Genomic DNA, 144,179 nt, shown 5'->3' with positions numbered 1-144,179 from the left:
ACTCTGTAATTGTGTTCTTGTTCTTCTACACTGTTTGGCTGCATACATGTTAGAGTTGCTTTGCCAGTCTTGCCAAATAACCCTTCTTACTGTATCTGCTATGAGACAATGAACTTGAACGTTGCCTGAATCATAGCATGGACTCTTTCCATTCTAGAGGTACAATCGCCACAATATTCACCACATAACACCTCCAGCAGAAGGATCTGGAGCAGCATCTACCACTATTTTCATCTCACAAAAGCCTTTCATGTTGTCATTTGAGAGGAAGAGAGTTCCATCCTTGAAAATTTGTCTCCATTTGCTGATCCCATCCTACCTCCACCTGGCATTTGTTCCTTTGCGTTTATCATTGCTGAAGTAGAAACTAAAGTATTTTGGACATGAAAATAATGGAATAGAAAATCATGGCATGTGGTTGGTGTCAGGTAAAATAGTTAAGTTTGTGTTTGTACAGTTTTGAACTGGAGAACGCTGTTTTGACGCATTTTACAGGAAAACTCAGATGATAAATGAACTTGAACTTACTTCTTCGAATTGTCAGGAATTAGATGATAACCACTGGTAGCTGATTAACAGTTTTAACAGGCTATATGTTCTTCTGCCCAGATATTCCCATATGATAAACATTACTTTTGTAGATTACAGCAGTTACCCTAAATATCATATGTATTAACATGAACATTCCTCTCTTATCAAACTCTGGATTGAATATCACCTTTAATGAATATAGTTATTTATTACAAAATATACTATCAAGAGAAGGAATCATACAGAATTAAATTGCTACACCAAGGTGAAAGTTATATTTTGCCTTCTCTCCAAGCACAGTTTCTAAACATATTTTATTCTACATTTCAGTCCAGCTCCTATTGTCCAGACTTTAATGCACTTTAATCTGACTGTTGGCTATGAGTTTTAGTCACTGACCATTGAACATTGCTGGCTCTGGCCTGCCAATTACAGTTCCAATCAGAGTAATCTTCTGACCTCAGAACAAACCTATGATCCTTTACAGCCAATCTGTGGTTTTACACATTTATTTTAAAAAGTATTGGAAATAGCAGCAGCACAAAGACACTGATGAAAGTCTGGGTTTGGGTAAACATGTGACTCATTGGTACTGTGACATTATCATCTGTTAATCAATTCAGATAAATGATGAGATCAGAAGAAACCATGCTGGTAACTGATATGACCTGTCTCTGTTGGTAAAGTATATGATGTTGTTACATAGCCTGGAAACTCTTGCACAATCATTGGGGTGATTTGCCCTTCTAGAAGATATAGTAAATCGTGCTTCAGTTGTTTAGTTGTTTTAAATGTTCAGACATTTAGAACATCTAAAAATTAAGTAATATAGTAATTAACAATTATATAAATTCAGTCTGGCACTTATCATCCTTGTTCCACTTTTATTTTATTAATGTAAATAGATTTCATAGTTTACTTACATCAATTCACAACTCCCAGCACTTTCTATCAGTGCTTGTCAGCACAGTGAGGGAGACCCTCTGAATAAATTTAGGATCTGAGTGTCTGGTCATATCTTTCCAATGATCACAGGAGAGAAATAAATCTATTACAAAACAGAACATTTCCATGATCAGAAAAGGTATTTTTACTTAGATAAAACTTTCTGTGAGCATCTGTGTTTTTTTTTCTTCTTCTTCTTCTTCACCCTAAAATGCCTCAGTGGCCCTTTCCTCATTTCTGGCTTGGAGTTGTCTGTAAATGAACAGCTGATTTAGCTTTCTTTCTTCCCTTCGTCTTTGTCTCTCCAGACCTTGGATAAGAGGGCTAGGAAGCCCTTTCAAATCCAGGAGAGGTGCAAAATTTCTCTGACTTCCCGACATTTTGGAATAAGGTGATAGTTGTGCAATTTCTCTCGTGTGTTAGTTGCAACCTTATTCAACTTTTCAAAGTAAGAGCAATCAGAGAGATAAATGGAAGTCCATTGTGGTTGAAGTTGCAGACTTTCTGAGGTTTACAACCATAGAACACTGCAGCACAGAAAGAGGCCTCTTCAGCCCTTCTAGTCTGGCCAAACAATTTGTTTTGTCTAGTCCCACTGACCTGCAATCGATCCATAGCTCTCCATACCACTTCCATCCATGCACCTGTCCAAGTTCTTCTTAAATGTTAAAAATGAACCCACATTCACCACCTCAGCTGGCAAATCAATCCACACTTCCACCACTTTCTGTGTGAAGTTCCCCCTCATGTTCCCCCTAAACGTTTCCACTTTAACTCTTAATCCATGTCCTCTGGTTTGTATCTCACCTGCCGTATCTACCAACAGCCTATCTACCCCCCTCATAATTTGAACTAACTTATCAATTCTCCCCTCATTCTTCTATGCTCCAGAAAATAAAGTCCTAACCTGTTTAAAGATTCCCTGTAACTCAGTTCCTGAAGTCCGGACAACATCCTAATAAATCACCTCAGCATTTTTTCAAACTTACTGATATCTTTCCCATAGTTAGGTGACTAAAACTGCACAAAATACTCCAAATTTGGCTTCGCCAATGTCTTATACAACTTTACTGTAACATCCCAACATCTATACTCAATATTTTGCTTTATGAGGTCAATGTTCCAAAAGATCTCTTTACAACCCTATTCATCTGTGAAATCATTTTCATGGAATTATGTATCTGTATTCCCAAATCCCTTTGTCTACCACATTCCTCAGTGCCCTATCATTTACTGTATATGTCCTTTCTTGGTTTGTCCTTCCAAAATGTAATACCTCACACTTGTCTTCATTAAATGCCATCTACCATTTTTCAGCCCATTTTTCTAGCTGGTCAAAATACCTCTGTAAGCTTTGAAAACCTTTTTCACTGTCCACAAGACCTCCAATCTTAGTGTCATCTGCAAACTTGCTGATCCAATTTACCACATTATCATCTTGATCATTGATATAGATGAGAAACAACAATTGTCCCAGCACCGATCCCTGAGACACACCACTAGTCACAGGCCTCCAGTCTGAGAACCAATCATCCACCACTAGTCTTTGACTTTTCAGGTCCAGCCATTGTTGAATTCAGTTCAATATTTCACCATGAATAATTTGCATCTGAAATTTCCTGACTAACCCCCCATGTGAGACCTTGTCAAAGGCCTTACTAAAGTCCATGTGGACAAAATCTTCAACTTTTCCTTCATCAATTTTCCTTGCAACCTCCTCTAAAACATTATAAAATTGGTTAAATTCGACCTACCATGCACAAAGAAATGTTGACTATCCCTAATCAGCCTATGGCTATCCAAATAATTGTATATCCATTCTGACATCAGACTCATTGATCTATAATTTCCAGGGTTACTTTTGGATACTCCAATCCTCTGAAATTACACCCATGCCAAAAGACATTTTAAATATTTCTGCCAGATCCCCTGAAATTTCTACACTAGTCTCCCTCAAGGTCTGAGGGAATATCTTGTCAGACTCTGAGGATTTATCCACCCTTATTTGCTTTAAGACAGCAAGCACTTCCTCCTTTTTGATCTGTATAGGTCCATGAGCTCACTGCTTGTTTTCCTTACTTCCTACAACTCTGTGCCTGTTTCTTGAATGAATACTGATTTTAAAAAATGTAAGATCTCCTCCATCTCTTTTGTCTCCATACAAATCCGACCACTCTGATCTTCATGGGGACCAATTTTGTGCCTTACTATCCTTTTCTCCTTAATATATCTGTAGAAACCCTTAGCATTGTGAAATATGGTTGAAGATGATTAAACTCGCACTAAACTCGTACCATTCTGTGAAAAGGGATGGAATGTAAAGAATGTAGATGAGAGCTTGAAAACTGACAATACCAGCTAGTAGGCCTCTTCTTATCAGGAGCCCCAAGGATGCAAGGATCTGGTTCAGGCTGGTACAGCGACCTAAGGTAATCTAAAGCCGGTACTGTGCTTGCTTAATAGAGACATGAATATTAACTTCCCTAAGGAGGGAATGAACTAATTAACATAACATAAGATGTATGAAGAGGGAGGAACTGAGTGGTACCTGTATTGATGGAAGGGAAAAGGAGAATGTTGTAATGTATTGGGATTCTGATTGGAAGAAGGTAAATGAAGGTGGGGTGATGTTGAGCGCGGGACTGTACAAAAGAGTGATGATTCTGAACATCCGGTGTGTCTCCAGACCAGGGACACCTGACTCTACAGACTCGAAATAAAGCTGAACCTGTTCTCCAAGACTTTGTCTCCAGAGCAGTGATTGTGAACACTTTATATTTCACAGCATCTTCATTCACATTGTCTGCCAAAGTAACCTCATGTCTTCTTTTAGCTTTCTTTATTTCTTTCTTACATTTTTTAAAATACTCTGCAAGTACCTGATTTGCTCCTTGTTACTTATACCTGCTATAGACCTCTCTCTTCTTCTGAACCAGATCTCCAATATCCCCCAAAACCAAGTTTCCCTATGCCTTGCCTTTAATCCTGATGGGATCATATAAACTCTGTACTCTCAAAAGTTTAATTTAATTCTGGGTTAGATTTTTCCTTTACTACTTCATATTATATCTATCACCAATACTGTCTTGACCAATGCACCCATGGGACTCTTTGCAGTGCTGCGTCCATGGCTGAAGTTACCTATTCAGCTAATGACACAGAGCTATATTTAACTCACCTACTTTCATTGAGTGAGGTTCCAAATGATTTGCTTTTCTTTACTAAATCTATGATCTTGTTTGAATCTGCCTGCTCCATTCCAACTAGCTTCAAACGGGTAATCTCACGAACGTGGGTGCAATTCTGACATAAAAAAAGTAAGAATGATAAGAAATAGAAATGTGTCATTTTGTGCCTGTCCGGCCATTTAATAAGATTATGGTGATCTTTAATGTCAGCACAACTTTCCTTTCTTGATTCAATTACTATTTAAAAATCTATTGAGCTCAGTTATGAATATACTCAATGACTGAGCCTTGATTGTCCTCTTGGACAGAGGATTCCAAAGATTCACATATCTCGGAGAATAATTTTTTCTCTCCTTAGTCCTGAATTAGCTGAATTCTTAACTGGAGACTGATTGCAGGTTTTAGACAACCCCACTTGGAGGAAATTATACTTTTGTATCTACCTTTGTCGTGTGCTATGAGGTTTTTTATGTTTCTCTGGATCAGCTTTCATTCTCTAATCAAAAATAACACAGGCTCGGCTTACTTAACCTCTTCTCAAAGGACAATCTTTCAAGCCATCATCCTGGTGAATCTTTGCTGCACTCTCCCTTTCCTAGATGGATAGCTCAGATGGACAGACGGCTCATTTTCTGAGTGGCAGGCGGTGACCAGTGGGGTGCCACAGGGATCTGTACTTGGACCCCAGCTGTTCACAATTTACATTAATGATCTAAATGAGGGGATTGGATGTAATATCTCCAAATTTGCAGATGACACTAAGCTAGGAGGGGCTGTGTGCACTGAAGAAGGGGTCAGGAAGCTCCAGTGTGATTTGGATAAATTGAGGGACTGGGCAGATACATGGCAAATGCAGTACAATGTGGATAAGTATGAGGTTATCCACTTTGGTAATACAAACCAGAGGGCAGATTACTATTTGAATGGCAATAGATTGGGAGATGGGGAAGTGCAGAGAGACCTAAGGGTTCTTGTGCACCAGTCACTGAAGGCGAGCATGCAGGTACAGCAGGCGGTTAAAAAGGTAAATGGTATGTTGGCCTTCATATAAAAAGGGTTTGAATATAGGAATAGGTATACCTTACTGCAGCTGTACAGAGCCTTGGTGAGACCACACCTGGAGTATTGTGTGCAGGTTTGGTCACCTTATCTGAAGAAGGATGTTCTTGCAAAGGCAATTCACCAGGCTGATACCTGGAATGGCAGGAATGACTTATGAGGAAAGATTGCACAATTTGGGATTGCACTCGCTGGAGTTTAGAAGATGGAAAGGGGATCTCATAGAGACATATAAAATTCTGGCAGGACTGGACAGAATGGATGCGGAAGGGATGTTTCCAATGGTGGGGGGAGTCCAGAACCCGGGGCCATGGTTCGAGGATAATAAGCAAACCATTTAGAACTGAGATGAGGAGGAATTTCTTTACTCAGAGGGTGGTGAATCTGTGGAATTCATTGCCACAGAGAGCAGTAGAGGCAGGTTCATTGAATATATTTAAGAGGAAATTAGATATACTTCTTCAGTATAAGGGAATGAGGGGTTACGGAGAGAAGGCGGGGACGAGGTACTGAACTTTAAGATCAGACATGATCTCATTGAATGGCGGAGCAGGCTCTAAGGGCCGAATGACCTACTCCTGCTCCTATCTTCTATGTTTCTATGTTTATTCCCAAACCACCAGGTGGGGTCTCAAACTGCGTGATGGTCGTAAGTTTCACTTGAGACCAATATTTTCAAGGTGGTTCTAATTTTGGTATCCAATGCCTCAATAAATTGTTGAGTGAAATTGTTGAAGTTACTTTTTTCATTCCTCACATCATGTGATAAATTTTGATATGGGGCTGTGCTTCCAAAACCAAGTTGTTCATTTGAGGCCAGAGAATGGATCGAAGAAGTGTTTATCATGCTAGAGTTAAAGCTGGTTGGATTCAGATTTTGATGAAATTATGGTGCCGTGGCAAAGCCTGAACCCACACTTCCTGTCAATCAGCATATCCTTCATCCTAACCCTTACTCTTTATCTCAAAATCTTTAGGCCACACCTTGCAGTGAATATTGGTCCTTTACCTGGCCAATGCCAATGCCAAGCTCAAGTTGATTTATCATCTGTTTGTACAGCGAACCCAGGATTATAACCTGATGTTCATTTCCACCAGCATTATTGAGGAGAATGCACACCATTACATAATAAAACCTAGGATACAGCTACAAAAATTCTCTATTTCATCCTGGGAACTTGTCAAATTTATCTTTAAACAAATAATTGAGAACTTCATGTGTGGAAACTGGAGCAAGTAAAAACATCTTGAGAAAGGATCGTGACCTGAAACTTTGACTGTTCAATTCTCTCGAAGGATGATGCTTCTCCTGCTGTGTGCCTACAGCTACTCTTTGGAGACAAATCTTATTCTGGTTCATGAAGGATTGATCTATTTACAGGAGAACTCATTGACATGGAAGCACAGAAGCTGTAGTCATTGGCCACTCAAAAACTTATGAATGCCTTGAACTGATGTATTAATTGTCCACAAATCTGATTCAGCCTTGTTGTAGCAAAATAAGGACAGTGGGGTATAATTTAGATACTAGTATTTGGGAGGAATGATGGGATTGGAAGAGGGGAGGGATAAGCAGTTGGTTTTAAATAATCATAAGGATACTATCATAGGCAGGATCTCAAACAATGATGAGTCAGAAAACAGAAGTGAGATAGAGGGACTGATGGCTTGATACAAGGCCAACAACCTCTCCCTCAATGTCATCAAGACTAAGGAGTTGGTCATAGACTTCCAAAACAAGGATGGAGTTAACTCCCCTGGTCTGTATCAATGGTGCTGAGGTGGAGACAGCTGATAACTTTATGTTCCCAGTAGTAAACATCTCCTATGATCTATGCTAGTCAACCCACATTGACACAATAGACAAGAATATGCAAAAGCGCCCATACTTCTTCAGAATCCCGAGGAAATTTGACATGTCACTGCATCCCTCAACAACTTCTTCAGATGCACCATTGAAAATATCCAGTTAGGTTGCATCATTGTATAGTATACAATCTACTCTTTCTAACCCCACAGAAAATTCCAGAGGGTTGTGAATATGCCTACGGCCATTGCACATACACCTCCTTCCAACAGTCACTATTGAAAGCATGCTTGCTGGATGCATCACAAGAAGGTGAAAATGGTGAATGCAGCTCAGAATATAACACAAACTTCCCTCCCCTCCATGGACTCCATCTACATCTCCCAATGCCAAGGAAAAACATCCAACATAGTGGTAGAGCCATCGCACCTTGAAATGAGCTTTTCTTCCTCTTCCCATCAGAATGTGAAAGCACACACTAACAATCCACAGGACCAAAAGAGTAGCAGAAAGCATCACTACCCTTACCTCCCGCCATCCCATCGACATGATCTATTGGGATCGGAGTCTGAAAAGGGTGCACAAAATTATTGCAGACCCACACAGCATTCATCAGGAAAGAGATATAGGAGTATCAAAGCTAGCACCACCAAGCAGAGAAACACTTTCTTCCCACAGGTGGTGAGAATGCTGAATGGCCAAAGGAACTGGTCACACTAATCATCTGAAGCTCTCATATTTCTGAAACAATATTTATTTATTTATTTGCATATATGAATATTTATTCTACAAGTGTATTGTTTATGTATGTGGGTTATGTCTGGCTATGTGTCTGCCTGTTTTACACTGATGACCAGAGAACACTGTTGCATTGGGTTGTACTTTTGAACATTGCAATCTTATACTCTGTAATTATGCCCTTTATACAGATGTATGAATGTCAGCAATAACCTTTTAGTCTGCTTTCAGTCTTCTCATTGTACAAGATACCTTGTGACAGATCAAGTGAAATGATTCCATTTACACTTCTCACTACCTTGGAAAAAGTAGCCAATATATTAAAAGACATCCTACCCTGGCCATATTCTCTTCACCCTCCTCCCATCAAGGTAATGATTCATGCACTACCAGATTCAAGACAGTGTCTTTCCTGCCATTATCAAACTCTAGAATGATCCTCACAGGGGTAAAGTAATGTTGTCTTTGCGCTGAATTAACTGATCTCTCTCTGTAACTTCACTCTGTAATGTGTTCTTATTTTTGTCCTATGTGTGGGTTAAAAGGCTGGAATGCTTACAGGATGAACTTTCTTACTGTTCCTCAGTACACGCGACAATAAACTTTAACTTGAGTGCTTGGGTGGGGACAGCAATTGTTGCTTGATGATTATGGGTAAGTGCAGGTGGTAGAGGAATGACAGGTAAAGAAGAGAGACAAAACACCTGGAGTTATTGATTGGAGATCACAGGAGCCTATTCATGAATTTGTGAAGAGGGCTATGAATAATAGATGAATTCAGTGCTTATTCAGATCAGAAAGTTGGTGATCAGGGATTGTGGGGGATAATTCCGAGCCAACTGGGTAATATTAATGCTGTGCTAATATCAGCATATTGCTGCATGAGCGCCCAAAGAGAGGTGCTCTCAGGCACGTTGGTCCACAGTTCCTGGAATGCTCCAAAAGGACAGTTGCACAGAACTGATATCATTCTGTGCCCCACTGACATGTCACAGTGGTAGGGATGACTTACATCAGGAAACATATGGTTGAATTTCCTGACTGTCATTATGTGATGCATCTCAATTGTGATCTCCTTCTGGTTGAAGTGATATATCAGTCACATTTTGATGTAAAAGCCAATGCTTTGCAATCTAATTTTGGGGCATCAGTGTTTGATCCCTGCAGTGGATACGAATAGAAAGACAATGCTGGGGGCACTACAAATTACACAAAACAAGGAAATGTTAAGATGAATTTATTTAATGGGCAATTTGATTTGTTAGTGACTTGATACAGATATCTCAAGAGGAATTAAGATATTTGACAGCAGCTAGCATCCATAATAGGTATTTCATGGATGGAGTACCACTGTGAAAAAAATGCCAATTGTGCACAATAAACACATGGGAAAATTGCAATCAACAGCCATAAATGCATTTGAGTCTTTAGCAATATTTATTAATTGAGCAGAAAAAAATGTTTCCAAAATCAGAATTGCAGTAAAAAAAATAAACCATCATAATCATCAGTAATGTAAGACATTCTCAAGAAAGCATAAGCTCCTTTTGTTTATTTTAATCACTTTAAAGTATCTCTGGGTTATAGATCACTACAGCAATTCTGCTGGCAATCGATCAAGTAATGTTATCATAAAGAATACAAATAGAAGGATCCTTGCTACAAGGCTAACATAATATTGAAGTAGTATAGATTTCATTTTGCAAACATAGCCTGCAAATAAGAGATACTGCTGCTTTTAAATTTAATATTTCCTTCTCTGAACAAAATCCTCATTCATCGTGTGACAGGCAATTGGAGTCGAATAAGGCAATGAAATGTAAATTTTATTAAGCGACCCTCGCACTGCCGTGGATCAATCCAGATACTAACCGAATCTGGCAAATCAAATCCTCAGTCCAAATTAGGCCCCGGGCTAAATGGAAACAGATTTTTCTTCTTTTCTTTTATTATATCTGCTACACCATAACTCAGAGTAAAAGGCCTTGATGAGAAGGAGGCAGGTAGGCCCGATAGAAAGAATCATACCGGGAAACCTCGCTTTGCTCTAGACTGCCTGAAGGCAGAATAGTGATCCTCAGCTTGTCCTATCTGTCAAGCTATTTGATCTATAAATGAATTGCTGTTGATAACAACTCTATCAGTGAAAGAGATGTTCCACTGGGCCATGGCAAATGAGGCTAACTGCATTCGTCTTCTAATCATTTTCAAAAAAGGAAGCCTTGTTAAGATTTTCCACACATTGATTTATATTTTTTTATTTTGTCTTGGATGTGAAAGCACACGTTTAGGTTCAGTATCAATGACTGAGCCTCTGCAACTAGAGCAAATTTCATTTGGTGTATTAATGCATTTTGAACTGTGTATAAATAAGCCAATTATTATATAATTCATGACCAATCAAAAGTGTCTGGGATACTGAAGTCCTCATGGATATCAGATTGTACTGTGCTAATTACTTTTGATTAGTTGTTTTTCTTAGAGGTACCAATGCGTTTTATTATAATATCTAGCTATATTTTATATACAGCTCTCTATCTCTGTCGGGTTTGTTCATTTTATATTCGATTCCCAAAGTTATGAATTTGGGGATAATATTTTTCCATCAAACTTTTCTGGTAACGCTTGATACCAGCTGGTTACTACTTTAAGCAATGGTAAATTATAAGGCTTATACTTCCACTGAGCATATGTTCCTCCATGTCCTAGGTGGCACTGCTGTTCCATGAAGCTGTTTCCAATGTCCATTTGTTATATATTGCGCCAGGCAGATTTTGTGTGACATGTTCTCTACTTAAAACTCTTCTATTTTTTCTATCCAAGATCAAATCATGAATAACCACAAGTATGGAGCTACATCTCTTCAGTTATTAATCTTTGAATTACCAATCTTTGAATTACTAGGGTGGAATGTTTAGTGTAGCGGTTAGTGCAATGCTAATACAATGCCAGTGACCTGGCTTCAAATCACCACTGTCTGTAAGAAGTTTGCACATTCTTCCCCATGTTTGTGTGGGTTTCTTTCAGGTGCTCCAGTTTCCTCGCACCCCTCAAAAACGTACGAGATTTGCAGGGAATTTTACATTAATTGGTGTATTTGGGCGGCATGGGCTTGTGGGCTTGGGGGCCATTGGCTTGTGGGATGAAAGGACCTGTTACCTTGCTGCTTGTCTGAATTTAAAATATTTTGTGTCTTTGTTTCTTTCAAGCACAACTTTTCCTATTCTGCATTTGATTTTAATAAATCCACCCACTTCTCAATCTATCATCTGTTTATTACAGAACTCATTAATTAAATTTTGGTGGTTCAGGATTCTTGTTGTTTATTCATGTACTCTCATGAGCTGTGAGTGTTTTTGGCTTGAACATTCACAACTGTGTTTGAGTAAGTAGTGATGCCTTCTCAAATCACTGCATTTTTTTGGGGTGAAGTAGTTTCTTCATTAATTGTAGCTATTCTACCTATTTGGTACAAATGCAAACATTTTCTGCAACTTCAACAGGCAAATCAGAATCAAGCAGTGCATGGTGTCTGGAGTCATCCATAGAAGAAACCATACCTGATAAGGAAGATTTTTTAAAATTTGATGGTATTGGTAATGTAAATGATGCAAAAACTTCCAATCATCTTAACTGATACTAACTGATCATTACTAATCATAGAGTTACCTGAATTTAACTCGTGGTTGGCACCTATTACAATTTCTCTCACTTTTCCTACATGGACATATATGTCCTCAGCCACATCCATTGCCATTGTGAGGTCAAACATGAAGAATGCATTATTTTCCAATTGGCCAAATATCAAATGAACACAGAATTTGAGCTAATCCCCACCCCCATTTGGTTCCATTGTTTGTCCTTTACCTGCTCCCATTTCCCACACCCCACCTCAATAGCCTTCTCCACACTTCATTTCTCCCACTTCCACTTGTTCAGCATCCTACTTCCTCCTCGCTCCTTCACAATTCTCCTTCCTTCTTTTTAAGTTTGCTGCATCCCCTTTCCACCTTGGTCTCAGCAAAGTGTCCCAGATTGCAAGGTTGATCATTCATAATTCCCCATGGATGCTGCCTGGCATGTTGAGTTACCACAGCTTCCCTTTGAATTAAATTTAAAACTTCACTGGATTATCATGTGAGGTTTGTTCAATCCATATGCTTTGTTTAACCTTAATCTAGTAATGGTAACTTTATGTTCCCAGTTATTTGAAAGATGCAGGCATCATACGAAAACTCCATGAAAATATCCAGTATTTGGTTGCAAGTGTTTGAAAGGTTGATTGTAAATGCTAATGTCAATAAGATATAGCCCCATAGTTTAAGGGGTCAGATGGTGAAAGTCAATTAACTTACAGAAAGTTTGAGCTTCTGCCAAGATTCAACGTAGGATTTGCGAGGCTACGCGCAGGTAAAAAGACCACCATAAGCTGATTGTTTCCAGCAAAAGCATTCCATAACCTTGTGTGCTAAGGCACTAACAGTCCCAGGAGGTGAAAAGGATAGTCAGACAACATTAGCCCATCTGGAAGAGGAAGAAAGACAGAACGTAGTAAGGGAAGAGCAGAAGAGAATGCCACAGTGATCTTGGAAGCAGTGGAAGTTTCTCAACCTCGTAACATTTTCGGGGAGGCTGTATGCCATGATGAGTCTACGTTGGACACAGAGGAGAATCATCAATCACATTCTCTCACATTTCCTTGTAATTCCCGTCTATTAATACTCATGGATTCTCCTGCCAGGGCTAATTTATAGTGACTGATTAATCTACTAATCTGCATGCCTTTGGGATGTGGGATGAAACCGAGGTGCCCAGTGTAAGTCCTTACAGTCACAATGAGAGTGTATAAATTCTCAGTGGGTGACAAAGATGAGGATCAAAACCTAGCCTGTGGTGCTGTGAGGCAGATGCACCATTCACTGTGCCACTGTGTTAATATTTTACATTGATAATGAAAGGCCATTGACTTGAGATATTAATATTTTTCCTTTCCCTGCAGGTGCTGCCTGACCTTTTCCACCATTTTATGTCTTATGTTAAATTCCCAACATCTGCATTTCCCCTCTCCTTCCCTTTTCACTTGCTGTATACATATGCTTCTGTAACACTCAATGAACTCTCTGATCTAATTAAATAATTTATTGTGCTAAGGAGTAAGACGCTTAGAGGGGATATAAGGAAGATTTTCTTTGACTTGAGGCATGATTGGAATTTCTCATGCTCTGCTTGAGAGGGTGGGGAGGAAAAGATGCTCACAATGTTTAGTAAGCAGTTAAATAATCACCTGATTCACCAAGGCATAGAAGGCTTAGAGTGAGTGCTGGTAAAAGGGATAAATAAATGGGTACCTGCAGATGCTTGGTGGCCAGCATGAATAGGGTGGGCTAAAAGACAAGGTCCCACATGGCACGTTAGTCTGGAAGGTAAAATCACATGGGATCCAAGGTGAAATGATCCCACTGACTAGTGGAAGTAGGCAGTGGGTAAATTTAAATTAAATTTTAAATTTTTAAAATTTAGACAACCAGTACAGTAATAGGCCTTTTCAACCCATGAGTCCATGCCACCAAATTTACACCCAATTAACCTACATTTTTGAACGGTGGGAGGAAACCGGAGGCCCTTGAAAAAACTCGCGCAGACATGAGGAGAAAGTAAAAAAACTTCTTACAGACAGTGTGGGATTCAATCTCGATCCTGATTGCTGGCACTGTTAAGACATTGCGCTAATCACTAAGCTAACCGTGCCACAGGAGTCCACTGCTGATTCTCATCTCTATTAACAATTTGGATGGCAATGTAGGTAATTAGATTAGTAAATTTTCAGATGACACCAAATTTGAGTTATGTGGACAGTGAGGAAGGATATCAAAGGGGTTAGATCATCTGGGTAGGTGAACCAAGAAGTGGCAAATGGAATTTATCTCTAACAAATGTGAGATGTTAGATTATGGTAAGTCAAGCTAGGGCAGGAATGACGCAGTTAAATGTCCGACCCTGGAAAGTGTTTTAGATCAGAGAGACCAAGAGATGCAGATGCTTAGTTCCTTGAAGTAGCAACTCAGGTGAAGAAGGCTTTTGATGTACTTACCTACATTGAGTGGAGTACAGAGTATAAAAGTTGGGACTTCAGAATTAAGGTGTAGAAAAGTTTTATGAGATCACACTTAGAGTATTGTGTGCATTTCTGGTCAACCAGCTATAAGAAGGACATCAATAAATTGAAAGGGCTGCAGGGTAGATTCAGCAGGATCTTGCCAGGACTGGAGGGGTTGAGTTATAGGAGGAAGTAAGAAGTTAGGTGTTTATTCCTTAGACCAAAGGATGTTAAAGTGTGATGCTTTAGTGGTTTATATAATTATGAGCAGCATCACACAGTCATTTTCCCAGTTAGTTGATTTTAGAACTTGTGGCCTTTGCTTTAAGGTGAGCAGAGTAAGATTTAAAAGGAGTGGTCCAAATCTGGAATGAGTTGGACAGATTTTTGGATAAGGAGGACTTAGAAAGTTATTCTGGGTGAAGTGGAGATTGTAGATGGAAATGGAAACAATGAAGGACACCCAACAAATGTGGCAGGGTTTAAATAATATAACCTACTACCAAACCAAATCCAGTGCAGTAGAAGACGACAAATCTTCACTCCCAAAGGAACTCAATGTCTTCAATGTTCGATTTGACCACAGTATCAACAAAGTACCACCTCTTCACACTCTCATGCCCCCAATGATCCTATCCTGTCCATATCCAAGAATGATGTCACTTCGGGAAAGTGAGTCTGAAGAAAGCATTCAGTCCAGATAGAGTACCTGGCCGAGTATTAAAAAAATCTGTGCTGACCAGCTTATCAATGTATTCACGGATATCTTCAGCATCTCACTCCAGAGGGTCTGGTACCCATCTGTTTCAAACAGGCATCAATCATATCAGTGCCCACAATCAGCATACTATCTGCCTGAATGACTATAGACCAGTAGCACTTACTTCAACAGTGATGAAGTGTTTTGAGAGGCTGGTGTTGAAGCATATCAGCTCCTGTCTGAGCAGCAATATGGATCCATTTCAATTTGCCTATCATAGCAACAGGTCTACAGTGAATGCATTCTCATTGGCTCTACATGAAGCTCTGGAACACCTGGAGAGCAAAGATGCATTCATCAGGATGCTCTTTATCAACTACATCTTGGCATTTAATACCATCATCTCCTCAAAACTGATCAGCAATCTCCAAGATCTGAGTCATAATTGAATCATGGATTTCCTCACCTCCAGACAACAATCAGTGAGGATTGGTAAGAACATCTCCTCCACATTCTTCAACAGTACCGGTGCACCAAAGGGCAGCCTTCTTAGTCCCCTGGTCTACTCACTTTGCACCTATGACTGCATGTCTCAGTATGACAATAACACCATTTACAAATTTGCTGACAACACCACAGTAGTGGGTCGTATACAGAAAGGGGATAAGTCAGTATATAGGATGGTGATTAAAAACTTGGCTGAATGATGCACCAACAACAACCTTACACTTAATATCACCAAAATTAAAAAAAGCTGCTTGCTGACTTCAGGAATGGAAAACCAGAAGTATATGATCCAGTGATCAATACAGAATCAGAGGTAGAGAGGGTGAGCAAATTTAAGTTCTTGGGAGTCACTATCTTGGAGGATCTTTACTGGACCCAACACACTAAGGAAATTGTGAAGAAAACTCGTCAGTATCACTAATTCCTCAGGAATTTGGGGAGGTTTGGTATGACAGCAGAAATATCGGCAAATTTCTACCGAGGTGTGGTGGAAAGTGTGCTGACCAGCTGCATCACAGTCTGGTATGGGAACACCAATACCCCTTAGCATAAAGCCTTCCAAAAGATAGTGGACGCAGCCCAGGACATCACAGGCAAAACCCTCCCCATAATTGAGAACATCTACAGGGAACACTGCTGTTGGAGAGCAGCAGCAATCATCAAGGATCCATACCACCCATCATATGCTCTGTTATTGCTGCTGCCATCATAAAAGAGGTATGGATGCCACAAGACTTGTACCATCAGGTTCAGGATCATCTGCTACCCCTCCACCATCAGACTTCACAGCAATAAACTCAATCAGGAACTCATTTAAGGGCTCCAACTTTGCACTTTATTGCTTTTTTTAAATTCTCTCCGTATTGAACAGGTTATTTACATTTGCTATCTGTTTCCTATGTCTGTTTCTATGTTGCATTTGTTGATCTAACCAAAGTGTTTGATACTGCTGGTAGAGATAGCCTGTGGAAGCTCTTACCAAAATTTGGTTGCCCCCCCCTCCCCCCCATGCCTAACCAACATCATCCATCAGTTCCACAAAGGTATGGAAGGCTGCATCAATATGTGTGGTGAGTTGACAGACCCATTTCCCATCAGCAATGTCGTAAAACAAGGTTGTCTTTTAGTTCCTACTCTGTTTGGACTATTCTTTGCAACTGTTCTTCAGGATGTCACATCAGACCTGAAGTTAGGGGTCTTCCTACAAACAAGGGCTGATGTTGGCTTCTTCATCCTTGCAAGACTGAAAGCAAAAACAAATGTCAAGGACATAGTGGTGCATGGGCTACAATTTGCTGATGACTGTGCACTGGTTGCCCACTCTCTTGAAGACTTACAGGAGATCACCAGTCACTTTACCAGTGTTGCTACGAACTACAGATTGACCATCAGCTTGAAAAAGATTGATGTTTTATACCAACTGACCCCTAGCTCAATCTATGAAGAACCAACTGACCTCAATGATGATACTCCTCTCAATGCCACCAACAAGGTTTGCTACCTGGGCAGCTCAATAACATACTCAGTTTCTCTGGATGCAGAGATTGAGTCAAGAATCAGAAAGTCCTGTTTTGCCTTTGGTAGCTGAAATATCAGGTTTGGTCGCAGAACATCAGGTTGTCCTCCAAGTGCAAGGTGTGCAGGGCCATTGTCACATCAACTTTTCTATATGGATGTGAGACGTGGGGCCCATATCAGAGTCACTTATGTCAGCTTGACCCACTGCAGTAGCATCACCTACATTCTCTGATGAAGATCACCTGGTGAGACAAGGTCTCCAATATCGAGGTCCTTTCTTGAACTGGAATACCAGCAGTTTCAACCTTCCTGATGTCAGCTCAACTGCACTGGGCAGGACATGTCAGAACACCTGAAGGAAGACTGCCCAAGGACATCTTGTATGATCAACTGTCCAGTGGTACCTGAAAGTGAGGTGGCCAGCAACTGCGGTACAGGGATGCCTTCTGCACAGAAAGCTGACATTGCCCCATCAACATGGGAGGGTCTGGCTCACGATCACTTGCAATGGAGGGACGCCATTAGAAAAGGTGTGGACGCTGCTGAGAACAAGCTCAAAGAGGCAACAGAGGAAGGGGACAGGAAGTGTCGCAATGGAGCTTCTGCACCTCCAGGCCTCACCTGCCAAGTATGTGGCAAGCAGAGCCTGTCAAGGATCGGCCTGTACAGCCACTCCAGGACACACATATCAAACCCCTCAAACTGATTGAAAGGAACCATCATCATCCAATGGGAAAGAAGACAATTCCTTATTTGTTTGCATGTGTATGTTGTGTACATTTTTTTTTGCACTACAAATAAGTGGTAATTCTACCTCACCCACAGGCAAAAGAATCTCAGGTTGTATGTACTCTGACAATAAATCTGAAATCTGATATCCACTAAATGCAAGCAATAGGACTAGCCCAAAATGCTAACTTAGTCAACATGAACAAGTCTGGCCAAAGGGCCTGTTCTGTGCTGTCCATCTCTAATTTAATCACTATGCTCCTAAATCTAAGAAAGAATCTGATCTGTATCAATAATCCATCTGTGATAATAGCTCTTGGATTTAAACAAGAAAGTCTGCAGATGCTGGGTCGAGCGCAATACAGAAAAGTGCTTGAGAAACTCAGCAGGCCATGTAGTATCTATAGGAAATGAAGCTTAATTAATGCATTCACCGACAGGGAGATCATTTCATTGAGCACCTTCGCTCTGTCCACTGCAAAATCACAGACCTCCCAGTGGTTAATTCCACACATCATTCCCACACCAACATATATATCCTTGGCCTCATGCACTGCCATAATAAGGCTACCCATAAATTGGAGGGCCAACATCTTATATTCTGTCTGGGCACTCTCCAACCAAATGGCATTAATATTGAATTCTCCAATTTCCATTAAAAACTCTCCCTGAGTCTCTCTCTTTCTCTATCCCTCTCCTATCAGACCTATCCTCCGCATCAGCTTTTTTCTCTTTTATTCTCCCATCAAAATCTTCCTATGACCTCTCACTTGTTAGCCTGTGCACCTACACACCCTCTTCCTCCTTCCTCTCCTCTCCTCTCCTCTCCTCTCCCCTCCCCTCTTCCTTTATATTTAGGCTCCAAACCTTTTGCTCATACCTTGATGCAAGGCCCAGGCCTTCTTTCTTTCTTTCTTTCTTTCTTTCTTTCTTTCTTTCTTTCTTTCTTTCTTTCTTTCTCAATCTTTTTATTAAACATATTGTAAGTAAACAATACACAAAGAGAATAGAACAGTAAAAAGAGAAACATCAGTATATTGCAATACATATTTGCACTATATTTGGGTGGAATTGAGGGGTGGAGGAGGCATGAGGGTACTAATAGGAGTGTATTATAGACCACCACATGGGCCAAGAAAATTGGAAGAACAAATTTGTAAGGAGATAGCATATATGTGTAATAAACATAAGGTAGTGATCATGGGAGATTTTAACTTCCCTCGCATTGATTGGGATACCCATTCAGTAAGAGGGCTGGATGGGCTAGAGTTTGTCAAGTGTGTGCAAGAGAGTTTTCTTAATCAATACATAGAGGAACTGACTCGGGACGGTGTAATACTGGATCTCCTGTTAGGGAACAAGATAGGTCAGGTGTCTGAGGTTAATGTTGGAGAACAAATTGGGTCTAGTGATCACAACTCTATTAGTTTTAGGGTAGTTTTAGGGAAGAGCAAAGAAGGGCCTAAAGTTGAGGTTCTGGATTGGAGAAAAGCAAATTTCGAAGGAATGAGAATGGCTTTGGGGAGTATTGAGTGGATATGATTTTTTTCAGGAAAGGATGTAAATGAAAAATGGAGAATATTCAAATAAGAAATTTTGAGAGTAGAGAGTAGATATGTCCCAGTGACGATCAAAGGAAAGGCTGCAAGTCATAGGGAGCCTTGGTTTTCGAGGAATATTAAAAATTTGATTAGGAGAAAGAGGGAGGTGTACAAGAGGTATAAACAGCAGGGTGATGAGAAATTGAAAGAGAACTACAAGGAGTGTAGAAAAAATCTTAAGAAAGATATTAGAAAGGCCAAAACGAGGCACGAAGAAGCTTTGGCAGGCAGGGTAAGAATAAATCCAAAGGGTTTCTATAGATACATTAAAAGTAAAAGATTAGTGAGGGATAGAATTGGACCCCTTGTAGATAGGGAGGGTAGGCTATGTGAAAAGTCAGAGGAGATGGGGGAAATTTTAAATGAGTTATTTTCCCTAGTATTCACTAGGGAAAAAAAATATTGTACCAGTTGAAGTAAAGAAAAATAGTGGGGAGGTCATGAATTATATAAGGATAACTGAGGAGGTAGTGATGGCAGTATTAAAAAAGAGAAAGGTGGACAAATCTCCGGGTCCGGACAATGTATTCCCAAGGACACTCAGGGAGACTAGTGTACAGATAGTGGGGCCATTAACAGAGATATTTAGGATGTCACTGGTCATGGGAGTAGTGCCAGAGGATTGGAGGGTGGCCCATGTTGTTCCGCTGTTTAAGAAAGGGTCCAAATGTAAGCCAGGATATTATAGATCTGTGAGTCTGATGTCTGTGGTGGGTAAGTTGATGGAAAGTGTTCTGAGGGATGGCATTTACAAATATTTGGAAGAACAAGGATTGATAGGAAGTAGTCAGCATAGTTTTGTCAGTGGTAGATCATGCTTAACAAACCTTATAGAGTTTTTCGAGGGGGTTACAAAAAAGATTGATGAAGGGAAGTCTGTGGATGTTGTCTATTTAGACTTTAGTAAAACTTTTGACAAAGTTCCCCATGGGAGGTTAGGAAAAATGGTGGAGACATTAGGTATAAATAAGGAGGTAGTGAAATGGATTCAGCAATGGTTGGATGGGAGGTGTCAGAGAGTAGTGGTAGAAAATTGTTTGTCCAATTGGAGGCCAGTCACTAGTGGAGTTCCTCAAGGATCGGTCCTGGGTCCACTATTGTTTTTTATATATATTAACGATCTGGAAGAAGGGTTGGTAAATTGGATAAGTAAGTTTGCAGATGATACAAAGATTGGTGGTATTGTGGACAGTGAGGAAGATTACTGTAGCCTAAAAAGAGATATAGGAAAGCTAGAGGAGTGGGCTGAGAAATGGCTGATGGAATTTAATACCGATAAGTCTGAAGTGTTGCATTTTGGAAAGGCAAATCTAAATAGGTCATATACATTGAATGGTAGACAATTGATGAGTGCAGAGCAACAAAGGGATTTAGGAGTTATGGTAAATAGTACCCTCAAAGTTGATACTCAGGTAGATAGAGTGGTGAAGAAGGCATTTGGAATGTTGGCCTTCATAAATCGGAGTATTGAATTCAAGAGTTGGGATGTTATGATGAATTTGTACAAAGCATTGATGAGGCCAAGTTTGGAATACTGTGTGCAGTTTTGGTCACCGAATTATAGGAAGGATATAAACAAAATAGAGAGAGTGCAGAGAAGGTTCACGAGAATGTTGACAGGATGTCCGGGTTTGAGTTACAGAGAAAGGTTGAGAGCCTGGGGCTTTTTTCTCTGGTGCATAGAAGATTGAGGGGGGATTTGATGGAGGTGTTCAAGGTTTTAAAAGGGACAGAGAGAGTCAACGTGGATAGGCTTTTTCAATTAAGAGTGGGGGATATTCAAACCAGAGGCCATGGTTTGAGATTGCAGGGGGAAAATTATAAGGGGAACATGAGGTGAAATTTCTTTACGCAAAGGGTGGTTGGGATGTGGAATAAGCTTCCGGCAGAGGTGGTTGAAGCAGGGACATCATTTACATTTAAGGAAAGACTGGATAATTACATGGAGGGGAGAGGATTGGAGGGGTATGGACCCGATGCTGGTCAGTGGGACTAGGAGGGTGGGGATTTGTTCTGGCATGGACTAGTAGGGCCAAACTGGCCTGTTCTGTGCTGTATATGGTTATATGGTTATATAATACAACATATAATGTTATAACATAATGAACAATATTATCCCTTTCTCCTCAATTTAGAATAAACAAAAAAGAGAAAAACAATTATTGTTAAAACTCCATCTAACCTACCAAAATTAAAACAGCAACAACTTAAAAAAAAATATGGTAGCCTAATTACAACAAACTATTTATCTGGTCCTTGCATTAAAAAAAAACAACAGAAACCCCAAAACCATCTGGAAGGTAAAGTAAAAATATAAATTAATTTATGAGAAAATAGTTTATAAAAGGATTCCAAGTCTCTTCAAACTTAATTGAGGTAGCAAAAGTACAACTTCTAATTTTTTTCTAAACTTAAACATGACATAACTTGAGAGATCCATTGCATCAAAGTGGGTGAATCAGGATCTTTCCATTTAAATATAATGGCTCTTCTGGCCAACAGGCTATAACCCAATGTGCAGAAGTGGGAACTTGACCCACTTCTAGAACTATATTTCAAAAAATAGCAGTCAATGGATATTAGGTTTGAATCTAATACCCAGTATAATTGACAAAGTCTTGAAAATATCTGTCCAATAGTTCTCCAATACAGATCAAGACCAAAACATATGCGTTAGTGTGACCACTTGTGATTTGCATCTATCACACAAAGGACTAACATTAGGAAAGAAATGGGCCAATTTATCTTTCGACAGATGTACCATTTTAAATTGAATCAATACGTCTCAGGCACAGGATGAAGAGGTATTAACCATTCCAAAACTCCTTTCCCAAAGTTCCTCTGGCTCAAGCAACTGATGTTACAATTCCCAAGCTCCTCTAATTTTATCATTAGAGATTGATTGCAATTTTAATAAATTATTGTAAATATTACCTATTAAATCCTTACGGAAAGGATTCAAATGAAAAATTGTATCAAGAAAATCAGGTTGCTATGATATAGGAAAGTTAGGTAATATGTTATTCAAAAAACTTCTAACATGGAAAATCTAAACAAAATGTGACTTAGGTGTATTTTATTTGTTAGATATTTTATCAAAATACATTAAACATCCATCTATGAACAGATCTTAAAAAGAGACAATTCCTTTGCTTTTCTGAATAGATGATGAAAAAAATAGTTGAGATAAATAGTACTTGATAAACTAAAAAAATTTACAAAACTGAAACCAAATCCATAATGTATATTTAAGACAGTGGTTCTCAACCTTTTTCTTTCCACCCACATCCCACTTTAAGTAATCCCTATGCCATCGGTGCTCTATGATTAGTAAGGGATTACTTAAGGTGGTAGGTGAGTGGGAAGGGAAAGTTGAGAATCACTGATCTAGGCCCAATTGTTACTGAAATATTTTGCTTTAGAAAAATTGTCATTGGCCCATTTTGTAATGAGTTAATGAGGTATGATTAAAACAGGGTTTTTCAAACTTTTTAATTCCACCCACATACCACCTTAAACAATCCCTTTCTAATCACAGAGCACCTATGGCATAGGGAATATTTAAGAAAGAAAAAAGGTTGAGAACCATTGGTTTAAGTATTGGATTAAAGAAATGTCTACTAATCTTAGAAATTTTTAAAGGAAGAGCAGCTCCCAGTAAGGAACCTAATGAAAAAATACCTCTGTACACATTTCAATTCCAAATCTGCCCAATGAAGACATTCAGGTTTGTCAGAATAATATACCCAGAAAATAAAATATCGAATATTAACTGCCCAATAATAAAATTTAAGATTAGGTAAAGCCATACCACCATCTTTCTTTAATTTCTGCAAATGAAATTTACTCAACCAAAAATTTTTATTATTCCATATTTAAGAACAAATTTTAGAGTCAATATTGTCAAAAAATGAACCCCTTACTTCCTAAAGATGCTGTGTGTCCTGCTGAGTTTCTTTATTAGTTTGTGTGTTGTGATAATAGCTCAACCTGTTTTCATCTCATTTTCTCTCTTTATCCCTTTTTCTGGGAGTGGAGGACTTACCCAGTCTTAGCTGCTAACTTATGGGCAATCTGTAGATGACTCATAACAGCAAGGTTTGGTCATTAGTGAACATTTCAAATTGAACTGCATATAGTACAACAGCATTATATTCTTTTGACTATTTTCTCATTCTCTGACTGTGACCATTTACTCATGGACCAGCTTATCCTCAAGGTCATCTGAGTTTCACCTTGTCAGAGACATACCCACACACTCCAACATCCTCTTTGTGTCTCCTTTTTAGTACTGACAAGAGCCCTCAGTTGAAAATGTTGACTCGGTTTCTCTTCTCACATACACAGCCTGGCTTGTGGAGTATTTCTAGCATTCTTTGACTTAGATTTACAATGCCAACAAGATTTAATTTTATTCTCACTTCGATTCCACAGATGTTCTGTACCTGGAATTAAACTGAAAATGCTAGAAAAATTCAGGAATCATTTGGCCGCAGTATTAGAGACAAATTCAATATTTTTATCATTCCTGTCATAATCATTCACCAAGGTCGTAGGTGTCCTGTGACTCCTATCATTTCTTACTTCCGGCAATCCTAGGCAAAGTATTTTTGAACTGGTGGATGCAGTAGAAGGTCTAACTAATTGGATGACTTGTATCAGCAAGGTTTGGCAATTAGTGAACAATTCAAATGGAATTGTGCTGGCATGCACAGTGCAACTTTATATTAAAAGCCTGCATATAGCTACAGATCACATCTATTTCCTTCATACCTTATCGTGACACATGTTCTGTTAGGCTTTTTTGTCACATATTCTTTCATGTTCAAATTCACCATTAATTTTCTCTGCTTATTTTGATTCTCCAGTGTCTCTCCTTTGGTTTCCAGGAAGGTAGTGGAGTACGCACCTAACAACTATCCTCTGAGCTCACTCTTATTGGGTCCTGCCCCCCCCCACCCCATCCTGCAGCTATGAGGATCAGAAGGTGGCTGAGCTTTTTCAAGTACTTTCAATAGTGTGCAAAAGATTAAACATTACACATTTTGAGGGGGTTAAATGGCTATTTCAAACATTAAAGCATAAAAAATCATGAAGTTGGAATTACAGCTCGAGTGATGTAGGGACTTGTGATGGATGTAATTTCCTCCAAGGTTTTCTCCTCACTGTGTGACCAGCGTCCATTGTCATAATTGAACCATCTCTACTTCCAGCTAATTTACTCTGAACAGAAAATTGAGTTCCCACTGGTTTTGATGCCCCATATTTCCTCCCTCCAGGCCTGGGATAGGCACTGATCATTGCCCCAAAATCAAGAACTGACTTAAAGTATCTTAAGCTATTACAAACCTTCAAGCAAATTTATGCTGGTCATTGGTGGAAGAAAGCTTTGAATTTCTCATAGAATTTCTTAAAGGGGCTCACTATGCCATGGAAAGATTTATGTTATGCATTAGAATTAAAGCCATGAGTCACTGAAGGTTTAATTTGATATCTTTGTAGTAGGAGCAGGAAGCATTTTCCTCTGTTATTCTCACAGTGGTTGTTTTCGATTCAATGTCTGTGGAGAGTTGTGAATGCAGTAAAAGTCTCAATCTAGGCAGACCACACTCTCTTCACAACCCAACCACTCCCATCTGGAGGATATTTAGGTGTGATCATATGGTACCGGATTCAACAACAGTTTTTTTCCTCCACCATTATCAGTCTCCTGACAGAGTCACACTCGTGTAAAATAATGTGGCCCTTGGTCTGTTCTAACTGATCTCGATCTCTCTCTCTGTAACTCTAATTTTGCATTCTGCACTGTAGTTTTGCAGTTGATTTATGTATGGATTGACAGGTGTAATGGAAGATTCTAACCTATTTTAGTTAACCTGTTTTTTCTTAATTTCCAGCTCTTGGTTCTGCAGAGCTGAGAACCTTTTTTTTAAAACTTGCAGCTTTGGGTTCTGCAAGGCTGAGAACCTAATTGTTTTTAGACTCAGCAGACATAAGCAAAATTCCACCAAGGGGCCAGAGATGCTGTTATCTGAAGAAAGGACATCTGTGTCCTTTAATCTTAAAGAACACTTAATCTTCCTGCTTGTTTTGGTCACAGACTGTCAGAGCCTAGCCTTGATGTAGAATAAACCATTGTATTAAAAATGATAAGCTGAAAATTATGTTATTCGTTAATTAACCTAGCATGTTAGCTTGCTTGCTTAACTTTCATGCTGTGCTGGGAATAGGTGCTTGGGTAAGCAGTTTTTGGGTAATAAAAGGCAAGGTCCCGCTGCTGAAGAGAGAGACTCTCCGAGAGGTGGCAACATCTCTCAGCAAGAAGAAGAAGAACTTCTGAAGTCCAGCCAACGTCCCAGTCGGGGGAGGTGGAGAAGCTGCTACCGGCGCTCTGACAACCTACTACAAGTGTGCAGTCGTAGCCTCGCTTCGGCAGTTGGGACCAGTCCAAGCATTGATAAGTATAGTTGGGAAGGGCTTGCATATTGTAGTGTGAAATCAGCTTTTGAATTTGTAATAAACATTTGTATAATCTGAACTGCTCTCGATGTGTGTGTGTCTATTTTCTTTCGGTAGCTCAAACACTGTGACCAATCTAAAACGAACAAAGTGAGAGGTACAAGTTTACCCAAGACAACAGGTAAAACAACCTTACTGTGACAATAAACTTGAACTTGAAACTTGCATTGCTGATCCTCATCCCATTCATTGAGATGACCTGTAATTCTTCACTACAAGGGCTATTTTCACTTGTCATCATTCCAGCCTCATACCTCTATCTATGATGTTATTCTTCAGAAATCCCTATTAATGCTGCAATAATCTGGCACCACATTTCCTTTCCCAGTTGCAATCAGATCCCTCAAATCACATTTCCAGTTATCCCAAACTTTAGTCTAATGATTCTCAGTGTTTCTAAGCCACAGAAATACTGGAATTTGGAGGCACCATTTCAATATTCCTACCCACTCTTGTGATTCCCATGTTATATCACATGGCCAGAATTAACATACACCTAAGCAAAGGATTGGACCCACTTACAGTCACAATTGCTCCACAGCAGACACAATATAATTGGCTCTCCACTTAGTTCTGGATCACCTCGAAAAGAGCGACTCGTACATGGGACTGCTTTTCATAGAGTACAGCTCAGCTGGTCAATAAGCTCCAATCCCTGGGCCCTGCATCTCCTCTACATCTGGATCATTCACTTCCTCATCGGAAGACTACAGGGGTGCTCTGCACTGTTTGCTTATTCCCTTTCCTTCTCCTAACAGTCACTCAGTTATCTGCCTTCTGACTTTTGGGTGGGTGACTGAAGCTCATATTTGTCACAGCCTCTGCCTCCCCAAATGATCTGGAGTTGATCCAGCGCCAGCTCCATTTCCCTCATTTGGTCTCCAGGTGTAGTCATTTCCCACATCCTGCTTTCGGAGAATTTCACTGCCCTAGCTGCTGTCTCCATTAACTCTTCCTAATTTAGAAACAAATATCTTACAAAGATCTTACCTGGCCTTACCTCACTGGAATCAAGCTCGTCTTTGGCCTCTGTTGATCGAAGCCTTGTAAGCCAAAGTTTGTCCCACTCCTACCCTGAGCCTTTCACACAGAGCCTGCCCCCCTCTGGCCGCTCCTCTTGAGCTACCCCTCTTTTTATTTGTCACTGCTCATATCATTATTATTTCTCCCACTAATCACCATTCTATTTAGCACTTAACTTGCCCTTTGCTCCCTTTTTAAATGCACTCACCTCCAGCTGGTTCCCGACACTCACAGATCTCCCCAGTTCCTCGTTCCTCCTCTTTCAGCAATGGTCCCAAAATTACAATGGCTTAAGTACCTGCTCCACTCCTTTTTAAACTGCACTCACCTCCAGCTGGTTCCCGACCGACACAGCTCTCTTGAGTCCTTTGCTCCTCCTCTTTCTGCTCTGGTTCCAAAATTACAGGAGTTTGAGTGATTTGATATGTCACCAAAGACATTTAAAAACTCCTACAGGTGTATGTGAGGAGCATTCTGGCTGGTTGCATCGCTATTTGGTATGGATTACAAGAAAAAAAATATCCAAATTGTTGTTAACTCTGCCTGCAACATCATGGGCATCAGTGTTCACCTCATCAAGGTGTCTTAAGAGGCTCCAATAGCTCAGTGGTTATAGCACGGGTCTTGAAAACTGGGGGTCATGAGTTTGTTCCTCGCTGGTGCCTCATTTCTGTGAGGGTGCTGTACAAAGTGGTAACTGTCTTCCTTACAGTAGACAAGGTTAAAGAATTTCATGTAATTTACATTCTAAGTGTAGTATTACCTGACAATAATGGAACCATTATCTTTAACGTTCAATCTTCAATAATCTGCACCACCCAGGCCATGCCTTCTTCACTCTACTACCATCAGGAAAAAGACAGGAGCCTGAAGATAAGGACTCAGCAACACAAGGATATTTCTTTCCCTCTGCCATCAGATTCCTGAATGAACAATGAACCACAGAAGCTGCCTTACTTTGACTTTTCTTGCACTATTTTTATTTATTTTGTCAGGTGCATTATAGAAACTTTTGCACTGTAATGCGCCACAAAGCCACAAATTTTTTGACACATTTGTAACAATAAATTAGGTGCTTTATAGAAACTTTTGCACTGTAATGTGCCACAAAGCAACAAATTTTTTGACATGTTCGTAACAATAAATTAGGTGCTTTATAGAAACTTTTGCACTGAAATGCGCCACAAAGCAACAAATTTTTTGACGTGTTCGTAACAATAAATTCTGATTCTGATTATCCAGACTCAGTGCCACACCTCCAGGCACCAGCTTGCTGATCCAAATGCCCTGTTCACCTTGAATTGCAGCATTTACCTTACTCTGTTACTGCACCACACAACCATTTTATACTGTTTGAATATGTTCAGATTGGGCATTTTTACTTTTGGCAAAATGTGACAGGATGTAATGTGATCAGAATAGTGGATGGATGGATTGCCTTGAAAGAAATTATGTAGAAATATAGCAGGAGGATATTGCAAAATATATTACAAGGAATGAAGAATATTTGAAATATGCATAAGGTTTGCCATAATCAGTGTCTTTTCCTGTTGTAGTCTTCTATGATTCTTTGATTCTAAGGCTTGTTTAAAAACCAAGATATCCAACTGGTCCCCTAGAAGATCAAAGTGGTCATCATGAGTGGAGCCTAACAAGATGGGGAGAACTTAAACAGTTTTTTGTGTCAATATTTACTCAGGAAATTAACAGTGTATAAGCAAGGAAGAGAAACAAGCAGTAGTATTATGGAACATATTGAGATTAAAGAGAAGGAGATGCTTGCTGCCTTACAGTGAATAAAGATAGATAAATCCCCCTGGGCCTGACATTATATTCCCTCAGAGCCATCTTCTTGTCTCCAATTATTCTCTCTTAAATGTCATTTTCTAATGACCTGCTTCTATGCTTATATTCTCACATTCCTTTTTATTCTATATACTTGAAGAAGCTTTTTTGTATCCTGTTTCATATTATTTGCTAGCTTACTTTTATACTTCATCTTTTCCCTTCTTATGTTTTTTTTTAGTTACTTTCTGCAAGTTTTTAAAAACTTCCCAATCCTCTTTCTTTCCACTAATCATTGCTTCCTTGTACGCCCTCTTCTTTGCTATTATGTTGCTTTGAATTCTTTGGCTTTGAATTCTCTTGTCAGCTATAGTTATGACATTTTACCATTTGAATATTTCCTTTTTTTGGGTATGTATTTATCGTGCACTTTCCTGATTTCTTGCAGAAATTTTACGCATTGCTGCTCTGTTGTCTTCCCCTCTAGTGTCCCTTCCAAACTACTTTGGCCAGTTCCTCTCTCATGTCACTGTAATTCCATTTACTCCACTAAAATATCAACACACCTGACTTTAGCTTTTCCTTGTTAAATCTCAAATTAACTCAGTCATATGATTTTATGGGTCTTCAGTTGGCAGAATGTTTATTAATGGAACCCCCTTGATTTTTAAAGACCCTAAGATCTCTCAGTAAAAGTACAATTGAAAATAAAGAAAATTATATTTAAGAGAGATCATATTATATTGAAATATGTTGTTAAGCATGCCATGGAAAGTCAAATTTAAATGATTTCAAAGACAAAAATACCAAACAAAATTGTTTTTTAGTTCTAACTCAATATGATGAGAAATTAGCCATAATCCGGCTAAAGTTTTGTACTGCCTTACAGAGCTGAAGAAGAGATTTGTTATCTATGAACATTTATACTGTGCATTTTGGCAGTATCCACTTTGATGAAAGTGTTAACATTCATGCAGTGAACACCTCCTGAGGGTAAATTATAATTTCAATAAGTCGGTATTGATGATCATTAAACAGGATTCCTTCATTCTCACAGTTCACATTATACCCGGTCATGATCTTGCCTGTCTAAACAAGAATGAAAGTGGGATTGCTAAAGGATCAGGAAGCAACATGTGCCTGGAGGCAGAGAAAGTTAGGGAGGTCCTAAATGAATACTTTGTTTCAGTATTCACAAGAGAAGAGGACCTTGATTGCGGTGAGGTCAAAATTGAACATCCCTGGGTGCTGGATCTTCGTAAAACATTAATATTGATGTCCCCAGGGCTAGATATGATATACCCCAGGCTGCTATGGGAAGTGAAAGTAGAGATAGGTAGGGCAGTGCCTATGAACTTTGAACCTCTTTGGCCACAGGGAAGGTGCCGGAGGATTGGAGAATGGCAAATGTAATTCCCCCTTGTTTAAAAATAGGTAATAGGAAGAATCCTGGGAATTATAAACCGGTGAGTCTTATGTCAGTGGTATGCAAACTATTGAAGAGGATTCTTAAGGACTGGATCTATGAGCATTTGGAGAAGAACAGTCTACTCAATATGTTCATGAGTCTAATTTAGTTTTTTGAGTAGATAAAAGGAACTGATGAGAGTAGGGTGATAGATGTGGTCTAAATGGATTTTAGCAAGGTATTTGACAAGGTCCCCCATGAGAGACTCATCCAGAAAGTCATGGGGCACGGGATCAGTGGAACCTTGTTGTGTGGATATATGATTGGCTTGTAGTAAGAAAGCAGAGAGTAGTAGTGGGAGGAAAGTATTCTGCCTGGTGGTCGATGACTCAGAAGGATGAGTCAGTAAGTTTCTGGATGAAACGAAGATTGGAGGAGTTGTGAATGGAGTTGAAGGTTGTCGAAGGTTACAAGATAAAGAGTTGGGCAGAAAAGTAGCAGATGGATTTTAATCCAAATAAGTGTGTGGTGATGCATTTTGGATGGAGAAACCAGAGGGCTGAATACAGGGTTAATGGTCAGTTACTTAAGAGTGTGGATGAACAGATGGACCTTGGATTCAAATCCATACATCCCTCAAGGTCACTGCACAGGTTGAAAGGATAGTTAAGAAGGCCTATGGAATGTCTGATGTGGGGGGTTTTGTTTTTTTTTGTGTTTTTGGGATTTTGGTGATTGTTGGGGCATTTCAGCCTGGATTGTAATGGTCTGTGTTTTTTTCCACTATACTGTATAATAGTATGTTGTTATAGAGTTGCCATTAAGGTTGGTGTTCAGGTTTTAAGTTTATTGAGTTAATTTTATTATTGTTAGTTTTGGTTAATCACTTTTGTGTTAAACTTAACTCATTTGTTTATGTACCTCCTAACTGCTGCTGGGGAGTCGAACACCTGGATTGGGAAATAAGCCTTATGAGGCAAGGTTAACAGAGCTGGGACTTTCCTCTTTGGAGCATAGAAAGATAAGCAGAAACATGATAGAGGTCTACAAGATTATGAGAGGCATAGAAAGGGTGGACAGCCAGTACCTGTTTCCCAGGCAGGATCAGCAAACACCAGAGGACAAAGATAAGGGAGAGAAGTTTAGGGAAGACATCGTGGTTAAGTTCTTTACAGAGTTGTGGGTGCCTGAAATGCCTTTGCTGGCAATGGTGGTGGAGGCTGAAACATTGGGAGCATTTAAGAGACTATTAGACAGTTACATTGATAAAAGAAAAATAGAGGATTATGGGGTAGGGGGGGTTTAGTACTTTTTAGATAGAAATCTATGGGTTGGCACAACATCAAGGGCTGAAGGGCCCTTACTCTGCTGTACTATTCTATGTTCTATGTTAAACATGTTCAGGAGCAAGATGGTTGTCTCATCATCACAAACAATTCATAATCAACTATTTTTAAGTTTTTCACTTTTTTGAACATGGTTCAAATCAATAAATATTTGGCATTTGCAATGAGAAACTGGGGGAACTCAGAAGGTTAAGTTGCACCCATGAAGAGGAGCAGGCAGCCAATGTTATGCTTTGGTACCTTCGATTCTATATTAGGAAGTGGAGATGGCAAGAAGATGCTCACAATGTTCACTGTCCAGTTCAATCCATGGTCAGTGGTCAATGGTGTCTCTCTGGTTCCTCGTTGTTTGTCATAATTCCATCATCTGCACTTTTGTATTTCTCAAATATTTGTTGTTTCCCATAGTCACTTCAATGTGCAAAATGCATCAAGGTGTATTGGGAGAATATAGCAAAATGATGCTGTGATAAAAGATTAGCACTAATTGTGTGGATTGGTGGAAATGTTGGATAGATTAAATGGGCTACTTCTGCTCCAATCTTCTGTATTTTTATGTAATGAAGTGCTTTTACAAGTGCTGATTTTTTTTAAAGTGTCCTCAAGGTTCATGGTCCAATCAGGTGCTCCTGCTCTCTTCAAACCTGACCTGACCTCGGGTACTGCATGTGCAAAGTCGCTCTGGTTTCATCCTATGTTCGAAAGACGTGGGCTTGTTACGTACTCAGACAGCAGTAATAGAAACTTGCCAAGATAGTGTTATATTTAAAATAACATTTTTATTATCAATTACGAATAATATAACACCTTATCTAACTCATCTAAATTCCCAGCTATGCGTGAATATACTTATGTGGGTGTGGTTTTGTGAGTGTGTGTGGCAGACCCCAAGCCATAATAGCTTAGGCCTAATTCTGGAACGTCAGTTCAAAGTTCAGTCTCAGAAATCCAGTGTAGACACGCAGGCTTTACATTGATGCAAAGAAGTGATTACGAAATAGTGGGAGACACCACGTGACAGACTGTTGTAAACTCATAAAATCCTTGTCTAGGTGCTTCCTGAGCAATGAGTGGTAGCTAAAACTCTCAATTTTTTTGCGTAGCTGAAATGAAGCAAGTAGTTTTCCAGAACCCTTTTGTGGGTTGTCCAAAATGACCATCACAATGGTCACGGTGTGGGACACCAATTTTCTTTTTAGGTCAAAACAAGCAAACTGTCCATTACCACACGAGGCCACTTCAGCACAGTATTCCCTCCAAAGGCTGCGGCTCCAAGTACTGCTTCCTAAAAAATGTCCCCTGATCAAATAATGTGCTGTTTCTTTAATACGTTGGTCTCATGATTCTGCACCCTGTGTCCCTGGAACACTGTCTCTCTCTTCAGAAGTAGTGTAATGAGTACCCATCGTCCCAGTCTGCTGTCAGTCACAGTACTCTCCAAGCTTGCAGCTTGATTTGTTAGTTCTTAAAGTGTCAGCCCCACCAAAATGGAAATGAAAATGGGAGCACGTAATAGGTTGATAAGTTACTGGCCATTGTAAAATTGCCTTTAGTGTGTGTGCTTGTTTGAATCTGGGGGAATTGAATGAGTATGTGGGGAAGATTTAAAAAAAAAGATTTATGCAGGATTAGTCTAAATGTGTAATAGATGATCGGAGCAGAGTCAGTGAGCTGAAGGGCCAGTTTCCATGCTCTTTATGACAATGTGATCTCCATCGTACTTCACATTGATTAGTTCCAATATTTCCAAGCCAATGTCCACTGCACCCAGTGTTTTCTATTTATCTACCCTGTTAGTTACATATTTAAAAATTTAACTTAGACATAATTGTATATCCCTTACATTTGTCTTGCCTGCCCACATACCCTACGATTTTCTACTGGTCCTGTTGCCTCTCAGCAACAGCTCATATCGACCCAGTTGATTGAGGAGCAGTCCTCCTATTTGAACCTCAGTGAGGTACCTGGACCACAATAAGTGTATCCTCTCAGAAGCTAGCCAGTGCTGTCAGTGCACTGTGGCACTAAAGGTCCAGTGTTATGTTTGGCTTATTTCAGGCTGCAGCTGAATATAATGGCAATTTTGTCTTGCTGCTGTGTGCGAGGTTCTCCATTCAGAGTGGAATTCATTTGAATTTCCTTGCCAGAATTCAGCAGAGAGGTCTCCTAATTTTGTTGGAGCACTGGCTTTCCAAAGCGCAGGGTGCTTTTGCCCTCTTTGCTGGTGATGATGATGCACCACAACTTTTAGACATTTATCATGTGCATTGAGGTACAGTGCAATATTTTTCTTCATGCCATTCAAAGACCAGCAAAGACTCCAGCACCATCTTGCCAAAAAAAGAGAAAAACTAAGAAAGGAAAAAAAGATGGGTAGAAGGATCATGCCACCTCCTCCGATGTAACCACGACCACAGCCTGACTTGTTCTCACTGTTACACAATGATGGGACTCCTATGGATTACAGAACCAAGAGGATTCCTATTCTTCCTCTCATTCTTCAATTGCCGTATGACTGGTAAAATGAATAGAGACTATGCAGAGTTAAAAGAAAGGGGATGAGTAAAAGCCTTTTTTGGTTCCATAACTGGAGAATTAGGCAAATATGAGATTACGCATGTTAAGAAATTGAACCAGGCAAAGACGTACCTACCTCTTGATTAGAAAGACCCTAGGTAATGCTGTTGAACAGTGACAAATTGGGGTAAAAGTACATGCAGTAGTTCCCTGAAAGTTGAGATGTAGGTAGAAAGAGTGGTGAAGAGGACATATTGACCAAGGCATTGACTACAGAAGTTGTTAGGCTACATTTGGAAGATTGTGTGCAGTTCTGGTTGCTGTGTTAGAGGCTGTGATTGAGCTAGAGAGGGTTCAGGGAATATTTGCAGGAATTTTGCATGACTGGATGACTAGAGTTATGAAGAGAAATCGGAGAAGCTATGTGTGTTTTCCTTATGGAGAAAGGTGATTTTTGCAGAGGTTTATAAAGACATAAAAGGAATAGATAAGGTGAATCATCACAGTCTTCTTTCCTAGGGTAGGGATGTCTAGAACTAGAGGTTTAAGAGAAATGTTTAAAGGATATTTGAGGAGCAGACTTTTTACATGGAGGGCGATAAGTCTATGAAATGAGCTATCAGAGGCAGAGTGGAAGAGACGAATGAAATCAGAGCATTTAAAGGATGGTTAGGCAGGTACACAGACAGCTCAGGTAGGCACCTGAGGGTCAGCGTGGATGATTTCAGCAACCAACCCTGTTTCTGTGCTCTTTAGCTCTGAATCTAAACGTGTAGCTCAATGGTTTATGGCAAAGAAAGTGATTTACGAGAAACCATTTGGACACTTTAGATCAAAATGCAGCAGGAAACAATGGTAGTGCAAGTAATTCACAGATGTGTAGATCACTTATTGAAGAGTAGGCAAGAACGTTCAACCAGCTCATTGGTTGACTTGCTTATTCTTTGAGGCTGTGCTGTGAAATATTGCTCACGAGGAATTTCCAATTAAAAGGAGTTTCTGCACCATGGTCCAGAGTGACTTGGAAAGAATAGGATGGTCATGACAATGTTACGTTGCTCACTCTACAATTATTATATTAAATGTAAGTGGTGTAAAGACGTGCATAGTTTCTGTGCAAGTCAAATGAAATGAGATTGAATTTTCTGACATGATGCAGCGTAGACACATATTAGTGCTGGGAGCACTTTTCATTTTTGTGCATTGCAGCGATTGTTGATTGCACTGAATCATGGTTATTTACTTGAAAATCTGATTTGTTCCATTTTATTACTGCTTTTCCGGACTAACTGATGCTGGAATCAGAATGGAGGTGCCATTCAGAAGCAGAGGTCTGCCTCCAGATGTGTGTCCACAAGATCACTCGTAAGACCTAAACTACCCCAAGGCTCTTGCTAAAATATGATTATTGGCAATAAATACTTCAACTGTTTTAAATAATAGACAGCATTCAGGAAGCAGTTTCAACACAACTGCAGTGACAGTCCTTGAGGACGCTGTGGCAATGAAAGAAGCTTGGGATAATATTGGATAATTTAAAAAGTCAATTTTAAATCAATCTAAATTAGACCAATTATAATACTAGCCAGAATTTTTGCATGGATAGTAATCTTTTGTTGCATTTTTACTCTGTTGGAGAAGCGTGTTCATCTGCATAGTTCAACATGACAATTTTGTTCAATCTGCCTAGAACTGCTATTTCCACTTGCTTTATCTGCCCCCCTGGCCCCTCCCCCCTCCTAAGTGGTTTGTTTTTAGTATATTTGGGCCTTTTGATCATTTAACAAAACTATTTTCTTCAGGTAAAAATTACTTCAAATGCTGGAATTCTGAAATCAAAGTGAAAAAAAAATTGCTTTAATAGTTTTCAATTTGTTTCCTTTTTGGCATTTTTTTTGCAAAGAAAATGTTATTTCCATTAAACCTCAGTCTTTGTAATGTCGACAAAATAAGGAAAGTGGTGGAATTTACTTGACATGAATTTACAAACATGTACTTGGCAAAATGATCTTGTATCTTAAATATCTTCCTATTTACTAGGAAGAAATAGAATTATACACAAATATCATACAACAGAAGCATGATTTTGCCATTGTTAGAGCTTTGCATTTTAAGATGGAGTTAGTTTCTGATATTAAAAAAAAATTTGGTCCATTTGAAGCAGTTGACAATTCCTGGATTTGTAGAGAAAAATAATGATGGGAGCAATATTAGTTTAAATCAAATGATCAATCAGAGTCTATTAAATATTCTTCATTAAAATAAACTAACAGGTGGACCATCTAATAGACATCGCAGGTGAGTGTATGAATCTTGAATTGTCTGAGGCCTTCTACTAAAGTTTGTGCAAATTGGGGAAGGCTGCTCGCCAATTAATTTACTGATTCCCCGAACAACCGCTGCCACTTTAAAAGATTTTTGCTTGAAACGATGAAAACCATTCATGATCCAAATTTAGTGAGCCATATCCAAAGTAATAATAATTTTTTCTTTCCATTGTTACTGACGTAGCCATATAATTAAAAGTCCCAGTAAAAATAAAGGTAATGAGTTCATTCTTTTTGCTGTAACTAGGATTTGTTTATGCACATAATTTGTGTTTTGCAATTAACCTACGTTCACTGCATTTTACTGGAGAAATCATCCTGCTGTACTTGGGAGATTGCTTTAGATGGTTTGAGTAATTTTAAAACAAATCACGCATCTCCTTCTCCATTGGCTGACAAAATTATGCCTAATTTCCTTTATAATAAGTAATAAGAATTTCACATCTCCAGACATTTCACAGGTAATTAAGTAATCCAGACCTAGCATTACTGCAGGAAAAGAAACATTGAAATATAGACAATAGAGCAGAAGTGGGTCATTCCACATTTTCAACCATTTCAATTGTAATCATAACTAAACATAATTTCTCTCGGTCTCTTACCTGAACATTCCACCAGAAAACTTGAGATTGTAGCCCTTCATTCTAGATATTCCAACCAGGGGAAAATCCTCCTTGCATTCAGTCTCTCTAACCTTGTCAGAAATTTGTCAGGTTTAATGAGATATCCCCCCCCCCCCCTCACTCATTTTTCTGAAGTGACGTAATTGCATATCTAGTGAACATAATTTCTTCTCATACAGCATTACCACCATCCGTGGTTCATCCGTGGCTCTTTGCACAGTGAGCATGTATTTTCTTAGGTAAGTAGAAAAATCTGCACAAAACACTCCAAGTGTGGTTGCAACAGAGTCCTGCATAATTGTACAAGCCATTTGCCCTCCTTTAACTCCTTTTCTATGATATCCATTTGACGTTTTCACTGCTTCCTTCACTTGTTAGCTTTCAATGACTGATGTACAAACGCACCCTGTAGATCAATATTTCCCAATCAAAAACCATTCAAGTAGAATGTTGCCTTTCTGTTTTTGAAGTAGGTATCTTCACATTTATCCAAATGTTCAATCTCCCTTGTTTTGGTCCTCTTAATCTGTCTGGTCTTGCCTCCTTCTCACAATCCCATCCAGTTAATGTCACAGGCATAATTTGAAATATTACATTCCATTATCTCAGACAAATCTACAGACGCAGACATAGAATTATACAGTAGAAGACCTAAAGTCCGATTTCTTTGGCGTTTGGGTCAGTTCAGAATTTTCAGTTTCTCGGAAATTCAATTTTAAAATTAAAATTTAAGAAGGAATAAAGAAAAGATGAACTGTCAAATTTTTATAGTTTATTCATTATCAAATTCAGCATGCTTCATTTATTAAAATGAGCAGTTTTAAAGAAAAATAATCAGAGCATGATTGCTTATTGCCTCACTTACAATGTATGTACGCAAGCAAAAGCCTGCTAAATTTCAAAAGTTCGAGGATTTCTGAAAAGTCTAGATCAGTGGTTCTTAAACTGCCTCCCTAAACTCACATTGCACTGCAAGCAATCCCTTACTATTCACAGAGCTTTTATGGCATTTGCCTAGTGAACCCTCCCACATAACCCCACCACCAAACATCAAGCCACTGTCTCCAAAACCATCTCCAACCTCATCACCTCTTGCTACCTTCCTTCCATGGCTATCAACCTCATTCTCTCTCACCCCTGCACTGCCCATTTCTACCTCTTACCCAAGATACACAAAACCAACCATTTGGATAGACCCATTGTTTCTGCCTGCTCCTTCCCCACCAAACTACCTTGACTCTATCCTTTCTCCTCTGGTCCAATCCCTCCCCACCTACATCCATGCCCTCCATCTCATCAACAACTTCCGATTCCCCAAACCTGACCACCTCATCTTCACAATGGATGTCCATTCCCTTTATACCTCTATCCACAACAAAGAAGATCTGTAAGCACCTCACTTCTTCCTGGACCAAAGACCTGACCAGTCACCCACTACCACCACCTTCCTCTGCCTGGCAGAACTTGTCCTCACCCTCAATAACTTCTCATTCAACTCATCCCACTTCCTCCAAATTAGCAGAGAAGCCATGGGTATCCACATGGGTCCCAGCTATACCTGCCTGTTTGTAGGCTTTGTGGAACAATCCATGCTGCATCTACATAGGTAAGACCCCTCAACTCTTCCTCTGCTTCCTCCAGTATATAGACAACTCCATCGGGTTGCCTCATGTACTCATAATGAACTTTTCAACTTCATCCATTTTGCATCCAACTTCCACCCCGAACTCAAACTCACCTGGTCCATCTCCGCTAATACTCTCCCTTCCTGGATTTCTCTGTCTCCATCTTGGGAGTCCAGCTTTCCACTGACATATACTATAAACCCTCCAACTCCTGGACTACACTTCCTCACATCTATGCCCCTGCAATCATTCCATCCGCCTCTCCCAATTTCTTCTTCTCTGCCGCATCTGTTCCCAAGATGAGGTCTTCCAGTCCAGAGCTTCTGAAATGTCTGCCTTCTTCCACAAACATGGCTTCCCCCTCCACCACTATCGGCTCACGCCTCACCCACATCTCCTACATTTCACTCTCATCTGGCCTGGCCCCCTCTGCCACCAGACCCAACCATCATAGAATTCCCCCTCATCCTCACCTACCACTTCACCAGCCTCTGCATCCAATATGTCATCACCAGAATTCCTGGCATTTACTACAGGATCCCACCATTAGACACATCTTTCCTGCTTCTCCTCTCTCGCCCTTCTGCAGGTACCGCTCCCTCCATGATTCCCTTGTGCACTCATCCCCCCTACCCATCACACCTCTGGCACCTTCCCCTGTGCCTGCAAGAGGTACAACACGCGCCCACACCTTCTTCCTCACCTTGGTCTGGGGTCCCAAACAGGCCTTACATATTAAGCAACACTTCATCTGTACATCTAGAGGACTTATTTACTGTATCTGATGCACCCTTCGTGGCATTCTCTACAGATTGGGAGATCACTTTGCTCAGCACCTCCTCTCCATCTGCAACCACAGTGACCTCCTAGTGGCAAACCATTTCAATTCTGGGTCACACTCTCACACTCACATGTCTGTCCATGGCTTTGTGTACTGTCCCACCCTGACCACCCAGATTGGAGGAACAATACCTTATTTTCTGTCTGGGTACCCTCCAGCCAGATGGCATGAACATTGATTTCACTGCTTTCCATTAAACCTGCTTGCCTTTAATTCCCCTTCCCCCATACAAAAATATTGAGGATGGTTTTCAGGGACTGCAAAAGGATTTGGCCTGCTTAGAAGAGTGGGCTGAAAGGTGGCAGATGGAGTTTAATGTAGATATGTGTGAAGTGATTCATTTTGGGAAGAATAATCAAAATAGGACATATGCAGTGAATGGAAGGGCATTGAGGAATGCAGAACATCAGAGGGATCTTGGAATTACAGTTCATCATTCTTTGAAAGTGCATTCTCATGTAGATAGGGTGGTGAAGAAGTCTTTTGGTATGCTGGGCTTTATAAATCATAGAATAGACTATAGGAGCTGGGAGGTGATGTTGAGACTGTTCAAGACATTGGTGAGGCCAAGTTTGGAATATTGTGTGCAGTTCTGGTCTCCAAATTATAGGAAGATATCAATAAGGTAGAGAGGGTGCAAAGAAGATTTACTAAAATGTTGCCTGGATTGCAGTATCTAGAATACAGAGAAAGATTGAGTAGACTGGATCTTTATTCATTGGCGTGTAGAAGGTTGGGGGTGGGGGGGGTGTGGTTATCTGATAGAAGTATATAAAATTGAGGGGAATAAATAGAGTAGGTGCGTATACATTCTTTGCCTTGACATATGAAGGGTCATATGTTAAGGGTTAGGGGGCAAAACTTTAGAAGTAACATAAGAGGAAGTTTCTTCACTCAGAGAGTAGTGGCTGAGTGGAATGACCTTCCAGAAGAGGTGGTTGCAGCAGGGTCAATTTTGTCATTTACAAGCAGGTTGGAAGTGAGGGGGTTGGAGGGTTATGGGCAGGGAGCAGATAGCTGGTACTAATGGAGTTCACTTAAATCGGTGCGGACTAGAAGGGCCGATATGGCTTGTTTCCATACTGTAATTGTTAGATGGTTATATGGTTATATTTCATGCCTTGCCATTTCTTTCACCTATACCCTTCCTCCCCCTCAGTGTTACTGTTCCCTTCTTCCCTCTCTTCTCCACCTATTATCTCCTCTCCTGCCACGCCCCCCTTTGCCTTCCCACTCTTTTATTCTGATGCTCACTGGCATTTTCTCATACTTTGATTTTTGACCTGCTGAGTTTCTCCAGCATTGTGTGTTTTTACTTCAACCATGATGTCCACAGAATTCTGTGTTTTACTTTTGGCATAAGGATTGCTTGAGGTGGAATGTGACTTAAGGAGGACAGTTTGAAAACCACTGGTCTAGATTATCAGGTAGTCTGAATTTTTCAACTTCTACTATTTAGAATGAATTAGCAGATTTACTCCATGGTGAATATGTCAAGAAAACAAAGTTATGTTACTTATCAGTCCAATCAGGAAATATACAATCACATGGTTCAAATGGAATAGAGAACATAAAAGTACAGAGAGTGATAGTGACTTAAACAAATTAAATTATTCAAAATCTGTGTGGGGTAATAGGGCCTTTCTGTTCAACCATGCTGCAGAAAAATGGGCTGCTTTATGTCAGAGATTTCAGAGATCAACATGAACTCACTTCAGATTAGATAACTTCTGCTTGGCTGATATGAAAAACCACACAGACTGCTACTTCACCCACAGTAATTATATTTATTCATTTCCACTTAGTAGAGTTTTTACAAGCAGGGCAAGGCAGACAACTGGCAATAAACACTGGGGAAAGAAATTAAAATGCTAATCAGTTTTGTGCAAAAACAATCAAACTCTCATCTCTCACAAGGCAGCTCATTCATCACACAGGAAAAAGCCCTCTGTGTACTGATACGAGAATTACTGATCTTGTTACATGTAAACTCACTAACATGGAGTAACTGCCACTGATGTGATTTTACTAATGAATAAGTTCATTCTGCATTTTCAGCAGGGACCTGCAAACAAATAAGATCTGTGTTCCCTGTCATTTGTTTCCATTGATCTTCTTTTCTTTCTCTTTCTTTTTCACTTCTGCTTTCTTTCTCCATTTTATCTTTCTTTTCTTCTCTCTTGCTTCTGTTTTTCTTCTTTCATTTACTCCACGTCATCATGTGAAACCACACTGGTTTGAATGGCACTTCATTTGTACCTTATTTACCCTTTCAATTAAGCATCATCTACACATGCACACTACTTGAATTTCCGTTCCCAGTTTGGCTATTACTGGAGGATAACTGGCTGTCATCTTGAGAATTTCCTCAGTCGGAATAACTTTAAGAAAGTATGGATAAATTACAGCTTCAAAGTTAATTTCCTATTCACTCCCTTGGGCAAATGTGCTCAATTTGCCCTGCTGGTAATCAAAACAAAATCGATGGTCCTCTGGTACTTAGGGCAGTAATGTATTGCCATTTATAATGAGAGCAATGACTCCATTTGTGATATATGTCATGGGTTAAAACGAAGGTTCTTACTTAAAGAGATTTGCAGATGGACAAAGGAGTTGCTTAATTTATTATGAATGGTTGGTTTTGGTAGTGGCATTCTGTTTAAAATTCATGTGCCTTCCTTGAAGACAAATTTTCATCATATGCATTAAGCATTTGAGGAGTGCAAAAATAACCTACTCTTTGGAGACATTGTTAGTTGTCTTCACTCAAATGGATGTTTTACACAAGACAAACTGAGCTTCAATACAGAAAATACATTTTTGTGGCTTCTATGCAAATGTTAGGTGAAAATAGTAACTTTTACCAGTCATGGAGATACTGATCCTCACGGGAATAAGCTTGATGGCCTTTATATCCCTTGACTGCCAGACTATTATTCAAGAGGATTGGACCCACATTTTCTAATTGTAATTATTTTCTTTGGCTTGGCTTCGCGGACGAAGATTTATGGAGGGGGTAAAAGTCCACGTCAGCTGCAGGCTCGTTTGTGGCTGACAAGTCCGATGCGGGACAGGCAGACACGGTTGCAGCGGCTGCAGGGGAAAATTGGTTGGTTGGTGTTGGGTGTTGGGTTTTTCCTCCTTTGCCTTTTGTCAGTGAGGTGGGCTCTGCGGTCTTCTTCAAAGGAGGTTGCTGCCCGCCAAACTGTGAGGCACCAAGATGCACGGTTTGAGGCGTTATCAGCCCACTGGCGGTGGTCAATGTGGCAGGCACCAAGAGATTTCTTTAGGCAGTCCTTGTACCTTTTCTTTGGTGCACCACTGTCACGGTGGCCAGTGGAGAGCTCGCCATATAACACGATCTTGGGAAGGCGATGGTCCTCCATTCTGGAGATGTGACCCATCCAGCGCAGCTGGATCTTCAGCAGCGTGGACTCGATGCTGTCGACCTCTGCCATCTCGAGTACTTCGACGTTAGGGATGAAAGCGCTCCAATGGATGTTGAGGATGGAGCGGAGACAACGCTGGTGGAAGCGTTCTAGGAGCCGTAGGTGGTGCCGGTAGAGGACCCATGATTCGGAGCCGAACAGGAGTGTGGGTATGACAACGGCTCTGTATACGCTTATCTTTGTGAGGTTTTTCAGTTGGTTGTTTTTCCAGACTCTTTTGTGTAGTCTTCCAAAGGTGCTATTTGCCTTGTGAGTCTGTTGTCTATCTCATTGTCGATCCTTGCATCTGATGAAATGGTGCAGCCTAGATAGGTAAACTGGTTGACCGTTTTGAGTTTTGTGTGCCCGATGGAGATGTGGGGGGGCTGTAGTCATGGTGGGGAGCTGGCTGATGGAGGACCTCAGTTCTCTTCAGGCTGACTTCCAGGCCAAACATTTTGGCAGTTTCCGCAAAGCAGGACGTCAAGCGCTGAAGAGCTGGCTCTGAATGGGCAACTAAAGCGGCATCGTCTGCAAAGAGTAGTTCACGGACAAGTTTCTCTTGTGTCTTGGTGTGAGCTTGCAGGCGCCTCAGATTGAAGAGACTGCCATCCGTGCGGTACCGGATGTAAACAGCGTCTTCATTGTTGGGGTCTTTCATGGCTTGGTTCAGCATCATGCTGAAGAAGATTGAAAAGAGGGTTGGTGCGAGAACACAGCCTTGCTTCACGCCATTGTTAATGGAGAAGTGTTCAGAGAGCTCATTGCTGTATCTGACCCGACTTTGTTGGTTTTCGTGCAGTTGGATAATCATGTTGAGGAACTTTGGGGGACATCCGATGCGCTCTAGTATTTGCCAAAGCCCTTTCCTGCTCACGGTGTCGAAGGCTATGGTGAGGTCAACAAAGGTGATGTAGAGTCCTTTGTTTTGTTCTCTGCACTTTTCTTGGAGCTGTCTGAGGGCAAAGACCATGTCAGTAGTTCCTCTGTTTGCGCGAAAGCCGCACTGTGATTCTGGGAGAATATTCTCGGCGACACTAGGTATTATTCTATTTAGTAGAATCCTAGCGAAGATTTTGCCTGCAATGGAGAGCAACGTGATTCCCCTGTAGTTTGAGCAGTCTGATTTCTCGCCTTTGTTTTTGTACAGGGTGAGCCTTTGTTTTTGTACAGGGTGATGATGGTGGCATCACGAACATCCTGAGGCAGTTTTCCTTGGTCCCAACAAAGCTTGAAAAACTCATGCAGTTTGGCATGCAGAGTTTTACCGCCAGCCTTCCAGACCTCTGGGGGGATTCCATCCATACCTGCTGCTTTGCCACTTTTCAGTTGTTCGATTGCCTTATATGTCTCATCCGGGGTGAGAACCTCATCCAGCTCTAGCCTTAGGGGCTGTTGAGACCATCATAATCACACCCTTAATTTAAATATGAATGGTTGTTTTTTGGGAGTGGCACACACTTCATCTGCCTTGCAAGAATGTTTTGTCATTTGGGCTAGCTTGTTCCTGAACATGAGGGAATGTCAAAGGTCAGGTTGAATCAGGATTTGTAGATTCAGCTGCAACATGAACAATGGAGATGGAATGGAAAGAAGTAGCAATGCAAATTAACATAAATTAATGTTAAAATAAGCAACAAAAGCCTTCCATTTTCTTCTGATCTAAAAGTTGTAATTGTTAAATGATCTTCTGAGCTCCAACCACCCAAACAAGATCTGGACCCTTTGATTATCTTCAGGAATGATTGACATCAGAAGGAGTATTTGTTTTAATTGGAGAGAGCAATTTATCTTCTGTGTAATTGTATGCTGAGTTGTAATTCAAGCCTCTAGTGTGTTTATTCCTCATTTCTTGGTGATGTCTCTGACTTCCAAAGATGCATTACGCTGACCAATTAAGATTTTGCTTCCTGAACACTTTTCGGTGTATTTTATGGATCTTGGGCTGCTGATCACGAAAATCACCTTAAAAGGTTCCTATTATGTATCGGTTCTTTTAGATATAGCCGATTTTTGTGATTTCCTGTCATATTTTAAGTCTACTTCAAGCAGACAAAACCATGAAGTGCAGCATGTGACTGAAAATTCCTTTTCTGTGTTCGCACTTGGACTTACTCTCTGTTGATCTGGGTGCAGTCAGTAATAAACATGATGAAAGGTTTCATCAGGACATTGTGACCATGGAAAAGTGGCATCAGGGCAACTGGAATCAATCAACATTGGACACTGACATGAGAGGCATTAGATGCTGAGTACAGTACAAATGGAACTCAGCTGCAAAATATTTTTAGATCATTTGAACTAACACAATGTGTAATCATCATTATGTGATTAAACATGCCAAATTCAATAAAAGTTAATCTAATGTTTGTCCAACTTCCCTCGTGATACAGCAAATCTGAAATGGTCTTTCTGTTCAGCTTCAAATAGTCTTTCATAATCCCTCATTTTCTTTCAGGAAGCAAACCTTTTAGGAAAAAAAAATGTTGTCCAGTGTTAAAACCTACTCTTTGAGGAAGATTCACCATAAAATGCCATTATAATTCATCCAAACCTGCGGATCAAGTCACTTAGAAAATATTTGTTTCTTTAAAAGTGCAACACACTTAGAAATTGTTAGTTGATCTCTTCTAGCTACAGTTATTATCATCCAAAGTTTTCAGTGTTTTTATTTCTACAGAAGCAAAGTGTCAGATGCTAATGCATAATTTGTCATTATTAGCAGCTAAACAAATCAGTTTCTCCTGGAGATTAGTGTATTCAGTGGGTTGCACATTTCATTCAGACAAGACCATAAATCCTCTGTAATCATCAGAAAATTATGTATTAACTGAGGTTATGGACTGGCATTCGCAATTTGAACCCATGATATAAAGAATGTGTGTTTTCCATTCTAAAAGCTGTTAAAATTAAGTTATTTCACATGGCACTGGGTGCAGTTCCAAGCATTCCTTTTGTAATTCCAATCTGTGATATTGAATTGAGGTTCACCAGAGCAGGAAAAGCTGTATTAATAGAAAAGAGAAGGAGGGAAGAAGGACTCTCAGCAGGATACCTTATCCATCCATAAAGATGAGGGAGGAATACCTTGACCTGGTCCTTACTGAGGAATGGTCTGTGTAGCATCTGAACCACAATAAAGGTGACCACTGATATTTGTCACCTGTCACATCCATCACTCTAGATTCTGAACAAAAATGTCATTGTCAGTGGCTGCTCAAGCGATTGGGGCAAAAACATGCCTCTTTTCCAAGGGGACCTAGAATCACGTAGCATTTCACAATTTGAATGTGTAAGAGAAGTCACTTATTTGGAAAAATTCATAAGGAGCAAACCATTTCTCTCTCACCTGCCAGTTAACAGGAAACAGCATAATGTTGCTGAGTCCAGGTTTCTCCATGGAGCGGATTACATTAACTGAAGTCATATTCCTGGCAGAGAAACTCATGCCAATACTCCTTTAAAAAGGATTCCACTTATTCAACATTCTTCTAGTATGTCAAGTTTGTTTTCATTTGATTGCACAAGTACAACCTGATGAAGCAACGTTCTCCGGTCCTTGGTGAAAAACCATGCAGACATACAACCAGACATAACACACATGCAGACAAATAATATATATGTAGCATTATATCTATAAAAATAAATAAATAAATATTGTTTTGTACAAATGAGAGTTTTGGATGGTTAGTGTGAGCAGTTCCTTTGGGCATTCAGCATCCTCACGGGTCGTGGGAAAAAGCTGTTACTCATCCTGGCTTTGATACTCCTGTATCACTTCCCTGAAGGGAATAGCTGAAATATGCTGTGTTTAGGGTAGAATGGGTTCTCACTTATTTTGCATGCCCTCTTCAGAATACAATCCTGGAAGATCACATCGATTGAGGGGAAGGAGACTCCAGTGATCCTCTCTGCCACTTTTTTGGTCCTGTGGATTGACCCCTGATCCATTTCTTTGCAGCAACCATACCACACTGTGATGCAGCTGGCCAGGATGCTCCCAATAGAGTTCCTATTAGAAGGTTGACATAATAATGTCTGGCAGCCTTGCCCACTTCAGTCTTCTCAGGAAGTGCATTCGTTGTTGCGCCTTCCTGACAAGTGAGGAGTGAGGCTGCAAATCATGCAGGTCAATGCCTCCAGAATTATTCCATTAGACACAATGATAGGAAGTGCCAAGCACAGGTAAAATTGTGGCACATGCCAGAAAACGGCAATAAAGTATGACATGCCCTCCACCCCCTCCCTCACAATCATCCCCCTCCCAACCACTTTTAATACAACCACTTGGTTCCTTTCTCCCACTTAACACCTTTTCATCTTTGCAAGGTTGATGAAAGACGTTAACTGAAGCATTGTTCTCCAAAATGGCATTGCAGGTATCAAAAGAGCAGGTTTGTAGATCTACTGTTGTCATTTAATCTGATAATATTGCAAACTTCTAGTGGAAGTTTCCTTCAGAATTCCCTTGATAGGATGAGATATTTTGTTATAGCTGTTTTCAGTTCATGTGAGGTAAATATGCTGATTGTTGAAAGCACCCTGATATCTTACCACTTGCTTTCAATTTAATTCTGCTTGCGTATGCCTGCTTTCAGTAACATCAGCAAAATAAGATACCCCAGAAAGAAATGCAGGGGAAAATAACATTCAGTGTCATGTTTCAATAAAAAAAATTCTTTGAGCAGTTTCCTGGAAGGCTAGAAGTGTGATCCAGAATGTAACACCTCTTCTTTTTTTCTTCTTTGGCTTGGCTTCGCGGACGAAGATTTATGTAACACCATAACCATGTGAAAATATTTCTAAATTTATTACACTGAACTATTGTATTGATAGCAATGGCCATGGGAAACGGAAAGGGTTCAATACAGACAGTCATGAAATGATGCTGAATTTTTCATTCTGCAAGTGAAATTGCCTCCTTAACTAATATGCAGGTTTTATGCCACAGAAAATAACCTCAGCTTCAATGTTATTATCATTATTTCATAAGCCGCAAGAAACTTATTTCACAGTTGAGAAAAAGTGATTACAATTGTTTAGTTGCTGTTGGCCCTCTCAGAGTACACATGGCAGGTAAAAAAAACCTCCAAGTCAGCCTTTGTATGGACAAAATTCACCTGGAGATGAATATCCAACAATACAAAAAAAGCTTCTTCCCCTCTGCCATAGATTTCTGAATGGAAAAGGAACCACAGACACTGCCTCATTTTTTCTCTTCTTTCCCACTCACTCATTTTTAAAAAATGTAATTTATAACAATTCAAGAAGGTTACCAGGTACGGTTCCCAAATGTGTTCAAATACTGTCATTACCAAACTGAGAAGTCCTACCATGGACCTCCACCACCTAAAATGACAGAAGGAGAAGAAGACGAAATGAACTGACCCAGTACGTAAAAGTAGAAGACACAAATTTCTTGTTTATTTTCATTGTGTGATGACATTGTTTAATGGGTTTAATGTATCATATACATTGAACGTTGAGTGGGTGGGGAGGGGGGTGAAGGAGGGAGGGAAGCGAGGGGGGAAAGGGGAGAAAATGACACAGTGTATATTCAAGAGGGAAATGTTTGTGTGTATTTTGGTCAGTATGGTTCATAGTATGAAAAATTTTTAAAAATTTAAAAAAAGGTTACCAGGAAAATTAACAAAGGAAAGGATGTGGATGTTGACTTGAGTGAGGCCTTTGACCAGATCCCGCATGTGAGGTTAGTCAGGAAGGTTCAGACACTGGGTGTTCATGGTGAAGTAGGGAATTGGATTTGACAATGGCTGGATGGGAGAAGTCAAAGAGTGGGGGTGGAACATTGCCTCTCAGATTGGAGATCTGTGACTACTGATGTACCTCAGAGATTAGTATTGGGACCATTGTGGTTTGTCATCTATATCAATGATCTGGATGATAATGTGGTAAATTGGATCAGCGGGTTTCCAGATGACACTAAGATTATAAAGTGTTGTGGACAGCGAAGAAGGTTTTCAAAGATTGCAAATGGAACTGGAACAGCTGGTAAAATGGGTTGAAAAATGGCAGATGGAACTTAATGGAGACAAGTGTGAGGTGTTGCATTTTGGAAGGAAAAACCAGGAAAGGACAATCATGATAAATGGTAGGGCACTGAGAAGTGCAGCAGAACAGAGGAATCTGGGAATACAGATATATAATTCCCTGAAAGTGATATTACAGTTGGATATGGTTGTAAAGAGATATTTTGGCATATTGGTATGTGAGTGGAAATAAAATGTTTGAAAATCATTGTTTTAATGGTCTCTAATTGACTTGTTATGTGCACAGTTTCATAACTCCATAGGAAATGGGCCAATAACAATTTTTTCTCAAGCAAAATATTTCAGTAACAATTGGGTCTAGAGCAGTGATTTTCAACCTTCCCTTCCCACCCACATACCACATTAAGCAATCCCTTACCAATCACAGAGCACTGATGGCATAGGGATTACTTAAAGTGGTATGTAAGTGGAAAGAAAAAGGTTGAGAACCACTGTTTTAGGCTATCCGGCACGAGGACTCCCAAGTCCATTTGTACCTCGGAATTTGAATTTTATTCCCATCTAAATAATAATCCTCCTGCTTATTTCTTCTACCAAAGTTACTGTCCATTAACTTTCCAACAATGTATTTTATCTATCACCTCTTTGCCCATTCAAATTTTTTCTTTCCACTCACATACCATTCCACAGGTTCTCTGTCATTGGTAAGAGATGACTTAAGGTAGTATGTGAGTGCGAAAAAAAAGTTGAAAACCACTGTCCAAAACTATCTAAGTCTCTCTGCAGCCTTTTGATATCATGAGCATCACCTCTCCTACCACCTATACATTTCCAAATGTATACACAAAGCCATCTATTCCATAGTCCAAATAATTTATATACAACATTAAAAGAAGTGGCCCTAAAACTGACCCCTGTGGACAACCATTGGTAACCGGTAGCTAACCAGAATAGGATCCCTTTATTCCTAATCTGTTTCCTACGGATCAGCCAATGATCTACCTAATGCTTGTATGTTTTCTGAAATTCCAGATAGGATCTCATTTTGTTTACCAGCTTTATGTGTGGCACCTTGTCAAAGGCCTTTTGAAAGTCCAAAACCACAGCATCCATGCATCTCCCCTGTCTATCCTACTTATGATCTCTTCAAAAAATTTCAATAGGTTTGTCTGGCATGATTTTCCTTTCAGGAAACAATGCTGAATTGAACCTATCCTTTCATGCACCTCCTGGAATTCTGCTACCTCATCCTTGACAATCGACACTAACAGCTTCCCCACCACTGACATCAGGCTAATAGGTCTATAATTTCCTTCCTGCTGCCTCGCTCTCTTCTTAAACATTGGAGTGATGTTTACAATCCTCTCGTCCACCAAAATCATACCAGACTTCATTGATTTGTGGAAGATTATTATCAATGCCTTCACAATATCTACAGTTACCTCTTTCAGAACCCATGCATATACCATCCGGTCTGGCAGACTTATCTACCCTGAGAACATTTAGCTTCCCAAGTACCTTCTCTCTTGTGATCTTGACTCCTTTCACTTGTCTTCCAAGAGAATCATGAGTGTCTGTTATGCTACTAATGTCTTCTACAATGAAGATTGATCTAACATATTCATTCAGTTCCTCTGTCATCTACTTTTCTCCCATTGCAATTTACCCAGCATCATTTTCTAGTGGTCCTATATCTTCTTCGTCCACTCTTTTACTCTTCATATATTTAAAAAAAAAACTTTTAGTATCGTCTTTGAAATTATTTGCTAACCTCCTTTCATAATTCATCTTTTCCTTCCTAATCACCTTCTTAGTTGTCTAAGTTTTTTTAAAGTTTCCGATCCCTCTATCTTCCCACCAACTTTTGTTTCCTTGTATTCCCTCTCTTTTGCTTTTACTTTGTCTTTAACTTTCCTCGGCAGCCACAATTGTTTTATTTTTCCATTCACAGTTTTCTTTCTTTGTGGTATGTTCCTCCTGCACTTTCCTCATTTATCGCATAAACCAGCCTTTGCTGATCTCCTGCTTCCCTATTCGCGTGTTTTTCCAATCAACTTTGGCCGGTTCCCTGTCATGCAACTGTAATTTCCTTTACTCCACTAAAATATCGATAATTTGGACTTTAGCCTCTCCTTTTCAAATTTCAAAGTGAACTCAATCATATTGTGATCACTGCCTCCTGGGTTCTTCATCTTAAGCTCTCTAATCACCTCTGGTTCATTACACACAGCACCCAATCCAGAGCAGGCAATCCCCTGGTGGGCTTATCAACAAGCTGCTCCAAAAGCCATCCCATAGGCATTCCACAAACTCTCCCTCCTGAGATCTCATATTGAAATTAGAGTCGGGGCATCAGGCTCTATGGGGAAAAGGCTTGCAATTGGAACTCGGTGTGAGCATTGTTCATCTTAGGGTAGAGTTGAGAAACAGACTCAATGGGTCAAGTGGCCTACTTCTGTTCCTTTATCTTGTGTACTTGTGACCTGACTTTCCCAACCTAACCTTTTCCTATCCTTTGTTCGGGGCCATATGATGACAACTCTTTACAAGATCTTGTGATTGTCCACTCGTGAAGTGCTCCAAATATTATAGGCAATCCTCCAAGTTTTGAGTCTTAATTTCAACACTGCTTTCAACGTTTTTCATAAATGCTTGGAATTTAAGTGGGTCACCATCAAAAATTGGAATCTTTCTCTTGGGCAGAAAAAAGAGCGACTAACTCTATTAATGATGCAGCCATTTCATCTTGCCTGGGTGAAAGTTACTTTGTTCATCCAGATTTCTATTACCTGTCAGAAATGGGAAGTATTCTGGTTCATTAGATGGCATTAGGCTCACAACTCTCTCCACTGGGGTTATTATTAAGGTTTGAGGTTTGGCACCACCATGCCTTAACCTGGCTAGTCAGGACCATGCAAGTCTCGTAAATGTAACATTAGCTCTTCTTTGGTATTAAATACTGTACTTCCTTTTTCTGTTTTCCCTCTTCAAAATGTGACTTGAAAATGTTAAATGCTTCAGATAATTTACTTTGAGCACCAGGTACTTCAGAGCCTTCTTGTGCCCTCGCCCTGGCCTGATTAACAGCAATTTATTTTGTCCAGTTCCAGTTGCTCCTTTTGCCTTTTTGGCTGCACTTCCTTCATCCTTAACTATTCCTCCGCCCCCTCCTTAGCTGCTCCTTTATTAATCCTTAGCTGATCCCGTCTTCTTATCGGGTCTTCCTGCTCCTTTAAGGCCATTTTGATTTGAAGCATATCTTTTACCACTTCAAGAGCTGCCACGTTGGCTAGTAGCTTTAAACATGTAGATGCAGTACTTGAAACTTTGGAGCCTGCTCTAGAATTCCTCTTGCTTCTCCTGTTTCCAGTATTTGACACACTATCACTTGGTTGTATTTCATTCTGTATGTCAGACGATGCTTTAATATCTGATTTTATCTCAACTCTGGATTGCCCATCCTCCTCACCACCATCTTGTACCACATTTACAGCTGATCTTAGTTTCTATTGATTTTTTTTTCCAGTAATTTTGTGGGATTGGTATTTCCAGCAGCTGTAACCGTCTGCTTTTCTATTGCCTCAACCAGTTTTGGAAAGAAAACAGCTTTGTTTCCACGTGTACCTAAGTGCCACTGTTGCAATTCTTATTTATGTTCTGTGACCTTTACCTTCTCAACACTTAGTTCCTCAGTGACAGCAGCTTTAGCAGCATCAGCCATATTATCCATTCAGCCGACCGTTGTACTCAGACATCAAACATGCACAACAATAACTCCAAAACCAAAACAGTCCTCAAAGGACAAGCAGCAGTTTCTTCAAACTGTGTTCTAACTTGCAATAAACACAGAAATAATCCTTTAGTAAGTCTTACCACTTTTTCAATGGCCTTGGTGATGCCATTGACAATCATGCCTCCTTTAGTTGGAAATGCTCTAAATAGAGCCCAATGGATCCAGTCCAAATTCCAAATCTAATTTCCAACTTTTTATTGTCTTGAATTCCATTTTTTATTGACTAAATATTTGTAGCAACTATTTTCCTTGATAATCACTTGATGGATATCAGAATGTTGTTGTTGTTGTCTATGACTCATTCAAACAAATCCATACTAAAGTTGAGCTGCGTTTTCCAGAGTTTATTAAACATTGTTAATGTTATTATCAGTTTCTGTACATTGTAACAAGCCATGAACCATTGTTAGACAGTGCTAAAACTTTTTAAAATTGTCAATAAAAATTATTGGGCATTCTAATTCCTTATCATTTCATAGAACAAAGGAAATTAAACTAGCTTGTGTAATTTCTAACAAGCCATAGACCTTGACTCGAAGATGTTGCTAGGAGACATTGAAGCAAATGTAAACAACATCTGTAAAGCTGCATACAGAATTTGCTTGCAGCCATGAAATAAATTTTAACCCTTACAGGTACCAACATGTACCAAGACCTTTGGCTGTTTGCCCTCTCCCCTCAGAATATTCTGGACTATACCCTTGCATCGGGAGACAACACACCATCCTGGTGACTTTATCGGGCTCACAGAATCTCTCGTCTGCTCTCCTCATGATGGAATCTCCTATCATGATTGCATGCCTTTTCATCCTCTCCACTGCAGAGTCAGGCTCAGTGCCAGCCACCCAGTCCCTATTGTCATCCTCTGCCAGGTCATCCTCCTTAATATATCCAGAGTGGAAAATCAGTTGCTGAGAGATGTGGCCCAGAGGTGTTCTCTACATACTCCTTGTGGCTCCAACCTATCACTTGCTCCAAATGCAAGAGGTAACAAAAGAAAAAATATTTCAAGGCTGTTCAATTATATTCCAGTGCAATGAATATTCCAAAATTATGAACAGAATGTCTATTCTGATTGCTGATTCCATTTTGATGAATATAATATTGTAATATGGTTAAATGTACATAATTTGATTGTTTTATGGTTAAATATTTATGATTAGTTTGTGGTGCAGAAATACAAGAATTCTGGGCAGTGAATGTGGAAGCAGGTAGTGAATACATCCTCAACTACAGTATGTCTTCCAAATTTAAAAAAAAAATTTAAAATATTTTTATTAATTTTCCCAAATACACATGCATATACAAAGAAATTATGAAATGCATAATATTAATGAAAATTAGATAACTCCCAATCTATAAAACACATATAATGCAAACTTAATACAAAATTACATAATTTTTTTAAAATCACATACAGCGTGATTCTAAAAGCCATCCCCTAGCCCAAGGTGTATGACTAAAGAGAAAATGTACTTCGTTTATGAAATAAAATGGCAAATATTAAAATTCAAAAATAATATTATGCCTAGAGGTTATGAAAGTAATTCAGGAATGGTCTCCACAGCATTTGAATCCTTACTTTTGAATTATTAATTGAATAACAGATCTTTTCTAAATGTAAACAGGATATAATGTCCCTCAGCCAGTGAACGTAAGTGGACGGGACAGCATCCTTCCATCTAAACAATATCACACATCTAGCCAAGAGAGATGCAAAAGATTGAGTATGACATTTAATTGGAGTTAAAAGAACATCCTCCTCTCCAGTTGTACTAAAAAGAGCAACTAAAAGATTAGGCTCTACATTTACATTAAGAATTAAAGATTAAGTTTTAAATATTTCCCTTCAATATTTTTTTAAGGCTAGGACATGTCCAGAACATATGAATTGAAGAAGCTTCTTCTCTCTTACATATATCACAACACAAATTTACAGCTGAATAGAAATGAGTTAATTTAACTTTGGACATATGGGCCCTATGTCAACTTTAAATTGTAACAAGCAATGATGGGCACATAAGGATGTAGTAATAACCATCTTAAGAATTAGATCTCAGACTTTGTTCATAAATGAAGGGTTATAATTTTTAATTTGAACTAGAGGGGCATGTCTCAAACTCACCAAATGATCATGAATGATGGATATTAAACCTATGCGAGAATGTGGTAGCCTAAATAGTACATCAACAGTGTTTGCATCAGGCGCTCAAGGAAAATCAGGATATGAGATTTAAGAAAATGTCTGATTTGCAGGTATCTGAAAAAAAAAGAGCATTTGGTAAATTGGACTTTCCAGAAAGCTGTTCAAAAGAAGCAAGACACTTAGCAATGAAAAATATCTTTGAATTGTTCAATATCTAATCTGAACCATTCATTAAAAAAAAAGATGGTTTGAAAAGATGATTGGTTAAAATAGGGCTTGAAAGAAAAAAAAGAGAAAATCCAAAATATTTTCTAAATTGCACGAAACTCTCACAGTGTGCCTAACAACATGATTATCAATTGATTAATTTAAAGAGAAGGGAAGTGAGGAGCCAAGAAATGCTGAATGGAAATGTTTTTAGTAGAGATCAACTCCATTGCTACCCATGATGGACAGTCCACTTGATAATGAAAATGTAACCATAACATAAGTTTGTGCATGTTGACCACACAAAAATATAATCTGAAATTAGGTAGAGCCATGCCATTTTTCCTTTTAGGTTTTTGAAGATTAATTTTGTTTAGATGAGGGCACTTACCCTTCCATACCTAAGATGAGATAATCATAAAACCAGTGAGTTATGATTAATTTATATTTATAACTAATTTGTGCTGCAGAAATGCAACAATTCTGGGCAGTGAATGTGAAAGTAGTTGGTGAATGGATCCTCAACTACAGTATGTCTTCCAAATTTAAGGAGTATTTTGAGTGATGAGAGCATATATTTTACAAGCACACCTCTTTGAAATGACAATATAGTACCAAAAATGTTCTATTATCAGCAGACTATGCCATAGACATCATAAATAACCTTAAAGGTTCATTGACAGGCCTTCTTGGAATATCACAATACTTCTGGTAAAATTGCACCAACAATATTTTACAGATTACAAGATTTGGGCTCAATATTGATAAAGCAAATCTGAATACAATATTTCTTTGCCAGTGATGGTGCTCATCAGCTAGAGTTTAGAAGTTGAGTTTGGGAAATGTTGTGCAACCTGTAGACAACTTCAATCCATCATGTGACCCACCTGTCACAATGGGTATCACCTCTTGTAATATCAGCAATGTGTTTTGATCTGAACTAAAATGTACTGGTCCTCAAGGCTGAGTGAAACCTTTACAACCAGTATTCATGAACATTAGACATGCTGTTTCATTTTTTTCAGCACTTGCCTCAAGATGGACAACGGACATATTGACGTAAATCACTCAAGAAATGTAAATGTATGTTTCCACCATACAAATGTTCTCAATCTATTTAATACTAGTTGTAAACTCAGATATATGAGCTAGTTAATGGGATTTAACTAGTCCCCCTGTTAAAAGTGCACAGTGCTGCTTGGGAGATCAAAGGTAAATTTTGCCGATCAGCTACTTAAATAACTTAATAAATATTCTATTGTGAGTGAGTCATGTTCACTCAATGAAATCGGTGACAAAGAGCTGCCTGTGAAACTTCCTACTGTAAAATTTTACTTACATCAAAAAATAACTTCTATTTATGCAGTACTTTCATCTCAAGGTGTTTTGCAAGTGAGAATTGGTGGTGAGTCTCATGAAAATTGTAGGCACATGACTTTGTTAAAGAGATGAGTTCAAAAGAATATCTTGGCAGATGAAAGGAGAAGAAAGAAAAGGGATGTCAATTTAAAAAAAAAACTCCAGAGCTCAGAGCCTTGGCAATTAAAATCAGGGCCTCTAAGAGAAAAGGTGTTTCCTCTGGGATTAAATGAGTATAATATCAGCATAAACAACTCCAGGATTATAAAGATAGCAGATACAAAGATAGGGAGAGATAGAACTGTTTAGAGATTTGAACCCAGAGCGAAATTGCTTAAGTGGGAGCCACTGTATAACAGCCAACTGAATATTATTAATTTTTATCTTCTTTTTGCATTTTAAAAAAAATCTTCTATGTGTTAATTATATTTAAATTGTTATTATTTTGTTTTCTGTGCAGCAAGTAAGACATCTGTGTATTGTACTTCTGTATATGACAACAAAATCTTCATTCATTCATATATGTCAGCAAGCATGAAGCTGATGTATGAATAGCATTACAAAAATTAGGACACATCTAGTAGAGTGTTGGGTCACTCCACAAATAGAGAATCTTCTTGTAAGAGGTAAAATCGAGGTTTGCACCAGAAGCCATCATGTTTACGGAAACCATGAAAGTATTTTGATAAACTTTAGAGTGAAGCATACTTCAGAGCAAAACATCCTCTGCTTGCTCCAGATCTTTTGCTCCAAAAGGGCTCCTCCAGTCACATGACTCCAACAAGCAATAGCTCTTTAGTAAAAAGTGAAAGTGATCAGCCATGATTACTGCTTCTCTTACATTACAATGCTACAACAAATCCAATGTTGTTTTTTTAGCTTAGCTGATGCTACACCCTGATTAAGATTGAATCATGCCCACAGGACTTAATTCAATACATAAGCTAAAAACAATGTTGTACCTTTGTTGAAGAAGGATAACCCAGGATACAATAGCTCAAGGAGTCTCATATCAGAGGTAGGTGGAAAAACTATGGAAGAGGAAACTATTGACACCATGTTCGGTGCAGAGTTGTGGGTGGGACAATGGGCCTGTTCCTGTGCTGTTGTATTCTGTTTTATGTGAAAACACATAAATTAAGAAAAGAGATACTGCTCAGTTCATTTTTTTTTACATTTTTAGATTCCTCTAGCTTGTCAGGTGTAAAATGAAAATGGCTGCTACAAAGGTACATAGATTGTCTTCCTTATTTTCCTTGTTTAACATCCTTGTGGATTCCATTTTTGGATTAATTTTTTTCTGCATTGAAAAAATATTGTAGCACTCTTGGAACTGCTGTAGCATAGTGGAGATACAGCACAGCTCCACAGGGTCCTACTGCCTGGTCCTAATGCCTATGGTTCCATATAGGCTTTAAGCAGTCTGTTAAAGAATCCAAGTGTTTTTATTTAGAATCTTGCAGCCAAGATGGCAGCATCTGAAAGAGGCATTACGGGTTGACTGGATTGTAAGGAGACCTTTTGGCAACTTGGCCTTCAAATCAATGTATGAGTACAGGATTTGGGATGTTATGGTGAGGTTGTATAAAACATTTATGAATTTACAAACCTCTATTCATAACCAGATTGTTAACATACATAACAAACAGTATGGGTCTCAGGATCAAATCAACAGTTCACCACTGGTCACAGTCTTGTAATTGCAAAAGCAACCCTCATCCATCACCTACTTTCTATCACTAAGACACTTTTGAATATTTAACTTTTTCACATCAAAAGAAACAAATAGAACCATGCAGCACAGAAACAGGACATTCAGCCTTAGTTGGCACAATTGTTTTGATCTGGGACTGCTATTGTGTTTCGGAACTGAATTTGTGAAATTGAATTGAGTTAATCTATTTAATTGTGGACAGACCCAGAATAAAATTAACATGAAAATTACTTCAATGTTAAAAAACCTACTGTAAAATCCAACCAATTTTAAGGAAAGAAATATGCCATCTTTAACTAATCTGACTCAATGACCAATAAATCATTCCAACACCATCTTTACAAATGAACCAGGATTCACTGCTGCAAGTTTTTGAATTGCTCACATCCTACTATCACTTTAAAAAAAAGGATTACTACACAGTACAACACTATCATTTAATAATCTGGTCTTCTTGAAGTGATTGTTTTCTTTCTAGCATTACAACTTTAAGGCAGTCAGCTAACCTTTAGGACATGCTTGTATCAAAAATTGCACTTGTTTATTCTATATACTGTGTGATGGAGAACTGAGCAATCAGTATTAAGATATTGCTTTATAGGTATATTCAGTATTCAAAGACTAACCATGGGGCTACATTCACAATCTGAGTCATAATCCAGCCAAATGTTGTCCCGAAATTCTGGTTGTAGTTACATGATTCATTATGTGGCTAAGCTCTTCAGTAACTAACTTTTACAAAGAGAGATTCGAATTATTAAGAGATATAGAGATAATGATTAATTTAAAAAATAATATTTGAGCTGGAAGGTGAGCCATGATCTTGATGATTGCTTATAGAGGAAAGTCCAGGTGCCTACCTCTGTTCCTATTTCTTATAGAGTTAAATGGCACAGATAAGGCTCTTCAGCCTATCTCATCCATACAGACCAAGTCGGCATCCTGTTCTCTGCATTCAGCCCATATCTTTTCAAACCTTTTCTACCCATAAATGTATCCAAATTATACCTCCTTCTATATCTTCCTCTGGCATATATTCCAGATACTGACTACCCTCTGAATTAAATGCTTTAATGTTATCACTATGGACCTGATTCAGTTTGGGAATAGAATCAGGGAAATCAGTCCAATCCAGGAACAATGTCACATGGTTTACCAATACATCCTCAGTTAAGTGTCTGCATGTATCCACCTATTATTGGAAAAGCATTACATTTTACAACTTTTGTTCAGAAGCTAAATGATATGGGTAGTGTTTACCCTTTAAAATTTTGGCAAAACAGATTATTTCAACCACAAGATTATTCTGAGAGATGTGTGCAGGCGATAGTCCCACTGCTAAATTCATGAACCCTTTGTTCAGGTGGGTTAAGGATAGTTGTTGGCTTCCACTGACAAATTGATTTGCTAATGAACATTTAAAGCAAGCATCAAAAAATCTCTACAATCACCAATTTTCCATGGTGTGACTCAACACCCCAGCGCCACTCCTCTGACCTTTCCATAACTCTCTTTAGATGATGAGAAAGTTGACCCATTGTTAATGGCCTTGCTTCAGCCTGTGGAGATATTCCTTGGCCAAACAGCTTGTGCAGTTGTATTGATTAGATTATACTTTGATTGTGTGCACAGTAGTCACTTAACACAGAATGTGCATTTGAGGAAGCACCTGGACAAATCCATTGTATTTACTTTTCTTGCCTTAATCTACACCAGTCAGCCTACTAACCAAATACTGAATATTGAAAGGGGGAGGTAAAAAAGGTGTGAACATATCTTTCGCAAATGCACAGCCATCTTTACTATTTCATACTGTTTACCAAGCATTAATATTCCCTCAGGCAGAAATATTAAAGATACAAGCAGATAGATAAATCATTTATTTTTAGTTAAACTCTACATACCATTGCAATTTGTGTGAGACATTACTGAAAATATTTAAATCCTGTTCCTTCAAAGGCATATGTTATGATTATACCATATGATAGAGTACTTCGGTCTTTTGGCTACATGATATACGAGTGATCAGTACAATGTTCACATTCAGTATTGGCAAACTTCAGGACATTCATTTCTACATAATAGACTGTCAGTCCTCTGAACCCACTGGAATTTCCCATGATCAAACCAGCTCCGATTATTGAAACTTCACCACAATTAGATAAAATGATCAGTATGCTGGCCAATACAAAGCTTTTCTTTTGCACACAGCATTGCCTACCTGGAGGCTACTATCAGGATTTCTAATGAGCTGACAGAACTCTGTAAGGACCACTTTGTCAGAGCCTTTCTGCCATGAGCCCTCTCTCTGTTTCATCAGAGACAGCTTTGTTCATTTCTTTTCTATCTGGATTTAGCCCCTTTGACCCAGTTGGACATTTTAACTCAGTCCAGAGCTTGTGGATTAAACTGCAATTGACCTGATTAGCCAAAACTAATTGAGGGAAAGGGACATACATGCATCAAGTATTTAGCAAAACACTTTTTTTCCATAACCTTACAATGTTTTATCAAATATTTTTGAGGTCAAATGAAAGAAGCAGATGCTTGGAAGGGTCAACAAAATAAAAACAAGCACATTAAAAAAAAAATCAATCATGGATTCCAAAATTTGAATCTTGAAGCATAAATCAGACTCTACTCATGAGTAGGGTGAGATGATGTTCACAAATTAATGAAGTTTGTTATCAATAGGAAATCAAGAAGTTGGAAACTATATATTCTGCAGTCACAATGTTGCCACTAATAAGTTGCAATAAACAATAGATAATCAAAAGCAGAAGATGTTGGAAATACTTAACAAGTATCTTGAAGAGAAACACATATTGATTTTACTTTTCTCTTAAGGTGAGAAATTTCCAAGCTGAATATTATATGGTTTTATTATAAATTTCCAGGAGCAAAAATATCTGAATTACGATTACGAGACTCATCTAAATGGTGATCAGGCTCTGATGAAAGATCACTGAGCTGAAATGTTCACTGTTTCTCTCTCAGTAGATATTGCCTCACCAGTTGAACATTTCCAGCATTTTCTGATTTCTTTGCAAAAACCCTATACCATTCTCATGCTTGCTTCCAGGATTTTTACATTCAAGAGAAATATAACTTGCATGGACCTTCTACCTTTCACAATTTTAACATGTTCAAAGGGTTATAATTTTTTTCTTTTCCTGAACTGCATCTTGAATCATTCATATTGAACCAAAAGGTTGCAAATGTTCTCAGTTTAATATCAGATATTTTTCTCTATCAAAATGCTGCTGGACTGAATATTAGCAATAGCTTGTGGGGGAAAACAAAGCCTCTGAATCTAAATCAAACTAAAGGGGAGAAGACTGGGCAGTGGGGCTGAGTGAAAAAAAAATGGATCAGCTCAGACCCAATGGGCTGAATGGCCTATTTCTGTTCCTATGTCTTATGATCTTAAAAGTTTTTTTCTTCCAAGTTCCTTGGAATTCTACATTCTGTATTCTTAATTATGTCTTCTCTTTATTTTATCAAAAGGCAATGATTACTTTATTATCATCACTTATGGAGCCTGAACATCTTCCAATAATTCCTTCAAATTTTCCAACCCTAATAAAAAATTGTTGGAAATATGAACTATTTCTATTGCATGGCAAGTGGGAAATAGTTGATTGCTTATATTGCATACAGCCTATTCTTTAATAAATATAATTAATGGGATGGAGACAACACCGGCTGATCCAGCTTTTATTATCTATGAAAAGATGGAGAGGACCCATCTTGTCAAATGTCTTACATTTGGGGTGGACACCACTGAAAATAAAGTGAAGACAGATACTTTGTTGGGGATGGTCATTCAAAGATATTTGGCTGAAACATTAATCTCTTACAAAGTGAATGGTCTTAGATTGCTTTAATACACGAAGAGTTCTGAATGGAACTACACACAATATTGCCTCTAATTCTGTCCTTATTATGGAAAGTGATCATGAATCAGAAATGGGAAATCAAAGACTTAGAGATCTGAATTCACTCGCAGGATGGCAACTGGAGCCAATTCATATCGTCAAATAATCTAGATTTAAAAATAAAACTAGCATCTGTTATAACATACTGACATTGTAAAAATCTATGTGATTCACTATTGGTCTTAAAGGGAAGATCTCTAGCTGGGTATGATAGCAGATTCCCAGCAGACTGGTAATGTGCTGGCTTTACCCAAGCCACTCTTCACAGGAAAATAGTTTACAATGAATCACCCACACTTTCAGACTCATTTCCAGACTAGCACATTGATGTTTCTCTGTATAATTCCAACCTTTATCCATTCATCTAGAAAAGGTCAATTAAAAAAAAATCAGAAAGAATTAAACCAAATGGCAACAATTCAAAGTTTCCTTTTATTGTCACGTAATAAAACATTAAAAATATAATGTACATGATTGATGCATCATCAATTGCTCTTAGATTGAGGATGAAAAATCAATAGGCTTTTATTCACTAAAGAACAAAGGCACATTCATGCTGCTCAACTGTCCTCACTGAGGAACAGTCACCTTTAAATAGGAGCCTATGAGAGAGGCCACAGGTAAAGTAGGTGTGTCCGACCAGACAAATACATACAACAGTGGTTAACCACAATGATATATTTCAACTTTTGTCCACCATGAGCATTAGAGTTAGGGTTAGGGTTAACAATAGGAGAAAGAGAAGCAAAGAGGAGTCCATTCAGTGGAACTGAGTATCCGTAGATTAGCCTCCAGTACTCCTGGAGCCTCGGCAGCCACACAGACTCCAGATCAATCCGTCATATCCTAGTTCAAATACCTGGTTCCCATGAGCCAGTCTCCAACAGCCCACAATTTATGTGGGTCCTTCAACCATGAATTGCCACAAACCCACAGCCTGATTGAGTCCTTCGACCAAAGGTTTCCAGCAGCCTGCGGCCTTTGTGGGTCCTTCAGCTGCTAGGTCCCTTGCTGGTCCACTGCTGTACTCATTCACCATTAGGGTCGTCCCCTATGATTTTCCTTCTCAACAGAGGTATTCTCCCTGTTTCTGGTTCCCTGCTCCTTTCCAATGGTCTCCCAGAGTCTGCAACCCCTCCTGGAATGCTACATAGAACCATAGAACCGTAGAGTACATAAAACACGTGATTTGGTCCTCCAGAATTCTCCCAACCATGCATCCATCCAATTTATTCTTAAGAGAGAGCCCACATTTACCAAGTCACATGGCAGCTCATTCCACACTCCCACCACTCTCTGAGTAAAGTTCCCCCCAAAGCTTTCCCCTTTTAACCTAAAGCCATATCCTCTTGTATTTATCTCTCCTAATCTAAGTGGAAAGAGCCTACTCCCACTTACTCTGTCTATACCCTTAATAAATTTGTAAACATCCATCAAATCTCCCCTCATTCTTCTACAGTCCAAGGAATAAAGTCCTATTTCAAGCTCACATTTCATTTAGGGTGACTGCCAATTTAAGGATTAGTGGAAGCTGCAACCTTTCACAGCTTATGGTGAGATGGATCAGCACTGGCAAGTATTGACTATAAACATGTTAATATTCTGGAAGAAAAAGAGAACAATAGTTGTTTATTCAGGAAAAAAAATGAGAGAGAGAGAAAGAGAGAGAGAGAGAGAGAGAGAGAGAGAGAGAGAGAGAGAGAGAGAGAGAGAGAGAGAGAGTCATGTGATTATCAATTATGTGATTGGGACACTTAAAGAATCAGGATTGAGTTTTGATCAGCTAGCCATCTGATAAACACAGAGGTGGAATGACTGTACAAATTGGACAAATCTGCTGATTCTCCTTGCCAGGTGTATCATTTGACTACCATGACCACTGTGATGGTCATTTTGTCTGACCCATATCTGGGTAAAGGAAGTGGGAGGTTTGCTTCATTGGATTGTGACCATTGTGATGGTCATTTTGTCTGTCCCGTGCTTAGGTTTTGGAAGACTCATGGAAGTCACATATTTTGATTCCCCTCCACAAGTAAAAGGGGAGTTGTGATTACCATTCATATAAAAGGACATTTTTCTGGAACTTGACTAGGGTTTGTGAGTTTTTGGTAGTCTGATCACTCAAACTCTCTCACCTCCTTTGTGCTTACTTCCGGCATCATTTTAAAAGTTTAAGTTTCAACACAGGATTTCTAAGACTGAACATTGAAATTACTTTCAAGAATTGTGCTTAAGCTGTAATGGTTTGGGTATTACCACCACCCCTCCCCCCCACCCACCCACCCACCCACCCACCCACACACACACACACACACACACACACACACAAACACACACACACACACACACACACACACACACACACACAAGTATATTTGGGCATAGATGGGTTATATTATTAGTAGTTATTAATAAATATATTGCTTTAACAGAAAAACAATAACAGTCTCTTGGTGAATTTCTATTGCTGCTAGTCTGTGATGCAATAGTCCTAACCTGTTTAATCTTTCCCTGTAACTCAACTCCTGAAGACCTAGCAACATCCTAGCAAATTTTATCTGCACTCTTTCAATCTTATTGAAATCCTGAGGTTTCACGATGAGAATTGCACCCAGAGTAAGTGTTGAACATTTCCACTTGTTGTTTGACTGTATGAAAGCCAATCAGCTTGTGAACGTTGAAAACTTAAGTGTGATTTTCTTGGAGCTACTTACAATGCAGCCTTCATGGTGGATCTGATTCTCACTTTGACGGGATGTGGAATCTCCTGTCAAATGGTCACTGACTTTCCAATTGACAGGAATGCTGAGGCATTCTGCCTTCTTTTTTGGTGTGAACACAAACACCAAGGAAACTCTTTCGGCTACAGCAAAGACTGAGCTTATGATTACCTGCAAAGCAACAAACCTAATTTTCCTGCTCTACATTATCCCTTTTAAAATTGTGCTTATTTCTAGTCATGGTTCCTTCTTTCACCTGGAGAGTAACTTTTCAATCTAACTCACTCATAAAATTACAGTCAGTAATGGAATTGGTGTCTAATTTACATCAGTAAAGAATTATCTCTCCAGAAGTATCTTGTATCCTTTTCAACTCAGAGGCAGACTGTAATATAGAAAGACACAGACAGTGTCTCAGTTAGCGCAGCAATATAGCAGCTTCAGTGACCGGGTTTCAAATACAGTACTGTCTCTAAGGAGTATGTACATGCTCCTCATGCCCTGCATGGGTTTCCTTCCATCCTTCAAATATGTATGCCATTTGTGGCTTAATCAGTGTACTTGTGCGGCACAGGCCTGTGAGGGTCTATTACTGTGCTGTTACTCTAAATTTAAAAAAAAACCTTTGATTATAAAACCACACTTTCATCAATTAATCCTTCATATAAGTTCTGTAAAATTTTAATGGAATCTAAGAAAGATTAATGATTGACACGATTTACTACTTGGCGACAGCAACCAGAAAAATAATATGAGTTGCAAAATGTTTGGGAACCTGAGAATATTAAAGAGAATTCAATAATGCAAGAAGTAAAACACAAATATCTCCAGACACTGGTTGAAGTAAAAATTCAAAGCTGGAGAAACTCAGCAGGTCAAGCAGTGTCCTTTATATAGCAAAGTTAAAAATACATAACTGATATCGAGCTCTTCATCAAGGTATGCCTTTGGTTGGGATTGTTGCAGAGAGAGTGGAGGGCAGACTGTTCAGAAGAAGTAAGATTAGAATATGAGAAGAGGGTGGTGAAGTTGAGAAGGTCGATGTCTCCACAGCAGTTAGAAATAAAATGGACCAGGGCGGGCAGCTGGCCAGGACAAGGTGTCCAGGAGGAGAAAGAAAGTTTAAAGCATGAGAAGGGGTCTTCGGTAGGGGTGGTGGAGAATTGCAGTCGTGGAAGTGAGCCCAGAGGCAGAGGTGACTGAAGAAGAGTTTGGCATCTTGGCATGCACGGCATTGAGGTGTGGGCAGAGGGGGACAAAGGTAAGGCCTCTGCTGCGGACCCACCACTCCGCCTCAGAGAGGAGAAGGTCAGAGACCGAAGTAAAGACCAGCCAGGGGTCAGAGTGGGAATCAGTGTTGTGGAGGGTATTGGGTGGATTTGGAGGATTGGGGAGGACAGAGGGTGGAGATGGAAGGTGGGGGAGGTTGGAGGGAGGAGTTGGAGGGTTGGCAGGGAAGGGGAAGGCAGGGGAAGTCAGAGGGGGAAGGTGAAGAATGTGGAAGTTGGAGAGGAGAGGAAGTGGAAGGGGAGGAGGGTAGGGGGTAACCAGACAGAGAAGGGAGAGGTGAGGTGTGAGGATGAAGGGCTGGAGAGAAGAGGGGGCAGAGGTGGACGTGTAGGGGGATAGGGAAGGTAAGTAGTAGTGAGGGGGATGAGTGAGTGGATCCAGCAGCGAGATAAGGACTACAATAGGAGTTTATGTTGGGAGCCATGTTGGAGTCAGCATGGGCAGTCAGGACTCAAGTGGGCATTGGAGGCATCAGCATTGGGATCTCCTGCAGGCAGACAGACTGGGTCAACATTGGAGACAGTGGTCGAAGCATCAGGAGCTCCAATGAGTAGGTATCAGGGTCTGGGTTAAAGTTTGCAGCCATAGAATTGTGAGTCGGTCAGGTCGGCGGCCGTGGCCAGTATTCGGGTCAGCAACCGTGACATTGGAAGGTTAATTGGGTTAGCAATGATGCATAATGCAAGTCTTTTCCATTCATTGGTTTAGACCACAAACTGTAGAACGACAGAGCTGCCGAAAGCTATTGCAATATAACGGGCACTATTGCTCAGTTGACATTGCCTTTCTGAAGGTAGGAAAGCAAAAAAAGTGCAGAAATCCACTGACAGTGACTAACACTGAATATCCACAGTCTTTTGAATATTGTGAATGAACAGCTACTGACAACTAATAACATAGGAGGATGAAAGATTTTACAAGACCATGAAACATAGGGCCAGAAATTGACTACTCAGCCCGTCGAGTCTACCCTGCCATTCCGTTATGGTTGATTCAATCTCATTCTCCTGCCTTCTTCCTGTAACCCTTGATTTCCTTCCTCACCAAGAACCTCCATCTTAAATAGACTCTATGACTTGACATCCACAACTGTCAACAGCAATAAAGTCCACAGATTCACCATCCTCTGGGTTAAGAATTTCCTACTCATCTCTGCTCTAAAGGGCTGTTTGATGGTCTACTTGCCCACATCACCAACTCACATTATATTTCCCAACTATGTAGAGAAAGGAGAAATGATTCTCTCATGGTGAAATACTTATTTCTTAGCAACTGCTGAAATAATGGTTCCCGATGCAAACCAGGAGATCAAGAATCAACTCAGATAAAGGATAATATTCTATTTCCAGGTCCTCTTACATTGTGCATTACACATCAATGAAAGAACTCCTTATCCAATAATTTAAAAAATCTTATTACAACTTCTCTGCTCTTACTAATTATTGCCAAATTAATTAAATAACTCCAAGCTCCCCACAAACTATACTTTTGTTGACATACATTGTGATGAAGTGGTGAACACTTTGGATTGCTGCAGTTTCCCCACAATTGTGACTTATCTCTTCCCATCGAAGGTCATTATGTAGACTAAATAAGGATCTAGTACTTGGTTACTCTTTGCATGCTCAAACATGTCTTTGACAAGAATCTCCTTTGCTAGCTGGGTCTGCTTAAGGCTGTTAACTCTAAATATTGAAGGAAGAGTCTGGAATATTTTCCTGTGGGGCACAGGTATGCATGCTACATGATAAGCCCCATTGGTATATCAACTGGTGACCTTATGAGGGGGACATGAATGTTCTAAACATGCACAACAGAAAACTTCTTAGAGGACTCTGTGAGGTGTCTGAAGAGATTTGGTCTGTCACTGAAAACTCTCAAAGACATCTACAGGTGGGGGGAGGGGGGAAAGGCAGGATGGCATAGAGGGAAGACGTGTGGTTCCACCTTTCCCCAGTTAGACATCTAAATACCTGACTTTAAAACTTGTAAAAGTGGTTAAAAATAGATCTACATATTTTGGAATAGTGAAGGATTGAAATGGCTGCAAATGTGAAAAAAATCAAAAGCTCAATTGCAAAAGAAACTATCTTACAAAAGTGTTGAAGAATTGAGGCCACGGAGTCATCGACTGGAGCCCCAAAGCCTCAGAGGACTCCTGCTCGGCGCCGATCGCGCATCCTCAAGATGGCACTGGTTCAGCGACGAGCTCGGCTGGTTCTGACTCGCACACCCATGAGTCCAGGCACGCGGGTGAATCAGCTGAGTGAGGACAGACCTACGAACCCGCAACATTGCCTGGTGATTTGGGGGCGCACAGTGTAGCATCGGAAGATGCACCTGCGCAGTCAGTCGTTCTGCCAGGCATGCGCGGTGCATCACGGGTCTATGAATTATTGGATAAGATGTGAGCTGTGGGGGAGCCTGAGTGATGGTGGGCTGAAGAGGTCGCCGCACTGTCGTCGAGTGTCCAAACTCACAGCTGCGCCGGAAGAGGACCAACAATGTTTGAGGAGGAAGAGAGCTCAACTTTATTGGAATTTACACAGGAAGAAATGGGGACTGACATCAGAGAAGGTAGGCCTCAAAGGGAGGTGACGGAACCTGGACTGGATTCTGTGTTTACCATCTTGGAAGGGATTGCTTATCAAATGGAAAAAATGTCAATACAGATGTCTACTCAGATGTCTCAAGGATTTATGGAAGTGAAAACTAAAATGAACACTATGTTTGAAGAAATGACTTTTATGAAGCAAGTTATTACTGTAGTTACAAGTGATGTTAGTAGATGCATAAAATCAGTGGATACCGTACAAGATAATTTAAAAAAGATTGAAGACACTTTTTTTCAATGTAAGAATCAAGTGGAGTGTAATAGAGAAAAAATTGGAACATGTAGAGGATTCCTTCGTGGATTGGGGGATTCAGAAGAAGGAATTATTGAAGAAGATTGATTCATTAGAAAATCAGTCAGAGAAATAATGTAAAAATAATAGGTCTTCCAGAAGATATAGAAGATTCTGATCCAGTAAAGTTTTTTAAAAAATGGATTCCTGAGGTGTTGGGCAAGGATTTTTTTTCCGGATGGTCTGGAGTTAGATCGGGCACATTGAGCATTAAGGAATGCTTGTTTCCAGGCCAATCACCAAGAGCAGTTCTGATTCGCTGTTTGAAATATCAGGACAAAGAAATGATTTTGCGAATGGTGGTGCAGAAGGCATGGCAAAACCAGGCTCCAATGATGGTTCAAAATAACAGGGTGTTTTTTTATGCAGATTTGAGTCAAGAAATTATTAGAAAGCACTGAGAATTTAATTCAACTAAAGAAGTATTGTGGCAAAAGGGATATAAATTTGCCTTTCGTTATCCGGCAGTATTGAAAGTTTTTTATGGGAATTTTCAATCCCAATTTTTTGAAAATGATCATGATGCATTAATCTTTGCTAATTCATTGCCAGATTTATGAGAAAATGAACCATTGCCAATATCGTAACCTTCTTCTTTGGCTTGGCTTCGCGGACGAAGATTTATGGAGGGGTAATGTCCACATCAGCTGGAGGAGGGTAAATGGCAATGGAAATGGGAAGAATGGAAAACATGGAAAGAATGGGCAAAAAGTTGAATTGACGCAAAGTCTTCTTGATATTGAGGACCCGGAACAATCAATGGGTCTGGAATCACTGGATTGACTGTTTTTGTCTAAGTACTTTGTGAAAGTACTGACTGGGGTGGGGGTGGGGGTGGTGATGGATGACACTGAGAACTTTAGTCACCTGCCACTAGTGGGTTTTACCACACCCAGATTTTTAGGGGGCTACTACTTTTTAGTAGTTTGTTTTGGGATTGTTTTTTTTTTCTCTTCTTTTTTTTGGAAGTTTTTATATGGGGGGGGGTTTAGAATATTAAGGGAATTAGAAGGGCAGCATTATTTTATAGTAGTGGAATATATTATTAGATTAAGAAATGTCTAATTTGAATTTTTCAACTTTTAATGTCCAGGGTTTGAATAACCCAATTAAGCGTAAATGAATTTTGGCTTATATAAGAAAAATGAAAGTTGATATTGCTTTCTTGCAAGAAACACACTTAACCGAAAAAGAGCATTTGAAATTAAAGAAAGAGTGGGTTGGTCATGTGTTCTCTTCTTCTTTTAATTCTAAGGCGAGGGGTGTTGCGATTTTAATTCATAAGAAATTACAGTTTGAATTGGAATCCTTTGAGGGAAATGCTGGGAAGGTTTTGATGGTTAACTGTAAAATTTTTGCTGAATCATGGACTTTTTTAAATATTTATGCACCTAATGTAGATGATGAATGCTTCATGATGGGGCCTTTTTTATTGTTAAATCAGGCCAGTAATAATATTCTGGTTGGGGGAGATTTTAACTGTGTTTTGGATCCTTTATTGGATAGATATCTGAAAAGTATGAGGAAATCAAAGGATGCAATACAAATAGGATCTTTGATGAAATATCTGAATTTCTTTTCATTCATCTGGACATGATTCATTTTCTAGAATAGACTTTTTCTTGGTTTCGGCACATTTACAGGGTAGAACACTACAGGCTGAATATAAAAGTCAGGTGATATCAGACTTATTATTTTCCATGTTATTTTTCTCCTGTGTAAGTCCAGAAGGGGTGAAATACAATGATATTGAAGAAACCAGAGTTTATTACTTTTATTAAGGAGCAGATTACTTTGTTTCTGGCTGAGAATGTCAGTTCAGAAAGTAGTAATTTTATACTGTGGGATGAATTGAAAGCATATTTACAAGGGCAAATTATTAGCCATACTATGAAAGTTAAAAATCAATATGTGGCGGAAAGTTTAACATTGGAGAAACAAATTACTGAGTTGGAAAAGGAATTTCAGAAAGATTTTACAGAAGATAAAAAAGCTGCTTTAACAAAGTTGAAATTACATTATAATTACAAATTTATCAGTATGAGCATTTAATTTATCGTTATTATGAATTGAGTGAGAGAGCTCATAAGGTATTAGCATGGCAGTTAAAAACAGAACAGACATCCCAAACTAATAATGCTGTGAAAAAGAATTCAACAGTTACCTATGAACCTCAGGAAATTAATGAACAGTTTTATTCATTTACCAGAAATTATATACTTCTAAGGGAAAGCAGGACACTGGTTCTATTGAATCTTATTTATCTAAATTAAATTTACCTGCTTTAGGGGAGGAGGAGGTTAAAGAATTGAAATCTCCATTTACGGATTTTGAGATAAAAGAGATTATACAGGAGATGCTGAATGGAAAGTCGCCAGGAGATGATGGATTCTCAGTTGAATTCTATAAAGTATTTTATGAAGTTTTATCTTCTGTATTTGGAGATGAAACAAACAGGAATTACTGGAATCACTGCACGACTGCCACAACGGCAATATTACTAGAGCTGTTGCCTCAAAGATCCAATGTCTTGAGTACAATCCTGACCTCAGTAGAGTTTACACATGCTTCCTGTGCCACTTCAATTTTCATTGGGTGCTCTGGTTTTCTCTAACATTTCAAAGATATTTTGATCAGTCAGTTAACTGGGTACTATTAATTGCCCTGAATTATAAATCAGTGGTAAGATCTGAGGGAGGGTGGGAATGGTCGTAGAGGGGTTGATGGAAATCTGATGGAACTACAATATTTTAGGGTAGGATTCGGGTGGAATATTGCTTAATGTCAGTGTTACATCTCTGAGTTACTTGGGAGGCTTCTTAGAGATGTAAGATTCAAATAATAAAAGAGACTTTATTTATTAATGTTTTCCACCATCTCAGGAAACTGTTCACACACACTCATATTCATATATGGATGTCCCATAATGGTGCACTGCAGTTACTACAGTGAGAAGGTTGCATTCTTATGCAGCTACAAAATAGTTCACATTATCCTGACTATATAACATCCCTCTTTCTCAAGATAAATAAAAAATTAGTGTTCTTTATCACCTTCTTTCCAATGCAACTTAGGTAACTGAACTTGTACACTAGTTTACTAACACAATTATTTTTAAATAGTTCTTATTGATATTGCACTGGCGGCAGTATATTGCTTTGCCATCTTGTGGATTTGGCTGTGACCGTTGTGCTCTGTGTGCTGGTCCACGTGTAGGTGATGTAGATTGTTGTGCTTCATGTGACAACTGCTGTGTTGATGTTTTGGTATTAGTGGTTGTGGTCATTTCACTTTATTTTTTCTTTGGCTTGGCTTCGCGGACGAAGATTTATGGAGGGGGTAAAATGTCCACGTCAGCTGCAGGCTCGTTGGTGGCTGACAAGTCCGATGTGGGACAGGCAGACACGGTTGCAGCGGTTGCAGGGGAAATTTGGTTGGTTGGGGTTGGGTGTTGGGTTTTTCCTCCTTTGCCTTTTGTCAGTGAGGTGGGCTCTGCGGTCTTCTTCAAAGGAGGTTGCTGCCCGCCAAACTGTGAGGCACCAAGATGCACGGTTTGAGGCGATATCAACCCACTGGTGGTGGTCAATGTGGCAGGCACCAAGAGATTTCTTTAGGCAGTCCTTGTACCTTTTCTTTGGTGCACCTCTGTCACGGTGGCCAGTGGAGAGCTCGCCATATAACATGATCTTGGGAAGGCGATGGTCCTCCATTCTGGAGACGTGACCCACCCAGCGCATTTGGATCTTCAGCAGCGTGGACTCGATGCTGTCGACCTCTGCCATCTCGAGCACTTCGACGTTAGGGATGAAAGCGCTCCAATGAATGTTGAGGATGGAGCGGAGACAACGCTGGTGGAAGCGTTCTAGGAGCCGTAGGTGATGCCGGTAGAGGACCCATGATTCGGAGCCGAACAGGAGTGTGGGTATGACAACGGCTCTGTATACGCTTATCTTTGTGAGGTTTTTCAGCTGGTTGTTTTTCCAGACTCTTTTGTGTAGTCTTCCAAAGGCGCTATTTGCCTTGGCGAGTCTGTTGTCTATCTCGTTGTCGATCCTTGCATCTGATAAAATGGTGCAGCCGAGATAGGTAAACTGGTTGACCGTTTTGAGTTTTGTGTGCCCGATGGAGATGTGGAGGGGCTGGTAGTCATGGTGGGGAGCTGGCTGATGGAGGACCTCAGTTTTCTTCAGGCTGACTTCCAGGCCAAACATTTTGGCAGTTTCCGCAAAACAGGACGTCAAGCGCTGTAGAGCTGGCTCTGAATGGGCAACTAAAGCGGCATCGTCTGCAAAGAGTAGTTCACGGACAAGTTTCTCTTGTGTCTTGGTGTGAGCTTCCAGGCGCCTCAGATTGAAGAGACTGCCATCCGTGCGGTACTGGATGTAAACAGCGTCTTCATTGTTGAGGTCTTTCATGGCTTGGTTCAGCATCATGCTGAAGAAGATTGAAAAGAGGGTTGGTGCGAGAACACAGCCTTGCTTCACGCCATTGTTAATGGAGAAGGGTTCAGAGAGCTCATTGCTGTATCTGACCCGACCTTGTTGGTTTTCGTGCAGTTGGATAATCATGTTGAGGAACTTTGGGGGGCATCCGATGCGCTCTAGTATTTGCCAAAGCCCTTTCCTGCTCACGGTGTCAAAGGCTTTGGTGAGGTCAACAAAGGTGATGTTTTGTTCTCTGCACTTTTCTTGGAGCTGTCTGAGGGCAAAGACCATGTCAATAGTTCCTCTGTTTGCACGAAAGCCGCACTGTGATTCTGGGAGAATATTCTCAGTGACACTAGGTATTATTCTATTTAGGAGAATCCTAGCGAAGATTTTGCCTGCAATGGAGAGCAGCGTGATTCCCCTGTAGTTTGAGCAGTCTGATTTCTCGCCTTTGTTTTTGTACAGGGTGATGATGGTGGCATCACGAAGGTCCTGAGGCAGTTTTCCTTGATCCCAACAGAGCTTGAAAAACTCATGCAGTTTGACATGCAGAGTTTTGCCGCCAGCCTTCCAGACCTCTGGGGGGATTCCATCCATACCTGCTGCTTTGCCACTTTTCAGTTGTTCAATTGCCTTATATGTCTCATCTTGGGTGAGGACCTCATCCAGCTCTAGCCTTAGGGGCTGTTGAGGGAGCTGGAGCAGGGCGGAATCTTGGACTGAGCGGTTGGCACTGAAAAGAGATTGGAAGTGTTCTGACCATCGGTTGAGGATGGAGATCTTGTCGCTGAGGAGGACTTTGCCATCTGAGCTGCGCAGTGGGCTTTGGACTTGGGGTGAGGGGCCGTACACAGCCTTTAGAGCCTCGTAGAAACCCCTGAAGTCACCAATGTCCGTGCTGAGCTGGGTACGCTTGGCGAGGCTAGTCCACCACTCATTTTGGATCTCCCGGAGTTTGCGCTGAAGATGGCTGCATGCGCGACGGAAGGCTTGTTTCTTCTCTGGACAGGACGGCTTTGTATGGTGAGCCTGGTGGGCAGCTCGCTTCTTTGCCAGCAGCTCCTGGATTTCCTGGCTGTTTTCGTCGAACCAGTCCTTGTTTTTCCTGGAGGAGAAGCCCAGTACCTCTTCAGTGGATTGCAGTATGGTAGTCTTCAACTGATCCCAGAGGGTTTCAGGGGACGGGTCCGTGAGGCGGATTGCATCGTCGAGCTTTGCTTTGAGGTTTGCCTGGAAGTTTCCTCTCGCTTCGTCTGACTGCAGGTTTCCCACATTGAACCTCTTTCTGGGGGCTTTACTGTTCCTGGGTTTTGGCTTGAAGTGAAGGTTGAGCTTGCAGCGAACCAGCCGGTAGTCAGTGTGGCATTCCGCGCTGGGCATGACCCTGGTGTGGAGCACATCTCGTTTGTCACTTTCTCGCACCAGGATGTAGTCCAGGAGGTGCCAGTGTTTGGATCGGGGATGCATCCAGGTAGTCTTAAGGCTGTCCCTCTGCTGAAAAAGGGTGTTTGTAATGACAAGCCGCTGTTCTGCGCAGAGCTCCAACAGGAGGCGCCCATTGTCGTTGCACTTGCCGATGCCATGCTTGCCCAGGATTCCTGGCCAGGTTTCTGAGTCTTTGCCGACGCGAGCGTTGAAGTCGCCAAGGATGACAACCTTGTTGGATGCGTTGGATGAGGTTGCGCAGGTCAGTGTAGAACTTGTCCTTTTCTGCTGGTTCCGCCTGGAGGGCTGGAGCATAGACACTGATGAGGGTGATGCAACGCTTGTTTTGAAGGGGGAGTCGCATGGACATGATTCGGTCCGAGTGGCCTGTCAGGAGGTTTCAAGTTTGGAGGCAATGGAGTTCTTGACCATGAAGCCTACACCAGATAGGCGTCGTTCATCCAAAGGCTTGCCAGATCAGTAGAGTGTGTAGCCCGCGCCGCGTTCTTGGAGGCTGCCTACATCTGCCAGGCGGACTTCACTGAGAGCGGCTATGTCGATGTCAAGTCTGAGGAGTTCATGAGCAATGAGGGCAGACCGACGTTCAGGTCGGTGGCTGTCAGCCTTGTCTAGCATGGTTCTGATGTTCCAGCATGCTAGCTTGAGTTTGTGAGCATCTTTTGAGGGGGTGGACGTGGAGGGGGAGGACGTGGAGGGGGAGGACGTGGAGGGGGAGGACGTGGACCTGTCCTCAGGCCTGCGCAAAGGAGCTTTTAGGTGGAGTGCAGTGCGCGCAGTACTGGCCCCACCCTTTACACCCATGGTTCGTGTGCCGTGGCCAAGCAAGCTGGGACGTGGCAGCGAGGTCCTTGGGTCGTAGGTTTTATATCGGAGTGACCTTCTCCTATGCAGGTTTCTTACCCGGGCTGGAGGGGTCTGCCTCCCCTCTTAGGTCGGTCCATACTGCCCGGACCGGGGCCGAGGCCGCCGCTGCTCTCCCTGTGCCCTATGCCTCATTTGAAATTGGTGTTTCAGGCTTTGCTGGTATTAAAGCTTTCTACTTCATCACACCGTGTTGGCCAGATGTGAATTCTGTTCCTCCTCAGCTAATTGCCAGAGTCTGTCTCGACAATTTATGATCTTGGTGTCTCATCTTCTCTGATGACCTTGGCTGGGGTCTATGTTTTCAACATCGGCTCTTGAATATGCACATGCTGCCCTCTGAAGAGTTTTGGAAATGTTTGTGCTTATTTGCTATAATGCTGGTGTCCTTTTTCTTGTATGTCAGCCAGTTTTCTTCTGGTTTCCTCCTGGTCTTCTGGGGGGGTGTATTTTGCTTGGCAGAGTTGTTTTATATCTCCTATCATTAAGAAGTTTTGCTGGGGATTTCATGTCAGCCTTTAAAGATGTTGCTCATAATGATAGAGGAACTAGGTAAGGTTCTTCTTCTGTTTCACAACACTTAACTAGTGTATGTTTCACAGTTTGCACTTGTTTTTCAATGAACCCATGACCTTTGGGGTAGTATGTGGATGATGTAGTGATAACAAACCCATACTCTGCAGCCAGCTTTCTGAATTCTTGTGATGTGAACTGTGTTCGATTGTCACATATTACTAACTTGGGTATTCCTTTTTCATCAAGGAGCTCTCCCATTTCTGAGGTGATAGTTGACACTCTCAGGTCTTTTACCCTTTTGATGAATGGAAACTTAGAGTAGTAACAGGCTACTATTAAATACCACTCTTGATTCTCAGTGAACAGGTCTACTCCCATTGTGTATCATGGCCTGGCAGGTACTTCTGTGGAAATCATTTCCTCTTTTTGTTGTATGTTTCTGTACTTTTGGTGTACTTGACATGTAGCCATGATGTTTTCAATGTCTTTGTATTGTTACGAGCCCAGAGGACCCCAAAACCCAGCAGCAATAGATATTCACCATGACAAATGATTACTTAAATAAAGGTGGCTTTTAATTATCTTTAAACATGAAAATAGAATAAAACTTTAACTTATCTCTATTAACTTACTTAATCTAACTTAACCCCATTCTAATTCTAAGCACACATATATGTAATATATGTGTAAGTTCGGAAAAGTTCTTTGGTTCAAAGACCAATCTCACTTCTTATTCCTCCAAGTTCACTGGTTGCAGGCAATTCTTATACCGTGCTCAGAATTTAATATTTATAAAGTTCATCAAGCTTTGGTGTTTGAAAGGTAAATGGTTACCTTTCAGGAAGGTTCTTGTCGGTTGTCAGAGAGATTTGTTGTTCCTTTTTAATCAGCCACATCAGTGTCTAGCTGAAGAAACTTCCCCCATCAGGGTTTTCCAGATGATAACCTCCTTCTTTTAGGTCACCCCAGAGTTACATTTTGTTTCTCTTATTCCAAGTGAAACATTAGACAGCCAGTCCTCTCCTCATGCATGAACCACAAGGGCTTTGACCAGGTCATCTTCCAAATGGGGTTGCCAGCTTGTCCTGTTCCAGACCCAGCTACTTCTGCTGGCTGTAACACTGTACAAGTGATCTTTGTGTGTGTGTCTTTCTCTCTGAGAGAAAGCATGTTTGACTCTCTCTGCTTACAAAACCATTTGACCCTATTACAACAGCAAGCTCTCTTCCAGTCATCAGTGGCTCCAACATGCTCTTTCTTCTGTTGGCTTTTGTAAATAACAATCGATTAGTGAAGTCTTGAGCACTCTTCAAAAGATCTTGCAAAAGCTGTATAGCCAATATGTTTAGCATAGGGCAGAGCTCCAGTATTTCAAATAAGATCTGGTTTAAAATGTTTCTATGTGACCTACTCTAACAAACCTTTCCCAATTTATCTCCCAAAAACATATCTATATACTCTATATCACACATGTCAAACTCAGGCCCGCGGGCCAAATTTGGCCCGCGATATAATTATATTCGGCCCGCAAGATCATTTCAAAAATGTATTAGAGGTGGCCCGCCCTGCAGCGAGAGCCGATGCTGTTTTTTGGTAATGTCACCCCCACCATCCTCCCCCTCCATTGCACATCCTTCCCCACCCCCTAACTATCCCCTCCCCCCTAAAACCACCCCCCTTAAAAGATGGCCAGAATATTCTCAAAAAGGAATCCAGAATGGTAAAGTTCCACAAACCTTCTGCTGGGAATCCTAACAACACCCGGGCATCAGATCCACGGGACGCGGAGGGAGCAAGAGTGTTGCAGGTTGTACGTGCAAACTTTGAGAACGGGGAAAACAAAATTGTAACACATGAAGTCTGTCGATGTCGTCAGCCGGCAAGCCAGTTGGAAGGCTCCCCGCACAACCAGTCACTTCTCCCACCTGTCGAGCGGTGCGGCGGATTGGCGAGCGCCTGTGATTTCCTGTCGGCGCGATGGACATGGCAGGCTGCGCACGGCCCCAGCTGTTCCGCAAAGGCTGATCGGCAGCGTGCTGGGCCTGAGTGGGTGGGTAAGCAGGGGTGGGCAGAGGATGTAGGTGAGGAGTAATGGGCAGGGGAAGTTATGGTGGTGCGGGGGCAGTTAGAGGGAGGGATGAGTAGAAGGAGGGGTGGATAGGGAAGAGGTGAAAGGGGAGGGGCAGGGCGAGTAGGGGAGGGGTGTTTAGAGGGTGAGAGACAGGTAGAGGGAGGAACAGGTTGAGGGGAGAGGCAGTAGAGGGGCGTGTATAGGATGGGGTGGGTAGAGGCAGAGCGAGTGGAGTGAGGGGTGAGTAGAGGTTGGGTAAAGGACTGGTCAGGTAGAGGGATGGTGGGTCGAGGGTGAATAGAGGCCTAGAGCCTGAGGAGTGAGCAGGAAATGCTGAGTCCTGATGCAGGCCAAAATGGACACAGCCTGTGAATGCTGACTACATCTCCACAGGGGCCAAATATGTTTCCCTCAGGTCAAGCAAAGGGTGAACTTGAGCTACCTACTCCTGACCTGTAACATTATCCTCCTAAAGTTATATCCTAAAGTTTAACATTACATATGTTGAAAGAAGAGAAAACATGCAGATGTTGTTGAAAATTTTCAATAAATATTTAGTTCGGCCCTCGACTTAGTCCAAGTTTTTAATTTTGGCCCTCCGTGAATTTGAGTTTGACACCCCTGCTCTATATACTCTGTCACAGTATATACCTGTTCAGTACACGACTGACTTTGCTCTGCATTTGCATTTCTGCATTCCTATGTGACCTTCATGTATTTTCTGGAGAATCTCTTTCTGCATTGTTTCAGGTAAAATCAGTCTTGATTGACCCAGCAGAATACCATTCTCCAACAATATGTTGTGTCTGATAGACAAATATTGATGAATTGAAGGTTGTATCTGTTTTATCCTCTCTGGCCTTCTTGTATTACTTGTTGAGAAAGCATTTGCAACACAGTGTCCTTATTGGTTTCTTCTCTGATCTGGCTTAGTTTATTACTGGTCACATTGATGAGATAATGTATCTTGATCCCCATGTCTTCCATTTCATATTTTCCATTTGGGGAAAGTCATAACAAGGTATCTGCAAGCATCATCTCTTTGCCTGGTATGTATTTTATGTTGAAGTCATAGCATTGTAATCATAGAAGTGATCTCTACAGTCTAGCTGGTGCCTTGTTTAGGTTCTTTCTCAGGATGTGTTCCAGTGAGCGATGATCACTTTCCACTATAAACTTTCTTCCATACAGAAACTTGTGAAATCTTTTGCATCCTTTTACGACAACCAGCAGCTCTCTCTCAATATTGGCATATCTGGTCTCTGCTGTTGTTAGTGCTTTTGAGGCAAAAGCTATTGGTTTTCCTTCTTGTACTAATGCTGCACCATGGCCTTTGTTAGATGCATCTACTTGCAGAGTGAGGGCTTTTTCTCTCTCATAGTATCTCAACTCCACTTGTCTGCATGTTATTTCTCTGAGCTGGTCAAAACTTCTCTGATGTGATGGTGACCACTGAAATTCCACATCTTTCTTCAGCAACTCGCTCACATTTGCTGTGTAGTCTGACGTATGTGGAATGAAGGAACTCATGTATTGGATCAACCCAAGGAAACTTCTGAGTTCCTTTTTTGTCCTTTGGGTGCTCCATCTTGGCAATGGCTTTAACCTTCTCTGGGCTTGGCTTTATCCCATCAGGAGTGTACACCATTCCAAAGAATTGTCATTCCTTCTCTTTTATAATCCATTTGTCTGCATTGTTTAATTCCAGCTCCCCTTGTTCTCTCCATGGCCTCGTGTAGATGAAGATCATGAGCTTTTCCATCTCTGCCAAATACCTGGATGCAGGCTCATGGCAGTTAAGAGGATACATCTATGTTTACTGTTGTTGCAGCAGGCCACCTCCTTCCTACCTCAGAAGGAACTTTCCTGCTCATGTGTCAAAAACCCTGTTGCTCTGTCGCTCCTAACAATGCACATACTTACAGTTGCCTTCTTGATAGATAAGGTGGTATATTATCCTCTTCAGTTGTCCAAAATATATCTTATAACAGTTCCACTTCTTGTTATCTAATTAGACTGTGTGCGCTGTATCTCCAAGCACTTGCCCATTTGCATCTGAGGAAATGAAAGATGCTCATCTTTATGAGAAGTTATTTTCATCAGGAACTACTCAGTGACATTGTAGCACTGGACCATTTTCAGTGGGCTTTCTGAGATTCAGAAGCACCCACTGGAAGTTCTTCTGCCTTTCATTCGCACACAATTACAATATCCTCATTATTCTCACCACTAACCTACTGGTTTTCTGCCAAACCGACCTGCAGTGAGCCTATGACGTAGCAGAAAGAAGCAAACAGTTCCTCTAGTCTTGTTCGCTGCTTGCATCTTTAATTGAGCCCTGAGCAAACCTACCACACATTTTAACCACACGCTATCTCATAATGTTCTGCGTGTGGCCACAAATGTTAAGTCCAATCTATCAAGTAGTTTTCCTTGAACTCTTTCATTCGCTGGAGATTGGAGACTGATGCATGAACCATGCCTCTGGCCCCTGGTTGCTCATACCAGCCCTGAAGCTGCTGAAAAACTTGTACAACAGCCAATCCCTCTCATAATTAACAATGTTAATGACCCAGTAACAAGTTTATAGTTAAATTATGAATGATATAGAGAGATGAGTAAAGCGAGCGGTGACATTAAAAATTGTAGACATTTCAAGAACAAAAAGAGAAAAAATTCTCCACTTCCAAGCCGCAAGAGTGGGTGGGTGAATTCATACTTATTTTCCTGGCACCCTTGATCAACATAAATATTGATCAGTAGGAACATAAGGTGCAGTGAAGTCAAGTGGCTTTTTTACTGTCCATCACAGACTAAATTAAAGTAAATTTATTCCTTCAGGAAGCATTGTGATATTCTTATCTGAGAAGCTCTGCTATTTGAAATGTGTATATTTCCTGATTTCAGAGATCTTATCTTTCATATTTGCCATTATCCATAACTTTGAAAGGATAAGGCTTGATCATTCTTGAAACATTGCCCCGTGGTTATTCTTTATTTATTAAGAAAATCAGTCAGGGACTGACCTCCTGCTGTTTGTGTCAATTATGGAGCCTGTCCACTGCATAAAGGAAGCTGATGCCACCTAGTGATGTGAGCATCAATTTGTGTCATTTTATCAATGTAGAGGTTTCATATCACTTCTAACAATGGTTTGTTCACATCTGCCGTTTTTCCTTTCTTTCAACTGGTACAAAATGATCAATTTGAGCACAGTTTCATCAGAATAAGATCAACTTTCCTATCCTTAATATTGTTATTTTTCCACATACCATCATCCTTCAATGACGAAGGGCTGGATGCCAAATTCTATTCTGGGACTGAGTCTGTTTCTCAGCTTGAACAGTAAAACCTCTGGTAACTGTGGGGATTGGTAGATGCCATATAAGTGCAATTTCCAGTTGCTTGAGACTTACTCTTAAAATACCCAACTAAGCTGCATTAAGAATAAACAGCCTAAAATGCTAAAATACTACACTGATCAAGCTTCACTTGCATGAATATATCAACCTTAAAGTATTTTACTTTATTTTCAGTTACATGCTTTGAAAACGTTTCACTATTGCTGCATCTGCAGGTGCCTCCATGGAGCCAGCCGAAAGATGATCAATAACATTATAGATAATTACCACTCACCTCCATCCCCCAAGTTTACAGATAAAACCTCTGACCGGGGTGACTCTTACTAAGCACGGATAAGGAGACACATTAAGAGATTCACTCCAATGGCGAGTGGCATCAACAAGTTCTTCATCCTGCTGTTTCACACAAATTTATTCAAGCAGGTGCGAAGAGCAAAGCATGACCAAGGCACTTTGCTGGCTGAATATTTGCTCCCATCTTCACCAAAGATTTATGTGTTACTTCAGGGAACATTTACTCTTACAATTGTAAACTTACGCACTTTTAACTTTTTTTTGGTTTATTTTAATCTTTTTTTTGCCCGTTTCTTGAGGGCGCTGATTGCTTGAATTCCAGATACCAGGGGTTTCACTATATATGATTCAACAAATCAAGTATGTTTTGTGAAAAAAGAAATACCAGCATGTCACTTTAACTGCAAGTTATTGTTGGAAATATCTTTAATGTGGGAAGAATCATCCTGTCTCAGGGATTTAGAAATTATATATTTTTTTACAATTTCATAGTTCAAAAAAGTTCTAACTTCAGATTTATTGTCGAAGTACATATATGAGATTATATACAACCCTGAGGTTCTGTCTCCTGGTGGCCAGGAAGAATTGAACTTGCTTGGAAAGGGGGAAACAAAATGCAATCTTATTGGTTGTTCGAGACTTCAACCTCATTGGCATTGAGCTGGGTGTAAAGAGCATCAGTAAACTCTATTACCAGTTAACATTTTCCACCTTGAATGAGGACATAAAATAATTATTAACAACACTCACCAGGCAGAAACCTGACAAGTATTAATTAAAAGCACCAAATGTTCCTGCAATTACAATTTAATGTTAGTTTTAATTTAAAGATACACCAAGATAACAGATCCTTTTGTACCATGAGTGTAAGCTGCCCAAATACATCCATGTGGTCATTTACCCTACTAACCCCCTACATCTTTGGATTATGGAAGGATATTGTAACACTAATAAAAACATGGGAAGAACATACAGACAGTGTGGGATTCGAATGCAGGTCACCTTGGTTGTGCTATCATTATGCAAACCACTACGCAAACCATGTCACCCATAATTTAGTATAATTTAGTAGGCCCCAGCAGAATATGGAAATAAACAGTGTCTGACAACCATGTTGTAAAATATAGATTTATTTGGCTTGGGTCACTCAAAGAGGCAAAGAAATGTCATACAAACAATGAGCTGCTGGAGGAATTCAATGGGTGAGTGTGGAGCACTGAGGTAGTAGCGAGCAAACGCAAACTCAAAAGACTGTACAACAGGCTTTATTCCAGTAAAAGTCTGAACACCATCTCAAGCCTTGGTGGCTCCCCGTGTGGGTGGCTCAGGAGGGGCCAGCTCACGTTTATATTCAGGTCGGCTGATTGACAGCCAGCCAGCTGGAGTCAGCCCCTTAGGTGGTCTTCTTGCAGGTACAGAGATCGCCCCCTGCAGTAGGCTGGTGGTCATATCACCACAGTGAGATAACATTCATGGGCAGAAATGGTCAGTCAATATCATTGAGATGGAAGTTAAAAGTGAGTGATATTATGTTCATGATGGGAGAAAAATCTGAGAAGAGGTCAGGAAGTGATAGGGTATTTTAGAGATGATGAGAGTGGCGGAGAATTGGCAAGAGGTACTGACCATTGCTATCAGGGCTGGTGGGGGGAGTAAATTAGAGATAAAGTAAGAACTAAAATAGATGAAGAGATCTGGAATTAGTGGGACCAGTTAGAGATGGGGGCGAGGGATTACATTAATTATAAAAATTAATGTGCAATCTGTAGAGCGCGTCGAAAGAACCAAAGACTTTTTGATCCAAACCAAGGATTTATTAACTAAAAAACTGGAGCATATCACAAGTATGTCGACCACTCCAGAATGACCTGATCTGGCTAGGAGCAATCCTTTAACACCTGCCAGTAGGTGTGGCTACGCTCTCAGCCAATCACAGTCATCCGACATTACAATCTGTACATATACACATTGGTGATAGAATCTGTACTATCACACAATCCATTCAGTTTGAGGCTATCAAGGAGGATTATGATGTGTTGTTCCTCAAATTTATGTTTGGCCTCACTCTGACTATGGATGAGGCTGAAGAGAGACATATCAATGAGGGAAATATGAAGGGAATTGAAATGGTTGGCAACAGAAGTGCAAGTTTCTAGCAGCTCCTTGTTTGCTCAAGATTCCAGTAACTGAGGTTTTTGTGTTTCTCTCAAGTAAATGCAGTGTTTCTTTAAAGGCATCTGGAAGCAATATTTGACATACTAGTCTTCCTTTTAGGATCTGATAATTCAGTGATGGCCAGGAGATTTCTGGTTTATGCTTCTGAAATGCAAGTTTACATTTAACTAATTCACTACTATATGTTGGGACTGGAGACGCAAGGAGAGATGAGATAGGCTGGGAGGCTCTTTCCCTGGAGCAACAGAGGCTGAGGATTGGCTTTATAGAAAAGATGAATGATGAAAGTTTTTTTTTCCCCCAGCTAGAGGTGCCTAAAACTAGGTAAAGATTTAAAGTGAGAGGAGAAGGATTTAAGAGGGATCAAAAGGAGAACTTTTGCACACAGAGGGTGGTAGTTAAGTGGAACAAGCTGCTGTGGAAAGTGGTAGAATTGGTAGAGATGCAATGTGCAAGGACATTCAGATAGGTATGTGGATAGAAAAGAGTGACAGGGATATGGGCCAAATTCAAGCAAATGGGAGTAGCTCTGGTCGCTAACTTGCTCATCATAGAGCCGTTGATCTGAAGCTGTTCTGTGTTGTATGGCTCTATGATTACATGCTTCAAGATTCTAAGCTAAAAATTCTATGGCCAAAGATAAAGTTACATATAAAAATCGGTGCTTATGGATCAAATCGTTTGCAAATTATTACTGTGTGACATTATATTACTATGTTTTTGGGAGATAAATTGGGGCAGGGTTTTTAGAGTAGGTCACATACAAGCACTTTGAGAGAGAGAGAGAGAGAGAGAGAGAGAGAGAGAAAGAGAGAGAGAGAGAGAGAGAGAGAGTACTGTTCAAGCACCAAAGCCTGGTGAATTTTATAAATGTTAAATTCTGTGCACAGTATAAGAATTGCCTGCAGCCAGTGAAGTTGGAGGAATGAGAAGTGAGATTGGACTGTGAATCAAAGAACTTTTCTGAACTTACACACACATTACATACACATGCACTTAGAAGTAGAAGGGGGTTAAGTTAGGTTAGTTAACACAAAGGTGTTAAGTTAAAGTGTGATTCTGTTTTCATATTTAAAGATAATTAAAAGCAACTTTCGTTTAAGTAACCATTTGTTTTGGTGAATTTCTATTGCTGCTAGGTTTTGGGGTCCTCTTGGCTCATAACAACTGTCTGTTGAACATTTAATTGTCTCAACTATGAAGACATCTTGTTATAAATAAGTGCATAATGTATACAGTGGAACACCATAATTGCTGTCAAATTTCATGAAGGTCCCAATGGTTTGGCATCACATTCACTGGGTTCTGGTCTCCACACATCTTTGACACATTGGGATCTTGGTGTAGATAATAGACAATTTAGTAATTGAATGGAGTAAAAATATGCAAATAAATTGGCAGTAAAACACATAGAACATAATCATGAAGAATTTCAACTACCCTGATATTAATTGGGCAGAAGCAACATATAAGCATGATAAAGGAACTGCATTCTTACACGAGACACAAAGCACAGCAGATGTAGGAACTGAGCAGAACTGAAGCAAAGCACAATCTGATGGATTATTTTCCATCTGGGCAGTCTCCAACCAGACTGAAGCAATATTAACCTCCAATTTCCATTATCCCCCCCTCCCCTGGTCTCTCTCTGTTCCCCTACCCCTCTGTGTCCTTTCCTCCAGTGCCCCACCCCCTTTCCTTCCTTCTCCTATCAGAGAGCTGTCCTTCTTAGCCTTCTGCCCCCTCCTCCTAACACTTCTCAGCTTCTCCCAGCTTCAACCTTTATCCATCTACTACCTCTTCCTTGTTAATATGATGCAGCAAACAAGAATGTTGGTGCCATATGTACATTATAGAATGTAGAGTACATTACATTAATCTCATGATCATTATTCTAAGGGACCGAGAGTAGAACTTGGGAAGATAAAAAGTGGAAAAAATATTATCAAACTGATGATCTAGAACAACTCTGAATACAATTATAACAGGTTTTGGTAAAAAAATATTTTCAGCTTAAAGAAAGAGAGTTAAATATTCATGTAGCCTCATGGTTAAGTACAAACATATGGAAACAGTTGGAAGTAAGGAGACAGTATACATTCGATACAGAGGCAGCAGAGAAATGTATGACTGGAAAGAATACAAAAGGATATGGAGAGAGAAACAATAACAATCAGACTAGTACATATCTCTAGATCCTCAACTTTCCTGCTGTTTGTATAGAACTTAGAACAGAGAACACTACAGCGCAGTACAGGCTTTTTGGCCCTTGATATTGTGCCGACCCAAATATATATTTAAAAATACTAAACCTTCCCTATGATGTAACCCTCTATTTTTCTTTCATCCATGTGCCTGACTAAGAGTCTCTTAAATGTCCCTAACGTTTCAGCCTCCACCACCATCCCCTGCATGGCAAGGCATTCCAGACACCCACAACTCTCTGTGGAAAAAAAATTACCCTTGATGTCTCCCCTAAACTTCCCTCCCTTAACTTTGTAAATATGTACTCTAGTATTTGCTTTTCCTACCCTGGGAAACATGTCTTCTAGACTTCGATCCAGTCTCCTCTCAACCTTCTACACTCCAAAAAGAAAAGATTCAGCTCGGCTAACCTTGCCTCATAAGACTTGTTTCCCAATCCAGGCAACATCTGGAAAATCTCCTCTGCACCCTCACCGTAGCTTCCACATCCTTCCTATAATGAGGTGATTAGAATTGAACACAATACTCTAAGTGTGGTCTTACCAGAGATTTGTTGAGTTGTAACATGACCACTCTACTCCTGAACTCAATCTCCCTATTAATGAATCCTAGCATCCCATAAGTCTTCTTAACTATCCTATCAACATGTGTGGTGAGGATATATGGATTTGCACTCCAAGGTCCCTTTGTCCATCCAATCTCTTAAATAACCAACCATTAACCCTGTACTCAGCCTTCTGGTTTATCCTTCCAAAATCCATCCACCACGTTTCTGCCAAATTCTGCATCTTGTAATCTTTGACAACCTTCAGATCCATCCACAACCCCTCCAACGTTTATATCATCCATAAACCTACTGACCTACCCTTCCGCCTCTTCATCACAAAGAGCAGGGGTCCCAGAACAGATCCCTGCTGCACTCCACTAGTCACTGACTTCCAGGAAGAATACTTTCCTTCCACTACTACCCTCTACTTTCTTCCTACAATCCAATTTTTATCCACACAGCCAAGGATCCACTGATCCCATGCCTCATGACTTTCTGGATGAGTCTATCATGGGGGATCTTTTCAAATGCTTTGCTAAAATCCATATAGAGCACATCTACCAACTTACCCTCATCAATTTATTTTGTTACTTCCTAAAGATAACTCAATTAGGCTCATGAAGTATGACCTTTCCTTCACAAAGCCATGCTGACTGTCCTTGAGTAGACTGTAGTTCTCCAAATGGTTATGGATCCTATCCTTCAGAATCCTCTCCAATAGTTTGCACATCTGTGATGTCAGACTCGTCGGCCTGTAATTCCCAGGATTCTCCCCATTACCTTTTTTAAACAAGCGGACTACATTTGCCATTCTCCAAACTCCAGCACCTCTTCTGCAGCCAAAGAGGATTCAAAGATCATAACTACTACTCCAGCTATCTTTTCTCTCACTTTCCACAGAGGCCTTGGGTTTAGCGCATCTGGCCCCAGGGACTTATCAATCTTGATGTTTTTAAGAATATCCCACACTTCCACTTCCTTAATCTCAACAGTGAGCAGCGTACAGGCCTGATCAATTTCGACCTCACCCTGATCAAGCTTCTTTTCTCTTGTGAATGATGAAGCAAAGTATTCATATATGACCTCCCCAAACTTTGTCACCTCCAGGCACATGTTGCCTTCTTTATCTTTTAGTGGGTCCACCTTCATTCTCATCGTCCTTCTGTTTTTCACATACACATAGAACACCTTGTGATTCTCTTAATCCTTCATGCCAAGGCCTTCTTATTCCCCATTTTGAGTTCTTCTATGTCCTTTCTTAAGTTCCTTCCTGGCTTCTATATATTTCTCACGTGTCCTTTCTGTTTCCTGCTTCCTATATCTAATATATGCTTCCTTCTTCCTCTTGACTAGATATCTCACCTGTTTCGTCAGCCACGGTTCCCTTTTCTGACCAGCTTTTCCTTGTCCCAGTGGGACAAATCTATCCTGAACCCTGCCAAAGTAGTCACTAAACTTCCTCCGCATTACTTCTGTGCTTTCACCCTTAAACATCGGTCTCCAATTTATTCTCGCTTGTTCTTGCCTCATTCCTTCATTGTTAGCCCCTCTGCAGTTAAGCACTTTCCCATTTTGTATGTTTTTATCCTTTTCCATAATAATGCTGGAGCTAAGGGAGTTGTGGTCACTCTCACCAAAATGCTTCCCTCCCCCCTCCCCCCCACTGCCCCAAGGTCCGTCACCTGACCAGGTTCATAACCAGAACCAGAAACCGCATGGCCTCTCCTCTTGTCGGCCGGTCCTCATACTGTGTCAGGCATCTTTCCTGAACACACCTGACAAATTCAGCCCCATCCAATCCCTCTTGCAGTCATGAGGTGCCAGTCAATATTAGGGAAATTGAAATCACCCACAAATACAACTTTGTATTTCTTGCACCATTTCAAAATCTTCCTGCATGTTCTCCCTGTAACTATGTGTGTCTCCTGTAGGTGAAATATGAGGGTTGATCGATATTAGTGCTCCCCTTTTCAGTTCATTTTCATTTGAGTGGGACTGTCACCTTAAGAGAACAAATCAAGATGCAAACCTGCAAGCTTTGGAGACTGACTGTGGGCTGACAGGCTGTGTTCAGCATGTACTCAAATTTGCTATTTCTGATGAGAGAGGAAGGTCCTGGAACACAAGTTAAAGAAATAGTACATTATTTGATCAGCAGCCATTGTAAGGAAGCAGCACTTGGAGAAGCTTCTCTTTGAAGGGATACTGTGCTGAAAAGTCCAAAAGGTAGTCAGTTTAACCGCTACCGCGTCCTGAACATTTTCTTTGTTCATCTTGGGCCCGTCAGGGTCACCACTGCGGTTGTTCAGTGGTGAACTAAACTCATCATCTTTATAGTTGAGTTAAGACACTGATGCACATTTTAAAAACACCCTCGGTCCCAAGGGTCTTCGTAAAGCTCAGGCTGGAAATTACGTCATCCCTAACAGTTGGCAGCAAGCCCGATACTTCAGGGCTTCCTGTTCTTGCCAACTCAAACCTCTGTGAGCCAGTTTGATGTATAGCATGGTTCAGCCCACTACAATAAAACTATTTATTTATTTGAATGTTTATTTATTTATTCCTTCAATATACTTTTGAGTCATTGCTTTATTGGACAGAGCAACAAGCTGTATGCAGAAGGATATCTTGTACCGAAGTAGGCTTAATAATTTGATTTCAGCCTTTTTATTTATTAGAAGTTTACTAACCAAAAGGTTTCTATGAAATAAAAGTTCAGACAGAATATAAAAAAGAAAAAAAAAATGACTAAAAGAAAAGTAATAAAGTACAATACAATATAGTAAAACCCATGTTACCCAGAATTCAAGCAACCAGCAAAAAAATAGTGGAAAATGAATAGTTTAAAAATGCCTTGCTGTTATTTTTTTAATCATGCAACATGCAATCTCAAGCAAATGGAGAATTGACTTATCCGGCATCTACCAATCCTCATATCTGCTAGATACCAGTGGTTTTACTCGATTAGGAAAATACCAGAAAAGGAAAAGTACCATATAAAACTAGCTGGAAATATAAAAACAGATAATAAAATATCCATAGACATTTAAAAGGAGAATTAACAAAGTGAATTTTGATGCTATGGAAAAGTGGTGTGGAGAATTAATGATTCAAACAGGTTCAGTGTGGCCCCATTATAAAATGTTATCACGATAAAAGCGGGGCTGTGCTAAATTGGCACGGTTGGCATAGTGGTTAGATCAGTGCCTTTACAGCACCAGCCATCGGGACCAGTGTTCGAATCCCATGCTGTCTGTAAGGAGTTTGTACATTCTACCCATTCTGCATGGGGTTTCCCCGGGGGATCCAGTTTCCTCCCACCCTTCAAAACGTATCAGAGATGTTGGTTAATTGGATGTAAACTGGCGGCACAGACTTATGGCCGAAAAGACCTGTTACCAAATAAAATATAATATACAAATATAATATACAAATGTGCTGGAGACACTCAGCAGGTGTCAAACTAAGTCAATCAGCATTCAAACTGAGCCAATGTTGAGCTAACTTCCTAAAATACCTTTATTCTTGCCATTTTTGCCTGCTTAGCTTCTGGCAAGTAAATTTGAATTAAAGAATTCAACAAATAAATCATTAATACAATATAAATTATAACACAAGTTAATTTTTAGTAAATCTTTTTAGTAAACAAAACAACAAATAAAACATTTAAGAATATTAGAAATCATCATTTAGAGTTTGTTTCTTTAAAAAGTGATATAACTCACCAAAATACTTTTCAGTTCAGGAAATAGCAAAAAAAAAAGGACCAATGACTCACTCCATTATATACGAATTCACGTTAAATCGGGGCACATAAAATCAGGGTTTCACTGGATTATTATGCATGATAGGAATATGGATAAGATTCTAAAAATATCTGTAAATTAGGAATTAGAAGAGAATATAGGAATATTACTAGCATCAGGCCACTGCAAGTTGACAAGTCTCTTGATCCCAATGAAGTTAGAGAGGCATTGGATAATAATGTAATTTATTTCCGTGACAAGAATATTTTTTTTACTTCTTTGCCAAACCGTTTTGGTTTTGGTAGTGGAATTCGATTTTCTTTTAAAATAAAATATTACTATAATATAATTTGTTTGATTAAGAATGTGATGAAATAATATGATTTGAGTGTAGTCTATTCTGTACTTTTCTGTTTTTAGACTTTTAATATGTATTTTTTTTAGATGTGGAATTTCAAATTCAATAAAAATATTGAAAAAGTAAAAGAACTTAAAGGAAATTACTGGGAGGTTATGAATAATTGATTTTATATATGTTCCAAGATTCCAAAATTGGTTCACATTCCTTTGAATTGTAAACTTCCAGAAATAGTTTATGTCTTAAACAATGAGGGAGATAAAAATTACAGCCCATTTAACTTTTAACATTGATTATTACAGTATGTTAAAAACTATTATTAAAAACATAATAGCAGAAATGTGAAAAATTCCAGGAAATCAAGCAAAGAGAAAACATGTTTGACTATATTTTTGGGATTATTTTGGAAATGTAAGGTATGTTATGGACAAAGCAGAACTGATGGATGTACAGGGTATTGCATTTACCTTTCCTGATGGAATTCAAAATGGTGACACAGCAAAGTTATTTCAGAAAATCAAAGCTCCGGGTGTGAATAAAACACTGGCTAGCTAATAGGAATAAGAAAACAGGTGCTTCTACCTCCTTTGCTTGTTGATAAGATGAAATGAGTGGTTTGGGGCCACAATTCTGTTTTAGCATTTACATTATTATCCAAATGGTGAGAGTTTCTTATATGGGTTTCTTGGAGAAAAAAACACAATATCTGCTTTTAATTGTCTAAGATGTGCCATATATCTGCGCCTCTTAATTTCTCCATTCAGACCCTTAACATTCCATGAAACTATGTTAATTGGAGCCAACGTCTGATCAATAAAATTATTTATGCAAAAAGCATCTATTCCAGTCATCCCCGTCCAGCTCCAGGGACCAACACCTTGGATCCACACCATATCAGAAAATCAGAGAAATATGAAAGAAAGGTAACCTTCCAAATTAAATAAGTCCTTAATGGACTTCCAGCCCTCCCAAATCTGATGATCCCCAACCCCAGTTGGGATCAACTCATAGAGCAAAAAAAAACATAGGGGTTACTTTTAATAATTTCTACTCATAGATCTGACCTGCTGAGTTCCTCCAGCAATTCTTTGTTTAAACAATAAAGAGCCATGAGACTTTGAAAGAAAATTATTTTAAATTGCACTTTGTTAATGGCATTTCATATTATAAATCTGTATTTAGAATACAAGGTATCAGAAAACAAAACAATCCTGTTTTATTAATAAACGATGATGGATATGAGACACAGGATGTTGTTGCTGTTCCATTCCAGGGAGTGAAGGTGTTATGGAATTTGAGAGGCTTTCTATCTTAGTGAGGAAAGAAAATCCAGGTGAGTATCTATTTCAAGCCCATCAAATTTGAAAATTGTTAAAGAGGAGAAAAGGGGTGCCAATCATTTAATGTTGGCTATTCTAACCTTGATTGGAGCTTGACCCCTCTCCAGAAATGTAAAAATAAACACAGAAATGCTGAAGGAACTGAGCTAGTCTTGCAGCTTTCATTGGAGGTGAAAATATATATTACTGACTTTCTGGGTCTGAGCTCTTCTAGAATCGGTAATATATATTTACCTCCTAACAATGCTGCAAGACTGGCTGAGTTCTTGAGCATTTCTGTGTGTTTTTACTACAATCACAGCATCTGCAGACATTCATGTTTTACACTGCCCTTAGAATGTACCTACTTAAACTATTTCACATGAGCAGTAGCATTTAAGGCGCAGACAAAGAATGGTTGGAGGAACTCAAGAGGTTGAAGTGGCCAGTCAGTGTTTTGAGTAAGACCCTTTACCAATCACAAAACTCAAAACGGTCAACCAGTTTACCTATCTCAGCTGCACCATTTCATCAGATGCAAGGATCGACAATGAGATAGACAACAGACTCGCCAAGGCAAATAGCGCCTTTGGAAGACTACACAAAAGAGTCTGGAAAAACAACCAACTGAAAAACCTCACAAAGATAAGCGTATACAGAGCCGTCATCATACCCACACTCCTGTTCGGCTCCAAATCATGGGTCCTCTACCGGCATCACCTACGGCTCCGAGAACACTTCCACCAGCGTTGTCTCCGCTCTATCCTCAACATCCATTGGAGTGCTTTCATCCCTAACGTCGAAGTACTCGAGATGGCAGAGGTCGACAGCATCGAGTCCACGCTGCTGAAGATCCAGCTGCGCTGGGTGGGTCACGTCTCCAGAATGGAGGACCATCGCCTTCCCAAGATCGTGTTATATGGCGAGCTCTCCACTGGCCACCGTGACAGAGGTGCACCAAAGAAAAGGTACAAGGACTGCCTAAAGAAATCTCTTGGTGCCTGCCACATTGACCACCGCCAGTGGGCTGATATCGCCTCAAACCGTGCATCTTGGCGCCTCACAGTTTGACGGGCAGCAACCTCCTTTGAAGAAGACCGCAGAGCCCACCTCACTGACAAAAGGCAAAGGAGGAAAAACCCAACACCCAACCCCAACCAACCAATTTTCCCCTGCAGCCGCTGTAACCGTGTCTGCCTGTCCCGCATCGGACTTGTCAGCCACAAACGAGCCTGCAGCTGACGTGGACTTTTACCCCATCCATAAATCTTCGTCTGCGAAGCCAAGACAAAGAAAGAGTAAGCAATAAAGGAAAAAAAAAACAGGTTAAGCCTGGCTCTGTTTTGGCCCATAAATATTGTAAGAATGCTTCAGATGCCAGCTTACCCTTAAACAAGAGAGCTGGAAATCAAGTGGAATTCTAGCTATTGCTTGGCATGGCAATATCAATGCATTTGACAATGGAAATTGAACATAAATTTATATCTTTGTTTTCTCAAAAGGAGAGATAGTAATTTAAACAACACTGTTGGGTAAGGTGTAGAATGATGCCAATAATTTCTTTGCAGGAAGGGCACGTGAAAGAAATTATCAATCTATGTATTTAATTACCTCATGGCAGAATGTTAAATAAAATCTTCAATTTATTTTTGGTGGAACTCAAAGCATCTTTTAAAATAATTTTATTTGAGATGTGCTATACTTCCCCCCACCCCCCATCCCATGCACCCAACCCCCTCCACCCCTGCCTTAGGACACCATTCACATTAGATCATATTCTTATTCATTATGAATCATAAATAATATGGATGTTCTGCTCCCAACTGATGGGAAAATTTAAAATCCAAAATGATACAAAAAAAACAAGTATAGTTAATGTACAGTTAAGTTCCAAAAAAGACACATCCATCCATAGGTAATCGGAGAGAGAAATGTACAGCTACAAAAGATGGGAAATGCAGTGATTTAAACACAATGTTTGGAGGCTAATTAAATGAACATCACAATAATAGGCCTAGGTGTGCGTGGGTAAAGGCCCTGTAACACTCTCAGGTGCAGACAAAATATTCCTTGGCAGGGCTTTGAGGAAGAACAATGAGATTATCTTCTATGAACCATTTGTGCAGTCCCTCTGATCGTTATCCTCCAGCTGTTTGCAAACATACTTAATGTTCTGTTTCCTATTTTACAATTGCTGCTCCCATTAGAACAGGTTCAATTGCTTTGATCCACCTTGAAGTTTGCAGTCAGGAGAAATGGTCAACAGCAAAACGTTCTCCCTTCCCATCTCCTTTTCTTTTCTATTCCCCTCTCTGTTTCTTTTACAGATAAGGGTTTGAGCTGAAACCTGTCAATGGTTAAAGGATTGTCTAGTTTTGCTGAAAGAATGAATTAGCTCAGGATCAAAAAAAAGGTGCCAAGATTATCGGCAAATTTTCTCTGCCCAAGAGGATGGTTGAGGAGATGGTGAAATTAATGTGGTGAGATCAAGGATAATGGTGTCCATCAATGTCATATTTGGGATTTGAAGATCCTTTATGCATGTGGACCAGAATGTAAATCAAGAAAAGGGCCAAAAGATTGACTGGGCATCAACTAGGCACAATAAAAGAGGTAGAGTTAAAAACTGGCTATTGTTGGTGATATTCTTTATCTTATTAAATAGGTTAAAATGGAAAACAGTCAGAAAAGTCCAAACAGAAAACAGACAACAAAGGATGTTCAGGTGAGGCTAAGATTTACATGCATCTCCTCCAACATCATCTTTTACACTTAATACTTTTGTTATGGCCTGCTTTACAATGGCGAGCACTTGAAGACGGTTTAGCAGATTATCTGCACTCTCTCCATAAAAGCCATTCTGAGCTTTGCACTCCTCTTCCAATTCCCACACTTACCTGTCTATCCTTGGCCTACCCCCCTGCCAGAGAGAGGCCCAGTGTAATGTCTCATATTCCACCTGGGTAATCTACTGCCAAATGGCATGAACACTGAATTTTTCAATTTTGATAATGATTTCAACCCCCGTCTTTTTATTTCCTCTCCTCACCCCTTTCCATTTTTGCTCCTTTCCCACCCACTCCCACCAGTCACATCTCCCTTCTTTTGTTCCATCTGTTTCCATCCCTCTTTCCGCTTCTGGGTTGTTCCCCACTCCCAACCTCCAGTTCTATCTTGTCTCTCATTGTCACCTCTTCCTGTCAGATTCCAGCACTGGTTACCCTTCTCTCCATTGATTACCTCACTTCACCTGGTGGCTCTCTTTGCTCACACTGACACCTGTGTTTCTCTTGCCTCTCTTTCCTTTTTTCTGCCACCTGCCAATTAACATCAATTCAATTCACTTCAATACACCTATTGCCACAGCAGGTCAACAGTGGATGCCATCTCACTGGCCCTCAACTCTACATTAGATTATCTGGACCACACGAATATGCACTTCAGGCTATAGTTCACTGACTGGAGCTTGACATTTAACACCATCACATCAAAAAATAACAATTAGCAAACTCAGGGAACTGGATTCTCTTATCTTTATGCAACTGGCTCCTCGATTTCCTCATTGGCAAAGCACAATTAGCACAGATTGACAACATCACCTTACCATTGGTTACCTCAAGGCTGCAAATACTACTCCCTCTACAATGATCATTACACAGCCAAGTTCAGTTCCAATGCAATCTATATATTGCTGAATAAGGATGAGTTGGAATGTGGAATGGAGATTGAGAGTTATGGTTGTGTGATGCCAGAACAATCTTTCTCTCAACATCACCAATACCAAAGGGTTTTTTGTGGACTTTAGAAAATGGAGGCTGAGGAACCATGTACCTGCCCTCATTGATGGGATGAATGACAGTGAAGAGGGTTAGTACCTTTAAGTTCCTGGAAGTGCACAGAATATCTCCTGGAGTTAGCACACCAATGCAACTGTGAAGAAGGCTACACCAACCAACCCCTTTTCTTTTAAAGGAGTCTAATGAGATTTGGCATGTTATCGAATAATCTATCAAACTTATACCACTGTAATGTGAAAAAAAGTACACTAACTGGTCATATCACAACACCCTAATTCATCCCAAGTGCCCAGGAGAAGTCTGCAGAGTGACATACCAACACAGTCACTGACCTCATATTCATTGAAGACAGCAATGTTTCACTGGCTCAGTCTGCATGTACTTGAAGTGGGTTGTTAAGAAAAGGGGCTTTGATCCACCTCTATCCATATTACAAAGCCATCCATGCATAAATAGATTTCACCATACAGAAAAGTGCTTTGATAGCCAACAAAATCTCAATTCCATGCTGTACCACCTGACAATATATCCACCACCATCACTGTGAAGAAGGTACCCTGTAGGCCCTCTTTAAATCCTTTTCCTTTCACCTTAAATCTAAGCCCTCTCATTTTCAACTCGCCTATCCTGGGAAAAAAATACAATAACTCTTTACCTGGAGTATGTCCCTTATGATTCATAAAACTCCAAACGGGGTCTCCAACAAAATTCCCAGTGAAACATTAAAAACAAATGGTCCTGCTATCCTTCTCATGAATCTTTTTTGCATCCTTTATTGTTTAATATCTTTTACAGATTCAGATTTCAGATGTCAGAGTACATACATGACATCACATACAGCCCTGAGATTCCTTTTTCCTGTGAGCATGGCAGAATTACCACTAATTGATAGTGCAAAAAATAAACTACACAGCATGAACATGTAAACAATTGAAAGAACTGTAAATAGATAATAAATGTAAACAAACTGTGTAACACAGATAGAACAAAAGAAAATCAATCAAGTGCAGAGTCCTTAAATAAGTCTTTGATTGAATTTGTCATTGAAGAGTCTGATGGTGGAAGTGTAGCAGCTGTTCTTGAACCTGGTGGCGTGAGTCTTGTGGCACCTATATCTCTTGGCTGATGGCAGCAGTGAGAACAGAGTGTATGCTGAGTGGTGTGGGTCTTTGATGATTGCTGCTGCCCTCCGACAGCAGTGTCCGCTGTAGATGTACTCAATAGAGGGGAGGATTTTTCCTGTGGTGTCCTGGGCTATGTTAATTGCCTTTAGGAGGGCTTTATGCTCAGGGGTATCCTCATATTAGACCATGATGCAGTACACTTTCCATCGCGCCTCTTAGAGATTTGCAAAGGTTTCTGGTGTCATACCAAACTTCTGCAAACCCTTAAGGAAGTAGAGATGCTGATGTACTTCACAATGCTATTGGTGCATTGGGTCCTCTGATATACAGTGACTCACAAGATCCTAAATTTGCTGACCCTCTCCATCACAGGATCACAGGATTGTAGACTCTGGCTTTCCCTTCCTGAAGTCATTAATCTTTTCCTTAGTTTTCGTGACATTGAGCGCAGGGTCATTGTAGGTGCACCATTCAGTCAGGTTTTCAATCTCCATCCTGGATGCTGGCTCATCCCCTTCCTTTACAAAACCCACTACCATGGGATCATCAGCAAGTTAGTAGATGGTGTTATTGTCGAACCAAGCCACAGAGTCATAGGTGTAAAGTAGAGCAGTGGGATAAGAACACCCAGTTATCTTTCTGATAGGTGGGTGGCCAGAACTGTGTATAATGCTCCGTTTTATCTTACCAACATTTTGTACAGTTGTAACATGACGTCATGACTTCTCGATTCAATTCTCTGACAGATGAAGGCAAGTATGCCAAACCACCTTCTTCCTGAATTAACATGACCTGACAAGTATACCAAACTACCTTCTTCCTGAATTAACATGACCTGACAAATGATTAAACCAGGATGGTTGCAAGTCCATCGTTGAACATGAACACCAGGGGTAAGGAGTGAGGTTAGAAGTTTGGTGAACTCAGGATGGACAAGGCAAGCTGAGTTGACAATTGATACAATTAAGATTGCAAAGTGATTAGTAGAAATAGAGAAAATAAACATGTCTGTCTTGCAATATTTTCTGGATTTTATTTTAATAAATTGTGGGTTTACACACAGGTCAAGTTGTAGAGAAAAAAACTCTGTAGTTGTTTGACTGATAGGTCAATTATTAAGTTGGACAGAAGGTGTTAAAATTCACAAGGGTGTACGTTTGGTCCCAATAGAATGCATTAAATGTACAAACATTTGAGTATGTGCATTGGTCTTCCCTTCCAGGTAGTGGTATCAACGAAGTTAATACAATTTATGCCAATATTAATTATTATTGTTTGAAAATATTAAATTAAGTTAATTTTATCATATTCACAATGTTTTAATTTATTTTCACTGAGTTTTAACTGATTTGCTCACAGTTTCACAGTTATTTCAAAATTAGGAATGATGAGGAACTGACCTGTTTTTTAAAAAAAGAATGACCTTGCAAGGTGTGATGAAGTAAATTTGCCTAAAGTGCATTTCACACACAGAATACATTTAGAAATTGAACTGCCATCAACAGAAAGAGACTGAAGTTTTGTCAGAAGAGTACTGTGAAACGCATGGAATATTCAAAATTTTTAATACATCAGGGAGAATGTAGCATTGAGAATTTAATCTTTGATGGTTTGAGGATATTTTCAATGATAATAGAGAATGTAATACATTCTGTCACACCTTACTTGGAGGAGTACAGCCTAGGAAGTCACAGATGCCTGGCAAATAATTTTCCATCCAATGAGTCTCTGACTTCTCTCCGCATCACTACACACAAGGAGATCACAGATAGAGCAGGGACATTCTATTTGAGTTATTATTTTTTTCTCCAAGTTTATGCTTTGCTTTATAAATGTTCTGGATGTAAGAAGGTAATTCAAGTAACACCCTGGCAGAAATATGCCAGAAATTAGTTGCAGTGCCTTCTCCAGTGTGTAGAACTAACTGCATTAGAAATGCCCTCCTCATTTGGCTGAATTTTTCATTTCAAAAAAGAACTTGGTGGCATGTTAGGCCTGCACACTAATTGTCACTGATCTACTCTGCAAAATGCCTGGTGCTAAAAGTATACATTTTAACAGACACCATATTTACTTTCAACAGGGAAAATGATACAACTGGAAAGATTGCAGAGAAATGAAGTACAGTATAATTTTTGAGATTTAAGTATTGAAGTTATTTTTTCATTTTTTCCTCATTATAGCTTTAAGATACTTGAAACTTTTTGTTAAACAATTAGTATGATAAATATCAGTGATAGAAGGGCCGTTTGGAATTCTAACCATATAATCATATAACAGTTTATGGCATGGAAACAGGCCATCTCGGCCCTACAAGTCCACGCCGGTTCACTCAAACAACTCCACTAGCTCCCCCTGCCTATTATCCGCCCGTAACCCTCTAACCCCGCTCTTGTCCATTCCAGGGTCCTGATCATGAATGACAAATAGGGCAGATTGGACATGAGATAGTCATTACAGAGAAACGTCTCAAATGAATCTGGTGGATGTATTACTTATAGAGATTTTCCATCAAAACAACTATGAGGTACAAGTTCAGTGTATGCAACTTAGTTTGAGGTTGAAATATAATGGTGTTAACATAATGTACTCTTTCCAAAATTGTCTTCCATTGACTTCAGTTTCAGAAGTTGGTTGTGATGCAAAGCTCCAGCTATGTTGTAAAATTAATGAAAGTGACTGAAGATAAATGTTTACCCTGATGAATCAACAGATTCCCAAGAACACCAATAATGTGTAGTCAGTCAGGAGTGTGGCAATTATACTTGAAAACACAGGTACACAATCCTTTATCCAGAACCCCTGGGGGACAGTGTGTTCCAAATTTTGGATTTTTCCAGATTTCAGATTTAAGCCCATCTGAATTGTGGTGCCGTATCCACCCCCACCCCCTTCCAATTGTGCTGCTGGTCTCTTCCCCCCGCCTCCAACCGCCTGACTCGCACTGCCGGTGTCCCTCCCCAATTTCCCAACTCGTGTTGTCGGTCTCTCCCCCTCACTCGCCTGACTCGTGCTGCTGGGGTCTCTCTCTCTCTCTCTCTCTAGGAAGGCAAGGAAGAAGTCTTTATGTCATCTGCACCCCACTCCTCCACCCTTTTATTCAGATATTCCTGATCAAAGGTTCCAGCCCGAAATGTTAATTATTTATTTCTTACGATCCTTCGTGACCTGTTGCATTCCTCCAGCACTTTGTATAATTGTTGCATTTTACCAGCATCTGCAGACATCTTGTTTCCATTTGTATGTGTGTGCTTAGTGTCCCACTCTATTCCCTCTGTACAGATGATCACCTAGCCAATCCATTGCTGATGATGTCATCATTGTTGGCCGAATAGTGTTGAGTCATAATTTAGAATGGAGATTGAGAATCTGGTTGCTATGGTGCCAGAACCACAATCTCGCTCTCAACATCAGCAAGGCCAAGGGTTGCTCCATTTTTCCAGTATTTGCTGATTTCTTGTTTACCTCATTTGGCTGGATTTAACTCCATCTGCAATTTTTCTGCCCTTACCTGTAGCTGATCTATATTCAGGTTAATTCTTTGATAGCCAACCACACAGTCCGCAACTCCATCAATATTTGTGTCCTTGGTAAACCTACCTTTCCATTCAAATTATTATTATTATTTTATTTTAAATCTATCGAAACGCAGGGTTCCCAGCACCCGAACTTGTTAGAACACAATTGGGCACGAACCTCCAGCCAGAATAACAACCTTCCGTCACTACCCTCTGTTTTCTATGGGCAAGCCAATTCCAAATCCAAGCTATCCATTCACTCATGCATCTGTATCTCATGGATTACCTATTATAAGAAAAACTTTGTCAAATCCCTTACTAAAGATAATTTATTCCTTTTCTCTTCTTACAAATGAAAATATATTAAACATATTGAAATTTAGGTATATATAGCTTTAAAATAGTATTAAATCTGTGATCATGTAAATACCCATGCATCTGTTTCATGAGAATATTTCACAGCATGGATAAATAACCCATTTTGGTGAAGCATAAATTCAGGCACTTTTGACAATGAGAGCAACAGGGGAATATTATAAAGGAATTGTGAAACTATTCTTTCTTTACAATATGTGTATATTTATGGAATATGTTCTTTGAAGAAGTGTCTGTAATTTTAATATTTTGATCTGAGAGTTCTCAGTAAGCTAGCTATCACAATATTTAATGTGAAGCTGCTATCATCATCGTGTGGAAATAATTTCCAGTGATGACAGGATCCTTTAGGCAGAAGAAGAAAAAAAAAATCACATAGGGGGTGTAAATATCATACAAGTTTGGGACAGAAGATTGCTGATGCTACGCTGTATATTTTAACATTGAGTTAATAAATACCCTATAATATCAAAAATAGAAATATTTGATATTGTGCTAGATAACATTTGAAAATTATTTCAGAATCAGGATAACTGAAATGTTCATGAGCAGGGAGCTGATTATTTATAGTTGACTTAGTTGAACCCTTTATGCCATTAGTTGTGTGTATTCCAAAGACTGGAGAATAAAGCCATAACTAAACCATAAAATATCAGTGTCTTTCACTCAGTCATCGTCACAGCTGAAGAACATCACCACAAAGGCTGGGCTGCATGTTTACCTAAACCAGCTTTGTTTACTTCTGTGTGTTGGCGTGCTCCATGAGATCTTTGCAAGAATTGGTAGAAAATAGAGTTTTGTAACTTAGCCAATATGCTTTCCATGTTGGATTAAGTGTGACTTGAATGGAAAATGCAGGTAGCAGTGTTCCTACCTGCTTGCTGTCCTTGTCCTTCTCAATGGTTGTGATTGTAAGTTTGTGGGGTGTTATTGGAGGAACTCAGTTGGGGATCTGTGGCTCTTTTTAAAAAATGGAGCACTCTGATGCCGTGGAGTACTGATAGTAAAAGGAATGAATGGCAATCCTGGAGTCTGACTACTCCTGGATGTTACCAAGCTTCCTTCTTACTGTGATACAGAAAGAGGCCATTCAGCCCACTGAGCCCATAATGGGTTCCATTTAAACAACTTCTCAGTCCCATTCTCTCTCTTCTTAGCTTCCCACAACCCTGCACATCCTTCTCTCACAAGTACCAATTAAATCCCTTTGATTTTTTTTGTCACCGTCATGAAGAAATAATTAACCCAGCACTTAACCATATAACCACTTACAGCACAGAACAGGCCAGTTCAGCCCTACTAGCCCATGCCATAACAAATCCCCATCCTCCTAGTCCCACTGACCAGCACCTGGTCAATACCCCTCCAGTCCTCTCCTATCCATGTAACTATCCAGTCTTTCCTTAAAAGTAACCAATGATCCCGCCTTGACCACGTCGAGCAGAAGCTCATTCCACATCCCTACCACCCTTTACGTAAAGAAATTTCCGCTCATGTTCCCCTTATAATTTTCTCCCTTCAATTTTAAACCATGCCCTCTAGTTTGAATCTCCCCCACTCTTAATTGAAAAAGCATATCCACGTTTACTCTGTCTGTCCCTTTTAAAATCTTAAACACCTCTATCAAGTCTCCTCTCAATCTTCTATGCTCCAGAGAAAAAAGCCCCAGTCTGCACAACCTTTCCCTGTAACTCAAACCTTGAAATCCTGTCAACATTCTCGTGAACCTTCTTTGCACTCTCTCTATTTTGTTTATATCTTTCCTATAATTTGGTGACCAAAACTGTACACAGTACTCCAAATTTGGCCTCACCAATGCCTTGTACAATTTCATCATAACCTCCCTACTCTTGAATTCAATACTCCGATTTATGAAGGCCAACATTCCAAATGCCTTCTTCACCACACCATCTACCTGAGTATCAGCCTTGAGGGTACTATTTACCATCACTCCTAAATCCCTTTGTTGCTCTGCACATCTCAATAGCCTACCATTTAATGCATATGACCTATTTTGATTTGCCTTTTCAAAATGTAACACCTCACATTTATCTGTATTAAATTCAATCAGCCATTTCTCAGCCCACACCTCCAGCCTTCCTAAATCACCTTTTAATCTACGGTTCCCCCCAAAGTTCCTCAACATGGTTATCCAACTGCACAAAAACCAACAAGGTTGGGTCAGATACAGCAATGAGCTCTCTGAACTCTTCTCCATTAACAATGGCGTGAAGCAAGGCTGCGTTCTCGCACCAACCCTCTTTTCAATCTTCTTCAGCATGATGCTGAAACAAGCCATGAAAGACCTCAAAAATGAAGATGCTGTTTACATCCGGTACCGCATGGATGGCAGTCTCTTCAATCTGAGGCGCCTGCAAGCTCACACCAAGACACAAGAGCAACTTGTCCGCGAACTACTCTTTGCAGACGATGCCGCTTTAGTTGCCCATTCGGAACCAGCTCTTCAGCGCTTGACGTCCTGTTTTGCGGAAACTGCCAAAATGTTTGGCCTGGAAGTCAGCCTGAAGAAAACTGAGGTCCTCTATCAGCCTGCTCCCCACCATGACTACCAGCCCCCCCACATCTCCATCGGGCACACAAAACTCAAAACGGTCAACCAGTTTTTTTACCTATCTCGGCTGCACCATTTCATTGGATGCAAGGATCGACAACGAAACAGACAACAGACTCGCCAAGGCAAAGAGCGCCTTTGGAAGACTACACAAAAGAGTCTGGAAAAACAACCAACTGAAAAACCTCACAAAGATTAGTGTATACAGAGCCGTTGTCATACCCACACTCCTGTTCGGCTCTGAATCATGGGTCCTCTACTGGCATCACCTACGGCTCCTAGAAAGCTTCCACCAACGTTGTCTCCGCTCCATCCTCAACATTCATTGGAGCGACTTCATCCCTAACATCGAAGTACTTGAGATTGCAGAGGCCGACAGCATCGAATCCACGCTGCTGAAGATCCAACTGCGCTGGGTTGGTCACGTCTCCAGAATGGAGGACCATCGCCTTCCCAAGATCGTGTTATATGGCGAGCTCTGCACTGGCCACCAAGACAGAGGTGCACCAAAGAAGAGGTACAAGGACTGCCTAAAGAAATCTCTTGGTGCCTGCCACATTGACCACCGCCAGTGGGCTGATATCGCCTCAAACCGTGCATCTTGGCGCCTCACAGTTGGGCGGGCAGCAACCTCCTTTGAAGAAGACCGCAGAGCCCACCTCACTGACAAAAGACAAAGGAGGAAAAACCCAACACCTAACCCCAACCAACCAATTTTCCCTTGCAACCGCTGCAACCGTGTCTGCTTTTCCCGCATCGGACTTGTCAGCCACAAACGAGCCTGCAGCTGACGTTGACATTACCCCTCCATAAATCTTCGTCCTCAAAGCCAAGCCAAAGAAAAATCTTCCTCACTGTCCACCACACCACCAATCTTTGTATCATCCGCAAACTTGCTTATCCAATTCTCCACCCCTACTTCCAGATCGTTAATATATATATAACAAACAATAGTGGACCCAGGACCGATCCCTGAGGAACTCCACTAGTTACCGGCCTCCAATTGGGCAAACAATTTTCTACCACTACTCTCTGCCACCTCCCATCCAACCATTGCTGAATCCATTTCACTACCTCCTCATTTATACCTATGCCTCCACCTTTTTTCCTAACCTCCTGTGGGGAACTTTGTCAAAAGCTTTACTAAAGTCTAAATAGACAACATCCACAACTTTCCCTTCATCAACCTTTTTTGTAACCCCCTCGAAAAACTCAATCAGGTTTGTCAAGCATGATCTACCCCTGACAAAACCATGCTGATTACTCCCTAGCATTCCCTGTACCTCCAAATATTTGTAAATACCATCCCTCAGAACACTTTCCATCAACTTGCCTACCACAGACGTCAGACTCACGGGCCTATAATTCCCAGGTTTACATTTAGACCCTTTCTTAAACAGCCGAACCACATGCGCCACCCTCCAATCCATTGGCACTGCCCCCTTGGCCAGTGACATCCTAAATATCTCTGTTAATGGCCCGACTATCTGTCCACTAGCCTCCCTGAGTGTCCTTGGGAATATTTTGACCGGTCCTGGAGATTTATCCTCCATTTTTCATTTACACCCTCACCTGAAAATATCCTGTCCCACTCAATACTCCCCAAATCCCTTCGTACTCCTTCGAAATTTGCTCTTCTCCAATCCAGAACCTCAACTTTCGGCCCCTCCTTGCTCTTCCCTAAAACTACCTTAAAACTAACAGAATTATGATCACTAGACTCAATTGGATCTCCAACATTAATGTCTGATACCTGACCTAGCTCGTTCCCTAACAGGAGATCTAGTATTACACTGTCCCGAGTTGGTTCTTCTACTAATTGATTCAGAAAACAATCTTGAACACATTTAACGAACTCTAGCCCATCCAGCCCTCTAACTGTATGGGTATCCCAATCAATATGAGGGAAGTTAAAATCTCCCATGATCACTACCTTATGATTCTCACACATATACATTATCTCTCTACACATTTGTTCCTCTAGTTTTCTTGACCCATTTGGTGGTCTGTAATACACCCCTATTAGCACCCTCATGCCTCCTTCACCCCTCAATTCCACCCAAACAGCCTCACTGGACGATCCCTCCAGACCATCTTGCCACCTCACAGCAGTAATGTCCTCCTTAACAAGCATACCCCCTAATCTATCACATCTAAAACAAATGTATCCTGGATCGTTAAGTTGCCAGTCCTGCCCCTCTTGTAGCCAGGTCTCACTAATTGCCACAATATCGTGACCCCAAGTATCTGTCCATGCTCTAAGCTCATCTACCTTGTTCACTATGCTTCTTGCATTAAAATATATGCATTTCAGAGAATGACACTCACATACATTCTCTTTTCTACCTTCTTCCCTAATCTCCATCCTACCTTTGTTATCGTTTTTATTCTTATCTAGGTGGCCATGCTCCCTTGACTCTGCTCTCACACTCTGTTCTCCACCCCCCTGCCAAACTAGTTTAAACCTTCTCCCACAGCTCTAGCAAATCTATTTGCCAGCACATTGGTCCCCCTCCAGTTCAAGTGGAGTCCGTCCCTTTTGTACAGGTCCGACCTTGCCCAGAAGAGATCCCAATGATCCAGAAATCTTATCCCTTGGCCCCTGCACCATCTCTTTAGCCACGCATTCATCCTCCACATCCTCCTATTTCTACCCTCACTAGCGCGTGGCACCGGCAGCAATCCAGAGATTACTATCTTGGAGGTCCTGTTTTTTAACTTCCTACCTAATTCCACATAATCCTGTTTCAGGACCTCATCCCCACTTCTAGCTAAGTCATTGGTCCCCACATGGACCACGACTTCTGGCTGTTCTTCTTCCCCTTGCAGAATGCTATATACTCAATCAGAGATATCTCTGACCTTGGCACCAGGGAGGCAACATACCAACCTGGATCACCGAACTTGTCCCACAAACCTTCTATCTGTTCCTCTGACTAACAAGTCCCCAACTACAAGTATCCTGTTCTTATCCTCCTTCTCTTCTGAACCTCAGGGGCAGCCTCCGTGCCAGAGACCTGACCCCTACGACTCGACCCTGATAAGCTGTTCCCTCCCGGCAGTATCCAATGCAGAATACATATTGCTGAGTGGCACTTCCACAGGGGTACTCTGCACTGGCACACTCCCTCCTTTCCTCACAGTCACCCAATTCCATGACTCCTGCCTTCTAGGGGTGACTGTCTCCCTGTAACTCCTCTCTATCACTGCCTCTGCTTCCCTTATGATCCTCAGTTCATCCAACTGCAGCTCAAGCTCCCTAACACGGTCACTCATTATATGCAATTGGATGCACCTTTTGCAGGTGTAGTTGTCAGAAACAGCTGTGGTGTCTCTGACTTCCCACATCCCACAATTGGAGCACTTAACTACCCCAACTGACTCCATTTCCTCCTTTCTTAATATAAATACCCTTCCCACACAAGTAGCTCCTTCTTGCCGAAGTCCCTCAAGCCAAAGTCCTAAGACCCCACTCCTTCACTGCACCACTCCTCGCTGGCCGTTCCCTCCCTTTCTACTCCTTTTATTAGCCCTTACCAATTGACCCCAATTAACTCCCGGCTCCTCCTCCTCTCACCCGACACCAGGCACTGTCTCACTGTCTCTTCCGACCCCGAGTCTGACCTTTCTGAGCCCAAGCCCCGGTAAGTCCAGCTACTTCTTCAGGATATCAGAAGAAACCTGGCACTAGGAAGAAATTTCATGCAGTCACAAGGTAAATTTGCCAACTCCATGCAATCAGTGCCTGAGGTCAAGAGCAAACCTATGCCCTTGGAACTGTGAGGCAGCAACACAAATTGCTACACCATCATGCCATTCTGCCACTTGTTGGAGCTATGTTGCTTAATGCAACTGCAGAATATTTCACGGCATTCCAGAATATAAAAATAGGGGCCTAGAATATGTCTCATGGACTCTTGGTCTGTTCACATTATGCAATAACATCCACATTGCTCAACTCCATTTTTAGATCAAAAACTATTTATTTCAGCCTTCACTAATTTAAACTCTTATCACTTTTGGTACATGGAATGACCATCTTGAACATAATGACTCCAATTCTACAGCTCTCTGGCCTTGAGAATACAAATGTTGCAAGAACATACTTTATGAAAAGGAATTCCTCCTAAATCCAATGGTATTCCTGAACTTCCTCATCAAGGGACATGTTTCCTTTGAATTGCCCTCTTCATTTTCCACAATATCTCCATAGCTACTTTCCAGAGGCAGCTTGAGTTCCACATGGTTTTACTCCATTTCTCTTGCTGAAAATAAAAATTGTGCAGACAGCATTTTTTTTAAACAGTTCTGTTTCATTCCAACAGCTAATGAGACACTTGAACCTTCCCTTGTTAGACTAATCATGAACTGCTCTGACATTGCACCAAGTTTTCTGTGAATACCTATTATCTATTTTTAGTATATATTTATTTATTGTATTTTTAAATTACATTGAATTTGCTCCTTTTTTTAAACAAAGGCTGCAGTAAGTAAGAATTTCGTTGCTAATGTATATTGTACAATGTATATGACAATAAACATTATTATTATCATTGCTGGGTGATTTATGGATTATGAAAAGCCTCTGGGGCCAGAAATGATGCACATAACACAATCACTATGTTTTTTAATATCATCTTGTTGGCACATTATTTATATGGCTGCTCCAATTAAACCTCTGGTCAATAGGGTTCCTCACTAGAGAGATGGTAATGTCATTGTTGATGGTAATGTCAAAGATAGGTGGTTAAATTCAGTTTTGCTGTGAGTGATTATTGCCACATCATTGTGTGGCATCAGTACTATTTATAATTCATCAGGCCATGAGTGACTCTTGTCTTGATGCATACAGGTGTCCACTGGTTCATTGTCCGTGGAGATACAAATGGAGTTGTACCATATGGTGGAGGATCATTGAGAAAGTAACTAAATATGGTTCGTCCTTGGGAACCACCCTGAGAAACTCCTCCAGTGATGTTCCTGGTCCCAGAAGATTGGTCTCCATTGACCACAATCAACTTCCTTTGTCTAATTTATTCCTATGATATCCAGACCTCCTTGATGTCATGTGCATGGTCATGTGCTGCATTGGTGTTAGGAACAGACACTCTCATCTTACTTAGATCATAAGGTATAGGAGCAAAAGTAGGCCATGTGGCCCATCAGTTCTGGTCCTCCATTCAATCATGACCTGATCCATGCCCCCACTCAGCCACACTCTCCTGCCTTCTCCCCATAATCAGTGATACCCTGACTATTCAGATACCTATCAATTTCTGCCTTAAATATACCTAACAACCTGGCCTCTACAGTCACCTGAGGTAACAAATTCCAGTGGTTCACCACTTGGTAAATAAATTCCTCCACATCTCCATTGTAAGTGGAAACCATTCATTCCTGAAGTTTTTCCCTCTTTTTCTGAACTCCCTATGTTAAAAATTCTTCTTAATATCTAGTCTGTCCAGGCATTTCAACAATCATAATGCATCTCCACTCATTCTGCTCCGAGAATCATCAAATGCTCTTCATTTGCTAATCCTTCATTCCAGGAATGATTCTTGTGAATCTTCTCTGAACCCTCAGATCCTTTCTTAAATAAGGAGCCCAAAACTTACCCCATACTCCAAATGAGGCTTCACCAGTGCTTTATAACATCACATCCCTGTTCTTGTAAGCTCTTCCAAAAAAACACAGTTGTAGGTTAATTTAGGTGTAATTGGGTGGCATGCATTTAAATGGAAGAAATTGGCTTTTATTGGGTTGTAAATAATTTTAAAAATATCTAATTCCTCTAGATATTAATGCCCACATTGCATTGGCCTCTTCACCATCACCTCAACCAAAAGATTAACCTTTAGAGTATCCTGCATGAGGGCTCCCAAGTCCCTTTGCATCTCTGAAATTTGAATGTTCTCCCCATCTAAATAATAGTCTAGCTTTATATTCCTTCTACAGAAGTGCATGACCATTCCAACATTGTATTTCATTTGCTACTTATTTGTCCATTCTCCTAATCTATCTAAGTCTCTCTGCAGCCTCTCCATTTTCCATTTTCTATTTTCTCAACACAACCTGGCTCTCCATCTATCTTTGTATCATCTGCAAATTTAACAAGAGTCATTTATTCCATAACCCAAATCAATAACATACAATGTAAAAAGATGATGGCCCAACACCGACCCTGTGGAACACCGCTGGTAACCAGCAGCCAACTAGAATAGGAATCCTTTATTCCCACTCTCTGTTTCCTGCCGATCAGTCATTGCTCTACCCATGCTAGTATCTTTCCTGTAATTCCATGGGCTCTCACCTTATTAAGCAGCCTCATGTGTGGCACCTTGGCAAAGGCCTTTAGAAAATACAAATGTACAACATCCATTGCATCTACTATGCCTAGCATGCTTGAGGTTTACTCAAAAAATTGCAGCAGGTTTGTCAGGCAAGATTTTGGCCTATGTTGTCATGTACCTCCAGATACTCAGTAACCTTATCCTTGATAATCGTCTCCAACTCCAACAATTTCCCACCCATCGATATTTAGCTAATGGGTCTATCATTTCCTTTTTGTTTTCCTCTGAAGCAAAATTGATGACCAATATGGTTCATTTCTTTAGTTCATGCTTGGACCAGGCTGTGATGATAAATGAAGCGGAGTGATTCAAGCAAAATCAAGACTGGGCAGCAGGAAGCAGGTTACACTGTAAACAACTTTTGGTCAGTCAACTGAGAGTCGACTGACTGGCAATTAAGAGAGATTAGATTTGTTGTTTTTGTGAACGGTATATGGCTGGGCATTTTTCAATGTCAGTTAGTTAACAGTGTTGGAAATGAAATAAAGGGGTTTGATCAGAAGGGAAAACAGTTCTTCAGCATAAGTCATCTGAATAACATTTGTGTTCCAGGGTCTCTGCTCTATCTAGTGGTCAAGCTTCTTCTTAATAGCACGTTGAGTGCTGCAAATTGGTTAAAGACCAACTTCTGTGATTTTGGAAACCTTCAGAGTAAGGGTACCTTCAGGAAACGCATCAGCAACTTTATCAATGTCAATTTTCATTCAGCTCTCGGACAATGATGGCGGCATAATATGTATGAATCATTTTAACTGAAACTTCAGTTGACTGAAAAAAACCTGTGTTGGATATTGCAACTCAGTCTGCTCTGCACTTATCATTTGTTTGGAATTTTCAAGAGTCGAAACAATCTTCAGAACTTGGCTCAGGCTCAGGTTCACAGGTATTTTTTATAGATGAATATAAAACTTCCAATTTTTGTTATAAAGTCTTTTTTTGGGGGGTACATACTGTATCTTCAATTCCTATGTTTGTTATTTGCTACAACAAACTCCTCACTTTTAGCTCACTGCAACGCACCATAGAACATAGAATATTTCAGCACAGTACATTGGTATGTTGTGCAGACCACAAGAAATCTATTCAACAAACTAAACCTTCCCTACCTCACACCCTCTACTTTTCTTTCATACATATGCCTGTTGAAGAGTCTTTTAAATTTCCTGCTGAACCAGCCTTCACCACCATGCTTGGCAATGCTTTCCAGGCACCCACTAATCTCTATGTAAAAAACATACCCCTGACTTCTCTTCTATACATTCTTCCTTATACACAGGTGTTGTGGTGATTGATATTCTCACCCCATGAAAATGGTGCTGGCTCTATGTGCCTATTTATGCCTCACAGAAACTTGTGGACCTCTATGAAGTCATGTCTCATCCTTCTTCATGACAAAGAACAAAGCCCTAGCTCTGTTAACTTTGTCTCATACATCACATTCTCCAATCTCAACAACGTTCTGCTAAATCTCCTCTGCATTCTCTCCAAAGCTTCCACATCCTTTCTGTCATGAGGTGACCAGAATTCAACACAATATTCCAAGTCTAGTATAACCAGAGTTTTACGCAGCTGCAGAATTACCTCACGACTTTTGAACTCAATTCCCCAACTAATGAAGGCCAGGACGCTCTAAGCCTTGTTAACTACCCTGTTGGCTTACGTAGCAATCTGGAGAGATCTTTGGATTTGGACCCCAGGATCCCTCTGTTTTTCCACGCTGTTAAAAATCCTGCCATTAACCATGTACTCTGCCTTGAGGTTTGGCTGTCCAAAATGTATCACTTCACTCTTATCTGTAATGAACTCTGTTTCCCACTTTATACCCCCAATTCAGCATCCTGTTTATATTCTGTTGTAACCGATAGCATTCCACACTATCCACAACATCTTCAACCTACATGCCACCTGCAAATTTACTGACTCATCCCTCTACTTCTTCATCCAGATTCTTTATAAAATTCTTTAGAAATCTCTAGCCATTGAGGTTATCGACACTAAAGGTTGGATAACATGAATGTCAAGGGATATTGGCACTGGCAGGATTAGGGAGGGATTTGCAGCGGAGTATTAGCCATGATATTATTGAAGAGCAGGCTATTGTCCACATGACTCTGCCTCTGTTAGACATTTTTAATACAGTAGCTGGTTTTATAACAAGAATTATTAGCTAATTTGTTTCTTTGCCTATTTGAAAATTTGGTGATGATACCATGGTTGTCAGCAACATCACAGACCACAATAAGGAAACGTACAGGAAGGAACTAGATTAGCTAGATAAGGGGTGTCACGCCAACAATCTTGCACTCAGTGTTGGCAAAACCAAGGAACTGATTGTGGATAGCATGGTTGGCTTAGCAGTTAATGCATCACAGGAATATGATGTAAGGAGTTTGTATGTTCTCCCTGTGTCTGTATGGGTTTCCTTGAGTAGCTCCGTTTCCTCTCTGATGCACTACCAATAACTCCGATGACTAGAAGTTACCTGACTGATGGGCTTTTATTACCATAAACAGAGGGCACATCTCGTGTTGCTGACCCGAGACCTGAGCTTGTTCTGGGGGAGGGATTATGACATTTCTGCCTTTGATAGGGGAATCAAGAAGGAGGAGCCACAGGTGCAATCAGCAAGGGGCAGGCCAGCCACACACATTCAAACAGTATTAACAGTAGTTGAACCACACTCCCAGCCTTCAACAAATGGTTAATTAGGGTATTAGGGCAGCACGGGATCATGAGGAGGAAGGACCTGTTACCATGCTGTATGTCTCAATTAAAAAAATAAAATAAATTTAAAATGTATCTGAAGAGCTTGAGTCCCCCGACTCTTTAACTTGATTTGTGTGGCATTGAGGAAATAATAATGTTATGTCCCCCCCCCCCCCACCCAACTCCCCATCTAACAATTCTTGAAAATGACAAAAAATGTATAATTATCAAAATGTTTAAAATATTTTGACAAACAAATAGAATTCCCAAGATTTCTGTAGCATCAATGAATTTATAAAAATCCTATAATCAGAAAATGGGATGAAAGGGCCGGTTATGTTCTTTGATTAATTGCATAGCAGTAACATCACCTCTATCAGTGGTTTCCAAACTTTTCTTTCCACTCACATACCATCTTAAGTATTCCCTATGCTATAGGTCGAAGTACTCGAGATGGCAGAGGTCGACAGCATCGAGTCCACGCTGCTGAAGATCCAGCTGCGCTGGATGGGTCACGTCTCCAGAATGGAGGACCATCGCCTTCCCAAGATCGTGTTATATGGCGAGCTCTCCACTGGCCACCGTGACAGAGGTGCACCAAAGAAAAGGTACAAGGACTGCCTAAAGAAATCTCTTGGTGCCTGCCACATTGACCACCGCCAGTGGGCTGATAACGCCTCAAACCGTGCATCTTGGCGCCTCACAGTTTGGCGGGCAGCAACCTCCTTTGAAAAAGACCGCAGAGCCCACCTCACTGACAAAAGGCAAAGGAGGAAAAACACAACACCCAACCCCAACCAACCAATTTTCCCCTGCAACCGCTGCAATCGTGTCTGCCTGTCCCGCATCGGACTTGTCAGCCACAAACGAGCCTGCAGCTGACGTGGACTTTTTACCCTCTCCATAAATCTTCGTCCGCGAAGCCAAGCCAAAGAGGTGCTCACAGGGTCTGTGAGTGGAAAGAAAAAGTTTGAAACCGACTGATCAACACTGATGATTACAACTTCTCTTAGCATCTCTTCTTGATGGACGGCAGCTCCACAAAACACTCCTCTCTATGCCCGATGCTTGAGGTGTCAACATGAATCTTAACCGAAAGCCACAATGGGGTTAAAACATAATCTTCCAATTTAGACATAGGGGTTATTGGGTAATATGATACCTTTACCTCTTGCATTCTAATAGAATTAATACAAGAACTAAGATGACACGTTAATTGTAGTATAAATTTATTTTAATATAACAGCTGGTATTTCATGCCAAACAGATCTAAGAAAAAAAAGTTAAGCCTTTATATTTGTTTCCTATGCCACTTAATGGGGTTTGACAATCTGAACTTTCTTTTTGCTCATTTTTATTCTAGAGCCTTTTTCCTTAAAGTAAATAAATAATTGCACAATGTATATTTATAACATGTACTTCAATCAGCACATACTCCACTACACACTGCATTTTATATTTAATATATCTAAGCGATAATGTCTGTCAGTCCCAAGTGTACAAGACAATAAATGGCTTTTGTGCTGATTAAGTGCCACGGGCCATGGCATTTAATCAAAGTGTGAGAGCTGTTGCCAAGTAAACTTAGCAAGAATAGAAGCTATAGTTATAGGCATAGAGACAGGAAACACTCAGTAGGGAGTTGGGGAATGCAGAATTTATTCCTTTCTAAAGGAAGAGCCAATAACTCACAAATGGTAAAGCCACTGATATATTAAGGTAGCCCTCATAAATGCAATAAATTCATTAATCATATATAAACACTCTATTCAAATAACATTTTAAATAGGTTTGTAAAGCACTCTGTTATTCACTCTTAGAATTCTAACTGTAGTCAGATGATTACGTTTGGAGGATGCGTTAATACTTTTAACAAATTATCTGTATCTTCTGTTTTTGAAGTAACTTGATAACTCCTATTTCTGCTGATCTATAAATATTAAAATTGTGGGTCCACATCAGTTTCTGTCAGGTGGCACAGTTAGTGTAGTGGGTTGAAATCCAGTGTTATCTGTCAGGAGTTTGTACCTTCTCCCTGTGTCACTGCAGGGGCTCTGGTTTCCTCCCATCCATCAAACACGTATGGGGTTTTTCAGGGGTTATCGATTAATTGGTGTATTTAGGGGACACAGATTCATGGGTTGGAATGCCCTGTGACAGTGCTGGAGGTCTAAATTAAAGAAAAATTGATGAACTTTGAACTCATTCAGTTTATCAAGATTAAATTGCTAATTTTTAAAATTTAGATATTCTTTGGCTTGGCTTCGCGGACGAAGATTTATGGAGGAGGTAAAAAGTCCACGTCAGCTGCAGGCTCGTTTGTGGCTGACAAGTCCGATGCGGGACAGGCAGACACGATTGCAGCGGTTGCAGGGGAAAATTGGTGGGTTGGGGTTGGGTGTTGGGTTTTTCCTCCTTTGCCTTTTGTCAGTGAGGTGGGCTCTGCGGTCTTCTTCAAAGGAGGTTGCTGCCCGCCAAACTGTGAGGCGCCAAGATGCACGGTTTGAGGCGTTATCAGCCCACTGGCGGTGGTCAATGTGGCAGGCACCAAGAGATTTCTTTAGGCAGTCCTTGTACCTTTTCTTTGGTGCACCTCTGTCACGGTGGCCAGTGGAGAGCTCGCCATATAACACGATCTTGGGAAGGCGATGGTCCTCCATTCTGGAGACGTGACCCATGCAGCGCAGCTGGATCTTCAGCAGCGTGGACTCGATGCTGTCGACCTCTGCCATCTCGAGTACTTCGACGTTAGGGGTGTAAGCGCTCCAATGGATGTTGAGGATGGAGCGGAGACAACGCTGGTGGAAGCGTTCTAGGAGCCGTAGGTGGTGCCGGTAGAGGACCCATGATTCGGAGCCGAACAGGAGTGTGGGTATGACAATGGCTCTGTATACGCTTATCTTTGTGAGGTTTTTCAGTTGGTTGTTTTTCCAGACTATTTGTGTAGTCTTCCAAAGGCGCTATTTGCCTTGGCGAGTCTGTTGTCTATCTCATTGTCGATCCTTGCATCTGATGAAATGGTGCAGCCGAGATAGGTAAACTGGTTGACCGTTTTGAGTTTTGTGTGCCCGATGGAGATGTGGGGGGGCTGGTAGTCATGGTGGGGAGCTGGCTGATGGAGGGCCTCAGGTCCTCCATCAAAATTTAGATATGCAGCACAGTAAAAGACCATTTCGGCCCATGTGTCTGTGCCTCCCAATTTACACCCCATTAATCTACACCCCAGGTATGTTTTGAATGGTGAGAGGAAACCATAGCCCAGGAGAAAACCAATAGAGACATGGGGAGAACGTACAAACTCTTTACAAACAGCGTGGGTTACGAAACCCCGTCTGGTCACGATTGCTGGCGCTGTAAGGGCATTGCGCTAATTGCTATGCCAACTGTGCCACCCTGATATGTCCTTTTTGAGCCTATTATATTTCAAAGTAGCTAAAAAAGAAGAATGACAAGTATTTCATGCAGTTTCTCTGATGTGGAGCTGAATGTTTTTTTTAATTCCTTTTATTTTTCACACTATGAACCATATTGACCAAAATACAATACACATAAACCTTTCCCTCTTGAATATACACAGTGTCATTTACTCCCCTTATCCCCCTTCCCTTCCCTCCCTCCTTTCCACCCCCCTCCCCACCCACTCAACGTTCAACATATATGATACATTAAACCCATTAAACAATGTCATCACACAATGAAAATAACCAAAAAATTGTGTCATCTACTTTTACACACTGGGTCAGTTCATTTTGTCTTCTTCTCATTCTGTCATTTTAGGTGGTGGAGGTCCACGGTAGGACTTCTCTGTTGTGTTCCATTTACAGTTCCCAAATTTGTTCCAATACTGTGATGTTATTTCTTAAATTATATGGTATTTTTTCCAATGGAATACATTTATTCATTTCTATGTACCATTGCTGTCTTTTTTTCTTCTTTGGCTTGGCTTCGCGGACGAAGATTTATGGAGGGGGTAAAAAGTCCACGTCAGCTGCAGGCTCGTTTGTGGCTGACCAGTCCGATGCGGGACAGGCAGACACGATTGCAGCGGTTGCAAGGGAAAATTGGTTGGTTGGGGTTGGGTGTTGGGTTTTTCCTCCTTTGCCTTTTGTCAGTGAGGTGGGCTCTGCGGTCTTCTTCAAAGGAGGCTGCTGCCCGCCAAACTGTGAGGCGCCAAGATGCACGGTTTGAGGCGTTATCAGCCCACTGGCGGTGGTCAATGTGGCAGGCACCAAGAGATTTCTTTAGGCAGTCCTTGTACCTTTTCTTTGGTGCACCTCTGTCACGGTGGCCAGTGGAGAGCTCGCCATATAATACGATCTTGGGAAGGCGATGGTCCTCCATTCTGGAGACGTGACCCATCCAGCGCAGCTGGATCTTCAGCAGCGTGGACTCGATGCTGTCGACCTCTGCCATCTCGAGTACCTCGACGTTAGGGGTGTGAGCGCTCCAATGGATGTTGAGGATGGAGCGGAGACAACGCTGGTGGAAGCGTTCTAGGAGCCGTAGGTGGTGCCGGTAGAGGACCCATGATTCGGAGCCGAACAGGAGTGTGGGTATGACAACGGCTCTGTATACGCTTATCTTTGTGAGGTTTTTCAGTTGGTTGTTTTTCCAGACTCTTTTGTGTAGTCTTCCAAAGGCGCTATTTGCCTTGGCGAGTCTGTTGTCTATCTCATTGTCGATCCTTGCATCTGATGAAATGGTGCAGCCGAGATAGGTAAACTGGTTGACCGTTTTGAGTTTTGTGTGCCCGATGGAGATGTGGGGGGGCTGGTAATCATGGTGGGGAGCTGGCTGATGGAGGACCTCAGTTTTCTTCAGGCTGACTTCCAGGCCAAACATTTTGGCAGTTTCCGCAAAGCAGGACGTCAAGCGCTGAAGAGCTGGCTCTGAATGGGCAACTAAAGCGGCATCGTCTGCAAAGAGTAGTTCACGGACAAGTTTCTCTTGTGTCTTGGTGTCAGCTTGCAGGCGCCTCAGATTGAAGAGACTGCCATCCGTGCGGTACCGGATGTAAACAGCGTCTTCATTGTTGGGGTCTTTCATGGCTTGGTTCAGCATCATGCTGAAGAAGATTGAAAAGAGGGTTGGTGCGAGAACACAGCCTTGCTTCACACCATTGTTAATGGAGAAGGGTTCAGAGAGCTCATTGCTGTATCTGACCCGACCTTGTTGGTTTTCGTGCAGTTGGATAATCATTGCTGTATTCTCAAGCTATCTTCTAATTTCCAGGTTGACATAAAATATTTTTTTGCTACAGCTAAGGTTATCATAATAAATCTTTTTTGTGCTCCATCCAAATCAAGTCCAAGTTCTTTACTTCTTATATTACTTAGAAGAAAGATCTCTGGATTTTTTGGTATGTTACTTTTTGTGATTTTAGATCTTCCCAAAACTTTTCCACTTTCTCACATGCCCAAATTGCATGTACTGTTGTTCCCGTTTCCTTCTTATAATGAAAACATCTGTCTGATACTGTTGGGTCCCATTTATTTAACTTTTGGGGTGTGGTGTAACCAATTATATTGTATAATGTGTAACCTCATGTTCATTGTATTTCTCATAGTTCCGAAGCATAGCTTTTCCAATGTTTCATTCTTTATCTTTATGTTTAGATCTTGTTCCCATTTTTGTTTGGGTTTACAGCTTGTTTCCTTATTCTCTTTTTCTTGCAGTTTGATATACATGTTTGTTATAAATCTTTTAATTATCATTGTGTCTGTAATCACATATTCAAAATTGCTTCCTTCTGGTAACCTCATCCTGCTTCCCAATTTGTCCTTCAAGTAGGTTTTCAGTTGGTGGTATGCAAACATTGTACCATGAGTTATACCATATTTGTCCTTCATTTGTTTAAAAGATAATAATTTATTTCCCAAAAAACAATTTTCTATTCTTTTGATCCCTTTTCTCTCCCATTCTCTAAAGGAAAGATTATCTATTGTGAAAGGGATTAGTTGATTTTGCGTCAATATTAGTTTTGGTAGTTGATAATTTGTTTTAATCCTTTCTATGTGAATCTTCTTCCAAATGTTGAGCAGATGGTGCAGTACTGGTGAATTCCTATGTTGCACCAGCTTTTCATCCCACTTATATAGTATATGTTCAGGTACCTTCTCCCCTATTTTATCTAGCTCTAATCTGGCCCAATCTGGTTTTTCCCTTGTTTGATAAAAATCTGATAGGTATCTTAATTGTACTGCTCTATAATAATTCTTAAAGTTTGGTAGCTGTAAGCCCCCTTGTTTGTACTATTTTGTTAATTTATCTAGCACTATCCTCGGTTTCCCCCCTTTCCATAAGAATTTCCTTATTATTTTCTTTAGCTCCTTGAAGAATTTCTCTGTTAGGTGAATTGGTAATGATTGAAATAGGTATTGTATCCTTGGGAAGATATTCATTTTAATAAAATTTACCCCTCCTATCAGAGTTAGTGGTAAGTCTTTCCAATGTTCTAAGTCATCTTGTAATTTCTTCATTAATGGCTGATAATTTAGTTTGTATAGATGGCCTAGATTATTATCTAGTTGTATACCTAGGTATCGAATTGCTTGTGTTTGCCATCTAAATGGTAATTCTTTCTTAAACTTTGTGAAATCTGCATTATTCTTTGGCATTGCTTCACTTTTATTCATATTGATCTTGTACCCCAATACTTCTCCAAATTCCTTCAATTTCTTATGTAATTCTTTTATTGATATTTCTGGTTCTGTTAAGTATACTATGACATCATCTGCAAACAGACTGATTTTATATTCCTTCCCTTTTATTTTTATCCCTTTTATTTTATTTTCTGTTCTTATCAGTTATGCCAGTGGTTCTATAGCTAAAGCGAACAGTGAGGGAGATAGTGGACATCCCTTCCTTGTTGATCTGCTTAATTTAAATTGGTTTGATATATATCCATTTACTGTCACCTTCGCCAATGGTCCCTTATATAATGCTTTAATCCAATGAATATATTTCTCTGGTAGGTTGAAACTCTGTAGTACTTTGAATAAATAATTCCATTCTACTCTGTCAAAGGCTTTCTCAGCGTCTAAGGCAACTGCCACTGTTGGCGTCTTTGTTTCCTTGTACTGAATGGATTAAGTTAATGAACTTACAGATATTGTCCGTTGTTCGTCTTTTCATAATAAATCCAGTTTGATCTAGTTTTACTATTTTCGGTACACAGTCGGCCAATCTGTTTGCTAATAGTTTAGCTATTATCTTTTAATCTGTGTTAAGTGGAAATATTGGTCTATACGATGCTGGTGTTAGTGGATATTTCCCCGTCTTTGGTATTACTGTAATTATTGCTGTTTTGCATGAATCTGGCATGTTTTGTGTTTCTTCAATCTGGTTCATTACTTCCAGGAGAGTTGGAATTAATAAGTCTTTAAATGTTTTATAGAATTCTATTGGAAGTCCATCCTCTCCCGGCGTTTTATTGTTCGGTAGTTTTTTGAATATGTCCTGTATTTCTTCTATTTCAAATGGTTTTATTAATTTATTTTGCTCCTCTTCTTGCAATTTTGGTAGTTCAATTTTAGGTAGAAACTCATCTATTTTGTCTTCTTTCCCTTCGTTTTCAGTTCGATATAGTTGCTCATAGAATTCCTTGAAGTTTTCATTAATCTCCATTGGGTTATATGTAATTTGTTTGTCCTTTTTCCTTGATGCCAATACCGTTCTTTTAGTTTGTTCTGTCTTAAGCTGCCAAGCTAGTATTTTGTGTGTTTTTTCTCCTAGCTCATAATACTTCTGTTTTGTCTTCATTATGTTCTTTTCCACCTTGTATGTTTGTAGTGTTTCATATTTTTTTTTTGTCTGCCATTTCTCTTTTTGTTGTATCTTTCCTTATTGCTAATTCTTTTTCTGTACTTGCTATTTCCCTTTCCAGCTGTTCTATTTCCCGATTGTAGTCCTCCTTCATCTTAGTTACATAACTTATTATCTGCCCTCTGATGAATGCTTTCATTGCATCCCATAGTATAAACTTATCTTTCACTGATTCCATATTTATTTCAAAGTACATTTTAATTTGTCGCTCAATTAATTCTCTAAAATCCTGTCTTTTAAGTAGCATGGAGTTTAATCTCCATCTATACGTTCTCGGTGGGATATCCTCCAGCTCTATTGTTAATAACAGGGGTGAGTGATCCGATAACAATCTAGCTTTATATTCCGTTTTCCTAACTCTCCCTTGGATGTGGGCTGACAACAGTATGTTTTATGTCTACCCAAATAATATGAGTATTCTTTCTCCTTTGGGTGTTGTCTCCTCCATATATCCAAAAGTTGCATTTCCTGCATCGATTTAACCATAAATTTGGTTACTTTGTTCTTTCTGCTAGTCTTTTTTTCCAGTTTTATCCATCTTTGTGTCCAAATTAAGGTTAAAGTCCCCTCCTATCAGTTTATTCCCCTGCGTATCTGCAATCTTCAAAAAGATATCTTGCATAAATTTTTGATCCTCTTCATTAGGTGCATATACATTGAGCAAATTCCAAAATTTTGAATATATCTGACACTTTATCATTACATACCTCCCTGCTGGATCTATTATTTCCTCCTCTATGAAGATATGACATCTTTTAAATGGAGGTGCTTCTTCACAAATATCAGTTGTAAATTATAACAGTTATTATGTCATTTTTAAAAAAATTGGCGGTGCTATACTGTGTTGTATGCGAGTGCAGGGAAAAGAGTGAGACAACAGGGTGTGAGCTCGTTTAGCACAACTGATTTACTTTGAAGTTCGTGCTGCAGCCTTTAAGGCTATCCTTGGCCCACCCCTTGCATTGCGGAATTTATGTCATGCTGACGTATGCGCGCATGCTCTCTTCCGGTCTGGACCACACGTGACAAGAGGGGATGGATCACCAGTACAATTATGTACATCACCACAGTGCAGCAGAAACTGCTGTAATATCAGCATTTCTGCTGGTGTGGACCCTCGGAAAGCAGGGAGTGGAGATACAGCACTGCTCCGCAGGGTCTCACCACCCAGTCCTACTTCTGATGGTTACATACAGGCTTTAAGTGGCCTATTAAAGCAGAAAACAGCATTTTATTTAAAATCCTGTGTCTGTGGGGACTGGGCCCAAGATGGAGATGCCGGTGTACAGCAGCAGCTATGAGGGGTTGTAGATGTAGGGGTAACAGCATACTGGCGCAGGGAACCAATTACAGGGAGAAACTCCTCCGTTGAGAAGGAGAAGCAGAGGAGATAACGCTAAGGACAGTGTCCAGGGTGGGGGACCAGCGAGGGGCTCTGTGGCTGAAGAACACACACTGACAGCAAGCTGTTGCCAACTTGTGGGTGAGGAAGCCACACAGGCTGCAGAACGCTAGTGACTTGAAGGCCGCGTGCTGCTAGAGACTGGCAGAACTAGAAGCAGGTATCAGAAATGGGATTTGAGAGGGTGCAGAGAGCAAGAAGGGCTCCCAGAGAGTCAATTACCCAAAAGACCAAAGTACTGGAACTGAAGGCTTTCATTAGCTAGAGATGGACAGCATCCGTCGAGTTGCTGGCTCACACTGACCCGGACTCAAACTGGGGGCAGGAATGTGGCATGACAGTCTTTATGGGGTATAGAGTGCGTCGAAAGAACCAAAGACTTGTTGATCCAAACCAAGAATTTTATTAACTAAAAGACTGGAGCATATCACAAGTAGGTCGACCAGTCCAGAATGACCTGGTCTTGCTAGGAGCAATCCTTTAAGACCTGCCAGTAGGTGTGGCTACACTCTTAGCCAATCACAGTCATCCTACACTACCATCTGTACATATACACATTGGTGATAGAATCTGTACTATCACATGGGGAATAAAGAGAGTCATGCGCTGGCCAGTGAGAGCAGGGTCGAAGATATAAAGTCAAGGTATTTTCATTCACAAGTGGTTTCACCAAACTCATCGTGTCAGATATTTGGATCTGGGCTTGGGTGGCCAATGGTTTGAACTGAACTGGAGTCTTGTGCAACTTCAGAAGCTGTGGGAGCACTGGAGGTGAATCCACGAACACTCTTTGCCTCCTGAAGGGTCTCTCAATGCTAATGGTGAATATTCAGGCAATTTTGCATAATATTACATTTTAGTTTTATTGCATAATAATAAATAATATCTGATCTGATAAAGCTGTGTATCATCTGTCTCAACCTGAAAAATGTTTCAGAAAACTTGCTGATAAACATAAAACTTTGACAGAATTTTCACCTTTGATCACTAGTGAACTAAGTAAATATTAGAACAATGGCTTTGTGATGTACACTCTCTTATCATTCAGTTCCATTCATTTCAATTGATCATGATTTTAGCTGGTGAGTTCAACAAAATGGTGATGCGTTCGATCCAGGAAGGCCTTGTGACCAGAGGTTCTTTCGACCTCCGTCACAGTATTTGAACTGTACGTTTTAGTGAGTCACCTCTTTTTTTTATTTTTGCTTTCTGTCACATTTTTTTTTTATCCAATAATGAAAAGCTAATCCAAGTTCTCCCAATATTTTAGAGCATAGAACACTACAGCTCAGAACAGGCCCTTTAGCCCTCGATGTTGTTCCCAGCCATATATTCCTGAAAAAAAGTACTAAACCCTCCCTACCCCATAACCCTCTATTGTTCTTCCATCCATGTGCCTGTCTAAGAGTCTCTTAAATGATCCTAATGTTTCAGCCTCCACCACCATCTCTTGCAAGGCATTTCAGGCACCCACAACTCTCTCCATAAAAAAAAACTTACCCCTGATCTCTCCCCTAAATCTCTTGGCCTTCATTTTGTTCATATGTCCTCTGGTATTCTTGCCCTGGGAAACAGATGCTGGCTGCCCACCCCAAACAGATTTTAAAGGTGATAGAGGAAGCTATTTGACTTATTGGATATAGAGCGAGAATTAGTTCTGGTCACCTCATTATGGAAAGGATGTGGAAGCTATGGAGAGGATGCGAAGGAGATTTACCAGGATGTTGCCTGGATTGGGAAACAAATCTCATGAGGCAAGGTTAGCAGACAGATGGATGAAATGGGAAATAGAGGGTTATGGTGTAGAGAAGGTTTAGTACATTTTTTTAAAGGAATATATGGTTCAGCACAACATTGAGCGCCGAAGGGCTTGTTCCCTGGCGTATTGTTCTATGTTCTATCTGTGTTCATTCCTGCAGCAACAGTTCCTCAAATGTATAATCTTGATGCCACTTGTTAAAGATGGAGAAAAGGATCCGTTCACTTTTAGACTTTAAGGCAAGAAAAGGCAACTACAGATGCTTTTCTCTGTCAACATTAAACTATGAGAAATACAATAATTCATTAAACAGTAAGCTCCAACCTAGCCTATGGTTGTGGTGGCAGCCAAACTATAACACACTTTGTGGATGATCTCGTGTTGGCCCAGTGGTGAAAATAAGCATGCAAATGCAGCAAACAATTAAGAAGCCAAATTGTATGCTCAGCTACACTGTGAGTGGATTTGAGCACCAGAGCAGAGTTATCTTGATACAAATATAAAGAGCCTTGGTGAAACTACATCTTGAGGATTGTGTGCAATTTTTGTCTTCTTGTTTGAGGGACGATGTTCTGGCCATGACCATGTTCAGGTCATGACCTCTTCTCACTGCTACTTCCAGGTTGAAGGTACAGATACCTGTAATGTAGTACCTCTATATTTCTTCCACAAAGCTATTAGGTTCTTGAACGTCCCCATACTAACCTAACCCTAACAATAAACTACTCTGGAGCCAGCAAAAGATCTGTTTTTACAATTGGAATTACATTTTTTTAAATGTTTGCATTAACTGCAACTGTGAATATATATTTATCTACCTATTCTTTGATATTTACCATCTCTTGACTCATGGTGCATTGTGGTAATTTAAATTTGTTGGCGAACTTTATGTAGCTATGTAGTTGCAACAAGTAAGAATATTGGTGCAAGTGTACATAGTACTTACATATATATGACAATCATCTCTCAAATCTCTTATGAATATATCTACAGAAGGGGTTCAGTATAGGTTCACCACACTGATTTCTCAGGTGGCAGAATTGATTATACTTGTACTCATTGGAGTTTAGGAAGTTCAAAGGGGATCTCATAGAAATTGTGTCCCTGATGACCAGTGAGTCCAGGACAAGGACTCAAAGCTGAGAACATAGAACATAAGAAATAGGAGCAGGAGTAGGCCATCTGGCCCATTGAGCCTATTCTGTCATTCAATAAAATTATGGCTGACCTGATCATTGACTCAACTCAACCTACCTCCCTTTCCCCATATCCCTTAATTCCTTTTTTATGTAAAAATCTAACTGAAGCTTCAATATAGTTAATGAGCAAGCCTCAACTGCTTCCCTGGGTAAAGAATTCCACAAATTCACTACTCTCTTGGAAAAACAGTTTTTCCTCATCACCATCTTAAATCTACTCCCCTGAATCTTGAGGCTGTGTCCACTAGTTCTAGTCTCATCCACTAGTGAAAGCAAATTTCCTGCTTCTATCTTATCTAACCCTTACATAATTTTATATGTTTCTATAAGATCTCCTCTCATTTTCTGAATTTGAGTGAGTATAATCCCAGTTGATTAAGTCTCTCCTCATAGGTCAATCCCCTCATCTCTGGGATCAACCTGAGTATATCCTTCCTCAAGTATGGAGACCAGAACTACACACAGTACTCCAGGTGCGGCCTCACCAGTACCTTGTACAATTGCAGCATGACCTCCCTGATCTTAAATTCAATTCCTCTAGTGGTGAAGGCCAACATTCCATTTGCCCTCTTAATAACCTGCTGTAACTGCAACCCAACTTTTTGCGATTCATGCACAAGCACTCCCAATTCCTTCTGCACTACAGCACGCTGCAGTCTTTCACCATTTAAATAATAATCTGCTCTTCTGTTTTTCCTACCAAAGTGGATGACCTCATATTTACTAATGTTGTACTCCATCTGCCAGACCTTTGCCCACTCACCTAACTTAACTATATCCTTCTGCAGCCTCTCCACATCCTCTGTACATTCAATTTTCCACTCAAATTTTGCTGCACTACACTCTGTCCCCTCTTCCAAATCATCAATGTAAATGATGAACAGCTACGGGCCCAGCACCAATCCCTGCGGCCCCCCACTTACCACTATCTGCCAATCAGAAAAGCACCCATTTATCCCAACTCTCTGCCTTCTGTCAGTTAACCAATCTGCAGTCCATGCCAATATACTTCCGCCATCTCCATTCATTTGTATCTTATTGATAAGTCTCTTGTGTGGCACCTTATCAAATTCCTTCTGGAAATCTAAGTATACAACATCAACCTGTTCCCCTCTATCTACTGCACCCATTATATTCTCAAAGAACTCCAGCAAGTTTTTCAAACAAGACCTGCCCTTTCTGAATCCATGCTGCATCTGCCAGATGGAACCCCTTCATTCTAAAATGTCTCACTATTTCATCCTTAATGACATCTTCAAGTATTTTCTCAACTACAGACATTAAGCTAACTGGCCGATAGTTACCTGTCTTCTACCTGCACCCCATTTTAAAAAGTGGCATGGCATTTGCTGTCTTCCAATCTGCCAGGATCTGCCCAGAGTCCAGAGAATTTTGGTAAATTACTACCAATACATTGACTATAACTCCTGCCATTTCCTTCAGTACCCTGGGATGAATCCCAATCAGGACCAGGAGATTTGTCCACTTTCAGTCCCATTAATTAGCTTATCACTTTCTCTTTTGTAACAATTATTTTATCGAGGTCCTCACCTCCATTCACATCCCTATCACCACTCTTTGGCATGCTGGGTGTGTCCTACCGTGAAGACTGACACAAAATATTTGTTCAATGCCTCAGCCATTTCCTCATTACTCAATATCACTTTCCCTTTCTCATCTTCCAAGGGACCTGTATTGACTCTATTCATCCTCTTCCATTTCATAAATTTACAACATTTTTTGCTATCTGTTTTTATATTTTGTGCTAATTTTCCTTCATAATCTTTCTTCCCTTTCCTTATTTCTTTTTTAGTTGTCCTTTGTTGCCATTTTGAAGTTTTTCCAATCCTTCAATTTCCCACTACTCTTGGCTACTTTGTACATAAAAGCTTTTAATTTAATATTTTCTCTTATTTCCTTAGTTAATCAAGGCTGATTTTTCCCTCTCTTACTGCCCTTATTTTTAATGCAAATACATTTTTGTTGAGCCCAGTGAAAAATCTCTGAAAAGTCTTCCACTGTTCCTTAACTATTCTGCGAACTAGCCTGTGCTCCCAGTCTGCGCTGACCAATTCCTCCCTCATCCTGTTGTAGTCTCCACTGTTCAAGCATAATTTTAGAAATTACCCTCCATCCGTATGAGAAATTCAGTCATACTATGATCACTTTTTCCAAAAGGGTCCCTAACTACAAGATCATTAATTTTACCTATCTCATTGCACAATATTAGATCCAAAATACCGTTCTCCCTTCTTGGTTCCTAACAGGCTGCTCAAGAAAGCGATCACAGATGCATTCTATGAAGTCATTCTCTTGACTCCCTTGACCAATTTGATTTTCCCAATTTATGTGGAAGTTAAAGTCCCCCATGACAACTGTTGTTCTGTTCTTACATGCCTAGTTATCTCTCGGTTAATTACCTGCTATTGTTATTTAGTGAGTGATAGACAACTTCCACCATTGATTTTTTTTTTCCTCTTTACTATTCTTAATCTTTATCCAGATGAGATCAGCATTCAGGCCCTTAGATTTTATATCGTCTCTCATTATTGCCCTGATCTCATCCTTGTTTAAGAGCGCCACCCCAACTTCTTTACCATCCTGTCTATCTTTTCCTACTACCTAATTCCCTTGAAAATTTAATTCCCAATCATATCCACCTTGCAACCATGTTTCTGTGATGGCTACTAAATCATATGCCTGGGTTCTGATTTGTATGCCTCAAGTTCACTAACCTTGTTTGTGATACTACGGGTATTCAGATAAAGTGCCCTTATGCTCATTGTCCTTTTAGAATCTAGTGGCCTTTGCATTTAACTTTTCTTCACTCTATTTTTCTTTTTCTCTTTCCTAACTCTAGCTTTCGTCTCTGTACCACCCTCCTTATTATTTCTTTGTTGGTTCCCATCCCCCTGCCCCATTAGTTTAAACCTTGCCCAACAGCACTAGCAAACTATCTCCCGAGGACATTGATCCTGGCCCTGCCCAGATGTAGCCTGTCCGGTTTGTACTGGTCTCATCAGCTCCAGAACCAGTATGGGGAGTGTCAATTAAGCCGGTGATGGGAGAAACTTCTTCCACCTATAGAATTCTCGCAACAGAAAATGTTTTGATTGTAATTCTATAAGTGAATTTAAGTGGAAATTAGCATTATATTATAAATTCAGAAAACTAGGCCAATTTTGGAAAATATATTATGCCTCAATTATCAATATCACTATGTATTCAGAGAGTCTGGTTCCCCATTGCCTTCATTTATGGACCAAATATTGCTTAAAAATATTAAAACATTGTTTTGTGTTTGTCTGCAAATGCCATCTAAAAGATGGAGCAATTTGTATTCATACAGAGCCTTTAATGCAGTGGTTCTCAATGTTTTTCTTTCCTCTCACACACCACTTTAAGTATTTCCTATCCTATAGGTGCTCTGTGATTTGTGAGGGATTGCTTAAGGTGATATGTAGGAAGAAAGAAAAAGTTTGAAAACCACTGTTTTAATCATCCCTAATTGACTCATTATGTGTACGGTTTCATAACTCCAAAGGAAATGAACCAATGACAAGTTTTCTCAAGCAACAAATTTCAGTAATAATTGGGTCTAGAGCAATGATTCTCAACCTTCCCTTCCAACTCACATACCATCTTAAGCAATCCCTTACAAATCACAGAACAGTGGCAATGGGATTACATACATTGGAATGTGAGTGGAAAGAAAAAGGTTGAGAATCACTGTTATAGGGCTTATATATCTTGGATGTGGATGCCAGAACCCATAACTAATCCTCCATCCAAATCTCCATGGGAAAAATGTTAAATCTGACATAAAATTTCTAAATTCTTGTTTTAAGTAATGAATTCATCTTGATTGTCATTTCTGCGATGGCCTCTCACAATCTAAAATTATCCATAGCTAAACAAATTCAATGTGGCAATCTCCTCGATGACAGCTTCAGTTGGCTGTATGAGCTGGTAGATTTGTCTGTGGGTTTATTTGCCAGATCTTGCCAAGACCCCCCTGAGAAGCAAAGCTTCCTTAGGCAATGTTCCTCAATAAATTTTAAGGATGTTGTTTTTAACCTACAAATACCATTGGGAGAATAAAAATTTATTTGAAGATGCATCCTCCTTATGTCCTTCCTCCAGATTTGTATTCTACTTCGTTATATTTTGCCCAGAGTGGTATTCCAAATGAAAAAATGAACACAATGTGCGAAGCCTTTATAGTCCAGGCCTGAAAATAAGGATAAGCAGAAATTCGATATTTTGGTGGCCTAAAGTTTTTTTTTAAATTAATCTTCCAATATAGCACAACTATTGAGTATCTCCTCAAACACTGTTTAATATGCCTACTTCTGAACTTCTGTCAGGAGAAGCAAGTGGCACTAATCAGTGGGAAGCTTGGTAATCATGTCTTTCCTACATAAATGACAAATTCAAACAACAATTTGGCCTGCCTGTTCTAGCTGCCAGGGATATTTCTTCTGACCCAAGCAGCTACTGGCAGGAAGAACTGTCCACAGCAACCCCTACTTTCAAATGGTGTGGGAGATAACAATCATTATTATATCGGGATGATACATTATTGTATCAGGATGCACCATTGCTCCTCATTCCAATTTTGAAAACAGCTGAATTGACAGATTCTTGTGATTGACAGCAAAATCTCATCCTGAGGTTGCTGAATGCTTTGATGACATTCAACAGCACAGCAAGGAACAGCAGGGAGCTTTGGATAACCTCAAGGAGCTCTATTCTTGTCCAGGGAAACATTGCAGGTCTATACTATTGGTGTGGTCCCAACATTTAAACATTGCTGGAAATTCAGACGTTAGCAGTTTGGTTAAAAAATTGATCTCTGATTTCACAGCTTGAAATAAAATACAAGGCTCTGGAAAAGCCAGATGTGGAGCTGCAGATAAAAGAGTTCTGAAGCCTTGGCAGGACTGGGATTCTCTGAAAAACACAAAAGGTCTCCCTCTGATTTTGGCCCGCTGCATCCTTCTAAAGGCAGGAGTGGAGGTAGAAAAGGTGGATGGATCATCGCATGAGAAATAGTTACCGAAGGGATTGTCTACTGGGCAGGTCAGGTGAGATCTGCTGTTGGCCCAATCATAGATTGGTAGAGTTTTAGAGCAGGGAAACAAGCCTTTGGTCCAACCTATTCTTGCCAACCAAGTTGTCTACCTAAATTGCCAAAAAATATGATAATGAGGCATATTTTTTGCCATTGGTTGAGTCAGCTGTTAATTTAAGGTTCCAACTTCCTTTCTTCAGCTCCCCAGTCCCCATGGATCCTGCCTCTCTCTTCAAATTGTATCTTCCACTATCATGTCATATTTAACCACCTGCTTGTTCATTCATATTCAATATATTTTCCTAATTGTACACACAAGTCATGAGAATGGTGAGATGATTAAGATAAGTATCCAGACATCCAGGTTTGCCCAGTTCTGTAATTTAATAAGCTAAGCATAATTTCAGTAATGTAGTTGTTGCAGTGCATGTGCAGAGAGTGGCAGTGTAGGCCGTTGGTCAGTACCATAATCATGTGAGGCACTTCAAAAACATTATCACTTCCAAGTATCAAACAGATTAGTTTACACGTGAGAGAAACTAATCCTGTGTTCCAGTGTCAGAGAAGCTGGTGAATGCCTGTTTCCCAAAACATAAGAACTATAATTCCCAAAGCATTGAAAAAAAACAATGTCCATTCCAAGTTTACAAATATTATGCTGCATTCATCAAAACTGATTTAACCCTTTCACAAACATAAAATTATTATATATGTTTAACAATTTTCTTAACATTAACCTTCACTCAAATTCATGTTATACTATTTTTAATCATTTTTATGTAATCTGTAATTTTACCCTCCTGGTTGTTTACAGTATTCCATATTTTTTAGAATTTAAAGTAGCCCTGTAATGCACAGGAAGTAATGTTCCAAAGTTATAAGAAAGCTATCAGTTAAATAGAGACTGGAATTAGTGGGGTAGAGTTCCTTGTGGTTTGTTTTCAATTACAGATGAAATTCACGCAATGAATATGGGAACGGAGGGTTTAAATGGATTTCATTTGACAACAAAAATATATTTTTATTTCTTTGCCTTCATATAAACTAGAGAGAGAAAGATTGGCTGCTCCAGCTGTTGACCTGAGATCATCCCAACACTTCCTATAGCCTTCTCCTTCTAAAACTCCTTAGTCTTCACAAATTTCCTGTAGATGGGTGCAGTGAAATGAACCATCCAAAGTGCACCAAGCTGCAGAAGTGAACTACTTCTGGAGACTTCTCAAGTGTGGGCAATTCTAAAAAAAAGTACACAATTCAACTTTTCGGAGCAACAAAATTTAAGTCTGAAACTGGACACAAGTAAACTGCCCTCACTCCTTGCTTCATGCTGTTCTAATGAATTTTGCTGAGAACCACTTTCCAGGTTGCCCAGTGTGTATGTTAAAGATTTTAGAATAAAATTAATTAATTTCCCTTATTATAAATAATGTTAAGAATAATAAGATCAATGTGTTCTGATAATCACAGAATAGATTTTTGAGATAAAGTGAAAAATCAGTCTGCTGTCAAAGCATTTGCAAGATACAGTCCTAACCAATGTCTAATTTATGGAAGTATATTTTGGAAATGTATGCATGAGGAAACCCATTGATTTGAGTCATTAATAAGAAGTAGATCATTTGTGGAACATAAATTAACTGCCAAAAGGTTTGAGTGAGTCAGAGTTGATATGGGCAAAACATTGGTCATGAATACTGAGAGGAAGTAAAACAGAGCAAGACCAAGAGTTGAGCAGAGACAAAAATAATTAGGAACGGGATTTAGAAACAATCATATCAGGATTTGGTGATGCTACCTATCGAAACATTTGATAAAAACTTGGGCGAGGGGATGGCATGGCAAGATGGCGTAGAAGACAGACGTGCAAATCCACCTTCCCCCAGCTAGATTTTTAAATACCCATTTTAAAAATTTACAAAAGTGATTAAAAGTAGTATTCATAGTTTTGGAATATTGGAGGACTGTAATGGCTACTAACGTGAAAAAATCAAAAGCTCAATTACAGAAGAAACTACCTTATAAAAGTGTCAAAAAATTGAGGCCTACCTGTCCAGTTGAAACCACGGAGTCGTCGATGGGAGTCCCCAGGCCTCAGAGGATTCCGGCTAGGTATGATGTTGGCACCAATCCTGCCTCTGCAAGATGGCGCTGGCTTGACAACAAGTTTGGCTGGTGCTAACCCACGTTCCTGTGAAATTGGGCACGCAGGCGGTCCAGCCGAGAGAGGAGTCATTGACCCGTGATGTTGACGGGTGAATCGAGGACGCACAGTATGGCGTCGGAGGACGTACCTGTGTGATCGGCAGTTCTACCAGGCATGTGCAGTGCTTCGAGGGTACGTGACTTATTGGAACGGGTGTGGGCTGTGAGTGAGCCTGAGCGATGGCGCCCCGACGAGGCTGGTGTATCATCCTCAGATGTTCAGACCTGCAGCCGCACTGGAAGAGGACCGACTGTGACTGAAGAAGAGGAGGACCTAACTTTACTGGGAACTACACAGGAACAAATAGGGGTTGAGACTAAGGAAGGTAGGCCTCAAAGGGAAGTGATGGAATTCGGAATGGATTCTGTGTGTGCTGTTTTGGAAGGGATTGCTTACCAAATGGATAATATGTTGAAACAGATGACTCGAGGATTTTTGGAAATGAAAACTAAAATGAGTTTAGAAATGACAAATATGAAGCAAGATATGACTGTAGTTAAAAGTGATGTTAATAGATGTATAAAATCAGTAGATACGATACAAGATAATTTAAAAAAATCAAAGCAGCTTTTTTTTAATGTAAAAATCAAGTGGAACATAATAGGTAAAAAATAAAAAACGTGGAAGATTCTTTTGTGGATTGGGGGGATTCAGAAAAAAGAATTATTGATGAAAATTGATTCATTGGAAAAATCAAAGTCGGAGGAATAATGTAAAAATAGTAGGCCTCCCAAAAGATATTGCAGAATCTGATTCGATAAAATTTTTCAAGAAATAGATTCCTGAGATGTTGGGCAAGGAGTTTTTTCCGGAAGGTTTGGAGTTGGATCGAGCACATAGAGCATTAAGGAAGAAGCCATTTCCAGGACAATCACCACGGGCGGTTTTAATTCATTGTTTGAAATACCTAGATAGGGAAATGATATTACGGTTGGCGGTGGAGACGGCCCGACAACGTCAATCTCCAATGATGACTCAAAATAATAGAGTAGTTTTTAATGCGGATTTGAGTCAAGAAATTATTAGATGACGTCGGGAATTCAACTCAGCCAAAGAAGTATTGTGGTGGAAGGGTTATAAATTTGCTTTTCGTTACCCTGCGGTGTTAAAAGTTTTTTATGGCAATTTTCAATCTCAGTTCTTTGAAAATGATCACGATGCATTAATTTTTGCCAATTCGTTGCCAGATTTATGAGGGAATGGTCAATCTTCATCTTTGTCAACTAAAAGAAGGGCAAATGAGAATGGGAATGGGAAGCATGGGAAGAAAGAAGAGTTGACATGAAGCCTTCTTGTTATTGAAGACCCGGAACAGTCATTGGGACTGGTATCATTGGGTTGATTATATTTGATTGTGCTTCACTGAATAATGAACATATGTCTGGCTGGGGCGGGTGGATGGCACTGAAATCTTTGACAGTCATCTGCTGCTAGTGGGTTTTACCACACCCAGATTTTTAGGGCGTTACTACCTTTGGGTGGGTTTTTTTTAAGGGGTTATTTTTTTTCTTTATTTGACGTTTTTAGGGGAGGATTTGTGATTTTAAGGATTTACAAGGGGAGTGATATTTTATAGTAGGTGAATATATTGTTAGTTTGTAGAAATGTCTAATTTGAAATTTGCAACTTTTAATGTTCAGGGGTTGAATAATCCAATTAAGCAGAAGTGAGTATTGGCCTATATATAAAAAATGAAAGTTGATATTGCTTTTTTGCAAGTAACACATTTGACTGAAAAAGAACACTTGAAATTGAAAAGAGATTGGGTTGGTCATGTGTTTTCTTCTTCTTTTAATTCTAAGGCGAGAGGCGTAGCGATTTTAATTCATAAGAGTTTGCCATTTGAATTACAATCTTTGGAGGGAAATGTTGGGAGAGTTTTGAGAGTAAACTGTAAACTTTTTGCTGAAGCTTGGACTTTACTTAATGTTTATGCATCTAATATAGATGATGAACATTTTATTTCAGAAGCTTTTTTGTTGTTAAATCAGGCTAATGAAAATATTCTAGTTGTGGGAGATTTTAATTGTGTTCTGGATCCTTTATTGGGTAGGTCCCCAAAAAGTATAAGGAAATCAAAGATGGCAATACAAATTGGGGCTTTGATGAAAAATTTAAATTTGGTGGATATTTGGAGAAGAGTTAATCCTACGGAGAAAGATTTCTCATTTTATTCATTTCGACATGATTCATTTTCCAGAATAGATTTTTTTTTGGTATCGGCACATTTACAGGGTAGAATATTACAGGTTGAGTATAAAAGTAGGGTTATATCAGATCATTCTTTATATTTTTTTTTTCTTTTGCAAGTTCGGAAGTAGTACATTCATCCTACAAGATGGAGGTTTAATACAATATTATTGAATATCGTGTTATATGGCAAGCTCTCCACTGGCCACCGAGACAGAGGTGCACCAAAGAAGAGGTACAAGGACTGCCTAAAGAAATCCCTTGGTGCCTGCCATATTGACCACCACCAGTGGGCTGATATTGCCTCAAACCGTGCATCTTGGTGCCTCACAGTTCGACGGGCAGCAACCTCCTTTGAAGAAGACCGCAGAGCCCACCTCACTGACAAAAGACAAAGGAGGAAAAACCCAATACCCAACCCCAACCAACCAATTTTCCCTTGCAACCGCTGCAACCGTGTCTGCCTGTCCCGCATCAGACTTGTCAACCAAAAATGAGCCTGCAGCTGACGTGGACATTACCCCTCCATAAATCTTCGTCCATGAAGCCAAGCCAAAGAAAGAAAAATTGAATAAACCAGAGTATGTTACTTTTGTTAAAGAACAGATTACTGAGAATGTTAATTCTGTAGATAGTTGTTTTGTATTATGGGATGCTTTGAAAGCTTATTTAAGAGGGCAAATTATTAGTTATACTACGAAAGTTAAGAAACAATATATGGCAGAAAGTTTGGAGATGGAGAAACGAATTGCTGAGTTAGAGAAAGGTTTTCAGAAAGATGTGATAGAAGATAAAAATAAGTGGCTTTGGAAAATTTGAAATTACGTTACAATACATTACAAACCTATCAATTTGAGCATTTAATTAATCGATCTAAGCAGCCTTATTATGAATTGGGTGAGAGGGCACATAAGGTACTTGCATGGCAATTAAAAATGGAACAGGTATCGTGGACAATTAATGCTGTTAAAAAGAATTCAGTAGTTACCTATAAACCTCAGGAAATTAATGACCAGTTTTATTCATTCTATCAAAAATTATATACTTCTGAGGTGAAGCAAGATAATGGTTTTATTGAATCTTATTTATCTAAATTAACATTACCGGTATTAGGGGAGGAAGATGTTATGGAATTGGAATCTCCGTTTACAGATTTTGAGATTAAGAAGGCTATACAGGAGATGTCAAATAGAAAGTCACCATGGGATGATGGATTTTCTGTGGAATTTTATAAAATCTTTTATGAAGATTTAACTTCTGTATTGGGGGATATATTACAACAAATAACTGAAGAACAGGTGATACTAGAATTTTGTTCGAGTGTTTTAATCACTGTAATTCCAAAAAAAGATAGAGACCCATTGAAAGTGTCTTCATATAGACTTATTTCTTTATTGAATGTAGATTATAAAATTATAGCAAAAGTATTAGCAAATCGGCTTGCTAAGTACTTACCTAAGTTGATACATTTTGATCAAACAGGTTTTATTAAAAATAGGAATGTGTCAAATAATATCCTTCTGTTGATAACAGCCCAACCAGATGCGGAAAAAGGCTTTGATAAGGTAAAATAGGATTTTTTATTTAAGGTGTTAGAGAAGTTTAAATTTGGCTCTTTTTTATTGGTTGGGTTAAAGCTATATACAAACCCAATTGCCATGGTGGTGACAAATGGTCAAGTTTCTTTACCATTTAAATTGACACATTCTACTTGAAAAGGTGGTGCATTGTCACCAGCCTTGTTTGCATTGGCTATTGAACTGTTAGCTTAGATGATAAGACAGAATGAAAAGATAAAAGGGATGAGAGTTATGGATGAGGAATATAAAATTAATTTATTTGCAGATGATGTCTTGATATATTTGACAGAACCAAAACAGTCATTGTCACAATTTCAGGAATGTTTATTACAATTTGGAGAACTTTCTGGATATAAAGTTAATTGGGATGAGTGAAATTTTGCCATTTGGAGAGGGTGACTATTCAGAATATAAAAGTATTATAAAATTAAAATGGTCAGATAAATTCAAATATTTAGGAGTAATTGTAAATGCTGATTATCAATCTTTATATAAGTTAAATTATGTTCCTTTATTAAAAAAAGATTAAAGCAGATTTAATTAAATGGAAAGATCTTCCGTTAACCTTAATTGGTTGTGTAAACTGTATTAAGATGAATATTTTTCTCCAAATTCAATATTTATTTCAGTTGAGACCATGTTGTCTTTCAAAAGGTTTTTTTTCCAGGATTTAAATAAAATGGTGAGGGAATTTTTATGGAAAGATAAAGGACCGCGAGTAGCATTGTATGTTCCTTTATTAAAAAAAGATTAAAGCAGATTTAATTAAATGGAAAGATCTTAATTGGTCGTGTAAACTGTAGTAAGATGAATGTTTTTCCTTGAATTCAATACTTATTTCAGTCGATACCATGTGCCCTTTCAAAGGGTTTTTTCCAGGATTTAAATAAAATGGAGATGGATTTTTTATGGAAAGGTAAGCTACTGTGAGTAGCATTGTATAAACTCACATGGAAATATGCATTAGGTGGACTTCAGTTACCTAATTTTCAAAATTATTATGAAACGGATCAATTGAAATTTGTTAGCAGGTTGATGGACATGGATCAACCTCCAAGTTGTGCGAAAGTGGAGATGGCTTGTATTTCTGAAGTTGAAGTGCATCAATTTATATTTCGATGGAATATGAATCTGTTGCTGAAATGTAATATGCCGGTATTAAAACATTTGTTAAAGGTTTGGACTAAAAATAAATAAGATTTTAGGATCAAAGATAACTTATCAATTTTAACCCCATTATATAATAATCAGCTTATTCCTTTTTCAATGTTCAATAATCATTTAAAGAGTTGGGACTTTAAGGGCATAAAGACATTGCAGGACTGTTTTGGGGGTTTTTGTTTTTGTTTTTTTAATATATACTTATACAAAATTATTCTTATTGGATTGCATGTTGTTTTTTTAATGATTCTTTAAATAAATAAAGTTTTTGTTAAAAAGAACTTGTACAATACTGTGAATTACATATCTCAGAATTTCAGTTCATTTTCGTACTTGATTAGGAACTATGCTTTCACATTATAATTCAACACACAGCACAAATTAACAATCATGCCCATTTGGAATGAATTCATGATGTAATCATTTTGAAATACATAGGAACCAGTAAACAGCTAAAAATGAAAAAAATGTTTGAAGTTCCATGAAAAATTAAACTCGTACATTCGATTAAAAGTGGAAAGACAGATTGCACCCATCAACAAACAATTGTTGAATTATCATAGTTGAAAATGGACAATGAACTCTTGGTGAACCAAATTTTGATCCAGTAGAGATATTTAACTTAGCAGCACCTCAAAGAATACTAGGATTGGAAATATAGGATAACATCTTTCCACAAGTAGACAGGAGCAAAAGAATCTTCAGATGAAAGGAAAGGGTTGATAGAGTAATCTAAAAGATAATGCACAGGTGGGATTGGTCGTGAAGAAGGCAAATGCTATGCAAGCATTCATTTCAAGAGGTATAGTGTATAAGAGTAGAGAGGTGGTAATAAGACCCCATTTGGAGTACTGTGTACAGTTTTGACCCCCCCACCTTAGAAAATATGTGATGTTGCTGGAGAGGGTGTAGAGGAGATTTACTAAGATGATTCCTGGGATGCAGCGGTTGGCGTATGGAGAGCATTTGACAAATCTTGGGTTGTATTCGTTAGAGTATAGGAGAATGAGGGGGGAACTTTTAGAGACATTTAGAATATTGAAAGGTTTCAATAGAGTGAATGTAGATAAGATATTTCCCTTGTTGGGTGAATCAAGGACAAGGGATCATAGTCTTAAAATTAGAAGTTGTCCAATTAAAACAGAGAGGAAGAACTTCTTTAGTCAGAGGTTTGTGGATCTGTGTAACTCACTGCCGCACAAAGCAGTGGAGGCCAGATCACTGGGAGTATTTAAGCAGGAAATGGATAAGTACCTCATTAGTAAGGGATCAAAGGATATGGGGAAAAGGATGGAAATTGGAACTAGGTGTGAGCATAATTCAGTTTAGTGTATAGTCACGAAACAGACTCAATAGGCCTAATGGCCTATTTAACTTGTGAACTTGTGAACATGCGTAGGTTTGGTTCAATGGATCTTTAAATGTGTACACTCATCAAAAGTCTAATATATCAAATTGTAATTCTGCATCCATCATTTTGATTTTCAAGAGAGCAAATTTTGCATTGCAGTAAGATCATCACAAGATTGATATATCTATGACAAAATGTTAATTATTCATTTTGTAAGTGAAAGTGAAAATCATGAAAAGGAAGAATCAATCCGGTTGGTTTCAATCCCCACTTTTTCTCTATTGTGTACAATTTTATTTTTCTTCCGAGGTATATCTGCTTTTCTTTGAAAGGTATAATTGAATCCATTTTCATCAGTTATTCATGCAAATATTACAGATCTTAACTACTTCCTGCAAGAAAAAAGTTTTCTCTCTTTTTTTCAACCACATCAAATCTGTGAAATTTGTTAAACATGAAAGTGCAGACACTGTGATTGCCATGCTACACACAAAAGTGGTGAAGAAATACAACAGGTTACACAGGATCCATAGGAAGCGAGGGGTAACAAATGTTTCAGGCCTGAGCCCTTCGTCAAGGTATGAAAAAAAATAGGCAGGCACCTGAAAAAAAAGGTGGGGGAAGGAAAGAGAGGGAAGTAGAGATTCAACCAGCAGATGAAGATGTGGATCTGGTGAAGGATCTTTTATCCCCTCTCCTCCTCCCCCACCCCCCATGCTCTTTATTCAGGCTCCTACCTGTCTTTTGTTCATACCTTGATGAAGGGCTCAGACCCAAAATGTTGGTTATCCTTTTATTCTTATAAATGCTGCATGGCCTGCTGAGTTTCTCCAGCACTTTTGTGTATTGCATGTGAAACCTGTCTTATTTCTGGATCCTGTGCAAAAATAGATAGAGTATGAGATGGAATTTCATTCAGTAACTCTTGAAAACATGGGTCAGTGTTAATGTTAGTTTGAGTTTATTGTCATGTACATAAGTACATTGTACAGGTGCACCTATAGTCTCAGCTGCTGCAGCCAAACAGGTACATAAAATAGAACTACACTCATCAAAATTAAATGGCAGGAAAATAAAAGAGATAATAGAACAGATAAATAAATAGTTCATGAATCAAAAGTGACCTGTCATTCATGCACATATCTTTTGTTGCAGTAATGTAGAAAATCAGTTAAATTGGGATTTGAGTAGCTCCAGCAGATTTTGATCAATTCTGGGAGTCAGTAAAGTTGTCTCCTTGTTTGTCAGCAGTATTTTTATTCTCCACAGCATTTTATTTTACTGGCATGAAGCTCTTCCTAAAATAAATGCAATATATGCATGCAATTTGTATGGGTGATAGCGGCGCAGCATGGTTGTAGTGACCTTTCCAGACTGTGATGTTACCAAAATGATGTAAGCAGAGTGCCGTGCTCAATTTCTAAAGGAAGAAGATCGGACAGTTGCACTATGGAGATGGGAAGCTGAGAAGAACCGCAAAGTAAGGCGAAGGTGTGGAAGAAATGGCATGGCCTGGTCTGCTGTGGTGGGGACATGGCTTCCGGACATCGGGTGCTGCTGGTGACCGAGGAGGAGACACTGTGATGGGTCTGCGGAACTGTGTCTACAGAGTGGACGGCATATGCCTGGCTGGCTGTTCTGCAGAGGAGGCGTCTGGGAGCCTGGAGTGACCATGTCGTGTGCCTGGTCTGGAGGTTCAGGAGGCTGTGCCATCTTGGAGCACAGAGCAATGCGGTGGATGGTGGGGTCGGAGAGGAGGCCATGGGGTCTCTATTATTAGGGTGCCAAAACTGATGGACCTGTATGGACTTGTGAACTGTGTGGCAGTTCTTTAAAGCTACTGGACTTTCTAAAATCTAAGTCTCTGAAATGTGATTGTCTCCACTGTGCCTATTGTCTAGTTTTTCATCTTTTACTGTATTGTTATCTCTGTTTTCTTTTTACTCATTATGTAGTTTTGTGTAGGTGTGTTTTAGTGTTGTGGAGTTTTTCGCTTTTGTTTTGTCTGAAGTCAACGATTAGCTCCTTAGTTTTGGTGGCATTGAGTGGAAAGTTGTTTTTGGTGTGCCATTCAGCCTCATTTTCAATCTCCTTCCTGCATGCTGACTCATCACCTTGGAACCATGATATCATCAGTAAATTTGTAGATGGTGTTATTGTCATACTGAGCCACACAGTCGTAAGTATAAAGTGAGTAGAGCAGGTGCTCTTGTACTGACGGAGATTGTGGATGAAATGTCTTTACTAATTGTCACTGACTGTGGTCTGGAGGTGAGGAAATCCATGATCCAATTATACAGTGGGGTATTGAGTCCCAGGTCTTGGAGTCTGAGGAGATGATGGTGTAAAATGCCGAACTATAAGTGATGAAGAGCACATTAATTAATCGTAGAACAACCAGGTTACATTGATTCCGGTTCCATAGAAATCATCCTATTTAAAGCGTCATCACTCAAATGGTGCTCTTTGTCCTCACGCCAATCAATGATCTATTATCTCAAACACACTTCACATGTGCCTTGACTGCATTTCCTGCAGAGGTCAAGATCATGGACATACTCACTATCAGAGCTTTGGAATTATGCAGGCTGCAGCTGTTGATGTCTGCCACTTCGAACAAATCTGGTCATTACTTCATTAGGGAGGTCACCCAAACAACATGTTCCAAATGACAAGAATTCACCTCTTTTACTTCAGCCTATCAGGGCAAAAAGAATAGGCATGAGTAGACTTTCCCAAAATGCAGTCATTCTCAGAACACACATAGAGTATATAGTATATCTTCACACAGATACTACTGGCAACCTCCTGCTAGGAGTTCCATGGAACCATAGAACACCACAGTCAAAAAGCAGGCTCCTTCAGCCCAACTAGTCTTTGCTGAACCATTATTTTTTTTCTAGTCCCACTGTCCTGCACCCAGTCCATAGCCCTCCATACCTCTCACATCCATGTACCTGTCCAAATTCTTCTTAGATGTTAAAATTGAACCCACATTCACCACATCAGCAGGCAATTCGTTCCACACTCCCAGCACTCTCTGTGTGAAGAAGTTTTACTCATGGACCCCGAAACATTTTTCCCTTTCACTCTTACCCCATGTCCCCCGGTTTATATCTCTCATACCTTCAGTGGAAAAAACTTACCTACATTTACTCTGCCTATCCACGTCATAATTTTAAATACCTCTATCAAATCTCCCTTCATTCCTCTACACTCAAGGAAATAAAGTCCAAACCTGTTTAACCTTTCCCAGTAACTCAGTTCCTGAAGTTCAGGCAACATCCTAGTAAATCTTCTCTGCACTCTTTCTATCTTACTGATATATTTCCTGTAGTTAGGTGACCAAAACTACATACAGTATTCCAAATTTGGCCTCACCAATGTCTTATACAACTTTACCATAACATTCCAATTTCTGTACTCAATTTTTTTGATTTATGAAGGCCAATATAACAAGAGTTCTCTTTATAATCCTCTCCACCTGTGATGCCACTTTTGCAGAATTATGCATCTGTATTCCCAGTTCCCTCTACTGCATTCCTCCATGCCTTACCATTCACTATGTAAGTCCTTTTTTGGTTTGTCCTTCCAAAGTGCAACATCTCACACTTTCCTGCATCAAATTCCATCTGCCATTTTTCAGCCCATTATTCCAGCTGGTCCAGATCCCTCTGCAAGCTTTGAAAACCTTCTTCACTGTCCACATGACTCAAATCTTAGTATCATCTGCAAACTTGCTGATTTAATTTACGACATTATCATCCAGATCATTGATATGGATGACAAACCACAATGGTCCCAGCACTGATCTCTGAAGCATACCACTCGTCACAGGCCTCTCTTCTGAGAAGCAATCATTCACCACTACTCTCTGGCTTCTCTCTTTCTGCCATTGTCGATTCCAGTTCATTACTTCACCATGAATACCTAGTGTCTGAACCTTCCTGATAAGAATGGTTAGCCATGACCTACCACACACAAAGGCATGTTGTCCATCCCCTAATCAGTTTCTGGCTATCCAAATAATTATTTATCCGATCTCTTAGAACACCTTCAAATAATTTACCTACTACTGACATGAGGCTTACTGGCCCATAATTTCCAAGGTTACTTTTGGAGCCTTTTTTAAACAATGGAGTAATGTGAGCTACCCTCCAGTCCTCCAGCACCACAACTGTGGCTAAAGATATTTAAAGATTTCTGCCAGACCCCTTGCAATTTCTGCACCAGCTTCCCTCAAGGTCCAAGTGAATCTCTTGTTAGGCCCTAGGGATTTATCCACCCTTATTTGCTTTATGACAGCAAGCACTTCCTCCTCTTAATCTATATAGGTTCCACTACCTCATGGCTTGCTTTCATTATTTCCCATAACTTGATGCCTGTTTCCTGAATGAATACTAATGAAAAAAAATTAAGATCTCCTCCATCTCTTTTGGCTCCATACAAAGCTGACCACTCTGATCTTCGAGGGGACCAATTTTGACCTTTACTATCCTTTTTCTCTTAATATACTGTAGAAACCCTGACCATTTTCCTTCACATTGTCTGCAAAAGCCACCTCATGTCTTCTTTTAGGATTCTTAATTTCTTTCTTGATATCTTTCTTGCATTTTATTATGCCTCAATTACCTCATTTGCTCCATGTTGCCTATACCGGTTATAGACTTCTCTTTTCTTCTGAACCAGTTCTTCAATGTCCCTTGAAAACTAAGGTTCACTGTGCCTATGTACCTTGCCTTTAATCCTGACAGGTACATGGAAACTCTGTGCTATCAAAATTTCACTTTTCAAGGTCCTCCACCTATCTCAGACATCCTTGCCCGAAAGCAATTTATCCCAATCCACACATTCTAATCCTTTATTTCCTCAGAATTGGTCTTTCTCCAATTTAGAAACTTAATCCAAGACCCAGATATATCTTTCTCCATAATTAATTGAAACTAATGGCATTATTATCACTGGACCCAAAACAGGACACATACCTCTAACACCCATCCTGTCTCGTTCCCTAATAGGAGATCCAGTATTAGATTCTCTCCAATTGGTATTTCTATATAGTGATTTATAAAATTTTCTTGAACACATTTGACAAATTCCAAGCCATCCAGCCCTTTTAAAGTATGGGTGTCCCAGTCAGTAGGTAAAAAATTAAAATCCCCAACTATCACAATTCTATGTTTCCTGTAGCTAACTCATTACGTATTTGCTCCTCCAAATCTCATTGACTATTGGGCAGTCAATAATACAACCCCATGAGTGTGGTCATAGCTTTCCCGTTCCTCAGCTCCACCCTCTGGTCTTTCCTGCCTGAGCACAGCTGTGATATTCTTCCTGACGAGCAGTGCCACTCCTCCCCTTTTCATCCCCTCCATTCTATTGCATCTAAAGCAACCAAAGCCCAGAACACTGAGCTGCCAGTCCTGCTCCTGCAACAGCCGAATTTCACTAATGGCTTCAATGGCATAATGGCACGTAACTATCCTCACTCTAAGCACGTCGGCCTTTCCCACAATACGACTTACATTGAAATAGATGCACCTTAGGAGTAGTTGAAGTTGAATTGTTAATTATCATGTGCACTAAGAGACAGTAAAATATCCAGGCAAGCCAAACTATACTTAAAAACACCAAGTAATGCAAAATAAAATAAGGTGCAGATATAGTGCTACAGAGCAAATGTTCAATTAAAATAGTTTAAGGGCATCATCATTTTACTCA

General features: G+C 40.0%; 1 long non-coding RNA gene across 1 annotated transcript; it reads left to right on the top strand.

The window, feature by feature from the left end:
* The first annotated feature begins 55,959 nt into the window (after positions 1-55,959).
* LOC138737721 (uncharacterized) lies at positions 55,960-98,197 on the top strand. The gene is made up of 3 exons (XR_011341172.1): positions 55,960-56,102; positions 94,939-94,998; positions 97,941-98,197. It is a non-coding gene; the product is annotated as an uncharacterized lncRNA (long non-coding RNA).
* The last annotated feature ends 45,982 nt before the right edge of the window (positions 98,198-144,179 follow it).

Source organism: Narcine bancroftii, chromosome 6, assembly GCF_036971445.1.
Source record: "Narcine bancroftii isolate sNarBan1 chromosome 6, sNarBan1.hap1, whole genome shotgun sequence".
NCBI classification, from domain to species: domain Eukaryota; kingdom Metazoa; phylum Chordata; class Chondrichthyes; order Torpediniformes; family Narcinidae; genus Narcine; species Narcine bancroftii.
Note: the sequence above shows the minus strand (reverse complement) of the source record. Positions and strands in the feature narration are given on the sequence as shown.